Here is a 124,957-nt window from a genome sequence, read left to right on the forward strand (position 1 = left end):
GTAAAAAAGAAGTAAAGAAGAAGTTCAGAAGTAAAGAAATAAAGAAGTATAGAAGTAAAGAAGTACAGAAGTAAAGAAGTAAAAAAGAAGTAAAGAAGAAGTTCAGAAGTAAATAAGTACAGAAGTAAAGAAGTAAAAAAGAAGTAAAGAAGAAGTTCAGAAGTAAAGAAATAAAGAAGTACAGAAGTAAAGAAGTACAGAAGTAAATAAGTACAGAAGTACAGAAGTACAGAAGTAAAGAAGTACAGAAGTAAAGAAGTAAAAAAGAAGTAAAGAAGAAGTTCAGAAGTAAAGAAATAAAGAAGTATAGAAGTAAAGAAGTAAAGAAGAAGTTCAGAAGTAAATAAGTACAGAAGTAACGAAGTAAAAAAGAAGTAAAGAAGAAGTTCAGAAGTAAAGAAATAAAGAAGTACAGAAGTAAAGAAGTACAGAAGTAAATAAGTACAGAAGTACAGAAGTAAATAAGTACAGAAGTTCAGAAGTAAATAAGTACAGAAGTAAAGAAGTAAAAAAGAAGTAAAGAAGAAGTAAAGAAGTAAAGAAATAAAGAAGTACAGAAGTAAAGAAGTACAGAAGTAAATAAGTACAGAAGTAAAGAAGTAAAAAAGAAGTAAAGAAGAAGTAAAGAAGTAAAGAAATAAAGAAGTACAGAAGTAAAGAAGTACAGAAGTAAATAAGTACAGAAGTAAAGAAGTAAAAAAGAAGTAAAGAAGAAGTAAAGAAGTAAAGAAATAAAGAAGTACAGAAGTAAAGAAGTACAGAAGTTCAGAAGTAAATAAGTACAGAAGTAAAGAAGTAAAAAAGAAGTAAAGAAGAAGTAAAGAAGTAAAGAAATAAAGAAGTACAGAAGTAAAGAAGTACAGAAGTAAATAAGTACAGAAGTAAGAAGTAAAAAAGAAGTAAAGAAGAAGTAAAGAAGTAAAGAAATAAAGAAGTATAGAAGTAAAGAAGTACAGAAGTAAATAAGTACAGAAGTAAAGAAGTAAAAAAGAAGTAAAGAAGAAGTAAAGAAGTAAAGAAATAAAGAAGTACAGAAGTAAAGAAGTACAGAAGTAAATAAGTACAGAAGTAAAGAAGTAAAAAAGAAGTAAAGAAGAAGTTCAGAAGTAAAGAAATAAAGAAGTATAGAAGTAAAGAAGTACAGAAGTTCAGAAGTAAAAAAGAAGTAAAGAAGAAGTTCAGAAGTAAATAAGTACAGAAGTAACGAAGTAAAAAAGAAGTAAAGAAGAAGTTCAGAAGTAAAGAAATAAAGAAGTACAGAAGTAAAGAAGTACAGAAGTAAATAAGTACAGAAGTACAGAAGTACAGAAGTAAATAAGTACAGAAGTAAGAAGTAAAAAAGAAGTAAGAAGAAGTTCAGAAGTAAAGAAATAAAGAGTATGAAGTAAAGAAGTAAAGAAGAAGTTCAGAAGTAATAAGTACAGAAGTAAAGAAGTAAAAAGAAGTAAAGAAGAAGTTCAGAAGTAAAGAAATAAAGAAGTACAGAAGTAAAGAAGTACAGAAGTAAATAAGTACAGAAGTACAGAAGTACAGAAGTAAATAAGTACAGAAGTTCAGAAGTAAATAAGTACAGAAGTAAAGAAGTAAAAAAGAAGTAAAGAAGAAGTAAAGAAGTAAAGAAATAAAGAAGTACAGAAGTAAAGAAGTACAAGAAAGTAAATAGTACAGAAGTAAAGAAGTAAAAAGAAGTAAAGAAGAAGTAAAGAAGTAAAGAAATAAAGAAGTACGAAGTAAAGAAGTACAGAAGTAAATAAGTACAGAGTAAAGAAGTAAAAAAGAGTAAAGAAGAAGTAAAGAAGTAAAGAAATAAAGAAGTACCGAAGTAAAGAAGTACAGAAGTTCAGAAGTAAATACGTACAGAAGTAAAGAAGTAAAAAAGAAGTAAAGAAGAAGTAAAGAAGTAAAGAAATAAAGAAGTACAGAAGTAAAGAAGTACAGAAGTAAATAAGTACAGAAGTAAAGAAGTAAAAAAAGAAGTAAAGAAAGAAGTAAGAAGTAAAGAAATAAAGAAGTACAGAAGTAAAGAAGTACAGAAGTAAATAAGTACAGAAGTAAAGAAGTAAAAAAGAAGTAAAGAAGAAGTAAGAAGTAAGAAATAAAGAAGTATAGAAGTAAAGAAGTACAGAAGTAAATAAGTACAGAGTAACAGAAGTAAAAAAAAGTACGCAGACGTAAAGAAGTAAAGAAATAAAGAAGTACAGAAGTAAAGAAGTACAGAAGTAAATAAGTACAGAAGTAAGAAGTAAAAAGAAGTAAAGAAGAAGTTCAGAAGTAAAGAAATAAAGAAGTATAGAAGTAAAGAAGTACAGAAGTAAAGAAGTAAAAAAGAAGTAAAGAAGAAGTTCAGAAGTAAAGAAATAAAGAAGTACAGAAGTAAAGAAGTACAGAAGTAAATAAGTACAGAAGTACAGAAGTACAGAAGTAAATAAGTACAGAAGTAAAGAAGTAAAAAAGAAGTAAAGAAGAAGTTCAGAAGTAAAGAAATAAAGAAGTATAGAAGTAAAGAAGAAGTTCAGAAGTAAATAAGTACAGAAGTAAAGAAGTAAAAAAGAAGTAAAGAAGAAGTTCAGAAGTAAAGAAATAAAGAAGTACAGAAGTAAAGAAGTACAGAAGTAAATAAGTACAGAAGTAAAGAAGTAAAAAAGAAGTAAAGAAGAAGTTCAGAAGTAAAGAAATAAAGAAGTATAGAAGTAAAGAAGAAGTTCAGAAGTAAATAAGTACAGAAGTAAAGAAGTAAAAAAGAAGTAAAGAAGAAGTTCAGAAGTAAAGAAATAAAGAAGTATAGAAGTAAAGAAGTACAGAAGTAAAGAAGTAAAAAAGAAGTAAAGAAGAAGTTCAGAAGTAAAGAAATAAAGAAGTACAGAAGTAAAGAAGTACAGAAGTAAAGAAGTACAAAAGTAAATAAGTACAGAAGTACAGAAGTAAAGAAGAAGTTCAGAAGTAAAGTAATAAAGAAGTATAGAAGTAAAGAAGTACAAAAGTAAATAAGTACAGAAGTACAGAAGTAAAGAAGTAGAGTACAGAAGTAAAGAAGTAAAGAAGAAGTTCATAAATAAAGAAATACAGAAGTATAGAAGTAAAAAATTACAAAAGTAAAGAAGTAAAGAAGAAGTTCAGAAGTAAAGAAGTAAAGAAGTAAAGAAGTAAAGAAGTAAAGAAGAAGTTCAGAAGTAAAGAAATAAAGAAGTAAAGAAGTAAAGAAGTAAAGAAGTAAAGAAGAAGTTCAGAAGTAAAGAAATAAAGAAGTAAAGAAGTAAAGAAGTAAAGAAGTAAAGAAGAAGTTCAGAAGTAAAGAAGTACAGAAGTAAAGAAGTAAAGAAGTAAAGAAGTAAAGAAGTAAAGAAGAAGTTCAGAAGTAAAGAAGTAAAGAAGTAAAGAAGTAAAGAAGTAAAGAAGAAGTTCAGAAGTAAAGAAGTTTAAAGTCGTCCAGCAGTTTTACAGAAACAACTTTTTCAGGTTGAAAAACTTTTACAGAACAAACTTTTTACATGAACGTGTTCAAGTCGACTTAAAATTTTCCAAAGAAATAAAGAAAAATAAAAAGTTAGTAAAAGTATTTTTAGTTTAACACAGAATACTGATCATATTCTAGTTACATGATCAAATTATAACATCAGCCGTATTGTAATGTGAGATAAAGTCTAATTAAATGATCCTAGAATTGAATATATTCTGTACAGTTGAATCTATCCTGTAATATACTGTAAGTACACTATTGTACAATATAGAACATGTACTGTAAATATAAATACTACTAATACTACTAATACTGTTACAGAGGGCAGGGTTCAGTTTAACCTGTATAATTTGATCCATATTGTAATTTATTTCAATGAATTAGCATTGTGCTGGATAATTAGCTAATGGATCATGTTTATTTATGAACCTATCCCACCTGTAAAGGAAGTACATAAAGTATAATAGTACTTCAGACTAACTTATTGAAGATGAAGAGTTTTGATGGTTGTTTTTTCAAATGATGCTGAAACGATGAAACCTCACTGTCAGGAATCAGCTGATGTGTTCTCCTGCTCCACCTGTTCAATCTTTAATCCCTGCTCTCGGTCTGAGCTTTAATCTGATCATCGTCTTACTCTCTTCAGTAATCCTTCCTCTGATCCTCCCTCCTTTGTTCCCTCGTCTTATCCTCCCTCTCACTCTGTTCTCATACAATCTTCTCCTCAGTCCATGGTTACGTTTCCTCTAAAAGACCTCCTGACCTCTGACCTTTGCTGAAACAGCTGCAGATCACTGACCTAAATTCACAAACAGGTTTCCTGCTGACAAACGCTTGAGGCTGTGCTGAAGTAGAAATCATGTTTCACTCATATTTACACAGCAGCGTTTGAACGTTTGTGCACTCTTTAGGTTTTTCTTTACTTCTGTTTAAACAGGAGCAGATTTTCACCACAGTCCTAAAACTGGATGAAGGGAACTCGACTAAACAGATGAGACCAAGACATCCCAGTTATTGTTGAAAATGATCCAATCTTAAATCTTTGTGTGGTAAAAGTATGTGAACCCCTCAGTAACTGGTATGACTCACTTTTGCAACAATAACTTTAAATAAATGTTTTCTGTTATGTGTTAAATGCGCTTTGTCTTTTCCGCTTTAGCTTTAGTTTCTGCAGGATTAACATCGAGACTTTGATTCAGCTAATCCAAGGTTTTAGCTGTTCTTTGGTAGAACCGCTGTTCTGTCATTTACCTGCACCACTCAGAAACACGTCTGCTTGGACTCATGGATGAGTATATGAGAATATGGGTCTGAACAAATGTGCATAGAAACTGCAACTTGATTGGTTAGTGGAGTGATTCTGGTTTTAGGCTTAAACCCAGAGGGACTGGCCTCTGTGTTCACGTCACGGTGACGTCTCTGCTTTACTTCTTTCCAGCAGAAGGTCTTTACACAATGTCCCACAACGCAAGCCTGCTGCAGCATTCTTCTTCTGTGGTGGACGTTTCACCACACAGGATGGTTCTTCTTCTTCTTCTTCTTCTTCTGATCCTCCCTTTGTCCAACCTGGTGATGACGTCATCACTGTCACCTGTGGTCCATCACAGCGACAGAGTCTCCGCCAACAAAGTCTGCCACCATCTGGAGATGCCGGACGGGGGAATGACGGTCCGCTGCAGTGGACAGAGACTGACGCAGGTCTGGCTTTTCATGGTGATACGGAGACCAGGTTTTATCAAAGCTTTGTGATGACTCTGTCTGTTCCAGTTTAATTCTAACCTGCTCATGTGTGTTCATGTCGTCAGGTACCTGTCGGCCTCTCCAATCTCACCATTCATCTGCATCTGGATAAAAACCTGCTGAGATATCTGCCAGCCGACTCTTTCTCTAATCTGTTTCTGCTCACCGAGCTCGACCTGTCCCACAACCAGGTACTGAACCTGCACCTTTTCAGACCAGTTTACACACAGGAGGCGTAGAAACTAATGTCTCCTGTTTCCTCTCAGCTCTCCTTACTGGAGGCCGGGTGTTTCCGGGGTTTGGCATCTTCCCTTCATTTCCTGGACCTGTCTTCCAATCGTCTGTCCACGTTGGACCCGGCAGTGCTCGGAGACCTGGGAGTTCTCGCCAACCTCTCGCACAACCCCTGGCACTGCGACTGCAAGATGCAGGTGAGTTGAATCTCTGCAGGTGACTTAAGAGAGGACTTCTTGGAGTGTGAACCTGTAAATGATAAGAAGATATTTTTGTAATACCTTGGAATCAGAAGAGCAGCTGATTCTGAGCTGAAATGATTCTGTGTTTGTGTTCAGCTGTCGCTGCCTCTGTTGGATCTGGACCCAGACTCTCTGGCTCAGGTCATCTGTCAAAGTTCTGACATTCCAAACCTCGGTATGTTTGCACCCATCAGTTCGCGAGGTGACGTTGTTTAGTACAAAACAAAACCAGTCTCAGAAAGGTCAGAGAGAAGGTCGGTGATGTAAAGTTACATATTCAATTAGGACTTTTAAAATGACATTGTTCCATTACACAGGTTTATTAAATCTTATTCTACATTCTGTTCTTCCCACTGTATTACAAGTGTATTATAATTTATGAAGGTGGAACGAGCTTTAAAAAGAGAACAGAACTCTTCCACAACTTTCTCTGCAACTAAATCTTAAATAAAATTTAAAAAATCTTTCACTTACTCCTCGTGAAACAGAAACAGTTCTTCCTAGAACACTTGACATTAAAATTCTCCTCCTTGACTTATATATTTTCTCTACATCTTGTGTATCTCGTTTATTATAAATGGAAATGTTACATTCAGTTAATAGTTTGTGTTACATCGTGTAGATGTGTTGTCACGTGTTGTTACATCATATTCACTGTGTTCCGTTACGACACAGACTATTTCATGGTGTAAATCTCTGTGTCTTGCGTTCCAGGAACTGTTGGGATACCGGTGGTCTTACTGGTGGAGGACTGGGATCTGTGTCTGTCTGTGAGGAGAACCATCGACGTGGTGATGCTCATCACCATGTTCCTCTGGTTCTTCATGCTCTTCTCCTACCTGTTCTACTACATCCACCAGAACCAGGAGCACGCCCGTCGGCACATGGAGTACCTCAAGTCTCTGCAGAGCCGCCAGGTGTAGAGGACACATGCGTCCTGGAGGAGGTCATTTATATTCATACTGGGGGGACTGGTGTCAGGAACTAGACCACGGAATGGTGGCTATGTCCTGTAATGGACCTGGAATCCTCTGGTTCGCTGTGTCATTTGACACTCTATGTCCACCTCTTCAGTAGTTCTTGAAGTTCTTCATGAGCCTATAGATCTTCCACAGATAAACCTCTTATCTTCTCAAGGATCAGTAAACCGTCTCTAAGGACCCTTGGAAATTGTTCTAGGGTCTGTGGATACTTTTCAAGGACCCTTAGAACCACATGAAGGACAACCTCTTTAAGGACCCAGGAGTTCTTCTAACACTGTCCTCAAGGATTTCCTAAACCAGGAAGGCAAGGACCTCTGGAGCTTCCTCAAGGACTTTTGGAACCATTGCATGGACCTCTGAAACCTCTTCAGGGCCTATAGAGACAATTAGAACTTCTATAAATTCTTTTTTACTGACTCTACCTGACTCCTAGAAATGATTCAGTGACCTGGAACTTATTCAGGGACACATTTTCCTTGACTACTGAAGCCCATTCAGAACCTCTAGAACTTTTTCCAAGACTTCTGAAACCATTTTGACAGCCTCTTACTCTTCCTCTAGAACGTCTGGAACTTCTTCAAGGCCCATCGAACATTCTGGAACTCTACCAGACTAAAAGACTTTTTCAGGAACTTCCAGATGTTGCTCACTAATTTGTACAACTCATCCAAAGAGCATTCCAGAACATTTTCATTAATTCCTGATAGCATTTCCAAGAGCTCTGGAACTTCTTCAAGGGCTCCTGAGCACAGATCATTAAAGCAAAACGGTTAGTTGTGTTGTTTGACTTTGCATACTTAATTAAAGCTGTTGCTGTGGTAACCGCCTCCCAGCAACAGCAGCGATGTTCCTCCTCACGTCGTCCATGTTTCTTTTCTTGTCATTTGAACTCTGAGCTCCTGAATCTGCTCCAACACTCACTGTATTTTTTATCAGGACGTTTGAACTGTGCCAATCATTAAAGCGTTAACTGTCACTATGACTGACTGACAAACCGACTGCAGAGAAAATCAAACCCTGGGAGATCTCACATCATCTTTATGTCCGTGGAACAGGCTTTTATTGCCTCATTAGAGACTTCCTCAGCTCTGTTTCCACTAGACTGAGCTTTTGTTCATGCAGAGAAATTAAGAAGGAAAGAAGCTGTAATGGAGTTATCCATCACCTCTATTCCTTCTTATTTAAATTTTTTAATAGGGGAGTGCTGAGAATTTGCTTCACAATAATAAAACAAAACTGTACACTGAAGATGTTTCAGTTTCAAATGATCAAAAGATGGATATGAGATAAAAGTTCAGAATTTCAGCCTTTTATTTGATGCTTTGTTAAACACTGGAGATGGAACCTTTGTTATCAGTGGAACCAAATTGTAGGTGAATAAATGCATTGAAACATGTAACTGACACTGAGTTTTCTTACCCAGGTGAGTCCTGTAAGACTGATTTGAAGAAATAACTAGGTCTCACTGACTCTAAATGACGACTCGGGTAAAGACTGTATTTGTTTTAATTAGGATAAATCAGCATAAAAACCAGAGTGAATCCTGATTTATTTATTCTTTACCTTTTTAAATTAAAGCATGTTACTGAATAAATAAAATAAAATAAATAAAAATAACTTTCTCTAAATACAGACATTCTTTCTTACCTTTAAGAATAAACATTTGTACATGTGTAAAATAACCTGTGGTGTATTTCTTTTATTTCTGTCTCATATTTGAGGAGGAAACTGTCTCATTATTTGCTGCCTCAGCATGAAGAGACAATCGAGCTATGATCGTTCTGCTATCGATTATCTGAGTGTGATCTTTTCATCTGCGATCAGCTCATGTCGCCTACGGTATCCCACAATCCTCTGCGCTTCATAATAGTTGCCAGTCATTGTGAGAACGAAGTGAAGCGAGCGGCGGTGACTCTGCAGATAACAGCCGCTTTAATTTAACTGTCTTTACGGACAGAGGGGATTATTCTGTCCGTGTGTCCGCTGTTTAGTGTCCAGACATCATGAAGGAGACAGCGGCCAAGCGACGGGACAAAGCGGGAGGCCGGGACTCCAAAGCCGAGAAGCCGAAGGAGCCGGGCCCGCAGCCGCAGGATGTGGAGATGCCGGAGGAGGAGACGGCTAACGCGGTTAAACAGCCCAAGGAGCTGGACAGTCTCACCCTGGACGGTAAGACGAAGGTTAAATAAAAGGGTTATAGCCCCTTGGAGAGTCCGGTACAGGAGCCGGTCCACTGTGGGTCCGGTTTAAAGACGACAACATTAGCACAGCGACTGTTAGCATTTTAGCATAGCGGCTAACTAACGTTGACCGCTGTGATGAAGCGTGAATTTAAAAACAGGAAATATGAAGATGAAGTAAACAGAATTTCATGCTAAAGTCTTTTAACCGTTTTTCTGTTCGGACCACACGAGAGTAGGTTAGATCAAAAACCACTCAAGACCTGTCCGTAGTTTCTGTGAAAGTTAATTAATCGGTGATGTTTGACACCCCCCCCCCCCCCCCCCCGACACACACACACACACACACACACACACACACATGCATATCTATCTATCTATCTATCTATCTATCTATCTATCTATCTATCTATATGCTTCCTGAATGTTTGCTTATGGCCAATGGAAAATCCTCAGTACCAGTAAAAGTTGGGATACGAGTTGTTAAGTGTTTACTTTTTCTGTCTGAGACAGAATATGACGACATATAAGAAACTAACTGAAGCCTAAATGTGTCAATTTATTAATGAACCTCTGAATGAGTTCTGAAACCTTGCTAATACTCTACCTCCCTTCTCCTCAGACATTAAGGAGCACGTGAAACAGATAGAGAAGGCGGTGTCAGGAAAGGAGCCTCGGTTTGTTCTTCGTGCTCTGCGTGCATTACCATCCACTAGCCGCCGCCTCAACACCAATGTGCTGCATAAAGCCATATGCGGCTTCTTCACCAACAACGCCAACACCAGAGACTTCCTGCTGGGCTTCCTGGAGGAGGTAAGAACATAATCAGTGACTTTTTTTTCGTCATCCATACTAAGTCGTCGATTTAGTCTATAGATCATACACAGAAACCATGTTGATCAGTTGGCTTCAAACAGATGAACAGAAGCTCTGCACAATAAAAGCTGAGCTAAATGATGATTTAAAATTTTACTGACACCTGCTGACTGTGTCTCGTAGCCGATGGAGATGGCTGAAGGAGATGTCCAGTTTCGTCCGAGGACAGGTAAAGCAGCGTCAGCTCCTCTGCTGCCAGAGGTGGAGGCTTACCTGCAGCTGCTGCTGGTGGTTCACCTGACCAACAACAAGAGATACACGGAGGTCTGACTACTCGCCTGTCTGTGTGTCTGACTGCTCACCTGTGTGTGAAAGTAGGATTAGATTAGTCTCCCTTTCCCTTTTAACATGTTTCAGTGTTTGATAAACAGTTTGTCCATTAGAGCCGTTTGGTTTTTGTAAAATATCACAAACACAATCTCAGAAAGAACAAAATGATTTAAAATCCAATCAGATATTTGCTACAGACACATTTATGTTCAGTTTAGAGTTTGTAGGCTGTGCACTTGACCCAGTTAAATGTGGAAGAGTTGACCTGATGTTTGATGATATTGTTCATTTTGATGATGGTTCTTATTTTCAGGCTCAAAAAGTGTCAGACGACCTGCTACAGAAAATCGGATCTAAGAACCGCAGAGCTCTGGATCTGGTAGCTGCGAAGTGTTATTATTACCACGCCAGAGTGTACGAGTTCCTCAACCAGTTTGACACCATACGCAGGTACACATACAAGTACACACTGACACACAGGTCTGTATTGTGTTTACAGTTAGAGCTGGATAGAAATGTGGGGATAGAGAACTACAACAACTTATCTGTTGGTGCCAAGTTTAGTGATTCATGTTTTTCTTTTTAAATATGTGAACAAATGTTGGACTGCAGGTTGACATTTTGTGGACTCTTGTGAACATTTAGTTTACAGACATCTCTACTCTATCTAATCTTCCCAACAGCAGATGTGTACAGACACACATGACCTGGTTTTCAAGGCTTCGTCTCTGTTTTTAACTCTTCAGCTTCCTCCACACTCGCCTCCGTACGGCGACTCTTCGTCACGACGCAGACGGTCAGGCCGTTCTTCTCAACCTGTTGCTGAGGAACTACCTGCACTTCAACCTGTACGACCAGGCTGAGAAGCTGGTGTCCAAATCGGTGTTTCCTGAACTGGCCAACAACAACGAGTGGGCCAGGTACCTCTACTACACAGGTGAGCTTCTTACTACAGACAATCTGTTTAAAATGTACTTGATTTTTATTTAATTTTATTGCTTAATAAATGAATTTATATGTGAGCAGATTGTTGTAAATTTGTCTATTGTTTGTTTTCTATTTCTATTTGAGTTTAACTCGATTTTTACTTTCTGACAGTTTTATTGTTTTTGTTCCTCCAAGTTTCACATTGTGCTACAGAAAACAAATTGTGTTAAATTCAGAATTGATTTTTATGTTTAGCAGTTGCAATTCCTGCTATGCACCTGTAAACACCTGTATCTTTACCTGTGTGACATCAGGTCGCATTAAGGCGATTCAGCTGGAGTACTCGGAGGCTCGCAGGACTCTGACCAATGCTCTGAGGAAAGCTCCACAACACACAGCCGTGGGCTTCAAACAGACGGTCTGTAGACACTGGGGAGGATGGTTTAACATCAGCTTGGTGGTTGTACAGATGTTAACAGTAGCAGAAACATTAAATGTGTCTGTTTTCAGGTCCATAAGCTGCTGATTGTGGTGGAATTGTTGTTGGGAGAGATTCCTGACAGACTTCAGTTCAGACAACCATCTCTCAAAAGATCACTGATGCCGTACTTTCTCCTGACACAGGGTCAGTATTTATACACAAAAACATACTTCTGTGGACCTTAACGTAATACAGCCTCTCAGTTCTAACAGCAATCCAAAACTTGATCTCTTTATTATCTCACATAATGTCTGTGACAATAAGCTGATTCATTTATATTTGAAGACGTTTGTGGATTATTTTACTGATTAAAATTATTTTGTATTGTAAGAAGAATTAGATTCCGGTCGGTGATAATAATTGTTTCTTCCGTGTAGCTGTGAGAACCGGTAACCTGGCCAAGTTTAACCAGGTGTTGGAGCAGTTTGGGGAGAAGTTTCAGACAGATGGGACGTACACGCTCATCATCCGCCTGAGACACAATGTCATCAAGACCGGTGAGGGGGGATTGGGGGGTTAACGACCTGTCATGTGAATATTTATTCACATGTAAACAAAACAAATGTTTTTGTGTGTGTTTAGGTGTGCGTATGATCAACCTGTCATACTCTCGCATCTCTCTGGCCGACATTGCTCAGAAGCTGCAGCTCGACAGCCCAGAGGACGCAGAGTTCATCGTTGCCAAGGTAACAATGGTATCTTGACTATTAAAATAAATACTATTAAAAACATGGATGTGAGGTTTGTCGTATAGTGCAGCCTCTCTGGTCTTGACAGGTTCATATTATTATATATTTAAAGCATGCCTGAATTTGTCACTCATGTCTACATGGAGTCATTACAGACTTACAGCATTACATTACGTTTTAAGATGGTTTAGTCTTGAACACCAGCTCCACTGCTCTATTGAATAAAGCAGTTCAACACTCACATTAAGTCTGTCCGTACACGTGTAACGGCAGCAGTTTGATCAGCAGATGTCACCATGTGACTCTGAACTGATTTCAACATTCGGTGATTCAGAAGCTTAATTTCTGCATCAACAGCTGTTGTATGTCTGAAAATATAAAAAGTTGATTTAAGTTAATTTGAATCAATGGGAGATGCACACATGAGGAAATGAGACTTTAACACCATGATGACATTGTGTGATAAATGCACCCAAAAAAAAAAAAATCCTTCTCTGGGTGGAATGTTTGGGAAAACTTCAGCTTCAGTTGATTTATGGTTCAAACCCAAGAGTCCAGTCCTCATTTCCTGCAGCTTGGGTGGAGGAATTAACCAAAGAGCCTCAGCTCAGTGTGGTTCACGGGCTTCATAACAACAGAGCCCTGGAGTACCTCACAAACCAGTTCTGCAGGGTGTGAGAAACTCATGCTTATTGGATCAGAGCTGGTGTCGGCAGGTTGTTTGCTGAGGCCCAGCAGCAGCGTGTTGGATCAACCACTGCAAGAAACTGTCACACATCACTACGTCTGTCTTTATATACTGGGTTTGACCTAAACTGAAGATTGTCTGAGCTGAGGAGCTGCAACCAGACCTGCCGGTGTCCTCTCAGTTCAGTGTGATCAATGATATAATGTGCTGCTGGCCCCCTTCAGTTAAAATCAATATTTGTTGTTGTTGTGAACTAAGAAGTCAGGAGGTAAAAATGGAGCACAGGCTGCACCGAGCTCAAGGTCATTGTGATAAAATCGGTGTAAACCTGCGTTTTGATGCTGTATTGTGTGTTTTGGGGAGGGGGGTTACTAGAGAACTGGAAGGTGAAATGATTATTTCTGTCTGAACACTGAACAGAACACGAACAGATTTGGACTTAATCTGACATCTGGACTTTATTAGCACATAAGGTGAAATGTTGACCGTAAACCAAAGCAAATAAAACTCAGTTTGAACAAAACAACAGCTGACGACCCAAAGTCAAACTTACAGACATAGAATATGATAAATGTAAGAAATTCACCCATTTCCACACACCGATGGCAAAGCTGCCTGAATCACAGGGGGCAACTTGCAGTTCAGTATCTTGCCCACAGGCACTTTGACATGTGACAGGAGAGCTAGGAATCGAACCACAGATCCCATGATTGGTAGACCTCCTGAACCACAGCTGCCCCAACAAGACTGGGTAAAAACTTGTGGAAGGGTCCCACCGGCTGACGGGAACAGAGAGCACACTGACATTAAACGGGTCAGAAGTGCTTAAGACTGGCCTGTAGCCCGGTGGATGGCTCAGCTGTGTCCTGCTGTTTTCATGAGATCTGTTTGTGTGGTTCAGGCAATTCGTGACGGAGTGATCGAGGCGAGCATCAACCACGAGAAAGGTTTCGTCCAATCAAAGGAGACAATGGATATCTATGGGACCAGAGAGCCTCAGCTGGCTTTTCACCAGAGAATCTCCTTCTGCTTGGACATTCACAACATGTCTGTCAAGGTAACACACCTGAAGCTTTTTTAAAATACTTGTTCCAGGTAAGGTATTTGCAGCGTTTTGATCTGACTTGATGTCTCTGAAGAGGTTTGATGTTATGATGAAATGGGTCCTGGGAGATTCTCTAATGACCATTACAAGGTGGAGAGGTAACTGGTTAGTGTTAGAGAAAGGTTGAAGTCAGGTTAAATGTCACACGACACACAAGACTGGCTCGGCTATAAAAAAAAAACAGTAGCTGACCAACAGGTTCTTCTACATCGTAGTGGTTCAGAGTCTCCTGTGGCAACAACATGCCATTCAAATTCATCTGTGACTATTAGATGTCATGAAACAATAATATGCTGCAGTTTTTATTTTGTTTTCTACTGGTTATTTTAATGTCCTTTTATTTCAAGTGGTCACACAGTCACTATTTAATAGATAAATGTTTCATAAAGGGTTTATTCAAACCAAATCTGAGGCTTGTTGTTGTATCTTCCAAAACTACCGTTTAAAACTTCCAGTTTCTCTGCTGATTCTTATTAAGTTCAGATGAACCAGTACGAACGGCAGAAACCGGCTTCAATGTGGATTTGATCCCCCTGTTGTTCTGAGGCCTTGTGAATCATTAACACAAATATAAACATGCATGACGAGTAAAATCTCTTTAAACTGTGTTTCACTTTGTCCTTAGTTCAGAAAACATGTTTCTGACAGTTCTGTTACTGTTTCCAAGAAATGGACGCATCGTCCAGCTCGATGAGTTTAGTTGAAATAAACCGAGCTCCCTTAAGAAAGGTGGACTTCACAGAGTTAAAACGGTGAAGTTGAAGACACACAGTTAATTACGGTTTAATTGTAGTAATTGATTACATCATAACAAGTTAGTTTAGGAGTCATGTTTGTCCTTGAGAAGAATAAAGATTCAGACACCTCATCTGTCTGTGTCTCCTCCTGCAGGCCATGAGGTTTCCTCCTAAAGCTTACAACAAAGACCTGGAGTCAGCAGAGGTAACACACACACACACACACACACACACACACACAACCACAAACAGCAGTAAACTCTGAACACGCACGATGATCGTGGCCGCGCCGTCATTCATCTCAGTGAATTTGTCTGGATCTGTTGTCATAGCAACAAGCCTTAAACCAGCAAAAAGGAGCTTACTTCTTTTCAGATCCAGATGGTTTTATTTCCCCACAGACGTGAAGTAACGGTGTTGATATGATTCAGATTTTACTGAGAACCTGATGTTATGTTCACATGATGATATAAAAAAGATTTTAACAAAGACAAAAACTGAACTGAAAGATTCAGAACGTGGATTTTCATGTGACGCGACATTTGTCATTTGAAGCAAACGTCTAAAATGAAAACGAAAACTAAAAAAGCAGTTTATCAGTTAATTTCGGAGACGTGGGTTTGTGACAGCAGCTTGTGATCATCTCTGACAACCTGACGCATGTCTGTGGTGAAGAACGTGGTCTGGGCTGGAAACTCTGCTTTCTGGAGCAAGATGAAAATCAGAAATGTTTATTGTCTCTGATGAGTTGCAGGATAAAAATGAAGTGAAAAATTAGGAGGAGGAAGAAACGAGCAGCTGCTGGAGTCATTTCAGTTTTTATTTTAACTATAATGTTAAACTGTTAAACCATCAAATCCCATTTACTAAAATGTATTTACCTTCCTGAGAAAATAGAATTTGTCATGTAAAGTTTCTGTGAATGAAATTTTCACATAAAATTTCTGTGTGTGTGTGTGTGTCGCATTCAGGAGCGTCGGGAACGTGAGCAGCAGGATCTGGAGTTCGCCAAAGAAATGGCTGAAGACGATGACGACAGCTTCCCATGATCCTCTCTGCTGACTTCCTGTGTGCGTGTGTCTGCATGGTGATGTTAGTAGATCAGTTATTACCCACAACCCCCCTCTCCTCTTCATCTCTGGTGTGTATTCCTACAAATCTCTGAACTCTAACTCCTCAACTGTTGTTTCTCTCAAAGAGGCGAATAAAATAAAATTTTGTTTACACCCATTTGTTTCTGTGGATTTGTGGATGTGGATGTAATTGTTGAACCAGCTGCCTGGTTGTTGACTCGAGCTGGATCAGTGTGTTTCAGGTGGACGTCCGCATTAGGAAACGCACATCTTCTTTCATGGTTACTTTAATATTTTGTGACGTAAAGATTAAAACTAAACTCCTAAAAGCATCTTTCTCTTTCTGTTCAGGAAGTTTAATGTAACTCGTAAAAACACGAGCGTGAAAAACAGATCCTACAAAACCAGACATGAAGTATCTTTGTGCTGTTTCTGCTTCAGGACTTGACTGTCAGACTGCGTCTGCGTCTCCTAAAAGTTTGAAAAACTGACTTCATGCAGAAACTGTATGAAGAACTTTCAGGTTGTAAATAATAAATCGGTGTTGATTTAGTTTAGTAGATTGTGTTTGTGGTCGTCAGCTCACTCCAGCTCAGTCAGACTGCGTTAAACCAGGTAAATGCACGTTTTGTTGCAGTTTCTCCATCCACAGTAAATAGAGCTTTTCCAGAGTGAGTAAAGCTGAAATCACTGTCTTCTAATGTTGTAGCAGTGAACAAGCAGATAGAGGCAGCAGCTTATTTTAATGATGAGCAGTTTGCTATCTAGTAATTACAGTTGGAATTCATTTACAGTTTAATATCACCAGTACATATCATCAGCAATAGTTCTATAATATTAATCTGAATTTGAAACGGAACTAGTTATCCAATAAATGTAGTAGAAAATGAAAATACTCCAGTAGAAATACCCGTGGCTGACATGCAGCAGAGTCCCAACTTGTACTTTACTATTAGTGTCTATTTATTTTGTGCTTTTACTCCGTTTGTCTGACAGCGTTACTTTACAGATTGTGATGAATAAAACGTGTAATCTGGGTAGAAGCTCGTTTGCTAAGGCGGAGAACGGGTGAAAGTCTATCTGCAACATTGTACAGGTACATATTGTACTCTAATGATTGTTCAGCTGCTAACAGATCTCACCTCTAACAAAGCCAGTGTCAGAATGTAAGATCCTCACATATAAAGCTTCACCATATGTAAAAGACCTCACAGTTGAGTGCTCAGGTTATGATCTTATTAAATGAAGTGGCTGAAGGAGCTGTGGACTTAGTTTAACGAAGAAAAGTGTGGTTTGAAAAGATTCATTGTCGAAGAACACGTTAATCATTAAAACCTGTGAGACACTGCTCAGGAGTAACTAAAGCTAACAGGTTAAAAACTATATTTTGAAATGGTTCTTTCCAGCAGCAGGTCGTGTCGCTGTTCCGCTCCAAAAATCTGCAAATTCAAGGTTCAGTTCTATACAACCCTTCACGTCCTGGTTGTTTCTTCTTGGCTGGTTTGTCTGAAAAGGGTTTTTGGAAAACACCACATTGTACATTAGAGAAACTGAACTAAATGTGGTCTGTGCCCCATCACTGGGAATCTTGGATGTAATACAAACATGATGGAACCAATGTGGAACCGTACTTCACAGGTACAAACTTTGAAATCCAGACTCGTGTCCTGCGGTAAGAAGATCCTCGTGGTCATTTTCCAGCTGAGAAGGTCGTCACCGGTGAGTTGGACGAACAGAGCTGCAGGTTCGACTCCCCAGCGACGACGCCATCATTCCTGTTGGTGCTCTGACGGTTTCCGTGACCCTTCGCTTCAGCACTGTGACCTTTATTTTAAGTGAAAATGATTTATCATAAAATAAAAAAAGTGAAAATCTCCCATTTGAAAGTTTTTAGATTCTTTGTCGTCAAGTTCTTCCTGTTTCCTTAAGATGAACTGGACTGGAGTCCAGTCTGTCAGGACAAAAACCAAGACATGAGGTCCAGAGAGTCTCTGTAGACCTCCACAGTGACACATGGTGACGAAGCACAGATCACGAAATGTCAGTGACCTCAGTAAGTGGCAAATGGAAGACATGAAGGACCTTGGTGTGGAAGGTGAACCAGGAACCTGCAGCCTGTCTGAAGTTTGTCAAACCACATTCAGAAGACAAATAGTCGACGGTCTGAGGACAACATACTTTTAAATTTCACCATTAACACAAACTCTTCCTTCATGATGTCTTGAAAAAATTCAGAGCTGCCGTAATTAGTCAGTTAACACAATAAAAGTCTTGCAGTGTTTCTTTCACAGGCAGACCTTTATTGTGAAAATCATGACTGAAGTCTAAAAACATGATTTTATTTATTTTCTAATGTTCAGCAACCAGCAACTTTGGATCCAAGAGAGTGATGAAGGATGAGAAGCTACTGAACTGACAAAGTGTAAAAAGACTGAGCAGCATCCGATCTAGGTTTGAGGTCAGGAGCCCAGATAGAAGAAGTCCCCCTGACCCAAGATCCAGATCTCCACACAGGCTGCATCTCCACAAAGCCCACAGCAAATAACAATGATCAACCTTAAAGAAACAAAACCAAAAGCAGGAGAGAGTCAGTGTTGTGATGCTGACATCAGCTCCGAGATAAAAGCTTAAATAAAGAAAATAAAAAGTGATCCAGACGCCTCTTCAGCCTGAGTCAGACGAGCGTCGTCTCATAGACACTTTGTGTAAATGTATTCAGAAGAAGACACAGAAGTCATAGTGACACGAACTGACAGGACACAAGTGTGTAGACGGACGTGGACACAGGAGACATGAAGACGGGGTCCAGCAGGGAAACACAAAAACCAAAGTCAGAGTCCAAAAATCAAGCAAAAGTTAAGTTAAATAATAAAGAATGAGATCTTGATTTGGAAACAGCATGTTCACTCTGTCAGTTCGAAACAATCAGGAACTGGTTCTAAAGTCCTCGAGCTGAGGGTTGTAGTAAAATGTGGGGAAGCACCACTTCCTCACTTCAGGGTTTAACAAGTGTAATGTCTCAAATTATGTAACATGAATTTGGAAAGTCATTTATTAAATCACCACGAGTCACTGTATCTGAGGTAAACTGACATTAATGGATTCACTTCACATGACTTTAAAAGGAAAAACTTCAGAAGCTGCTGCTGCTTCATGGATTTGATCTGTGCACAGGAAACAATCCAACTACAGGAGCTTAAGTCCACGTCCACGGGGTTGACCCAAATCTTTGTTCAACTATTTCTTAGTAGAGTTTATTTCTCATTAAAACTGTTGGCGCTCATCCAGTTTCATCATCAGTCAGGAAATGATCTGCAGCAGTTCTTCAGTCACTGACACTGATGATCTTCAGTTAATATTAAATATGAACTCTTCACCAACATCCTGTTTCTAAATCCTCAAACTTTCTGCTTCTAATCTTTAGTCCACGACGATGATGGTGAAACACTGAATCACAACAACACGATTGTGAAATCACCGGAGGATTTTACAACACGCTTCACTGGAACCTTCTTCGTCTGTTTATTCAAAGTTTATTATTAAAGTCAAATGTTAGTTTCAGCCAGTACTGCGCTAAGTACTCACAGGATTGAAGTACTTTAGTGGATAACTGGTGCATTCACAGTAAAAGTACTGAGCTCATCAGTCAGACTGAGCTGCTTTCTCTCGATCACTTTTCTTTTCCTTCACTTCTGGAGTTTAGGACTTAAACTGTGACTTTTACTCCTCAGTTAAAGAACCTGTGACTGTGAAGAGCTTCTGACTCATATGTTAATATAATAATAGAATAGAATTAGTTTCATGTCAATCACCAATGGCTCTGTAAATGTTCTAAAGAACGGTTTTAAGAAAATCTACGTTGGATTCATGACGTGTGGGTAAAATGGGTAAATGTGGAGCTTCTGTTCTCGGATAAGAACTTCACTCACTGACCAGGAACTGACCCGGAGGAACTGAACCACTGAGCCCGTGGGTTGTGGCTCACTGCTTTACCAACTGATCCACGGTAAGTTTAGCAGCTTCATTTTTGTTCTGGTCTGACAGTGTGTAACAGGCGAACACGGGGAGAATGTGCACACTCCGCTGTAATCCAGCGTTGATCCAGCCGAGCAGACCAGTAGCACTGAGGAACCACGCAGCTGCTTCTCCCAGAAATTACATTCTTATGCAACTAAATGGAAACCACAGCACCAGGAACTGCTCCGCTTCTATAAACTACCTTTAGGGGGGGGGGGGGGGGGGGGGGGGGGGGTTGGAAGGAGGAGGATGGTGGACCTAAAGCTACCCTGAGTCCTGGGTGTGGTTAGGACCAGACTAGATGGTGGTTCTGTTTACAGGTTAATGAACATGTCTGATGTCACTGTGACCGTTTTACAGTAAATCCGACCTTCACCGAACTCTGTGAGAACAGAAACTGATGGAAAGCTGCTGTAAATGCAGTTCAGTCATGGATCTGTGTACATCCTACTGTAAACCACAGTGACAGTAGAAATATTTGAAGGACGTCTTAAGTCAGTTCAGGCTCCATCAGATTGTGAATGAACAGCTGTTTGCTTCAGCTCGTTGAAAGTTCTGGGTTTCTCTGAAGAACAGGTGGAAGAACACGAGTCGTGTTACATCTTTAATCTTTTGGGAACTGAGTGAATGAATTTGAGTTTGTTCGTTCCAGGTGGATTTAGGACTTGAGCTGCTCCACAGTGGGTGGATGCCGTCCTGTGGTTCTCCTCTGATATGTTTTCTGCAGGCAGGTCCGTTCCTCTGGTTCCTTCACACCTGTTACCTGCTGATTCTGGAATCATCCAGAACACTGTGTGATGAGGCACAGCTCAGCACAGAGGTATCAAACGATTTCCAAAGCTCGGACTGTTCCCGGGTGAACTCTAGAACCTGGAAATTGTTCTTAAGCACAGAAGTTGAATCTGCAGAGGTTTCGTTTTCAATGAGGAAACAAAACACAAATCACACCGTGTGTTTTCTCCTGACTCACAATGTTCCAGGATTTCTTAAAGAGAACAAAAGAGTGAAGCGTGACGATACAGAGGAAGAAAGAAGTGGTGAATAATTAACCACAAAACACACACATCCTCCTTCAGTCAATAGAAATCAACCTGACACCAACAGGTCCGACAGGACCTGGAACTAAACTAATGTTCACTGAAAATAATTAACAGACACCTGTTAATTAAAATTCTTAACCAAATGTTCCTAATTGAACATTTGGTGTTTTTAACCCTTCAGGTTTTTAAACAGATTTAATTCAAACTTTAATTAACCCTCCTCATGATGCCTTCAGGTTCTGAGTGATGTCTGTTAAAATCTTAAATCTTCACTGTGACAAACTGAGTTTTCAGCCTTTAAATGTCAATGTCATCACAAATTTAGATGTTGGAAACTCCCTATTACAAAAACTCTGACACAAGATGAACGCAGCATTAATCTGACATTTCTCAGCTAATTAAAAAACGATCTAATTATTAATTATTATTATCTATGAATCTATGTCGAAATGTGTTTTTGAAAATGTCTTTGTCACATCTCCTAATAACAGGAAACGTATATTTATATTAAATATATTTTAACTGTCCTACATTTATTTCACAGTTAAATTCACATTTTACATTAAAAAGTTTAGTTAATAAAATATGACGTTATTTTGTTATAAAGAATTCTACAAAGTGATCAAAGGTCAGGGACACTACTGGTTTCACTGGTAACCAGTTGCTCCAGTGTAACAACGAGCACCTTCACTCTCAAAGGACGGAAACCTTCCAGTTGTCTTTGTAAGAAACACAAACACATATAAAAATGTATTTTAACGCTCCCTTTTCTCCATGGACTCTGGTGCAGATGTAAGGATGGAACAGATGTGAGGATGTGACCCTTCCAGTGACGTCACTGAGGTCATGATGTGATGCTGTTTACCTGCATCTCGTCAGGTCAGTTAACCAGCTCTAAAGTACTTTAATGTAGTTCAGTAAAAGTACAGAGTGGAACACGTTCCAAGTTGTACTCGAGTACAGGACTTCAGTAACTTTACTCTTGGAACACCTGCAGGTCAGAGTCTGCGCAGTAATCGCACATGTGCGTACGCGTTCCCACGTGGTTTACCGGCCCAGGTGACCCTGCAAGTCTTCGCCTGTCATCTCGTGATGCAACGAGCTTTCCCAGGCTTCGTCACTCGGGATGACTCCGACGTGAGTGCGCGCGTTTCGGGAAATGGGAATTACCCACGAGAGCCAGGGTCGAGATAAAAAGTCCAAACGGCTGCAAATGGAAGCTCAAAGGGATTTTAGCGAGTTTACCGGTGGACAGACCCCGAGACCGAGACGAAGACATCCGCCCTGAAAGACATGGACACTAAGACGGGTAAGAGCCAACTTTATTTGGACTTTAGGAGCGAGTGCGCATGCGGAGAAGAGAAGCTGCTAAAATCTGCAGAAATGAGAACGGAGTTTGGTGGAGGGGATTTAGAGAGGACTGCATGTTAAAAACGATCTTCTGTATCATAAGTAAACCTGCACAGGTGTTCTGTGTCTGCACAACATGAACTCACCTGACACTGAAGAGCTATGAGGGATTCCAAGTGCCACCGTGGCGCTTAAGTATGGGGGCTTGTTAGTGCCAAAATGCTGAGTAAGAAATAAAAAGCCAGAATCACTGTTGAAGTCTTGGTTAGATCTGAAATGATCAGTCAACAGAAGAAAAAAGATCTAGCACAATTATGTAAGACATGAACATGCTAAATATTAAAATAAATAAAACGTTAATATTACAAAACAAATGATTAGTATATAATAATTCTACCTCAAAGTCAGTACACAAATTAAAAAAAGAGTAAAAAAGTGTTACTGGTAGAGAAATGTAATTTTATTTTACAAATTTAAATACAATTATTGTAATTACACTTTTTTAATGTGGGGAAATACAAATATGGCAAAATGGAGTCATTACAGTATAACTTTAAGATTGAATTGAATTTATTTATTAGTATTTATCATTTTCTAGCTTGATTCTTTATAATCTCAGGATTTAGTGTGAGTGTTTTAAAGTCTGTCAAAAACTACAAAAGTATTAATTATTGATTTATTGTGTTTAATAATCCGTTTGGTTGGTTGTTTTCCCTACAGTCGTCGCTCTGCTGCGCTGCTTCTTGTTGACAACGTTGGTTCAATCTGCACCGACCCCCCCTCTGACGTTCAAAGAGGCGATCGAGCAAACCAAGATGGTGGTGGAGAAGATCTTGACCGGTCTTCCCGCCGTACACGCTGCCACCATCAACATCCAGGTGAACGACACATCTCATTGGCCGGTTCTGCTGCACATCTGCTTTTTCTTCTTCATGTGTTAATAACAGTTTGCCTTCCCTATCAGGGTTGGACCCTTGACTCCCCCACAAACTTGCAAACGATGGAGGACTCACTGCGCATCCCCAACCCCCCTGTCATCAAACCGCTGTCCGAAGGCTTCACACTGGTCAGTCCACAATCTGGGTCAGGTCAGATGGTCTGAGGGGTATTAGGGGGTTCCTTTGATCTGGGAGGTGTCTTTAGTTCTCGGGTTAAGTGTCCGTGAAGTTGTTACCTGAGAGGGTTCTGGTGGTTCTGCAGGTCGATCCGGTAGCTGTGAAGATCCCAGGGCTCAGTCTTTATGGGGGTTCTTGATTCTTTTTCCGGCTCTTGATAAGTTCATTGGATCCATGTTTCTGGTGTGGTAGGGGGTTCTGTAGGTCATCAGTGAGGTTCTTGTTATTGGATTCTTTGACCATGGACCGCTTTTGGTTTCTTGGGTTCCAGGGAAATCTTAGGGTGTAAGTGTGGGTTGTTGAGGAGAACCAAGTGACCAGGTTCTTCAGGTGTTCTGATGTGTTTGTGTGTCGCCCCCTGCAGGAGACGTGTGTGGGTCATATGTTGGCAGGAATCCAGCTGTACCAGGGGCTGGTGGGAGTTCTGTCGGACAAACTGAGCGGGCTCAGTGACCTGAAAGCCGACCTCAGAGACCTGCTGCTACGCATCAACAAGGTAACACTCACACCTGCGCTGTGAGCTGAGCTGTGATTGGCTGCCGAGACGTGCTAATTGGTGACTGTGTTTCAGATGGAGGAGGTGGGTCAGCTCAGTGGCACCAGCGGCTCGGATCAGAACTCCGCCTCAGACCTCGCCAGTCGACTCCCTGGTAACTATGAGGTCCAGGTGGCGGTCCACCTGACGCTGTCACGACTCCAGTCCTTCTGCCACGACATGATGCGCAGCCTGAGAAACATCGCCACCTACAGGACCCAACCTTCAGGTGGACGTTAAGCCCCGCCCAGCAAGGACCACCTGACACTGCATTCAGGAACATGTGGAAAAATCAGGAAGACTTGAGGTGATGCCTTCAGTAAACTGGTGAAACCGATCATCAGGGACTGGAGGATGGAAGGGATCAGTTAAAGCCACATTAGAACAGTTAATAACTGAAAACAAAGCACAGTCTTCTTCGTTTGAGGATTTTACATCTGAGAAACCAGATTTATTTATTTATGTATTTATTTATTTAATGTATTTGTCTCATAGATCAGCTGATGTGACGTCTGCGGGACGTCAAGCTGAAGCGACTGTGCACAACCACAGTCCAGAGATTTAAATCGAGTTTTAAACATGTATTTGTATATCATACATGATATTAACACAGATGATATGTACAGATGTTCAACATTTAGTAGGAATAGACGACAAGTAGAAACGTTTCTGTGGAATGCAAAAAAATCTAATTGAAGTCGTCCTGAATGTTTTTGTCAGTTTAATGAATTCATGTCGATTCTCTTTGAGAAAACTATTATTACAGAACCATTAGTTGTTTACTATTGAATTCTTTTTGTGAGGTCATTTTTAATCAGCAGCACAGTCAGTGGAAAAACAGCAGTGGATTGCACAGATGTGATTTTGTGGGATTAACTAGTTATCACTACTTAAAAATCTAGAATCATTTAAACTAGAAAGGAATCACAGAGTGGAACATCTGTCTGCAGAGACAATCTTTGGTGATTTTGGCATTATTTATGTATGTATGGATTTATTGAGAGGTGTTTCTGTGGGTTAATGACAAACAGCAACAATCACACCTGAGCCCCCCCACCACACAGGTGTCTGGACACATGGCATCTTATTGTGGCTCGAACTGAAGGTTCGGAGCTTTTCGTCTCTGTGAGAACAAAAAACAACAGAGATTTTGTGTCGCAGCATGTCGACACCTCAGTCATTTGGAGAATCTGGGATTTGTCTCTTCTGCAAAACAAACAGGCATGAGAACGCAGCCGGAGGATGAATGTGTTCAAAATCGGTGTAGGAATGAGCGCTGCAGGTCTGAACCTGCTGCTGCTGCTTTCTCATTTCACTTGCTGCAGAATGTTTCAGGTTGTCTGTGAAATCCTGCAGCGTTTGAACAAGAACAACCATACGGAGGTGTTTTAGGCTTTGACAGAGACAATGAACAGAAGACAAACTTCAGACTGGAGCCGCTGAGCTGCAGATCAAACTCCAACTCGGCTCCTTTTCTGCACGTCACTGCTGCTTTTCACAAAAGTTTAGTTTCTTAACTGAAACGGACACAGAGAGGAACTGGCAGTTCTTTTCACATTAAAAGCTTCTCTGTTGGTGATGCACATCGAGGCTTTTACTGTGAAATACCAACAGGAAATGCAGCTGTTTTAGGAAACTTTATACAAACATATTTTACATGGTTTTGTTTCATAGTGTTTACAGAAAGAACATTTTTATATTTTCTTTAAACTTATATTTATACTGTTTTTATTTATTGCTACTATTTATTATTGATTTATTCACTATTTATTGATTGGTTTACAGTTTGATGTCTTGTGAGATTTTTCTCTGATGATGTATTATTTTGCCTTTGTGGTCATTCCTCTGAATATGTATGATAGATTTTTCAGTATCAGTGTGGAGCTTTGATAAATGCAGAGAAGGACGAGCGAGGTTCACAACAAACACCTGAGATGCAGAGAGAGAGAGTTGCTGACTCACTCGAGGAAATGAAAAGTTTCTCAAGTTTCGCAACAGCAGCGACGATGTCAGAGCATTAGACACAGTTCAGTCACCCGTGACAGGATGCTCTTTATTTGTATTTATTTGAAACTGGTTTTACTTTTCTGCTTCCTTTGAAACGCTCTTATTTTTTAAACCTGTTGTCTGTTGTATGATCAGTGTTTGATATTGTCAGTGATTAGTTACAAACATGTTTTATGATAATAAAAATGATTTCCCACAGTGACTTTGTGTCCGTGTTGTGTGACAGGCAGCAAACACACTGATTAACCTACTGTTAAATCGGTGTCGTCACTTAGCTTTTAATGTGGAGGAGCTTCAGGAAATAGCATTTTTGCTGCAGGTCTGTCAGCGTAGCAGTAACTGACTCTTCTGGTTCCTGTTGCTGCGGTTTGTCTTGAAGCTGCAGCTACAATTTGAATTTGAACACATCCAGTCAGACTTTATTGTACCATCTCACTCAGCCTCTCTCTGCTGGACCTTTTTCCACAGGAGTCTCAGCCTCTTCACGTCCTGGAACAGGGTTCCTCCTCTGTTGCTCTTCTGTATAAATGTATTAATAAGCTAGAAAAACTATATGAATGATGTTTGGATTTATTTGTCATGTCACTCCCCTGAAAACTTTTCTTGTTTTCCTGTCTCCTCAGGCCTTCAACTGTGGATGTAGGTATTGAAGAGAGCCCAGTGACGTGTGGACGTGAGGAAACAGAGGCAGGAATCGTGACAAAGAGAAACCAGACAGACGGTTTTCAGAGCTCTTTAAATGTCCTCACGTCTACAACATGAAATATTCAATTCAGACGAGTGTAACATCTCATCAACTCACACGACACCCGGACACAGCGTTACAAACATCAACTGAACGCTCCTTTACCCAAGGCTCCTGTGTGCAGTGGATTGTGGGATACTGAGTTTAAACTCAAATGAATTTGTTCTAGAAACTACGGTGGCCTCAAAGGACATTAAAATGACTGAGCGTCACTTCGGACCCTCATTTCTTGATTTCATTTATGCTAATAGAGGCTGAGATCGTTTATGTTCAGACTTTGAGATTTGTCTTGAAAAAATGCCGAGAAATAATTAGTGCAGTATTACAACCATACGAGTTGTAGTATGGTAGTATTTAGTATGTAGTATTTAGTATGTAGTATATATGAGAGAAGTATTCAGAGGAACTTGCTCCAAGTTTTTGTTTTACTGGTGGAAAAAGAATGAATTGTAACTTTGACTCCAGGATTTTATCTGAATCCAAATTTGTCCTCTTGAGCCACCGTAGGTAAGAAACTTCAAAGATCCTGACAGTGTCGCAACTTTTAGGTTTTATTTAATCACAACTGGATTCTGCTTCAGTGCAGCTGTTTTGGCCTCATCAAACTTTCCAGGACATTTTGTTGACATTTGTCATCTTCCAGGACTTTTCCAGGACTGGAAAGCTGTGTCAGATATTTCCAGGATGTGCAGAGCTTCTGTGGGTGTCGAACATTCACTCCTGCAGATCTCTGCTCCTTTTTCTTTCTGTTCCAAACTCTGTGAACAGTCAGAGTTTGTCGTCCTCGGCGTCCCTCCCTCTCTGCAGTGCTGCTCTTCAGTTCCTGCGCTGCTCTTGGTCTTTCCTCCGCTGTTTTTCTTTCTGTTTCTCCAGTTTGTCCAGAGCTTTTCTCTCCTTCTCTGCAGCACTTTGGATTTCCTTAATGCGACGCTTCAGAATGCTCCGGTCAGATGAACTGAGCACGCCCAGACCCTGCAAGAACACAAAGAAGAATGAGATGTGGCGAAGAAGAGATAAGACACCTCAATTTGCATTTCACAGCAGCGCAGCGACAACAGCGCTGTTACTATGCTGTCTATCAGGTAGAGTGGGGGTGTGATGCATGTCGAGAACACGAGGGTCAGTGCAGATGTTATGTTTGAATGTTGTTAAAAAACTGTGAACTTGTCCTTTAAACTTTATTTTTGTAGTTCCCACTCCAGCCACCAGATGTCCTCCCAAACCCTCCTCATCTGTGATCAGCCCACTCTCCCGGACACCTGCCAGACCTGATCCAGACTTGAGACTGTTTTGAACCTCCTGCTGTGTCTGGATTGGGGTTCATGGATGACTGGTCTACCAGCTGACCCACAGGAAAGCAACATGTTTAGTTTTTTTCTCCAGGTGTAAATACATAATAAAACACTTGATTACAACTGAATTCCTGCATTTATTAAAGTAAAAGAACAAAAGCGTAAAGTATGAGAAGTGGGGCAGCAGCACTCTGAGCTGAGATGAAGTCATTCGTTGTTGAATGACGTGTGTGTCTCTGTGTAATTTATAGTGTCTGTATCTTCATCCTCCTCCTCCTCACCTTCAGCTTGCTGCCGTCCAGCTGCAGCAGCTGTTCTCCGTCTACGTCTCTTGCACTGAATTCTGGGACGTACTGATCCATGTTGAGTCCTCGCAGCCACTGACAGACCTGCTGAGTCGTCCACGAGGACACGAGGCAGGACGGCTCGTCACAGGGCTGGAGGGAGGAAGAGGGGGAGAGGGGATCATCACCCTCACAACTGGTTTGTGTTTCTGAGATTTGACACTGTGTCTGTGTCTTTCTCCACTGTCTCCTGTCCCTCGTGTCCCTCTCCCCTCATCCCACCCCTGAGCTAGTGAACAGTATTTTCAGGTGAGGGTGTGCGTTACCTCGTCGGAGGACTGGGACAGGGTGTGGTACGGATGGGAGGATCTGGAGGAGGAGGAGTCCACCGGAGGAGAGGTGGAGGAGGAGGTGTGAGGAGGAGAAAACTCTTCACTGAGCGCCGACTCCTGCAGGACACAGAGACACAGAGACGGTTTACTCTTTTGATTCTGTTCTTCTGTTTTTGTGAATTTACACTAATCGAACCGAGAAGGTGAAGATACACAAATCAGTAAATGGTAAATGTTCTGCACTTATATAGCGCTTTTCCACCTAGCTGGTACTCAAAGCGCTTTACACTGCTTCTCATTCACCCATTCACACACCGATGGCAGAGCTGCTATGCAGCTGACCTGACTCACCGGGAGCAACTAGGGGTTCAGTATCTTGCCCAAGGACACTTTGGCATGTGACGTGGCAGTTGGGAATCAAACCACCAATCCTGTGATTGGCAGTCAACTGCTCTACCTATTGAGCCACAGCCACCCCAGAACGGCTACGGAGGACGAGAGCTTTATTTTAGTCTCTGTCCGTGTGTTATGAACAGCAGCACCGTCTGAATGAAAACCGTCTGATACTGATGAGCTAAGCTGCTCACGTCACTGTCAGAAACGTCACAGTAGAGTCCCAGTTGGCATTAGTGCCTCCACTGGAAACGTGAACCTGCACCAGTGCTGCTGCAAGCGGTGTATGATCGTATGATGGCCAGAGAGGTCCCCGATGTTTCGGTCTGGGTCAGACTCTGGAAGCACCTGTTAATTTTAAAAGTGTTTGACATAAGTGAATTTCAAATATGCTTTTTACTCCAGGAGGAGTAGGACCATCCGGGTTTGTTCTGTACCTGTGAGTGGGATTTCCGAGGTCTCGGGGAACCCAGTGGGGGGATTTTGGGGGAGCAGGGGGGAGTCCCGGAGGACGAGAATGACCCCCGTCCTTCAGTGAACCATGAGAAAGGGACAAATGATCCAGAAGAACGAGACGGGCTCTCAGACGGCTCTCTGAGGACCGAGGAGGAAACAATTGATTGGTTGGTTGTGTTCAGATGTTAAATGTTAAACTTTTGAATGGGAGTTCTGCATGTGATGAACCCACCTGCTGCCCACAGAGAGCCTGTTGGATTTATCTTTCCTCACCCTGATGTATGAACGTCTGAGAGTCACCCTGAGAGACACAGAGACAACAACTTAAACAGAACCTTCAGATTCCATCGGCTTAAAGTTGAAACCGGCTTGTTGCTTCAGTTTTCAACAGCTGCTGTGAACAGAGGACGTTACACACAGAAGCAGTTTGTGTCTCACCCCAGGTCCAGGAAGCGTCTCTTGGTTTTCTTATCAAAGACAACGGTTGGACTCCCGGGATCAGCCGGACTGGTGTCGCGGCTCGTATCAGACACCAACACTGACACACACAGACACATCAACATGTTTAATCAGTGTCGGTTGTTTGTGACAGATTCAAGAAGCAAACAGAGGAAACACAGATGTGTTCAGGTGTATGGACACATACTCTGTTTACTGGTGTGTCTCCAGATGTTTGCAGGTCAGGTTTTTAGGTGCAGGTGAATTCCAGGTGTGTGCAGATCTTTGTGTAGGTGTGTTGCAGATGTGTGTATTCACTATGTTGTTGACCATCCTGTTCATTCTCATGCATGCAGGTGTATTTGCAGGTGTGTTTCTAAGTATGACTACAGGTGTGTGAAGGTGTGTTCTACCACCTGTGTCCATATTCATTCATGTGTGATTTCAATCTGTGTTTCCAGGTGTGTGAACCTTTGCTATCAGGCCATGTGTTCCTCCTAACTGGTATCTACAAGTGTCATCACAGGTGTCTACAGGTGTAGGAAGGGTGGGTGTGTTTCCAGGTGTGTCTACCTTCACTGTCGGGCCTCCTGTTCCTCCTCATGTAGACAGGTGAGCATTCGGAGGAGGGGCAGGATTTGGAAGGTGAACTGCTGAGTGCAACCAGAGCCTCCTGAGATGTGGCATTGGTTAGCTGGTGGTACCGCCCCCGTGGTGGAGCAGCCAATGATGCACTTCCGTCCTCTGGCGAGCGACGCACCTGAGAAACAACGGCTGGTTGTTTTTCATCATTTTTTCACTAAGGCGTAAACACCTGTCCTGAGATCTCATTGGTCTCACCAGTGAGGTGTCAAAGGAGAAGCCGGGGCTTCGAGCTGACAGCAGCGAATCAGGGGAGGGGGAAGAACCTCTCATGGTCAGGTGAAGAGGTGAGCGGGCGGAGTGTATGGTACTGTCCTGAAGACACACACACACACACACACACACACACAATCTAATGTGAAGATCCAGTGGAACACACCTGCTCCTCCTCCACCTGTGAACCTGTTTATGGACCTTGAATAAACCCCCACCTTCCTGTCCAGGCTGTCGTCGCCCTCTGTCGAGCTCACGCTGTCACGGTAATGGGACCTGGAGGGCCGGTGCCGCCGGGTCTTGACGGACAGCTGGGCTCGGCCCTTCTGGATGCTGTTATCCAGCAGCTCGGTCTCTGGGATCGCCTGGTTCAGGTCTGAAAGAAGAACAGACTCGTCTTCATCCCAGAACATCGCATTGATCCACATTCAGAGATTCCTGATTGTCCTGGGGACCAAGGAAGCTGCAGGGGATTTTGGGGGATGAACTGTGACCCCGTCTCTCAACAGTGACTTTGCTCAGATAAAAAAGGATCTTTGGTGAGAGAAACTTTACAGATACTAAACCAGACGGTAATCTTCAGTGTATGTTGTTTACCGATTGTTAGGAGGATGAAGATAAAGTCTGCAGCAGCTAGGATTAACTTGGACAGATGTAAAAACAGATGTTTGTCAGGTGTCTTGTTCCTTCAGTTAGTGTTAGGGTTAGGGTCGTACTCCACTTCACCATGATGAGCTCCTCTTCCCACCATCAGGTGTTCAACATGACGACCATAACACTGAAAACATGCTGAGTCAGCTGATCCTAGCTTCACCTTAATAACCAGCAGCAGATGTTTGATTGTCTTTTACCTTTAAATCTGTTGTTTAACTGGGATTGATGTAGCTGCAGTTCCTCTAGTGACCACTAGATGCTGCTTAAACACTGAAGTGAATATTTATGTCACTTTAGATTTGTTACTCTACATTAGTACCCCCACTCCTACCCCCAGGATTTATTATTAGTCCAAATGATTGACTGGATTTACACTAAATTCTAAACGATTTATTATGACTATTAATCTACATCTTAATATTCTTCTCACCTTTGTTGTGTTTGTGATGTACTGATGCTCTCGAACCTAAAGTGGAAATATTCTGGGTTCAGTATAAAGACTTCCTCGCTCTCCTCCCCCACACTAAGCCGACAGCGGTTTATTTCCCAGGGGGGACACAGAGGAGAGGAGGGGGGGATTAAAAGGAGTGGGAGGAGATGAAGAAGAAGAAGAAGAAGGCCAGAGAAGTGGAGAGAAGAGGAAACAAACAGAGAATTAGTGAATCAGAACATGGAGAGATGGTGGAGAGAGAGACGAGAGAGAGACATTAACTGACTACTGGGAGATGTAAAGAGAGAGAGGGGGAGAGAACAAATTATGTTAGAGGGGGGAGGATGGAGAGACGTTATTAGAGAAGAAGATAGAACCTGATCAGATTGTTCTAACGTCACAAAAACCAGCAGACTAAAAGAAACAAGGCAATAACAATAAAATATGGATTATTGAACCTGGGATGGGGGGGGGGGGGGGGACTCTGTAGTTCACCCTGCATTATTCTGTGGGGGTGATGAAGCTGTGTATGTGTGAAAGCGAAGGGTGGGGTCAGGTGTAAAGACCACATGAAGGTGGAGGATCAGCAGCAGTCGATCGTTTTGTTTATAGTTTTAAATTCTTCCTTCACGTTTCTCTTGGTTATTTTGTCTCCTAACTGGGATCTGAGACTTTCAAATGAGTAATATTAAGACATGTGGGGGGGTCACCTGACCAGTCTGGCTCTGGACCTGGTAGATGAATCCACAATTGCAATTTCGTTGTACTGTTGTACCAAGTGTGACTGTACAATGACAATAAAGCTTTATCTTATCTTAATTATAAGTGTCTAGAATCCAATTACCTGAGGAAAAGGTGCAGAACACAGAAAAAATAAGTTATTTTGCAGCATGGTCCTGGTTTCTGTGGTCTGACCACACTGAACAGCTGTTTCTGCTGCAGAGCTCCAACTGGATGTGTTTCAGTCACATTCCTGTTTACGCCGAGTGGTAGATGGAAATTCTGATGTGCAATGTACAGCAGGGCTCAAAACAATTAGCTACAAAGTAAGTAAATAGGGAAGTATTGGTATACAGTTTGGATAAATAGAATAGTGGAGAGAGGGTTCTGAGTTCATCTGTGGAGGTCACTATCCTTCAAAATAAAAGCAGTAAGATTAAAAACAACGTAAATCCTCTAAACAGAAATACAATTTATTATGTAGAAAACAATAAGTTGGTCTGTGATATAAAACAGAGAATTCTCTGAATCTGATAAGAAGATTGCACTCAGTCATTGATTAGTTGTGCCTGTAAATATTCAGAAGGGGGAGCTTCATTGTTCATAAAGATGCTTTAGAGTGAACCCGTGTGACGTCTTCATTGATTTTCTCCTTAACCTGAGCTGTGTGTTTGCTATGCAGTTTCCTGTTAGACTCACCGAACACATTGTCTGTATCGTCCAGGCCGGCAGACATAGTTCAGCAGTGACTGCAGAGACACAGAAACGACAGAGTTAAAAGATGGATCACTAAAACATATCAGGACATTCAATGAAGATTTAGTAAAGAAGCTCTTTTTGATTTAAATATTTCCAGGTTTATTGTGGTATTCTGACACATAAGCTTCAAGTACTCACACATGAACCCCATGAAGGTCCATTTGACAAATGCTCATCGTATCATCACATCATAAATCTAATTGTTAAGTCTAAGAATTCGGCAGTATTTGGTTTTATTAGTCTGATTCTCAAGCAGTAGTACATCGGAGAAATATGCAGAAAGCTTAGTTACTTTGCTCCACTCATGAACTGGACTGATCTGGAACAGTTTCAGTCTCAGTTGGGGGCACAGCAGGGTCAAAAAGACTTTACTAAGTCTACCAACCAAACCAGCACGTTAAAGGTTGGTCCCATTTCAGCTCCCTCTCCTCCCCCTCGGCCTCTCAGAGTAGTCGAGCTCTGAAAAGCCTCATTAAGAATTCAGCAGCGAGCACAGACTGATGTTCTCTAAAGACAACAGAGTCCTGAGGTAGGAAGTCAGCAGCAAGAGGTCAGGACTTAGCTGGTTCCGCTGACCCACTTCACTCAGGACCGGAGAAAAAGGATTTTGTTTTGATTTGGGACGACAATGGAATGAAAGATGATGATGATGATGTTCAGATGAAGAGATCTCAGCATCAGGTCCAATCATTGTGGAAGCCTCACATACCTCAGATAGTGATCACTCAAATCACAGTATAGAGCTGTCACTGGAGCCACAGTTTCACACACAAACGAGGACAAGATGGACGGTGACCTACAAAAAGAAGGCCATGAAAATGATCAGACCATCTCTGAGCAGCTCGACAATCTGTGACTACACAGATCAGTTGTACAGCAACATACTGAGTTAGATTAGACCTGTTCTTTGTTTTAATATTTGAAATATTCCAAAGAGTCTTATTTCTTTTGATTTATTTTATAAAACTGTAGGTTCTTTTCTCTAAACTCAAACTTAACCGGTATCAAGAGAAAGGTGACATAGGCAACTAAAGTAGAAACATGCCAAAGTGGGCAGGAAGCCCAGGAGAGAGGCCATCTGCTGCCTCACCCTGCAGCCACAGTGAGAGCAGGAAACAGATGGACGCTGGTTACTGAAGCTGAAATAAAGGAACCAATAAAATAATAAGAGACGGTGAAAAAAACAGGAAAAAACAAAAAAACAAAAAAGAAAACAAGCCAGAGATCAACATGTTTCAGTTTTTCTGTTCAGTATCGTCATCGCCACAAAATACCAACATTAAAGTCTTCGTCCTGTTAATTATATCTGTACTACTAACTGTATCTGTACTATTCACTGTATCTGTAGTACTAACTGTATCTGTACTATTCACTGCATCTGTACTATTCACTATATCTGTACTACGAACTGTATCTGTAGTACTAACAACTGTATCTGTACTATTCACTGTATCTGTAGTACTAACTGTATCTGTACTATTCACTGTATCTGTACTATTCACTGTATCTGTACTATTCACTGTATCTGTACTATTCACTGTATCTGTACTACTAACTGTATCTGTACTATTCACTGTATCTGTACTATTCACTGTATCCGTACTATTTGTTGTATCTGTACTATTCAATGTATCTGTACTACGAACTGTATCTGTAGTACTAACTGTATCTGTACTATTCACTGTATCTGTAGTACTAACTGTATCTGTACTATTCACTGTATCTGCACTATTCACTGTATCTGTAGTACTAACTGTATCTGTACTATTCACTGTATCTGTACTACTAACTGTATCTGTACTATTCGCTGTATCTGTACTATTCACTGTATCTGTACTACTAACTGTATCTGTACTATTCGCTGTATCTGTACTATTCGCTGTATCTGTACTATTCACTGTATCTGTACTATTCACTGTATCCGTACTATTTGCTGTATCTGTACTATTCACTGTATCCGTACTACGAACTGTATCTGTAGTACTAACTGTATCTGTACTATTCACTGTATCTGTACTATTCACTGTATCTGTAGTACTAACTGTATCTGTACTATTCACTATATCTGTACTACTAACTGTATCTGTACTATTCACTGTATCTGTACTTTTCGCTGTATCCGTACTATTCACTGTATCTGATCTTCCAAGATGGCGGCGCGGCAGTAGCTCGCAGCGGCCTCTCCGGAGACCAACAATGGTGCTATTCGTGGTTTTCCTCGTTTTTAGCACGACCACACACACAATTATGAACACCAACAACAGTTGTGTTCAGGTTTACGATCGCCAGACGCTGCTTCGACTCAGGTATAATGCACCGACCAAGCTGCATGATGATCTGCAGGACGACCTCCGCAACCTCAGGTTACGACCTCGGCCACGAACACCAGGCCCCCAGTCTCCGGCCTTGCCTGAGGCCGGGCGAAAGGACATCGGAAGCGGTGCTCGAGGAAGCGGAAACGCGGCAAACGGGCGGGTGTCCGGGCAAGGCTAAGTGCTAACCCTAGCCGGCCGGCTTTACCGTCCATGTTTTTAGCTAATGTCTGCTCTCTGGACAATAAACTGGACTACATCCGACTACAGCGAACTACGCGGCGTGAGTACAGAGACTGCTGCGTCTTTGTCTTCACTGAGACGTGGCTCAGTGAAGACCCGGGCGCCGCCATCAAGCTACACGGCCTAACCGCGTTTCGAGCCAACAGGAACCCAGCTCTGTGCGGTAAGAGTCGCGGCGGTGGTGTGTGTGTTTTTATTAACACGGACTGGTGTAAGGACTCTGTACTGGTTTCCAGCTACTGTTCACCACTTGTGGAGTTTGTGACTGTTCGGTGCAGACCTTTTTATTTACCGAGGGAATTCACCACTGTTTTAATTTTTACATCCCTCCTGGCGTTAATGCCAGAGAGGCGTTGGGTGAACTACATGGAGCTATCAGCGACGTGCAGAACGCCCAACCTGACGGACTGGTCATCATTGCCGGAGATTTTAACCATGTAAATCTGAAGTTAGTGCTCCCTAAACTCCATCAGCATGTGGACTTTGCAACGAGGGGGGAGAACGCGCTGGATCGTGTTTACACTAACATCCCCGGCGCGTACCGAGCGGAGCCCCGCCCCCACCTCGGATACTCAGACCACATCTCTGTTATGCTAATTCCAGCATACAGACCACTTGTTCGACGCTCCCAACCGGTTCTGAAGCAGGTAAAGACCTGGCCAGCAGGAGCCATCTCTGCTCTTCAGGACTGCTTTGAGTGCACCGACTAGGACATGTTCAGGGAGGCTGCAACCACCGGTGATTACGTCAACTTGGAGGAGTACACATCATCAGTGACCAGCTACATCAGCAAGTGTGTTGATGATGTGACCATCTCCAAGACCATCACTACACGCTCCAACCAGAAACCGTGGATGACTGCTAGGGTGGGTCCATCAGAGAGGCGAAGCGCGCGCACGCCAGGAGGATCCACGGCCACTTTGAGGACAGCGGAGACAGCCGGCGCATGTGGCAGGGCATCCAGGCGATCACTAACTACAAGACAACTCCACCCGTCTGTGATAGCGATGCCTCCCTCCCAGATGGTCTGAACGACTTCTACGCCCAATTTGAGGTACACGGTAGCTAGGAAATCCACCCTTCCCTCAAATGATCAGGTACTCTGTCTCTCCACAGCCGACGTGAGGAAGACTCTACGCAGAATCAACCCATGGAAGGCTGCTGGTCCTGACAACGTTCCTGGCAGGGTCCTCAGGGAAAGCGCAGATCAGCTCGTGGATGTCTCTGATTCACTGACATCTTCAACATCTCCCTGAGCAGCGCCGTTGTTCCTACATGCCTCAAGTCAACGACCATCGTGCCGGTGCCGAAGACGTCTACTGTCTCCTGCCTCAACGACTACCGCCCTGTTGCACTCACACCCATCATCATGAAGTGCTTCGAGAGGCTGGTCATGAGGCACATCAAGTCCCAGCTTCCACCCTCACTGGACCCTCTGCAGTTTGCATATCGTCCAAACCGTTCCACGGACGATGCCATCACCACTACTCTCCACCTGGCCCTCAGCCATCTGGACAACAAAGACACATATGTTCGAATGCTGTTCATAGACTTCAGCTCAGCATTCAACACCATCATTCCCCAGCAGCTGATTGGGAAGCTGAGCCGACTGGGTCTGACCACCTCCCTCTGCAACTGGATCCTGGACTTCCTGACTGGGAGACCCCAGTCAGTCCGGATCGGGAACAGCATCTCCAGCACCACCATGCTGAGCACTGGGGCCCCACAGGGCTGTGTGCTCAGTCCACTGCTGTTCACTTTGCTGACTCACGACTGTGTAGCGATGCACAGCTCGAATCAGATCATCAAGTTCGCTGATGACACGACTGTGGTGGGTCTCATCAGCAAGAACGACGAGTCAGTGTACAGAGAGGAGGTACATCAGCTCTCAGCCTGGTGTAAGGCCAACAACCTGTCTCTGAACGTTGGGAAAACTAAAGAGATGGTTGTTGACTTTAGAAGAGCAAAGAGTGACCACTCTCCACTGAACATCGATGGAGCGTCAGTGGAGATCGTCAAGAGCACCAAATTTCTTGGTGTCCATCTGGAGGAGAACCTCACCTGGTCACTCAACACCCGCTCCATCAGCAAAAAGGCCCAGCAGCATCTCTACTTCCTGAGGAAGCTGAGGAAAGCCCATCTGCCGCCCCCCATCTTGACTACATTTTACAGGGGAACCATTGAGAGCATCCTGAGCGGCTGCATCACTGCCTGGTTTGGGAACTGCACCGTTTCGGATCGCAAGGCCCTACAACGGATAGTGAGGACAGCTGAAAAGATCATTGGAGTCTCTCTCCCCTCCATCACGGACATTTACACCACACGCTGCATCCGCAAGGCTACGACGACCCCACCCACCCCTCACACCCAATCTTCACACTTCTGCCATCAGGGAAGAGGTTCCGGAGCATTCGGGCCCTCACAACCAGACTTTTGAACAGTTTCTTCCCCCAAGCCATCAGGCTCCTCAACACACACACAACAAACTGAACCGAGCACACACACACACTCTCTAGATTTGTCATGTTTCCATCTTTCAGTTGTAAATTGTATTCATTTCAGCTAATGGTCGCTGCTGTTTTGTGTTTTGTGTTCTGTCTTCTGACGTCTGTCTGCACTTTTTCTTTGTGTTCTTGCACTGTTTGCACTAGGTTGCACAGGATGCACTTTATGTGTTTTGCTAGGACAACTTAGCAGTCCTCAGCCCCATGTTTGTCTTGTTGCCGTTTTATGTAGCACCATGGTTCTGGAGAAACGTTGTCTCATTTCACTATGTACTGCTTCAGCTATATGTGGTTGGAATGACAATAAAGCTTCTTGACTTGACTATAGTACTAACTGTATGTGTACTATTCACTGTATCTGTACTATTCACTGTATCTATACTACTAACAGAATCTGTACTATTCACTGTATCTGTACTATTCACTGTATCTGTACTATTCACTGTATCTATACTACTAACAGAATCTGTACTTTTCGCTGTATCCGTATTATTCACTGTATCTGTACTATTCACTGTATCTGTACTATTCACTGTATCTATACTACTAACAGAATCTGTACTATTCACTGTATCTGTACTATTCACTGTATCTATACTACTAACAGAATCTGTACTTTTCGCTGTATCCGTATTATTCACTGTATCTGTACTATTCACTGTATCTGTACTATTCACTGTATCTATACTACTAACAGAATCTGTACTTTTCGCTGTATCCGTATTATTCACTGTATCTGTACTATTCACTGTATCTGTACTATTCACTGTATCTATAGTACTAACAGAATCTGTACTATTCACTGTATCTGTACTATTCACTGTATCTATACTACTAACAGAATCTGTACTTTTCGCTGTATCCGTATTATTCACTGTATCTGTACTATTCACTGTATCTGTACTATTCACTGTATCTATACTACTAACAGAATCTGTACTATTCACTGTATCTGTACTATTCACTGTATCTATACTACTAACAGAATCTGTACTTTTCGCTGTATCCGTATTATTCACTGTATCTGTACTATTCACTGTATCTGTACTATTCACTGTATCTGTACTATTCACTGTATCTATACTACTAACAGAATCTGTACTATTCACTGTATCTGTACTATTCACTGTATCTGTACTATTCACTGTATCTATACTACTAACAGAATCTGTACTTTTCGCTGTATCCGTATTATTCACTGTATCTGTACTATTCACTGTATCTATACTACTAACTGAATCTGTACTATTCACTGTATCCGTATTATTCACTAAACAATTCATTCCACATTTCTTTTGTTATATTGAATTTTCTTGTTTTTCCCTTTTTAAGTATCCGTACTATTCACTGTATCTATAGTACTAACTGTATCTGTACTATTAACTTTATCTGTACTATTCACTGTATCCGTACTATTCACTGTATGTGTACTATTCACTGTATCTGTACTTTTTCGCTGTATCCGTACTATTCACTGGATCTGTACTTTTTGCTTTATCCGTACTATTCACTGTATCTATAGTACTAACTGTATGTGTACTATTCACTGTATCTGTACTATTCACTGTATCTATACTACTAACTGAATCTGTACTATTCACTGTATCTGTACCATTCACTTTTTCCGCTTCTTGGAGGACGTGCGTATTTCCGTCTGAGAGCATCAGCTGGATTTCTAAAAACTCTACACAACATTTCTACAACTCAGGTACGTTAAAATGACTAATATTGAGCTTGTTCAGTGTGTGGAGTGCAGGATGTTCAGACCATCTTCCTCCGTCGTTAGCGGTAATTTTACCTGTGACAGGTGTGTGTTAGTTAGCACTCTGACGGAGAAGATAACAGCGTTAGAGGAGCGCATCCAGACTTTAGAGAGGGTTAGAGAGCATAACAGTAGTGTTATTTCCGTAGTGGACAGTCTGGGTGCCGCAGGCGGAGATAGCCAGTCCCCGACTCTGGCATTAGAGCCCTCACAGCGGGGCGAGTGGGTGACGACTCGGCGGCATACTCGCGCAGCCAAAGCTAAGGCTAAGGCTAAAGCTAGCCCACCGGAGCATACCACCCCCGCGCTTCACGTGTCCAACAGGTTTGCCCCCCTCAGTGATTCACCCGCTGAGAAACCTGGAAGAACTCTGGTCATAGGAGATTCATGAGACACGTGGAATTAGCCAGACCTTTAGGGGCTCCAGCGGCTGTGGTCAGGTGTATCCCGGGGGCCAGGGTACCAGACATTGAAGGCAATCTTAGGGCCTTAGGACAGCATAGCTTTTCAAAGAACGTGGTACATGCTGGAGCTAACGATATACACCTTCGTCAGTCTGAGGTTACGAAGAATAACTTTAAAGAGGTGTTTAAATTAGCGAAGGCGATGTCCGAAGTGGTAATCTGCTCTGGCCCCCTCCCAATGAGACGAGGTGACATAACCTACAGCAGGTTATGGTCGCTGAACCGCTGGATGTCCAGGTGGTGCTCCGAAAACAACATGGGCTTCATAGATAATTGGAGTCCCTTTGAGGGCAAACCTGGCCTGTTAGGGCAGGACGGAGTCCATCCCACTCGGGAAGGTGCTGCTCTCATTTCTTGCAGTATAGCTCATAGTCTAAGATCAGGCCTAGCTAGTCGCTGACTACCCAGAGTCCAGGCCAGGGAGCAGACAAACAGGCTAAACCAAGTGTCTGCTAACTGCACAAAGTCGTCATTCAGGGTTCAACATATTGAGACTGTGTCTGTTCCTCGAACTAAACAAAAAGTCAGAAAAACCCAAAAAGTATGTTTTAGTAATTTAATTAACATACAGACCTCAAATTCAGAGCACACTGATTGTGCAGCCAGCACCTCTGATCTGAAGTTAGGACTGTTAAATATTAGATCTCTTACATCTAAAGCTCTTACTGTTAATGAAACTATCACAGATCAGGAGTTTGATATACTCTGTTTAACAGAAACCTGGATTAAACAGGACGAGTATGTAGCTTTAAATGAAGCAACTCCTCCTGGATACAGCTACATTCACCAGCCTCGTCTGACTGGTAGAGGAGGAGGTGTCGCAGTTATTTACAATGATAAACTGACTATCGTACAAAAGCATGTACACAAATTTAAAGCTTTTGAATGTCTTTATAGTAACATAACAAGTATAGATACAAATATAAAGTCTGCTCAGCCGATCCCGCTAATTATCATTTACAGACCCCCGGGGCCCTACTCTGAATTTCTTTGTGAATTTGCAGATTTCCTTTCTAACCTAGTTGTTTCTGTAGACAAAGCGTTAATTGCTGGAGATTTTAATATTCACTTTGAGAATCCAGAAGACCCTCTGAGAACAGCATTTATGTCCATATTGGACTAGCTAGGAGTAGATCAGTGTGTAGTAGGACCCACTCATAAAGCGGGTCACACCTTAGATTTAATAATATCCTTCGGTTTAAGTATAAGAAATTCACTTACGCACCAACTGTCTGAAGTTATCTCAGACCACTATCTTGTTTCAACTACAGTGTAATAATTAATAATGTATACTCAGCGCCGCGCTATCGCATTAAACGTACATTTACATCAACTACCGCACAGAGCTTTATTATTAATCTCCCAGAGTTATCAACTTTGATTGGATCATCGTCTGACCCTACAGAACTAGACCAGGCGACTGAATATCTCGAGTCGTCATTATGTTATACCTTAGATAATGTAGCTCCAGTTAAAAGAAAAGTCATTAGACATAAGAAACTCGCTCCCTGGTATAACGATGACACGCGCGCCCTAAAACAGACTGCTCGAAAGTTAGAACGTAAATGGTGCCAAACTAAATTGTCAGTATTTCAGATAGAATGGAAGGAGAGCATCTTGAACTATAAAAAAGCTCTTAGTGCAGCTAGATCAACGTATCTCTTCACTCTTGTAGAAAACAACAAAAATAACCCTAGATTTTTATTTAATACAGTAGCCAAATTAACTAGAAAGAAGACCACTGCAGATATCTCCACAACAACGTTGTGCAGTAGTGAGGACTTCATGAACTTTTTCAACAACAAAATTGTAAATATAAGGCATAAAATTCAAGCTTTAAAACCAGACAATTTAGTTGACACAGGTGACGAGCTAACCTCAGCAGATCAGTACCTAGATTACTTTACTCCTCTTGAAGAGAATGAACTAATTTCACTCATCTCTTCTGCAAAATCTTCAACCTGTACATTAGACCCTATACCGACACACAGATAGTGCCAGAAATAATAGAACCCCTGCTGACAATCATAAATTCCTCACTCAGCTGTGGGTATGTCCCAAAGTGTTTTAAATTATTAAACCGCTAATCAAGAAACCTGATCTCAACCCCTGTCAGCTGTCCAATTACAGGCCGATATCAAACCTCCCCTTTATCTCAAAGATTCTCGAAAAGATAGTAGCTGGGCAGCTATCCTCGTATCTTCATAGAAATAACATACACAAACTCTATCAGTCAGGATTTAGGCCTCATCACAGCACAGAGACGGCACTTGTTAAAGTAGTAAATGACCTCCTATTGGCCGCTGATCAGGGTAGCGTCACTATGCTTGTGCTACTCGACCTCAGTGCAGCTTTTGACACCATTGACCATAGTATTCTCCTCCACAGACTAGAAAATGTTGTTGGAATTAGGGGAACGGCCCTCTCCTGGCTTAGGCCCTATTTGACCGATCGTTATCAGTATGTAGATCTAAATGGCGATTACTCCACATGCTCTCCAGTGGAGTTTGGTGTTCCACAGGGTTCAGTTTTAGGCCCCCAGCTTTTTTCCCTCTACATGCTTCCTCTGGGCAACATCATCCGTAAACATGGTATTAACTTTCATTGTTATGCTGACGACACACAGTTATATGTTTCATCAAAACCAGATGAGATCAAACAGCTTAATAAAGTTGAGCAATGTGTAAAGAATATACGAGACTGGATGCTAATTAACTTCCTTCTGCTAAATCCTGATAAGACAGAAGTACTAGTTATAGGATCACCTGCAGCTAGAAGCAAGATGTTAGACCACACCGTAACTCTAGATGGCCTTTCTGTTACATCTAGTGCAACAGTAAAAGACCTTGGTGTGATTCTAGATTCCAGTCTTTCATTTGAAGCTCGTGTAGATAATGTCACCAGGACAGCTTTCTTTCACCTCAGAAATATTGCCAAAATAAGGAATATTTTGTCACTAAATGATGCAGAAAAATTAGTCCATGCTTTCATCACCTCTAGGTTGGACTACTGTAATGCCTTACTGTCTGGCTGTTCAACCAGGTGCATAAACAAGCTTCAGTTAGTTCAGAATGCAGCAGCGAGAGTCCTCACTAGAACCAGAAGATATGAGCACATCACGCCTATCTTATCTACACTTCATTGGCTCCCCATGAAATTTTGCATTGATTTTAAAATACTACTTCTGACATTTAAAGCATTAAAAGGTCTTGCGCTGCAGTATCTAAGTGAACTGCTAGTGTCTTATGATCCACCACGCCTACTTTGATCAAAGGATGCTGGCTGCCTGTCAGTACCTCGTATCATAAAAACTACAGCTGGGGGCAGAGCCTTTTCTTACAAAGCGACAAAGTTATGGAATAGCCTTCCAAATGGCGTTCGGGACTCAGACACAGCCTCAGTGTTTAAGTCTAGGCTGAAAACCTATTTATTTAGTCAAGCATTTTGTAAATAGATCTGGGAAGGACTCATGGACGTAGAGCATTATGGTAAACTGGTATGTTTAGATGCTGTCTTCCCAACTCTCACTGATCACTCAGGTTTGTTGATGGTGAAGTGTTCGGTTGCTCTACATCCCAGGGAGCCCTCATGTCCGTGTTTCCTTCTGGCCCACCCTTTTAGTTAGGCTGTCATAATTAGTCCTGCAGGAGTCCCTGCTGCACTATTCTACATATACATTCACCTCAAACTTTATCCGACTGTGAATACAACTAACTGCCATCTCTCTCTTTCTCTCCCTGTCTATTTCCCTCTTCCTGTCTCTCTGTCGAGCTACACGTCATTCCACCCTTTGCCCTCTGGACCTGTCTGACTCGTCCTGATGCCCAACTTCTGGCTGGAGATCTCGTCGCCTGGATCCACCGTTTGCCCTTTGGGATGCGTTTGGAGACTGGAGTTGGTCACAAGCTACTATGAAGTCGGTCTTGGCCTCGGTGGACGTCGGCAGCTGTTTTTTGGAGGTCTCGACTCAACGCTTGATAGTCCAGGAATGGAACAAGTCTGCCTGCAATTAACTAACTGGACTCCACGTTAACTTAAAAAGACATTAACTATTATATTGGACTGCCTGCTGCCTACATAGCATGTAATCACCCATATGAGGATGGGTTCCCTGATGAGTCTGGTTCCTCTCAAGGTTTCTTCCTGTTGCCTTCTCAGGGAGTTTTTCTTGCCACCGTCGCCCTCGGCTTGCTCATCAGGGACAATCTCATTTCATAATTCATACACATTCACTGTTCATGTACTGTTCTTTGGTTGTGTAAAGCTGCTTTGTGACAATGTCAATTGTAAAAAGAACTATACAAATAAAAGTGAACTGAATTGAATTGAACTGTATCTGTACTTTTCACTGTATCTGTACTATTCACTGTATCCATACTATTCACTGTATCTATAGTACTAATTGTATCTGTACTATTTACTGTATCTGTACTATTCACTGTATCTGTACTTTTCACTGTATCTGTACTATTCACTGTATCCGTACTATTCACTGTATCTGTACTTTTCACTGTATCCGTACTATTCACTGTATCTATAGTACTCACTGTATCTGTACTTTTCACTGTATCCGTACTTTTCACTGTATCCGTACTTTTTACTGTATCTATAGTACTCACTGTATCTGTACTTTTCACTGTATCTGTACTTTTCACTGTATCCGTACTATTCACTGTATCTATAGTACTCACTGTATCTGTACTTTTCACTGTATCCGTGCTTTTCACTGTATCCGTTCTATTCACTGTATCTATACTACTAACTGTATCTGTACTATTCACTGTATCCGTACTATTCACTGTATCTATAGTACTAACTGTAACTGTACTATTCCCTGTATCTGTACTATTCACTGTATCCGTACTATTCACTGTATCTATAGTACTAACTGTAACTATACTATTCACTGTATCCGTATTATTCACTGTACCTGTACTATTAACTGTATCTATACTACCAACTGTATCTGTACTATTCACTGTATCTATAGTACTAACTGTAACTGTACTATTCACTGTATCCGTATTATTCACTGTACCTGTACTATTAACTGTATCTATACTACCAACTGTATCTGTACTATTCACTGTATCTATAGTACTAACTGTAACTGTACTATTCACTGTATCCGTATTATTAACTGTATCTATACTACCAACTGTATCTGTACTATTCACTGTACCTATAGTACTAACTGTAACTGTACTATTCACTGTATCCGTATTATTCACTGTACCTGTACTATTAACTTTATCTATACTACCAACTGTATCTGTACTATTCACAGTATCTGTACTATTCACTCTATCCGTATTATTCACTGCACCTGTACTACTTACTGTATCTATACTAACTGTATCTATACTATTAACTGTATCTGCCCCTGTTCCAACACACACTGACTTGTTGTCATGTTTCCACTTTATAATCAGGGTTTATTTAGTTCAATGTTCTCATATCGATCATTTAAACTTGTAGAACTTCTATAAACTCATTTAACATGAGTTAAATCATGTGACTCTCTGCTTCATGTTGTGCAGCTGTTTTACCTGTTGTCTCGTCCGTATCACGTTATATCACATCGACAGTTTCAGGTCATGTTGCTTTCTCCTCAGATCAGATTTAAATTTCTGTTTTATCATCTCTGTCTGGTTGTATGTGAGATTTTCATGTCATACGATGTTCTGAAGTTTGTGTGTATCTTGTATTATGTTGTGTGTTTCTCACAGTAATATTGTAGCCCGTCCATGAGTTGTCAAGTTGTCTCGTTCTGCGATCTCATGTGTTCATATTGTTGTGTTGATTTTTTTCATCATGTTTGACTTGTCACTGATTTTGTTTCATGTTGTGTATTTGTTTGTGGTGAGTCGTTTCTGTGTGACCATATCGTGTGTTATAAGTATATCACGTTCATATCATGTTTTAATTTCTTTACCTGTTGGTTTTTTTTTAATTTCATGTTGTTTTTATTTTCTCTTGTCAGATTGTGAGTCATTGTCACTTCAGTTTCATGTCCTTTCATTTAGTCGCTGGTCACATCATTTAGTGTTGCATTGTGTCATTCTTGTCATTATGTTTCATCAAGTGATATTTTATATCTTGTTGTCCTCTCACGTCATGTTGTGTCTGATCGTCCTGATTTATATTAGGTTATTTCCTTTTAATCCCTTGTCATCTTGCATCCTGTCTTTTCTTGTGTCACTTCATTTACTCTGTTCATTTTGTTAATTCCATTTCACTGTTTTAGTGTTGTCTCATTTCTGCTATTGTTTCCATTCAGTGTAATATCATGATGTGTCATGTCATATCTTAGGATCCATGCAGTTACTTCATGTCATGTCACGTTTGATATTTTGCCTCTTGCTTTGTCCTAGACTCCACTCACAGCTGCTTTGAACAACATTCTCAACTAAATGACCATTAGATTGATCTGTTATCTGCTTCTCAGACTGGGTGGAGATCAGTGTGTCTGTCTCACTCACACACACACTAATGAGAAAAACACTGACAACAAAGCACAGCTCCGTCTCAGGAGACTGGAGCTCGAGCAGGAAAATGCACCGTCAGAATGGGGGAGGCAGAGGAGGGAGAAAGATGTTAGACAGAAGGAAAGACATGAAAAGATGGTGGACGAAAAAAGAGATTAAAGCAGTGATGATAGAGGTGCAGAGGGGAAGAGGAGACAGAGAGAAAGATGGGGGCAGATATGATGACAAACAGCAACAGAGAGAAGAAGGGAGGAGAGAGATAGGACTGAAAAATCAGGCAGGTAAACAAACAGACAGATAAACTCACCTTTATCTCTCTCTCTCTCTGACGGTTGTCATTGCACGTCACCCTCGCTCTCTCTCTGTCTCCACCAGCAGCCAGTTAGTGAGGACCGCGACTCCCAGGGTTCCACAGGGCTTCACTCCACGCCAGGCAACAGTCTGGGCTGCAGCAGGAGGATTGTGGGTGTTGTAGTTTGTGTTCAGGATGTTCTGCTCCTCTGTGGATCGGCTGCTGACGAGTGGAGGCAGAGAGAGCGAATGCTGGCTCACTGCTACTCAGCAGAATACTGCAGCCTCCATCTGAAAGAGCAGCAGCAAGGACAGCTGAGACAGACTGAGGAGGAGGAGGAAGAGGAGGAGGGAGAATGACAGAAGAGGGGAGGGTGTGACTGTGCAGGGAGGAGAGAGAGGAATGGATAAAAAGACACATGCAGAGGAAGGAGCGTATTCAGGAATAAAACAACTAACTTTTGTCAATATGTAAACATCAGTATATCAATTTTACTAATGTAGAATTTGTTCAGAACAAAACAACATAACAGTCCATGGAAACCAACATCATCATGTAGGCTGAATTCAAAATCCCAGGGAAATTCAAAGTGAAAAATGAAAATCAGAAGTGTATTTGGTCCCTGGATCACTGTTTACACTCACCACAATATACATTATTTGGTGTCCCGGAGAATCTCCTCCAAGACCTGAATCAGAGCATCAATGAGCTCCTCCACCTGTACTTTGAGATGGTGGATGCACCAAGGTCTGCGCATCCCTCTTGGAATAAGCCTGCCCAGATCATCACTGAGCCACCACTAAACAAGTCATGCTTAATGTTCACCACAGCGTCGTCAGACTCTCTTACGCCTGTCACGTGTTCAGTGTGACTCTGCTCTATTCTGAAGAGAACGTGGCGCCTATGGTGGACCTGCCTCTTCTGGTTTCTCTGGTGAATGACAATCAAGCTGCACTGTGCTGGGCTGTGAGTAAAGGTTGTACTAGAGGGCCTCAAATCTTCATGCCACCTTCATGGAGTGGGTTCTGACAGTTTGGTCAGAAACATGTACACCAGTGGCCTGCTGGAGGTTCTTTTCCTGTAGTTTTCTCCTTGCACAAAGGACTAGCTACTGGTCCTGCAGGTGGATTGTTGTCCTACAGCCCCGTCCAGCTCTCCTGGTGTAACAACCTGTCTCCTGATCTACACAGTAAACCTTCATGTGATTGTACATATGGATGTGTCCTCTTGGTCTAACTCGACTATCTGCGTAACCTGATTGGTCTGCAGGTGCTGCCTCAATGGCCACCATACGTGAAAGCATTGTCTTTCTTTCTCTTTATTAATAAAGTGTTTTGAATCTTGAATCTTGGCTTACTGGTCGTAAACACTACTGCTTTAGGAGTTTGCTGTATAACAGTAGTGGGTAATGAGTGTTTTCTGCTGCTCTAACACCAGATGGCAGAAGAGGACAGTCTGTCTGATTCAACCACACACACATTCACACATACAGCACAGCACAAGTAGCACTGGAAAAAAAGGGTCAAATACTGTAACATGTAATTTATCTGTGTAAAGAAATGAACCATCAGTGCTGAAGGTATATCCAGATTTTAGAGCTGCACATGCTCCCATCCAAAGACCTCTTATATTCCAGAAGAATATTACTAAAGCTCACACTCCATCTATATCAACAGCATGGCTTCGCAGTAGAACAGTCCTGCTGCTGAACTGGTCTGCCTGCAGTCCAGACCTTCACCAACTGAAAATATTCGTCTCCCTCCAACAACTGGTCTCCAGATGTTTACAGACTGTTGTTGAAGGAAGAAGGGACGTTACACTGTGGTAAACATGACAAGGCAAACTGTTCAGCTCAGTGATACCACGATAGTGGAATGAGCTGCCTATCTCTGCACGCTCAGCCATCATAATTAATTAATTTAATTTACTTGTAATTTATTTTATTTTTTCTTGTGTAGTTAATATTGATGCTGTCCACTCTCTGCTGCTTTTCTATACTGTTGTCCTATTTAATGTCACCTTGCTGCTGTAAAGAAAATAATTTCCCCATCGTGGGATAAATAAAGTCTATCTTATCTTACCTTATTTGTCTGTTGATCTCAGTAATTACATGTCACAGTGTTTGTGTTCACATCAGGTCTGTGTGTGTAGGAAACCCTGGGGGTTACCGCTGTCAACGTTACCCTGTTAGTTTCTCTTTCACAGGTCGGGATTTTTGTTTTGGTAACACGTGACTCTGAATCAGCCAATAGGAAGCAGAGGTTTCCTCCCCCTCTCTGCATTAAAAGCTGAAGCTGATTTCAGATGTGAATCTTTTCTCATCAAACGGAGCTGTGATGATCCTCAGCAGGTAAAATGATAAACCTCATTTTTATCATTACATCAGTGTATTTCACACAGTTCACTAGGTAAAGATAGGTAGAAGTCCAACTTAAAGTTTGTTTCTGGAGCTTTCTCCCACATCCTGTGGTCTTGCTCAGTTAATGGGGGGGGGGGGGGGGGGGGGTTCAGGTGTCGTCATGTTGGTCATGTGGTAACAGGTACGAGGTGAGAAGAAAACGGCATCATCATCAGATTGAAAGTCAGATATTCAGAAGATAAACGGTTAAAATCTGTTCAACAAGTTGTTGGATTCCTGGTCACATGTTCAGCTGCATCTCTGTGTTTACTTCCTGTTTTGATGAGAGAGAGGACGGAAATATCTGTTGTGTACGGAGCAGAACAGGTCGGGTTTAGGGTCTGAGGGTGTGGACTGGGTCTCTGTGTTTGTATTGTGGACATTTACTGGTTTCATACACAGAGCTGAGCAGCGGTGTAGCACTAAAACCTGGCCCTGGACATCCACACATGAATCTGGTTCTTAGCGGTTAGGACCTCAGGATGGTTCAGGGTCTGTTCTCCAAGCGCTGGGACCCGTCACCGGACTCCCATATTTATCAAAGAGTGTATGATAAACTGTAGCTGGAGGAAATGTTGAAAACACGAGTCCACCTGCTGTGTCTTTCTCCTGATGAGTGTAATGTCTCTGCTTCTCCAGGTTGAGCAGCTGAACGTCTGTTTGCAGCCATGGGGAATCTGAACAACTGTCTGCTCAGGAAATCTGCTTGTAAAGAGATGGGAAAAGACCTGGATGCTATTGAGTGAGTCACTAAAATTCCACCAAGCCTCGTGATCCTTCTGTCGTTTTACCATTTAAAGAACAGTTCACAGTTAAACATACTAACAACCACCAGACTGATGAGTTCAGTCCTCGGGTTTAAGGACTGTACCCGTTCCATCGTGGTCGTGAGTTTCATGTTCTACAATAAAAACTTTACTAAAATGTTCTTTTCCACATTTTTTCCTGCAGCCAGATGTTTCTGTCGTCCAGAGTTAAACGCTGTGTGATGATGATGAAGACCTCGACCTTCCTCAGGTTTGCAGTGGACAACTGTCGGGATGAAGCTGCTCGACAGTGGTTCGGACGCAACTCTGAGTCGTTCTCCCAACTCACAGACGTCTACCTGTTCCTGAAGAAACGCATCGACGAGGAGGAAGCGAAGAATCACAGCAGCAACGTCCACATCGTCTTAGTGTCTCATGGAGAAACCAGAGACTCCATGATCCCAGCCAGCTGCCTGCTGCCTCTGTCCAACATCACAGACGTGCTCCTGGAGTCTCCCAGGACTCACTGGACCTCAGTGAGGAAAGCTGGAGACCAGATGATTCCCAACATCGTGCTCAGGCCTCTTAAACCATCAGAGAACATTGAAACCCACAGTCAGCCAGGAAGAAACTGCATCATCATCCCGTTCATCCTCCCAGGACAGAGCAGAGACCGTGTCCCGCTCTCCGTGGTCACCTTGGGCCTGGCTCTGGTTCTCCTCTCCTCCAGGTTTAAAGCCACCGTCCGTCTCTGTGCCTGTCTGACTGAAGCCTCTGCTGGACAGAGGTTGCATGGGGAGGGCGATGTGTTCTCCAGACGCTGGACAAATGTCCTGAAACATTTCATGGTCAAACATCGTCCACGCGTCTGCCTGTGATGGTGAATCCGTCATGATTTGATTATTCTCAGGACTATGGACAAACTAAGTTATTTTTTGTACATAATAAATTCAGTGTATATATAAAGTTTTTTAACAAAACCCACATTTGGAGCCTTTATATGAAATTAATTTATGAAATACGTGTTGTGTTAATGGTTTGATTTAATAATATTCATCTGTAGTTTCTATTTGCACAGTTGGTTTTAGTTGATCATGTTTCATCAATTGAACACGACTAAATATTTAAATCACTGGAATCAGCAGAGACTTGGTTTTAACTCCCAACTCAGTGGAAACATCATTAGTTTTCCAACAAGATCAAGAGATATGAGGTGAGACTAACTAAAGAAAACAGATCTTGGCGAACGATGATGGGATCAGAGAGGTCATGACAGGTCAGAAAATGATCAGCTGTTTGCAGTTAGCAGAGGTCTGAGGCAAAACGCAGCTGGTTATATACTATACATCATGAAGCTACAGCTTCTGCTAAACAGTGAAAACAGTGAACTCAGGTGACTTCCAGGAACTCTCAGGTGATGCCTTATTAGAAAACCAAACCTGCTCTACAGGATGATTGTTGAGCTGATGCTGAACACAAGACGACCAACACCGACCTGTCCTGTTCCTGTTGCTCGATTTTACTTTCTCTTACACAGAAACTGACACATGAGCCTGTTTCCATTTAGACACGTGAGATGCGACATCATCTCAGCAGCTTGTTTCCTGCTGTGGGAACCTTCAAACTTTAAACTCTGAGCTAGGAGATCATAGTTTTTACCTCCTCATTTCTTAACCAGCCAATAAAAGAACCGGAGCAGGCAACAGGACCGAACAAACCGTTATCACCTCATGGTGAAAACAAGTAGAACAGTTGAGACCAGGACTGAGGGAGACCACCTCCTCTGCTGAGAGAAGGTGGTCCTCCTTTACTCCTCTTCCCTGTGCAGACTGTGTCCACGGGCTGGTGGACTAGTTTCTGTGTCAGGTTACAGTTGCTGCTCTCTCTGTGCTTCTTTTTCTCTGTTGTGGAAGTGTTGCTCTGATTTGAAGAGTGATCCGAACCCTGCAACAACGTGCGGAAAATAGTGTAAACCAGAAAAGATTGTTGGTGCCACTTACTTATTAATTATAATTATTAATTGACATAAACAGTATTTTCTATTATTACACTTTACTTCCACTTTAGTCTCTTTCCAGACCGGGAGCCAAACTCACAACCTCTCTGTCCAGGCCGCAGTGAAGTCGGCACCAAAATTAGAGTTAGAACACTTACACTTTTGTGACCCGAAGGATCATTCATTCTGTCTCCTTTCACTGTTTCAATAATGAACAAATATCACTGTGGATAGTTTTTCCTAAAGAAGAAGCATAAACATGACATGACAGACCACTGTCTGTGCAGCAGATCGATTCTTACAGAAACCAACACCACCTCCCGGAAAATCACTCATTCTAATCAGACTGCTCTTTAATGATCAAGCAGAACAAGAATTATCTCCACTTTTGAATTTACTACAAGAAATAAAAGGTTTCAGACTTTGGTTTGATGAATGGTTTCAAGAATTTAATGAAAAAAGGCAGTGAAAACGTTTCACCATTAACGTCATAAGGTCAGTGTTTGTCTACAAGAATAATAATTTTCTGTTAAACATCAGAGAGAAAGGTGACTTTATCCCATTGATAAAACATGATAATTTACTTGTTCTTCTTGGTCTTCACACTGGACAATTAGGCACAAACCAGCTGTTCTTTTAATTAAACTGCAGCTTTGCCATCTCTGTCATCACCACAGATAAAAGTTGTAATGAAGTTGAACTAATGTGACTCCGTGAAAAAAAAGTTTTAGCCGAAACTAATAAAACAGCTTATTTGGAACAATTGTACACGGACACTGGTCCACAGTTGTAAACTGGGTTGATTTCTCACCAGGTCAGCACTCACCTGACGCACAGGTGTGTGTTACCTGTTATTTGGAGCTCGTCTCCAGCTGCACCCTCAAACATCCACCATTGACACTGAGGCAGCAGGTCTGGGATTCTGCGGGACGTCAAACCTCCAAATCCACTATCTCACTCACGTCCGACATCAAATTGCAGGAATTCACTTTATTTTTTCAGAAGAAAGAAAGAAAAAAGAAAATGAACCAGTTTTTATCAGTTTGACAATGAAACGTTCAAACTGGTTGAAAATGGTTTCCAGTTCATGACAATGTGGTTAAAAGAGTTTACCACAATCCAGTTGGACCAGAAGAACAACCCAGAGGATCAGAGCAATCTAATCCAGAGTGAACAAACTGGATTAGATTAGATTGGAGTGGGAGTTATATATATTATAAATATATTATAAATAAAATAACTCCCTATATATAATATATATATATAACAAACACTTGATTTGATTTTAAACCCAACATTTTATTTTTTTATGAAAAAAAAATAAGATATTACTATTTTTCGTGCAGTTTGAATCTGATGTTAAAAAGTCGTTTTTACAAATTAGTAACGTGAGCTCCAGAACCTGCAGAAAATGCTGATGTCAAGCTGTGTGAAGTCCATTTGTCATCACAGTCTTGTTGTCATTATTTCATTTCTTTTAATGATTTAATGATTATACCTCCAACACACCTGCTATTAGAGCTGGCAGTGGCTCTTGTCTCTGTGCAGGTCTTATCTTACTCTGATATTCAGTCTTTTAGCTTTTCTCCTTCTTCCTAATCTGGTGATGTCCTGTCACAGAACTCCTCGGGTCGATTCACTCGCTCCTGTTTCCTGTGTTCGTGTCTGTATGAATTGAATATTTTTGAAGTCTGAAGTCAAATCTCTGATTGGAGCAACACGACTCATGTCATAGCAGCTGCCACGACAGCAGCAGGTGTAGCAGCAACTGTCACGAATCTGAGGTCAGACTCCATGGCCCGAGACAACATGCTAGACAGAATATAGTTAGACTGACTTTATTGACAATCAAATAATGCAGTGAAAAATCCCACAGCCCAGAGAGTCGGTCGTCAGCTGGGCGTGATTCGGGGTGGGTTTGATTTGATTGAGAAGTGTTTCCATGGCGGCTCCTAAGAAGGCTGACCGGGATGGAGCCACAAGCAACCAACTTCACAAGGGGGTTAGCGATGCCTGTTAAAGGTGCAGTAGGAGTCGTATCAGGGCTCGGTTTGGCCACCAGTCTGGGTTCAGAAGTTGTAAATATCCTCATATCAAGTAGCACCATGAAAGAGGCAAAAGAGTTGGAAGAGAAGATTGAGAACCTTGACCAGGGAATCCAGAAACTGATGGAGTCACTGAAAGAGGAAGGAAAGAAGAGAGAACAACAGGCTGGTGGCTCCACTGATCTTCCTGCAGAAGATTATGTTATGGAGCGGATCCTGGCGGCAATGGCCAAACGCAGTGGACTGGAATTACAAGGAGGCGTCAGTTTGCTGAACTTGATGTCTGGTTTGTCCAAGTGTATGGTGTCTGGCGGGGACATCGCTTTAGGTATTCTGAAGACGTCAGCAGTGGGTTTGGGCCTGCTTTCAAAATTTGTTATACAAGCAGCCGCTAAAACATCAGGGAAAGCTGTGATGTCCAAACTGCTCCCTCAGCTCATGACGTCTGTGGGACCAAAGGCAGCAGCAAAGGCCCTTGGGCGTGTAAGTGTTCAAAGCTGAGTAGTTATGAGTAACTCGAAGATTGTTCAGAGTCACCTGATCCATCTATAACTATACGTTTATAAAAAAGGAAAGTTTGAAGTCTAGTCTTAAATGTAGAGAGGGTGTCTGCCTCCAGAACTGAACTGGGAGCTGGTTCCACAGGAGAGGAGCTTGATAGCTAAAGGCTCTGCCTCCCATTCTACAGCTGCTTATTGTTAATGAGTGTTTGTTCTTGTCATTTTCAGTTTGGAGGAGGAGTAGTTGGACTTGTGGTTTCGGTTCCTGAGCTAATTATTAACTGTATAAACCTGGACAAGTGTGAGACAGAAGCCAGTCAGAGTCTGAGAGAGAGCGGTGAAGCCATCCGGTCTGCCTCTGAGGAGCTGAAGAAGGAACTAGATGAAACCAAGTGAGTCTGAAAACCTACAATGTTCACAACATCACACCAGAAATAAAAAGATAGTATATTTATGATGTTTTCTGTCCATATTCTGACACAAAGTGTAGTGACACCGGATCACTTTGTCCACAGATGAGTAATTTGAACCACATTAGAGAGCGTGTACAAACAAACCAGTGAACTGACTTCTTTTAAACTCCCTCTTACAGAGAAGCTTTTCGGAGGTTAGCCAGAGTCAAAGCGTCTGTTGAAAACACCAAGAGGAGCTCGGCTCAAAGGAAAATATTAGTAAAGTTTGCAGTGGAAAACTGTCAGGACCAAAGTGTTCGGGACTGGATTGGAGAACATTCCGAGTCTGACACCTTCTTCAACCTCGTAGATATGTTTCATTTTCTGAAAGAAAAGATTGATGATGAAGAAAAGAAGAACCACAGCAACAAGGTCGACGTGGCCTTTTTGGCTCATGGATCAATCAGAGACCCCTTGGTCCCAGTCAGCTGCCTGCTGCCTCTGCCCACTATCACGGACGTGGTCCTGTACTCCCCCTGGAACTGTGTGATGCATGCTGATGCAGCGTACGGTGTTGCTACGGGAAAAATGACGCCTCATGACCGGAAGGTTTTATAAATATAAGCAAAATGTCTCTAAAACGTCCAGTGACTCTGAGCTCATCAAGCTCCCCACTCACTGGAACTCACTGAAGAAAGCTGGAGGACAAATGATCCCAAACATCATGGTGAGTCCTCTTCAGTCGGAGGATGATGCGTGGAAGAGATATAAGTATCTCTCAGAACATCGTGGTCCACCTGGAAGAAACCGCATCCTCATCCAGTACAAGCTCAAAGGAAAGAGGCGCTCCGACCCTTCAGACACCGTCCCGTTCTCTGTGGTCACCTTGGCCCTGTCTCTGGTTCTTCTCTTCTCCAGGTTCACAGCCACCCTCCACCTGGCTGCCTGTCTGGGTGATAGAACTAAGGCGAACACGTTAGACAAGGAGTATCTGCAGGAGCAGTATGCCTGCACTGCTGGTAACGTCGGGATGACATGTTCAAAGTTGGATAAATTCAAGATCTACTTTGGTTGTGTAAAGCTGCTTTGTGACAATGTCAATTGTAAAAAGCGCTCTACAAATAAAATTGAATTGAATTGAATTGAATAGAAGAACATGGTTGTGGACATGTCAGTGTGGATTTGAACTAATCTGACTGAGAAACAAACAGCATGTACCTTATGGGGGAAAGGTGGGACAGTTGAGTTCAGTCACGTTTGTCGTTACATATATTGATGTGCATGACTGAAAATTCCCACAGAGAGAATCAGAAAGAAATCCACAGAAATCAGTTCCAGTAACATACTGGTAAACTGGGACAGCCATTTAAGTTAATTTGTACTTACCCTGCTAACATTTACTAGATGTTGGAACAGGGACTTAGTGAATGTTTCATCTCCTTTGTGTTTGGTTCATGCTCAATCTGAAAAACTGCTATTATACAAAAAAAGGATAGGATTAAAAAAAGACTTTTAATTTGAAAGGACCAAACTAAGAAGACGATCACAGAGCAGCAGTTTTCTCTGTGGCTCTGTGAAGAATATCTGATGTCTTCTTTCTTGTTTCCTCCTATCTGTTCAGAGACACCCAGCGAGACCACTTGGTTGGTGTTCTTCAGTTTCTGGTTTAACACGACTAGGAGATCAACAGTTTTATTTCAGCAGTTTCTCCTCGTGAAAACTACATCGTGGTTGATGTAGAAGCATCAAATTTAGTTATGTAGCAGAACTTCTGAGCCTGTAGCCTGTATAAAACCGCCAGACTGGGGGGTCAGGGCTGAAGCCTCACCTGGACCTGGACCTTTCTTCCTGAACACACCTGAGACTGGTAGTTTTCTGTTTTAAAGGGGACATTTTATTTTTATGCTAAAAACTTTCATTCGTGTTGTTTTTAATTTGTAGCTAAAATGAGTATTTTGTAGACTTCATGTTGGGGGTGGGGTTGGGGCGGGGGTAGCTGTGAAAAGTGAAGTGGTTGTTCACAAAGTAAAATAAGCTGATTGGAAAGATGATGGTTCTTAAATAGTCCTTTTTATATCAGTGTCTCAGCTCAGAGACCATTTATTTTGATATGGTTAAGTAAATAAACTGTGTTAAAGTAGTATTAGACCAAGTTATTTATTCACTGATTCACAAGTGTTTCTGTGTTGGGGGGTAGAAGCAGCGGAGCGGCCATCTTGAATCAAGCTTCTCTGGGGGGTCTGAGTCGTCACATGTTGCTGCTTCATCTACATTCGCTGTCATTTTGTGACTAGTTGTAATGGTCAGAACACCCCCCTCCTCCTTCGCTGTTCTGTAAAAGAAGTTTATTTTTGATCCTTTAATACGTCGTGAATGAAGTTTTGTTTTAGTCGGAGAACCACACGGAACCCAGCTGACTCTCGTGAGCACTTTAAGACACACTTTAACAGCAAGTTACTACAAACAAACTACAGTAAAATCGTTGTCAGGTGAAGAAATGAAGATTTAAGATTCAATTCAATTCAATTCAATTCAATTTTATTTGTAGAGCGCTTTTTACAATTGACATTGTCACAAAGCAGCTTTACACAACCAAAGAACAGTACATGAACAGTGTATGTGTATGAGTCATAATAATGTGATTGTCCCTGATGAGCAAGCCGAGGGCGACAGTGGCAAGGAAAAACTCCCTGAGAAGGCAACAGGAAGAAACCTTGAGAGGAACCAGACTCAACAGGGAACCCATCCTCATATGGGTGATATGGTACATGCTGTGTAGGCAGCAGTCCAGTATAACAGTTAAAGTCTTTTAAGTTAATATGGAGTCCAGTTAGTTATTGCAGGCAGACTTGTTCCATTCCTTGACTATCGAGCGTTGAGTCGAGACCTCCAAGAAACAGCTTCCGACGTCCGCCGAGGCCGGGACCGACATCATAGTAGCTTGTGACCAATCCAGTCTCCAAACGCATCCCAAGGGCAAACGGTGGATCCAGGCGACGAGATCTCCAGCCAGAAGTTGGGCATCAGGACGAGTCAGACAGGTCCAGAGGGCAAAGGGTGGAATGACGTGTAGCTCGACAGAGAGACAGGAAGAGGGAAAAGAGAGAGGGAGAGGGAAAGAGAGAGAAGAGGAGAGATTGCAGTTAGTTGTATTCACAGTCAGATAAAGTTTGAGGTGAATGTATATTTAGTGTAGTGCAGCAGGGACTCCGGCAGGACTAATTATGACAGCCTAACTAAAAGGGTGGGTTCAGAAGAAAACACAGACATGAGGGCGCATTGGGATGTAGAGCAACCAAACACTTCACCATCAACAAACCCGAGTGATCAGTGAGAGTTGGGAAGACAGCATCTAAACATACCAGTTCACCATAATGCTCTACGTCCATGAGTCCTTCCCAGATCTATTTACTCAAATGCTTGACTAAATAGGTAGGTTTTCAGCCTAGACTTAAACACTGAGACTGTGTCTGAGTCCCGAACGCTATTTGGAAGGCTATTCCATAACTTTGGGGCTTTGTAAGAAAAAGCTCTGCCCCCAGCTGTAGTTTTTAGGATACGAGGTACTGACAGGCAGCCAGCATCCTTTGAGCGAAGTAGGCGTGGTGGATCATAAGACACTAGCAGTTCACTTAGATAATGCGGCGCAAGACCATTTAATGCTTTAAATGTCAAAAGTAGTATTTTAAAATCAATGCGACATTTCACGGGGAGCCAATGAAGTGTAGATAAGATAGGCGAGATGTGATCGTATCTTCTGGTTCGAGTGAGGACTCTCGCTGCTGCATTCTGAACTAACTGAAGCTTGTTTATGCACCTGGTTGAACAGCCAGACAGTAAGGCATTACAGTAGTCCAACCTAGAGGTGATGAAAGCATGGACTAATTTTTCTGCATCATTTAGTGACAAAATATTCCTTATCTTGGCAATATTTCTGAGGTGAAAGAAAGCTGTCCTGGTGACATTATCTACATGAGCTTCAAATGAAAGACTGGAATCTAGAATCACACCAAGGTCTTTGACTGTTGCACTAGATGTAACGGAAAGGCCATCTAGAGTTACGGTGTGGTCTAACATCTTGCTTCTAGCTGCAAATGATCCTATAACTAGTACTTCTGTCTTATCAGGATTTAGCAGAAGGTAGTTAATTAGCATCCAGTCAGCTCTAATGTAGTAAATAAAAAGCTCATTTAGTCTCATCTAAAATCTAAATGTGAATCTCATCCAGAGGTCTGCGGTGTCTCCACGCCCCCTTCCTTGTCATCTTTCAGGGAGGGTGTTAGAGACGTCTCCTCCTTCTTCCTGACAAGCTAAAAAACACAGTGAGAGTAAGAAGGAAATTTTCTGCGAGGACTGAAGGTGAGATTCTCGCTTCAGTAACTGTTAAATCAGAGAAATGAACAAAACTGGAACTGAACATTTAGTTTAATAGAGTTTAAAAAAGGTTTAAAGCTGTTAACGTTCTGTTGTTTCCTCCTTTGTGCTCAGAGGAGCCTCCGACCAACGGTAGAAAGGTTTGTTCTGGTTCATTAAGAATCTGCTCAATAATTCATCCAGCTGTTTGCGGTAGTTTCCTGTGTGTATGTACGTGTGAGCTGAAGAGCCTTAAAGTCCCACAAAGGAAAATCACTTGGTTCTAACAATGTAAAACTTAAACAGACGTTCCACAGTTGTTCTCTGGGAACAAAACGTGAACTGGAGTGAACCAGGAACTCCCAAACACCCCCCTGAGGTTTCTGCATGAATAATAACCACAACTGCAGCTTTCTTCAGCTGCATGTTGTGTGATTTTAGAGTGTTGGGGAGTTTTATGAACATGGACCACAGAGTCAAACCTAATAGTACACAGTGGTGGATTTATGGGACAAATAAATAATGACTAGTTATTAAGAGAAAAAGTGGACACGAGGCCCCAGCTGACAGGGTGGGTGATGGTTAAAGTCTAATACGATATAAAACTATATGTAATTTTAATAGATTTCTGCAAAGAGGGACGACGGGGTCTCTTCCAGTCGTGGTATTGTGACACGGGGCGTCATCAAACCTGCACAGAGAATAAACAGGAACACACATACAGGTAAGCCATGTTCAGCTATATAAACACAATCTGCAGTACCTGAGGATTCCTGTGCAGAACATGCAACATAGCAACAGTCCCCGAGTGGATCCACAGAAGAACAACAGCACCGTCCACTGATTTAAATGTGCTATAACACCAGAAATCGAAGCTGCTGGCTCACAATAGTAAAAATGGAGAGGTGTCTCCTTCTTAATTTCAAAAGTCTGTTTCTTTCGCAGTTTCAACGTGTTTTTACCCAAAGTAGGGACACAGCAGCCAAAACTGATTCCGAGATTCTTTTATTTTCAGAACTGTAGCTCTGCCGACGTCTCAGTGGGATCAAACCATGGGTGCTGCTGATGATCTCAAAAAGAGCATCTTCTCCTGGGTTGAAGCCGTGAGCACATCTGTAAACAATTTGGACAAACTCGCTTCTGAACTGGAGGAACGTGAGATAAAGGACGATGTAGGGGTACGAGGTTTGGGTGGGGTTGTGGGTGGGGTTGTGGGTGTCAGGCTTACTGACATAAAAGGAGCCAAGAAGAAGGTGCAGCAGCTTGAAGACCTGGAGAATCGTGAAAAGAAAATCCAGACGCTCATAGAGTCACTGGCAGAGGAAGGAAAGGAGAGAGAACAACCAGATTATGTTGTGGATCAAATCCTCCGAGTGATGGCCAAAGAGCACAACCTGGAGCTAAATGATCAAATAAATGTTCACGAGCTGCTGTGTAAGTTTTCAGGAAAGGAGTTCTTCATGTTGAAGACATTTGTCGACCAGCAGCAGAAACTTAAACCAGGTTGGTTTTATTTCTCTGGTTTCTTTTTCCTTCAGCTGCTCGTCATGGCAGATCCTCCGTCTCTACCTGTTCTCTGTATCTTCCTCCGTCACTCCAACCTCCTCTTTGACCTTCCTCTACTCCTCCTGTCTGGGCAGCTCCATCCACAGCTTTCTTCTCCTGATATCATCCTCATTACTCTGAAACTCATCCTCTCTCATTGACATGTTCTCTGATGTTTCAGTGCATGAACTCATTAGTGTCTCAGGACGAAACGAGGCCTCTGAAGAGGAACCTGTGGGTTCTGAAGTAAGATAAATATGATCAGCACAATCACAATTTTTAACAATTTATTTCTTAGATTGTCTTGTGTCAAAACTCGATACACAAGCCAAATGAGACTCGACGTCCACCTGATAACTCTGGAAAATGGTAATTTTACAACAAAATGATCCACATGTGATGTACTTTACTTTGTTAGACAAGCTGCTGCTGTCTTTACCAGTTTCATCATGATTCTGTGAAAGATTGGTACAGAATCGGCTCACGTGTCAACAGAAAGGCACCAGAAAAGCAAACTTTTCTAAAAAGTAACAAAAGTGACACAATAATGAAGGTGAAATTTACTGTGCAATGACAAGCAGCAAGCTGTACTGTGAAGGACTGTAAGAGATGTGGTGGATGGTTTATGGATCCTGCTCGCTCGTCTGTTCACATCACCTCAGCTGTATCCTGCTGCAGCAGTGTTGGATTAAATCAAATCAGTCTGTGTCTTTCTCTGTTGTCTTAGTTTCAGTAATAACTCTAATGTGTTTTTTGATGTTTGCTTTCAGGTTGGAGGACGAGCAGCTGGACTTTTATTTACAGTTTCCGGCCTGACTGACAAGCTGAGAAACGTGGATAACGACGACAGTCACACCGAAACTGCTGACAGTCTGAGAGAAGGAGCTAAGGCCATGATGACGACCGGTAGGAAGCTGCATGAAGAAGTGGAGGAAATCAAGTGAGTCTGAAACAGCAACAGTTCAGGAATAAATAACAGCTGATTGCTCAAGTTGAGCTGGATAGCTGTGTCTGACTAACAGGAAAGATGAAGCATCCACTTGAAGAGATCAGCTCTGACTGAAGGATCAGAACTGAGAAGTGTGATGTCACAGATGTGAGGTCATAACATGTGATAGTACTGTGATAGAAAGCAGCATCTGACACCTGCCCAGGTAGACCTGATCCACTGACTTCATTAATAATGAATTGTTCTCTGACAGAGGGGCGTTTGAGAAGTTGGCTGTTGTGAAGCGCTGCATTAAAAAGAACAAGAGGTTCGACATCGACATGGAGAAATTGCTCAGTCTTGTGAAGCACGTCTGTGATGATGAAACTCTTCAGTGGCTGAGTAACAACTCCAAGTCCGAGTCGAAGACCTTCCTCAAACTCGTGGACTTGTTTCATTTGCTAAAAGAAACGATTTATGAAGAAACAAAGAAGAACCACAGTAACCACATTGACATCACATTTGTGGCTCACGGATCGATCCAACAACCCGTGATCCCGGCCGGCCGCCTGCTGCCTCTGCCCACCATCGCCGACGTGGTTCTGCACTGCCCCTGGAACTGTCTCCTGTCTTCTGATGCCGCGTACGGCGTCGCCACAGGTCTCATGAAGCCCGAGGACACAAGGTTTTGTTGTATCAATGAAAAATGCTGCCTACCAACAAAAAACCATTGTCCCAAAGAGCTGCAGCAATGGAATTCAATGAGGAAGGCCAAAGAAAAAGAGGAAAGTGTTCCAAACATTATGGTCAGCCCTGTTAAAAGGCAAACGGATGGAGCGTGGAAACAGTTCCAGATCCTGAAAACCGAGCACGGTGGACCTGAGACAAACCGTTTCGTCATCCTTTACACTGTGCAAGGAAAAGTGAAACCTTCAGACAGAGTCCCGTTCTGTGCCGTCACCTTGGCCCTGTCGCTGGTTCTGTTCTTCTCCAGGTTTACAGCCAACGTCCATCTCGCTGCCTGTCTGGGAGACAGATCTCAGGAGGAGTTGGACAAGACGGATCTGGATCGGCAGTACGCCTGGGCTAACGACAACACGGGAATGACATGTAGAGAAAACCTCTTTCCTGAAAAGGACACCAGGCTGTACAGAGTCATGGAGGCTGTGTTCGGTTGCCCCTTCACTAAGTGACGTTCTCATGCTTCAGGACGTGTAGTTTTACTGTGTTGATGTCTCGTGTCCTCACCACAGTTTCTGTTCACAGTATCCGTGTATTTTATGTTTGGATCTATACTGATTTTAAAATCATCATATTGTATTAAATTTGTATTTGATAACACAACAAAAACTAAGGACAACAAAGCATCATTCATCTGGTTTCTAAGGGACATGAAGACTGATACTGACACTTTAATAACCCCCTTGCAGCAGCATGTAATAGTTCAGGGTTCAGGGTCATGTCCAGTACAGCTGAGAGTGGAACCACTGGACATACTACATACTTCAATGAACGTTAAACTCCGTGAACGTTAAACCTGGACTCGTGATATCCCAGAAACGTCTTTCTGTCATTTTTCAAAGGAGATTTCAGGGTCCACCTTGTGTATGTCTGCTTCTCTTCAGTGCTATATCTCAGAAAGAAGCAGTATTAGAAGATTTACACCCTCGCTTTGTGAATTAGACAGAGGATAGTTTATCAAACCTGGCAAAAGAGAACAGACACAGGAACTTATTCTAATTCCAATATGATGACGGTAAGTGTTTATACACAGGAGAATTTCGGTGTGGGAGTCATAGGATGAACTGATGCTTTTTACAGAGCAAGTCAAACATTTCACTAAACACTGTCAAAAAGTGAAACTACTGCTAGAGAGAAAACTACAGAACTACAGGTAACACAGCTGACTCTCTACATTAACCATAAATAAATGTGCATGAATTCAAAATGAGATAAAAAAAAATACAGACACAGTAAACGGAACAGAAACTAATGTCCACCTAAAATGTATAAAATAAGTCAACGGAGCCTTTTCAGGGGTGTGGTTATATACTGTCAGTTTAGGGGCAGACTCACTTTTCTTGACCTGAAAATCAATTTGGAATATTAAAAACACTGAGCCAGTAATTCTCTACATACTAAGTGTTGATAGCGTAGCTTAATGCTAGTTCCCACCTGAACAACATGGGAAGATGCAGGTGAAAATCATGCTGGAGACGACAGAAGAGAGCGAGATCTCCTCCAGCTCTTCTGGAGGAACACTGAGGGCTTCCCAGGCTAGCTGAGACATAGTCCCTCCAACATGTCCTGGGTCCTCCCCAGGGCCTCCCCATGCAAAACAGATGCCCAAGCAACTTCAACTGGCTCCTCTCAATGTGGAGGAGCATCAACTCTACTCTGAGCTCCTCACCCCATCTCTAAGTGTGCGCCCAGCCACCCTGTGGAGGAAACTCATCGAGAGTTTCGCCTTTTAGCTCAGCTCCTTCTTCACCACGACAGATGAGCACATCGATCTCATTACTGTAGGCTGACTGATCTTTAATTCATGTGTTCAGTTAGAGGTCATAGGTCGTAGGTTTCACACCATCCATCCCCCTCACTGCTCCCCAGAGACATCTCTCTTTTCCCAATTTCGCTCGTATTACTGGTTGGTTTCTGGCTTACGTGCCTGTTACTGCAGGCCCTCGCTTTGTCTTTTGGCCTGAAGGAGCCGAGCTTCATTCAGTTTAAAAAACTGTAGAAGCACCAGATTCTGCAGCTTTTCTCTCGTGTGCAGATGTTCCACGTCTCCTCTTCTGTCCACTATTTTTATTGTGAGTTTGAGTTTTGAATAGAAACTCAGTGTCTTCGTTTGATGGACTAGAGATTTTGTAGAACAGATACAAGTTTTATTCAGCATCACAGTTAAACCCACTGTCTGGTGTTTCCTGACGGGGAGTGACGACGTCTAAGTCATCAGCTATAGAGTGAATAATAATTTACATCCAGTGAAAAGAAAAGCGGAGCAAATGGAAATATGGTTTAAAGAGTTAATCACTGACTACATCAAATGTCTACAAAATAGTATTATTATTTAATCCTTGTTAAAAGCAGGTGGAGGAGTGCTTCACAGAAACAGACATCACCTAAACAAGGAGCAGTTCCAAACGCACACAAAACAGAGAGTGAACATTTTCATTTAAATGGAAAGAGGTGAAACATGCTGTCACATGTATTTCTGGTTTGTGTTGCTACCCTAACCCTTGTCACTTTGGTTCTGTATCTGACCAGTTTTCTTGTCGTGTTCGTTTGATGTCCCCATTTGGTTGTTTTCTGTGTTTGTTGAGATCGGGTAGTAATAAATCCTTTTTCTTGCAATACTCGTGTCCCCTGAAATATGAAACAAGATGTAAAAGAACAGAACGATAAAGAACCTGCTGTGTATATGATGCATTTCTACATAAAACTGTTCTGTGGAGTTACTATAATTGGTCCTAACCTACTGTCATTATTACTTCAAATCAAGGTATTTTCTACATCACACTATGTTGAATCTTTTATTTGAATTTGCACTGAGGAATTTGGATGAATCCTTTTTGAATAAAGCAACAAACCAAAGTGGTTTACAAAGAAAATTATTGATTATTTATTGGCCGTGAACATGCTGCACATAGTTTGCAGCAAATACATTTGTCCTTGATTTAATTAACATGTTGAATGCAGAATACTGATAAATACTGAAACGTTTATTAAATATTTTATTAAACGATTTAACGAAGCACTGACCTCTTCCCTTTCTCTCAGTGTGTTTCTATGAGACAGTCTGTTGCCACAGTAACTGTATCATGATGGACCAGCTGAAGGACTCGTTTTCTCTATTCACCACCAATACTGACCTGATCCAACCTGTTTCTGTTCCGTTTATTTTATTAAAAATTGAGACACTGTGGGATGAGCACAAAGAGTTTGTAAAGGTCGCCCTGTTTCCCGGTTCCTCCTGGCTACATGTCAAGGTGATTTTGGAACATGTGCCAAAAACCCTGAAGCAGCGCTGACATCTACTGTCTGGCAACTGTTCAACAGTTTCTCCTGGGGGATCAATAAAGTTTGTCATTCTTATTTTTATTTTTGTATCAAGCTCCAGCTCTCCTATGACCCTTAAGTGGACCAGTAGTTAGGAAAATGGATAGATGAATGAATGAATGAATGAATGAATGTGGGGGATCATTTATATATATTTATATCTGTTTTTATTGATGAGTGTGTAAAGAAGTTAATGATGCACCACCTGTAGAGTGCCGCCAGGGGGCGCTGCTGATCTGCAGGTAGTGCTGAACCGTGTCTTCTTCTGTCAAACAGGATGTAACTCAGGCAGAGGGAGAGGTGGAGGTGGGGGGTGGAAAGGGCAACAAGCTGGGACTGGCAGGTCAGGGAGGGGTGGGGCCACAAAGAGAGAGAGAGAGAGAGGAACCTGTTCCTGTGACTTGGACTCGCCCCTTCAGGGACAGAAGAGAAAAAACACAAAGAGCAGGATGGTTGGATCTGACTTTCACTGCAGGTAAAACTTCTCTGTCTATCTATCTATCTATCTGTCTGTCTGTCTATCTGTCTGTCTGTGGGAATTATGGTATCAGTCTGGTCCATTCTTCAGCCTTGTTCTTTTAGGTTTTCTTGTGTGTTTGCTTCGTGTTTCTCTGGTTTGGACTTTGGACTAAAACCTGTTTCACTGTAAAACACTGAAGAGTTGTTGTAAAACCTACATTACGGGAACCTGGTCTCGTTCCCACATTAGAGAGACTCGGATTTCAAACTTTTGGGTTCAGATCAGTTGTTTTGTGTGTCAGTGTGTTCATCTCAGACACACAGGAGCTCTGAAATGGTCTGGAAAGAGTTTTACCTTCCAATATTTACATTTACATTTTAGTCATTTAGCAGACGCTTTTATCCAAAGCGACTTACAAGTCAGTACAAGTTACAATGGTAGGCAGTGAGGAGCGTCTTGCCAAAGGACCCCTACTGGAGATAGGCCACAGCTGGGATTTGAAACCCAGTCTCCCACATGGGAGGCAGTGATGTTACCACTACACTAACCAGCCGTAATTGACAGTGCTCATCCACATACAGTTTATTTGTATAATCTATGAATTAATTTGCATCATCATCATCAGTTCTACGCATCTGAAGTTTTTAATATATGTGAATATATATATATATATATATATATATATATATATATATATATATGTGTGTGTGTGTGTAACAGGTAGACGTACCTGACATAGTATCACGTATGTTACTGTTAGAAAAGCACTCTACTATATACTGTGTACTGCTGTAGAATAGTATTCTGATACTCAGTATTACAGTATCTGTTGTCTGTACAGTGGCCATATCTGGATTCAGGAGTCTCACTACTGTCATTGGTTAGTTATGTTTCGAAATTATGTTATTTATAGAGGTTTTTAGGAAGCTGTGGAAGTAGAGGTACCTGTGGACATTCTTGAAGTTCTCATGCAGGTTATGGGTCCTTCAGGCTAAATGACTACATGTTAAAACTGCACTTATTTGGATGGTTAGGGTTAGAGTTCAGATGACAAATGTTTGATCATAAAATGTTGGGTTACGGTGGCGGTCCTTGTGGAGGTTGTAGTGCACATTTGGGTCAGTTCCTTGACTGTTTTTGACTCTTTCAGGGTTTTGCTGGAGTGATGGTTTCAGAGAACTTTCAACAACAAATAGAACAAGTATTTAAACCTTCTGTAGGTTGTAAGTCCTTCAAAAGGTGGTAGAGGTTCTTGATTAGGGTGTAGAATTCATTGAGGAGATTATGTAGACCCTTGAGGAGGTTCTAGCGGTTGTGGAAGTTCTTCTACAGTTTGAGGGTAGATGTCAAAGCTCATTGTTAACAGTGTAGAGTTTCTTTGGTGTCTTAGAATAGGGCCTTGAACAGGATCCTGAAGTCTTTGGACTTCGATATTGTTAGAAGTAGTAGTAGTGGGTAGTCTGTCAAGATATGGAGGTATAAGAGGAGGCTGGAAGATCATTGACAAAGTCATAGTGGTCCTTGACATGGTTTCAGAGTGCTTTAAGAAGGCTTTGAGGTCCTTAAACAAATTGAAGAGGTTTAATAAAGAGACCTTTGATAAGGTCCTTCAGGCCATCAGAGGTACTTGAACAGGTTGACTGTTGAGTATCACAGACTATGAGTATGAAGCATTCGTTGCATTAGTTACCTGGAGTTTATTGAATGGGGGTAAAACTGTTGACCACAAACAGCCAATCAGGGAGCAGGATTTCTGTACTGTAGTTAACACGCAAAAGCAGATATGTATCATGATCCCAGTCACACACAACCATTCCGATGAACATGTACAGAGTCAGATAATCACACAGCATGCTCAGACGCATACATTCCTGAGTCCGTCTGGTTTTCCCAGCCCTCTGGAGGCAGAATCAGCTGACAGTTTTATGATTTAAACGAGTTATTTCTGTCTGTTGTTTGTGTGGAGTCCTGACTCTGACCACACCCCGTGCTCACACACAGGGTAAAGGTTGAGTTCACTTCAGCTCTGCTCTAGCAAACCATGATTAGCTGTTGGCTTTGTGATGTCACGTGAGCCGTTTTTGTCTCCACATGTTTTGAACGTCAGATCCTCTCAACCAACATCTGACGGTGTTCTGGTGAAATTCTCCTTTCCATTCTTCCTGGCTTCTGATTGGTCAGTGGGGCGTGTCCTGCCACAAACCCTCAGCCTCGGTTTATTGATTGACAGTTCAGTTTATTTTTTCATACACTTCGGTCCTGTGGTTGAACAGATCAGGGTGTGTGCACGCTTCTGGAACTTCACGTCTTTCTGTGTTTGTGAGGACACGTTGTCTGGTCCTCACACTTCAAGGAGCTGTGTCAGGGTTCATGCGTGGTTTAAGGCGTGAGGTTAAATCAGGTTTGGGTCAACTGAGGGAAAGAACTATTCCAGATGGGACTGCACCGTGTTACTACTCTAACCCTCAGGGTTATGGTTAAGATCAATGAATGTCCTCACAGCTACAGTGAGACGAGCCTGTGTGTGTAACATACCAGCCTGATGTTGTGGGTGTGGCAGAGGCGGAGGGACGGGGGAGGTGGGGGAGCACGCTGCATTCCAACATTTCAGATTCTCACACACCTGAAGCTCACCGGGCTCAGGTTCCCACTCAGACCAGGTTCATCTGTGAGTAGATCGACTGAGTGAACACACCTGCAGCTGTCAGGTAAATGCATAAACAAATATTTACGAACGTCCATAATCTCTCACAGGTTAATGTAGCCTACAGCAGCAGTTTGTACTGGGGGGTAATGTTCTCAGTGAAACTACTCTGAATAAATAAAGTACTAAAGGACTGGCGTTAGTACACTGAGCTCGCTGTCTCTGTCTCACATTCATTTTATCGATCTTTAGTCTCAAATGTTGCTTAAACAGTTGATAATTGATGGAGAAGGGAAAAGCAACTCCAATGACAAAGATCCAGCCCAAGACTGATGGACTACCTTTTGGACTGGTGGATACACTTTGAATGATTTTAAAAGGTATCAACAGTTATTGTCCAAACATGGTGCGTGTAGATAGAAGTTAAACACAGGTCACCGAATATTCCAGAGGAATGAGTCTGAACCTGTGTTTTATCAGCTAGATTTCACTGTCTGGGTCACACTGAATAAAACATGAACGGACTCTTTTCTGCATTAATGTCACATGTTGATATTTCCAGCTCATGATTCTATTTCTATATTTCTATATTTACTCGTTGTCATGGTGAATTGTATTTACTGTCAGTCACACACTGGACTCAGAGTCAGAGTTTCCATGTCAGGTTTAGGCTGCTCAGACTCAAGGTTAAGTCTAGAGTTTCTTGGAAAAGGCTTCTGGCACCACGAGCCACGGTGTTTGCAACAATAGGCCAAAGTTACAAGTTTCTAATGAGCCAGAAGAGTTGGGCACGTGGGGTACACCATGTGTAATAGGGTTCTAATGGGGTTTGAGATCAGTGTGAGAAGCAGTGAAGACTGTGGACACACTCTGGACAGATCGACAGCAGACACACTATTGTTCATGTACAAAGACAGGAAACACACACACTGCCATGTGATGTCACAGTGGGGGTGGGGTCTACGCTGCCTTTGGGGCGGGGTTTAGAGCCGACAGGAAGACGTGACACTTCCCTGTATAAACTGAACAGACCTGAGACCAGCTCCTGCTATTGTTCTCTGTTTGTATGTGAGTGTGGTAACTGCCTTGCTCATAGGCTTCTGGACAAAAACTGTTTCTCAGTCTCAGCTTTGCTAATAATGGATTCATGTGGAATTCTTAATATCAGTTTCCTGCTCATTATTTTCCCATTGAATAAGTCTTCAGATGTTTTGCCATCAACATTAACAGTTTAAGTCCTGAACATGTTCAGTGTCCTGACATACAACAGGGAAAATACTTCTCACAGTCTGGTCTGATTGTTCACTGAAAACCTGATGTCAAGTAGACTTCCGTGGAGAACTAATTTCTATATATCAGGTTTCTCATCAGCACTTTGTGCAGGACAAAGACTACAGACAGGGAGGGCACCAGCTTGGCAGGACAATGAGAGAGAACATGAGAGATGTGTCTTAATATTTCAACACTGAAGCTCCATCAAGCCCGTATCTGTACAGTTCATCCTGTAGAGGATCACAGGATGAACTAGCTGTTTATGGAAACGTGTTTCTCAATTACTCTCTGCGTAGGGTGAAGTGTGAACAGTCCCCTGAGACCTCAGTTAGTGTAATCAATGTATGTTAGCCTAAAGGTGTTAATGGAAGGTTAAAGTGTTTCCATGAGCACAGCAGTAAACAGACATGGGGTCTGTAGGAGAATGTGGACGGCCGACATCACTGCACTGAAGAAATGAGTGACCTCTGAATCACTCCCAGATGATCGATGGATGACCGTGTCCATGTGTAGTAGTCAACATTAGTGTAAATGTTTGACTCTGTGAGAGGCAACAACAACTTCAAACTGAAAGTGACTTGACCTCTGGAATAAGTAATCTTTATGGAAACAGTAATGAGCAAGAAATTATCCAAGCAGTGAGTCCAAGAAGAACGACTCACAAAGTTGTCAAAGCACCATCACTTATAAATTGCACCACAACTCTGGAGTTAGTGAGTGTGAAAGTGCAGGAAGTGCACAGGAAGACGTGCCGCGAATAAACAGTCACAGACATAAGAGGAAGCAATAGAAACATCATGGAGGAGGAGATGGAATAAAGGATGAGAGCTGCAACACGTTTACTACTGGTAGTGGTAGGTGTGAGCACTGCAGGCGACAGGAAACAACATTAAATCTGTGATATCCTGTTTATTAATAGACGTTTAAAAAGAACTGAAGTTGGCTAAAGTGCTGTATGAATTAAAATAACAGAGAGCAGGCAGGTAAATTGCAAAGTCTCACTGAAACAGAAGGATGGTCCAAAGCTTTGCAGCTTCATCTCTCGCACTACTGCAACACCTACCCTCCATCAGACAACAGTTCTGACGCCTGGAGCTGGAGCACAAACTGAGGAGTTCAGGGATGTTTTCAGTCATCATCTGTGAGAATCTGAATCTGACTGAATCTGATATTTGGCAGGAATGCAGCTGCAGGTGTAGAGCTGTCTCTCCTCTTCGTCACCTGTTCACATACACACAGTGTTGATGCTGTACATCCATCCTACATCCTGAATAGTTGAGCATCAGACTTAGCAGGAGAATTTACAACAACATTACAGTTCCTAATCAAATATTACAGTAACGAGACTGATCCACTCTCTAGTCCAAAAGGTGGCGACACCTACAAGATAACAGCTAATAAACAACAGAAGAAGAAGAAGATGTGGCGTGCAGGTTTAAAACCTGCAGCCAGATTTTGGTCACACCTTCTACAACCCACCCTGTTAATTTGACACTGAGATCAGTGTGAGCACAGTTTTAACCAGAGGCTGTGTTCTCAGCAGAGTGGTGAGTTCATCATGACTGAAAACTGACATTATACCACCCGGCTCCTCCACCCGGGTCGCTGACAGTAGAATTAAAACAAGTTGAAGAGTCTGTGTTGGCTTCCTGAGCTCAGGGTTCAGGCCTGATTGTTTCTGCTTTGACTTGTTCTGACATGAAGAACCTCAGAAACACATTACTCTGGTTCCTCTGTGCATCTGTCTCAGCAGCTGCTTACGTGGAGTCTGTTTTTATTCTACAAATAGTCTGAATGACTGTTAGAGTCTAAATCATTTGAGCTTTTACACATGTATCCACTGTTTTAATGTGTGTCCCTTTAAAGAATGTTGCTAACATCAGTATAATCTGTTAAATAAAGGTCAATATCAAATAAAAATAAGAACATTATAAAACTGTCCTCTGCTTCTGCAGCTTTTCCTTATTTACAACTTTATTTATTTCCATCTTGATTTGACATTTTGTACATTAGAGCTTTAATCCACTGTGTGTCACAGAAGGAGGTTCTGGTCTATCTGATCTGGGTTTACTCTCTTTAAGTGTGCTGATGACCAGGTGTGACCTGTGACCACTTCACCTTTAGCATCTACCTGTAGGGGTGGAGCCTAAGGAGCCCAGGGTTGGCACCATGGCCACGACCTCCTCACTGCTCGGCAGAGGTGAGTTCTTTCACCACTGTTCCACTGTTGGACATGGCAGTAGTGATGCATCAGTAGTCGTCAAGCAGAAATTCAAGTAGTGGTAAGCATGTGAGCAGTAGCAGTGTAGCAGCTGGTAGCAGCTAATGTAGCAGAGCTATGACAGAAGAGGCTCATTCTGAGACGCTGCAACAACAGAAGAACATGTGGCCAGACGTTCTGTTTGTTTTAGTGCAACAGCATCAAGGTTTCATTTATCCCATGTAAAATAAAAGCTCTTAGTGCTTCTACACTATAAACTGAAGTCTGATCATATTAATACTGATACTGATACAGAACACAGAATACTGAGCCTGAATATGACATTTACACAAGAAATACTACTTCTAAATGTGCTGATCACTGTGGGCACCAAACCGGTTAATGTCATGTAGCTGCTGACTGAAGTAACTTTGTCTTACAGCAGATTTAATGCTACACATAGAACAGTGTTGATGTACATGTACTGATTATTCTGTAGTATTTTCCACTGCAACTTCACTTCCTGTATTGGCAGTGCATGCCAGGAAACCTACAGACTTGAACCAACTAAATTACTAACAAGTCTGTTTCTTCACAGCTCCAAAATGAAAATGAAACCAAGGTTGTACCTGCACATGTGGGAGGTGAAGCGCTCCAGCATGTTGTAGTTTCTACGAACAGATTACATTCAGAAAACTATTATTCCAGTTACATAGTCAAAGGAACGAGTAGTAAAGTTAAAGTTAAAGTGACAGTTAAAGCTCCAAGTATGTAGTAGTAATACTAGTGGTAGTAGTAACAAAAGGAGGGGTGAAAACTTCAGTTTTTAAACATTACTGTAGTAGTGTTAGCAGTTCTGTATTATCTCTTCTTTCAGGTCTGGGCCTGGTCCTGGTGGAGTTTCAGTATGAGTACAAAGACCGGGACGGGACACTGGTCTCCATCAAACCCAACGAGCGTTATGTCCTGCTGGCTAAGACCAATGACCACTGGTGGCAGGTCCGGAGCGACCACAACTCGAAGCCCTTCTACATTCCAGCTAAATACGTGAAGGAGCTGCCAACGGACTTACCTTTACCTCTGGATTTTGCTGATCCACCCAGTGCTGAACCTGTACCAGTTCCAGTGGCTACACCAGTCCCAGTCCCAGTCCCTGTGCCCGTTCCCAAGACTCTGGAGGAGACCAGTGGGAGTAGAACTAAACCAGGGGACGAGGTGACAATACGGCTTAGACCAGATGGGTACCGCAAAACTGAGAACCGCATGTCGACATTCGGTGTCCCGTTGGACTTTCACGACCTGTCACATCTGGTTGTGCCTGCTCCACGGCATCCTGGCAACTCTCATGCTGATTCTACAGAGACTGGTAACATAATAACCAGCAGAACTACAAACATGGTTGATAGTGTGAGCAAAAAGCAGTCCCACCTCACGGGAGTCTTAGACAGCAACAAGGACCCTGGGAAGCTTCGTGTCCCGAATTTCAGTCCATCTGACCCCCTCTCTGTACCCCGGCCCCACACCCAGCCCATCCCAGTGGTGTTACCAGTGATCCCTGCGGTTCCTGTGGGCCCAGTATTACCAGTGGTCCCTGCAGCCCCTGGAGTATCAGTGGTCCCTGCAGCCCCTGGAGTATCAGTGGTCCCTGCGGCCCCTGGAGTATCAGTGGTCCCTGCAGCCACTTTGGCCCCAGATGTCAATTTGACCCCAGTGATCCACCCCCACAAAAATCCTCACAGTAGGTCCTCACCATCCACAAGTTGCCACGATAACCACAGTTCCACAGTTGACTCCGAGAAGGAGGAGGAGTTGCTTGAGGAAGAGGTCAGCATGGAGGAGAGCGGGGAGGAGGAGGAGAGTTTCCCAAAGGACGAAGATTCAAACCACATCTATGAGTCTATTCAGGACTTGAACCTGGATGTGGAGGCTCTGACTGGAGCGAGGCCAGGAGCACTTTCTGAACCTGCACCTGCACCTGCACCTGCACAGGTACAGACCATTCTAAATCAGCATGTTAAAGGTCTTCAGTTGCAATTCAAAGACCATGTTCAGACTAGAACACATCCAAACCACAGATCATGCGCTAGCGTCACCACCACACTGGACAAGACAAGTAGGGAGGGAAGTGTTTCATCATCTGTAAGATTTACATTTCTCAACTGTTTCAGAGATGCAGCTTCAAGTGATTCTGATCTAAGTGATCAAACTAAATGTGTTTCACAGATACTTGGAGTGTCCATAGTTAGGCTGTATTTGCTGCCTGATGCAGGAGAGAAGGAGTCTACCAAAGTGAACTGAAATACTTTTGTAGTGGAAAGGAGTTAGGTTTTTTATGATTCATTAGGAATCTAATAGTTAAATATAAAAACTCTTAGACCGTACGATTCCTGCTCTGCCCTAACAATGTAAAGAAACACACGACCTCCATAAACAGGAAGGGGGGCTTGTAACTGTCCTACTAATGATCCATGAATGAACGAATGAATGAGAGAGAACTTTATCATCTGGTCAAGGTCTGAAGGTTGGAAACCTGAAGTGTGGAACTTCTCTCAGTTTCCTGTTTCCTGATGGTTTAATGTCGGCTGAGTGTCAATAATATGGAGATTCATCATTTTAAATGATTAAAGCAGAGTTTCTGGGCTGTGATTCAGTCCAGGTCTTTTTTTTTTCAAAATAAAAGCACTCTGAGCGTGTCATTTCCTGTAGGGTCGACAGAGGAAGCTTAGAGAAGAAAAAGAAAAAGCTGTTTCCTCTTTTTATTTTCATCAGAGCAGAAAGAACCTCTGACCTCCAGGAAAGCAGTAAACTGATCCTGACTTCAATGATTATTTTTAATTTCATATTCCCCCCTCCCACATTTTGATGATAACATTTATTTTCCCGCCTCAGCAGCAGACCTTTGCAGTGGGGTGGGGGGTTGGTGGGGATGTTCAGGATCTGTGTGATGATGTCACAGCAGGATGTGATGAGGTCAGCAGGATGTAGTGATGTCACAACAGGCAGGATGTGTTGAGGGTCAGGCAGGAAACTGAAACAGAGGGCAACGCGGCAGCGACACCTGCAGGAAAAGACAAGAAATGCAGGAACCCCCCCCCCACAGCAGCAGAGTGTGTGTGAACTGGTCTGACTGGTTAGTAACTGAGCCTGGATCCTGTCTCACATGTCAGCTCTGCACTGTAAAAAACAAGTGGTGAGACAAACTGAGCTCTCTACTGAACATTTTAAAGTAGGTTTGATAACAGACAAAATTCATTTCTGAATAAATTTGAAATATTGTTTGTACAGTATTGAACTCTGTCCTGGGTTAAACTATTTCAGGTTGGAAGTTGATCTAATCACGACCAGTTACATAATCAATGCATAAACCATAAGAAGGATGATGTAAATGAAGAAGGTCATAAGATAATTGAATAGCTATGTTTTTATGATCATTTGCACACGAGGCAGCTCGGTGGAGTTCATGTTGGTATAACTGGTTTTTAAGTCCCAATCAGAATGTGTCAGTTTGTGCTTTAACTATTTGTGGTTGAGGGTGGAACAAGAAGTGAAGCAGGAATTTTCTTTATTGGCGTCTGTCCTAATTTGTCTGTTCACAGGTAGGAGGTCAAATGTGTCTCAGTGTTTAAACGTGACTCTTTTCAGGAGACTGGACTGGACTGGACACCGTGTATGATTATAGCTTCATATTTTCAGGCAGCTGACTTGTGGTGATTAGACTCAGTCTTATGGTCACGTGAGCAGTTTGGTTTTTAATACTGTGTAAAGTTTGGTGATTCTGTGAAAAGGTTTTAGGCAGAAGTGGTGAGTGCTGAGACTGAAAAGGATCTGACACTGGAACTGGACCTTGACTGTGAAGCTTTTGAAAGTTATAGAAGACTTTGATGAATCTAGGAGTGATGATGAATCAGTGAGGAGTTTCTGGATACTGTGGTTCTTGAGGTGTAGCTACAGATCCCACAGAAGGTTCTAATGGAAAACGGGTTAGATGGGTCCACGACCCTGTGACTGTCTTGACAAGTTGTAGTGGATCTACAAAGATGTAAAATCTAGAGGTACAGGTTCAAAGAAACCTTAAGGAAGTTCACTAACCAGCAGCTGGTTAGTGTAGTGGTAAGAACACAACCCTACTGCCAGCTGTGGTCTACATCCAGTAGGGGTCCTTAGGCAAGACCTCCTCACGCTTACCCTGCCTACACTTGTAAGTTGCCAAATGACTATAAGTAAATGTAAATTAGATCCAGGAAGGTCCTTGATGAGGTTGTAGAGTGTAACAGAGCTGCAGTGTCAGACTAGGATCAGGTTCAAAGACTCCCCTCCCAGGCGAATCCGGACTGCCTGCGAGCGGCGGGGCTACAACACGACGCACTTTCAGAGATAGTCAGACTTTCGACCTTTTTGTCTGACGGAGTTCGATTCTAGACCGACTTTATTAGCAGAGACCAGTAGAGAGATGCATTATGGGTAAGTGCACACATCCTCCACTAAAAGTCAGCAGCTTCGTTTTAATCCATGAACTTTTATTAAACCTTCTCATTTGAAACACAAACAAACAAGTCTTGGCTGTATTCTGTAATCTGTAATCTGTAATCTGAACTAGAGTTCCAGGTACAGAAGGCAGCTTTCAGTGTGTTGATGAAATATCTGCAGTTTGGTTTTTAAAGGCTCTTCAGCTCAGGTTGATGTGGAACCAACTATGGTTCGTGTTATTTGAAAAAAACCTTTTCTAACACTGGTCTGACTTTAGCGCCAGCAGCTGATCAGTGAACCACCACAGTGAGAATCTGAGAACCCGTCCTCTGTTGGGTTTAAGTTCAACGAATTTACTCTCTGATGATTAAACTGATGATTCTGAAAACTGATGATTCCCATGCTGACCTCTGTCCAGAACCGTGTTCAAACTACCAGGTGGTGTCAATGTCTGATCAGTGGATGAATAAATAAATAGAAAAGGAGGTGACAGTGAATTTCATGATGGTCACCAGGTTTCAAATCCATCAGTGATTTATTGTTCTTCAGTATTACTTCAGTTACCACTACTGGGTTCAATATCACCTTCTCCTCGCATCTTTTGTTAAATCTCCTCTCCTCATGTCTGAATTAAGCTGTCTGACCCAGCAACAGAATCAGTTGACTTGACAGTATCCTAAAGAGCTTCTTCGACTGTTTCCTGCTCAGGATATTTTCTCTGAGCTCACCTTATAGCACGAGGTGTTGAAGCTGGACTCTGAAAGGAGAGAGAGAGAAGTTTATGTACTTTAACAGTTTTGTGAGGCACTGTTTTAAATATCCTCATGTGTGACTGAGGTTTTAGTTCTTTCACCTTCTCTTTTGTTCCTGATCAAATTAAACAAACAACAAACTGAATTTCAGACTCATCTTGTGGTGTTAAATTGACGTACTGTCCCTTTAAATTCTCCCTTCTCTCTACCTGTCTCTGTAGAACCACAGCTCACCTGGGCCCAACACGGCGATCTACGCTAACGTTTCCAGTCTGAAGAAAAGCTCGGTTCCTCAGATCTCCATCTCCAGCCCCATCTCCCCACCTCCTCCACCTTCAGAACCAGCACCAACACCGCCACTGCACACACCCTCCTCCACAGTCTCCTCCTCGGGCATGATGAGCCCCACTTCACCCCTTAGCCCACAGGATGGGTGGCAGGTAAGATGACCTCTGATCCCTGACATTTTATGTTGGGTCACTCGGCAGACGCTTTTTTCCAAAGCGACTTACAAGTGAAACAAGGCGAAGACAGCGTAGGTGTAAGGAGGTCCTGCCTAAGGACCCCAACTGTAGGTAGGACACAGCTGGGATGTTACCACTACACTATCCACTATCCGCGGACTTTGCATCAAAGTAAGTTTAAGCACTGAAGTGGTATTTGAGAAAAAAGCAGTGAAAGACAGTGATGTAGGAAAAGGAACTGAAGGAATTACAGTTAAAACAAAACATGAGAAGAAACTTTGAGTTACATCTGTGAAAGAAGCTGAAGTAGACAGTAGAAGTAAAATAAAGAGAAGTGGGATGAAGTGGAGGCAGGGAATCTGAAAGAAACTGAAGCTTGCAGATGATATTTAAGATTGAGAGAATATAAATGAGACTAAAATATTGAAGGGGCAGCAACACTAAAAGGAAAACTGAAGTGGGAGAAAATGAAAAATGACTAGTCAAAGGATTTAATTAACAGAAAGAAGGATTATAAATGAAGTGGGACATGAAATGTTAAAACTGAAAGCCCTCAAATTGAAGGTTGGAACTTAAAATACTACGTAAATAAATGTAGGATTAACTAAATAAAGTAGTTGTGGCCAGTGGAGACAGCCCAGCTGTATCACTGGACAGACAAAATGGTGAAAGAAAATGAAGTGGTGTTCAAGGATTAAAGTGAAATGTGAACTGTAAAGGCTGAAACACTGAAAGAAACTGAAGAGGCAGATGAACCTTACTCAAGTAAAGTGAAGTGGCAGATAAAATATAAAGAGATTGGAGAAGTTAAGAGAGAAACAATGAGAAAAATAAAGGACTGAAAGAAGTTGATGTGGCCTCTAAAACAGTGAAAGGAATATTTACAATTTATTGCCCACTTTAACTATTTTCCCAAATGAAGACACGGCAGTAGCTCATCATGGTTCATGAACCCCCCCCCCCCCCCCCATAAAACCACCAAGCTCTTCTACAAAGCAACAGTTTAACACATAAAGTAGAAATATACTAAATGAATCCCATCGATCTTTTTGTTTTGGGTTTTTAAAGCACTAATGAAACTCTATTGTTAAACCTTTATTCAGTCACTTTAAATTCACTTGTTCTCCTCGTGTTACGGCAGCTCACAGAGGAAATTAAAGTTTAATCTGATGTAATCTGACTCATTTTTCCTCCAGTGAGTGAATGAACAGTTAAAGCTCGTGTTACTGAGCAGCAGGGCTGCTTCACTAACCTGCTCATACAGACACTGAAAACTGAATTTTAATAAATTTATGTTGAAATGTGTTTGACAAATGAGCAAACATCAGGTTACCGTAAAGCTTCATGCAGAAGTTTTATTCTCAGGCATTTTAAAGTTACCGTAAAGCTTCGTGCAGAAGTTTTATTCTCAGTCATTTTAAAGTTACCGTAAAGCCGAACGACTCCGACTGAATCTGAGGAAAAACCTTCTTACAAAATAAGAAAAGACTTTTCAGATGTCAGGTTTCACCACAAACATTTATGGGGTTTTGAAGTCAGTGGCTGATTCCTTGATATGAACGGGATAAATACGAGCGCTGGATTCTACTCGACCAGAATCTAAAATGTGAGTCTGTGCTTGTTCAGGTGCACACTGACCAGGACAGCGGGAAGGTGTTCTATTACCATCCTGGGACCAAACAGAGCACCTGGTCTGACCCCCACAGCCCCCCATCCCTGCCCGCTGGAGATGTGGACCAGTTCAGGAGGATAGAGGAGAGACAGCTGTCCTCCACCTCCTCACAGGTACCAGTGCTGGTGTTTATAACTGTGGAACCTGCACATTTCTACGTCCTAGAATCATGAACTGCTTCCAATGTGCAGCAGTAATTAAATCAGAACTTGTTCCACGTATAAAACTTGTATAAAACGTTTCATGCGTGAAACGCCGTCCTATGTGAACTAACATCCTCCTCAGGGTTCCTCTGTCTGGGAGCAGAAGGTGTACAGAAGCAGTACATACTGAACCTGGGGACAGTTTCTAATTCCAGTCCCTGAGCTTAGTGTAGCATAGATTCTACTGAGCTTCTACTATAACTCTGTTGGTAAATCAGGGAGGAATTGTAATCAAAATAACAAGTTTCAAACTTCTTTAATGTCTGTTGATTTTCCTGAAGCCGCCGCTGCCGGAGGAGGATTATCCTGTAGAAGAACCAGATGGCAACGATGTGGTTTTCACGGTACAACACACTCACACGGATCCAGTACAGAGCTGATATTGATTTGTCGTCGTGTGGAGGTGAAAGCTGTCTTTTCTCTATATTCCAGCATCCTCAGCAGCAGAATGTCGGTCTGATTCCCAGAGCTCAGCTGGACCTGAAAGATGGAAACAGGAGGCTGCAGGAGGTAGAGAACAGCTGAGACGCAGGTGTAGGTCCTTGTAGACCTGGACCAGAACTAAACTAAGACTGTGGTGTCTCAGACCAAGATAAAGATGATTATTCATGCTTTTATTTTGTCACCCTCTCTCCTGCTGTCTTCACCAACCCTGAGCTCTTCACACTGGCTTCAGTAAAAGGTTGTGATTAGTGAGTCAGACTCTAAACTCCACTGCTCGAGGTTCGTTTGAATATTAAGTAATATTCATATTTATCCAAACGTTCTCCAGTGGAGCTCTGGGAGATGAAGAAGTCATCAGTAAAATGAAAATGGCATTATGTTTGCAGGAGTAATGACAGTTGACTGATTCAGCTATTATAAAAAAGTTTATAACTGCAAATGAAGGAGTGGACAATGGATATCATGTACGGTCGGCATCATCTCATGTACACGACCTGTAGCATTAAATAATCTTCTCCTCTGACCATATAGATAAAAAAAACCCTGAAAGAAACTGAAGAGGCAGATGAACCTTACTAAAGTACTAAAACAAGATCTGCTGGACAGAAACAATCTTTTTAGTTTAGTTTCTCAGGTGAAATAACTTCTTGTAAACTCAGCAGCAGCTTCATCCGCAGTCACAGTCTGGGTACTAGTTGTGTTAATATTTATCTTCTACATTTAATTATAGTATAGTATTTTTAGTATCCAGCGGATGATGCTCGTCCCCATGTGTCGATTTTTTTTGCTTTACAATCTCTGTGACCTTAATGACCAGTGACGGAGGAGCAGGCTGGAGCTACCGGTCGTCAGTTGATGTCCAGAGCTCTGCTGGACAAAAAAAGACCTGCCTGCTTTCTCTCGATTAAATTTGTATCATGTGACTTGCAAATAAACGTCTTTTTTCATTTCTTGCTCCAGGTCCCACATTTGCCCCAAAGATTGCTGGGAAATGGAGTTTCTCAGGAGGAAACCCCACTGCAGGTCATGAACTGGAGGCACAACGTGGCTGAAGATGTGAGTCAGACCCTGACGAACGCCTGGACGAGAACTTTACAGAAACAGAAACAGTTTAGCTGCAATTTTGTTTTATGTTTTTGTGAAGGACCTTTGGCATTCGGAGGAGGTGTGAAGAAGAGAGGCCACATGCCGTGGTGTCACCTCCTCTGATTCACTTGGCTTTGTGTTCCACTTCACTGAAAGATAATATACAGTAGAGAACATCACACTGCTGGACTTCTGACTTTAGAACTCTCTTTTTGTGTTACAGACATTTGCTCCTGGCCACAGGAGAAACGTCTCTGACCTCACAGAGGTGACCAACAGAAGACACTCCCCCGACGGCCCGCAGGTGCACACTTTCTCACGCTCTCACCTGTAACACTGACAGACACACCTGCTTCATTGTCATCTTCATCTTTCATTCTTTCATCACTTCATTCACCTCATGACTTCATCCTGTTCTCCCTCATCAAGCTCCTTGATAGGCACAAACTGAAGAGGAACCTGTCCAATCGAAGCACAGGCTCCCACCAGCTACACGTAGGTCTTGGGCCCTGATGAAGTCGTTCGTTGTGTTGTCTCTGTTTCTGTGGCGATGGTGTCAGCTGCCCTGGAAACGTGTTTCTGAAGATTTGTTCTACTGATGGGAAATCAAACTAACAACTTTCTGCATTTCTTAGAACCATTGGGTTCTCAGGGGAACTTTTTGGGCAGCTCACACAGACAGCACCTCCTGCTGTTTCCAGCACAGCTTCTTGAGCAGATGTCACTAACAATATCTGTAGATGGTCACTGAACGTCCAGTCTGGAGGGGCTCTGACAGTAGGCAAAGGTTCTGTTTTTGCCCAGAAGGTTTCCTGGTGTGTTTGCACTAACTCACTGATCCTACTGTTCCCAGGATGGTGAGGAACTAACTGCTGCTTTCTTTAATGTGTCTGTTACTAACACATCAGAAAATTATATTTTGATGAACATTGTGCACTTGTGCTGTGAACTATTTCTCCAACGTTTTAATGGTCTAATGCCATGAAGTAAGTTGGGACGCCCCCAACAGACCGGAAGTGCTTTTTACAGGTGCTTGAAGATGTTGCGTATTGTGGTCCTTGAGCTGGTCCTGAGGCCTTTATGGGGATTTCCAGATCTTACAGGATGATACAAAGGATCCTGATGTGGAGGATTTGTATTCAGTATTGAATTTATTAAATGCTAAGGGGCCTCAGGGATAAAGAGAAGTCCAAGGGGGAGCATCTTCTGGTTCACTGAGAATCTCCTTTTTGTTCTCAAAGAGGTAAAGGAAATAGGTTCCTTGATGAGGTTCTATTGTTTTAAAAGGAGCTTCTTATGGTTTTTGAGGGGGTTCAAGTCTCCAGGACCCCTAAAGGAGTTTTGAGTGACACCTAAAGACATTCCAGGTATTTTAGAGGACATTAAACAAGTTGTTCTTGAGACAATGTCCTAAGAGGGTCTGCTCGTGTAAAACAACAGTTAACGTGTTAATGATATCGGGGTTTTGGAAGATAAGAGGGCTCCATGGTTGAAGTGATTTGGTACATTTCATTAACATCTAATGTTTTCAAGTACATTATGTGTTTGAGCTGCAGGCTGAAGCTGCTGGACTGTCACAGAGCTGCACACACACACACACACACACACACACACACACACACACACACACACACACACACACACATACACACAATCCTATGTTTACACACCAGTCACATTTCAACTCTAAGCTGCAGGTTTTAAGAAAGCTGGAGTCTTACCTGTGTCTCTGTTTACCTGTGTCTCTGTTTACCTGTGTGTCTGTTTACCTGTGTGTCTACAGGGCCATCTGCTGGAGAAAGCAGGAATCATCAATAAGACCAAAGTAGCTGATCACGGTAAAAAGATCAGGTCAGAGCGGAAAACTCTAATTTAGCCTCAGTTTTCTGAAACATCTTCACATTGATAACACATTGATTTCCTGATTTGGTTTAAAGCAGAAGTAGACACAGTCTTCTTCAGTTGTCCTCATCTCTTTATATATTTAATTGCACACTTTGTTCAGCACCACGTAGTATCTCTAATTAATGTCTGTGTTGCTGTTGTTGTTGGACAGGAAGAACTGGGGTCAGTCCTGGACCGTTCTCCACGGTGGGATCCTCACCTTCCACAAAGATCCCAAATCTAATCCAACTGGAAATGCTGTAAGAACAGGCTCATAGTCACTACTGAAAGAGCACAGGTCATAATGTGCAATAACACCCCCTCTTTAAGGCACCTTTGTCTATTTACGCTGCATTTTTAAAAGCCGGTGTGTGTTTATTACAGCTAACCTGCTCCCCGGCTTTAGCCGTGTGATGTTTAATGTGACGTACGTTGGATATACTTGGACTTCAAAACATTCGTCGTAAATGAAAAGTTATGGGTTTTTGCTGGTTTTGCTCGTACTTGTCTTGAGTACAACTTGATCATAAACTGTTATGGTCACTGATTCAGTTTCCTGCAGCAACGTGTGGGTGATAAGAAGCTGGAGGAGAAACGATTCTACTTCTTAATGTATTGAACACAACACTCTGCTCCAGTTCAAATCACCCCATTAAAACGGTTTCTCCTCCAGTGAAACAAACACAGAATCTGGTCTCAAAATAAAACGTCACCAAAGTTTCCCACCTCTTGTCCTCTAACCCCTGATGCCGCCTCAGCTCTTGAACTTGCCTCTCATGGTGGCTTAAAGGAGGGTCTGCACAGACCCGGTTCGGTACCTTGACACAGCACAACGAGGCGGTGTAATAATAATAATAACAATAATAATAATAGTTTGTGTTACCTGATTGGTCAATGGAAAAACAAATAAATGTAATGCACTAAAAGTCATCCGTCGCTTTGATGAATTATAGTTAGTGACAGTGAGGATGACGATGATCGTGATGTCTCCATCATCCTCAGATGAAGTCATCACAGATTGTTCCAGAGTACACTGTGGAACTGAAAGGAGCAGCAGTCAGCTGGGCCTCCAAAGACAAGTCCTCCAAGAAGAACGTTCTTGAGGTGGGTCATGCCATGATTTCAGTTTGTTCTAGAGGTTCCACATGTAATGATGAACAATGTGCTCTGTATGTTTGGATTTCTGTCCTCACTCTGTGTCCCAGTTTGACCCTACCCCAGAACTGGTTACAGGGCTTCTCTGTAGTCAAACTGCCTCTCTCTGACAGTCTTACCGTGGTTACTGTAAAACTCATCCATGGTGTTTTGTGTGCAGCTGAAGACTCGTCAGGGCTGCGAGTACCTGATGCAGTACGACACAGAGAGCGTAATCAGTGACTGGCACAGAGTGATCCTGGATGCCATCAAGCAGCTGGTAACAGCCACAAACACGCACTAACTCCAACTAACTAGTCCTCTGTCAGAGAAGCTCTAGTGGGATTAAATAAGATGCTGTAGCCCACAGAAAAGCCAGAAAAAGTAGAATACAGTTAAATACAACGACTGGACTGAAGGCTGCACTGTGGCTAAGATCATTCGTTTCTATTGGTCGAACTCTTTCAGGAACACGATCATCTGACGGAGGATGAGGAAGAAGACGCTTTAGAAAAGGAGGGCAAAGACAAGAAGAGGACATGTAAGTCTAAAACTTAAATCACTGTAACAGTCGACCTTTGTTATCTGGAAGCTGGGTCAGGGCAACTGGACTGCGGCTGGTTGATGTAGTGGTAACATCACCGCCTCCCATGTGGGAGACTGGTGTTCAAATCCCAGCTGTGGTCTACCTCCAGTAGAGGTCCTTAGGCAAGACCTCCTCACGCTGCCCTGCCTACCATTGTAACTTGTAATGACTTGTAAGTCGCTTTGGATAAAAGCGTCTGCTAAATGACTAAAATGTAAATGGACTCCCTACTTGTTAGGTTGAAATGTTTCACTTCAGTTAGAGACACAGATTTAACCAGTTTTGCATTGAGGGAATGTGAAAATCAACACCCCCTCACTCAACAGAGGTGGAGGCTTTAGACACAACCTGTCTTCTATTTATCATGCTGCCATTTGATCCATCCCCAGAAAGATCAGGACCAGTTCACACCTGCACCAGGTTGAATACTTAACAACCCATTTAAGGGATAAGAGGGGTTGTTAGAGGTGTGGCTAGTACATCCTTCACATCCTTTGTTCCACCTAACGAGTCTATTCAGGAGAGGTGGAGTGAAACCAAACCTGGAGGATAAAATAGTGTCTCTAACCAACTACCTTCAGACTGAATAAGCGACTTGATGAGTAGTGAAATGTTTCCACCTTACAAGAAGGAGGTCTAGTTACCAGGACCCAACTTCCAGAGAACTTCACCTGGATGACTGAGAATCTTCACCGACATTTTGTCCTTTGTTGCCTTCCTCCCTGACCAGCAGATACTCTATAGGTCTGTGACAGTGAACACTGCACTGTGGCACTGAGCCACACTCACTGCATTCTAATTTCCTGTTTTAGCAACCACAAATTCATCAAGCACAGCCGAATCTGAGCAGAGACAAGTACGGACCAAACTGAGACGGTTCCTCCAGCGAAGACCGACTCTGCAGAACGTAAAAGACAAAGGATACATCAGAGGTAAGATCGAATCAGATGATGTTCAAAATGAAACATTTTGAAATCACTGAAGGTTGGATCATCTGTTGTCATTAACACTTCTGCAGAATGAGTTTATTCATGATCATGATTCACAGTGAGTTGTTCAAATGTACGTAAAGAAAACAGATTAAGACTGAAGCTCTGTGCAAATATGGACAAGCATTACATGAACAGTTGTTTGCTATTGCACACCTTTTATTGCATGTCAAATGGAAACACTGGGTGAAAATAAAAGAGAGACTTTGCGTGTCTTCATGGAAATTGTCTTTGGAAACATCTTGTCTAGATAACATTTTCGGCTGTCACCTGGACACACTCTGTCACAGAGAAAACTCCACCATTCCCAAATTTGTGGAGAAGTGCATCAAGTCAGTGGAGAGAAGAGGTGAGCACACGAATATGAATAACATACACAAACACACATCTCATACGAATACACACTGTAAAGATGTGATGTGTGTTTAAATGTGCCTGTGTGTGTGTTCAGGTCTGGATGTTGATGGGATCTACAGAGTGAGCGGAAATCTGGCCGTGATCCAGAAGCTACGATACAAAGTTGATCGTGGTAATGAACTGTCAGTCTTGATTCAGGCTTCTGTTTGACCTTAAATTACCACAACACTCTTTATGCTCACAAATAATGCTGCTTTCTAAACACTGGCTCAGAGTCCTCTGCATTATAATGTCCTCTTTACTCCACCACACACCAGCCAACACTGCTGGTCCAGTAGTTTCTCAGTAGTCCTAACAGTTCTGAGCACCTACATTCATGCATAGACTGTTTCAGGTCGGACGGCTGGTTTCTACAGACAGAAACTTGCTCTTCTTCATGTCTGATGTTTTGCCATCCTTGCAGAGGAGCAGTTGGACCTGGAAGACGGACAGTGGGAAGAGATTCATGTGATCACTGGAGCTCTGAAGCTTTTCCTGCGTGAACTTCCAGAACCATTGTTCCCTTTCAGCTGCTTCGACAAGTTCATTGCTGCCATTCGTCAGTACATCAAACTCTTTTCATTCTTCATCCATAAATCTATTTTTTATATGTTTAAATCATGAGAACTCTCTCCCTCAAAGTCTGTTTCAGTATTTACCAGTCATATCAAGGAATCTTCACACGTTGTAATAGCTAGCGACCTTTAGTTTTATACTTCTGAACTACATTTAAGCTCATTCTGAAATCACACACGACTGTATGTCCACACCTGTCAGACAACAGATGATGTCTTTTATTCCCATGCAGAAGTCCCAGACTACAGCCTGAGGGTTTCCTACATGAAGGATCTGGTTCGCTCTCTGCCTCTGCCAAACCACGACACCATGGAGCTGCTGTTTAAACACTTGCGCAAGTCAGTTCCTCTCACAACCTGAACCAGACCACAGAAATCCAGCAGCCTACACTTGTATTCATTGACCTAACTTACATACTCACGATATATTTTGGATGTTTCATCGTTTCACTGACTGAATTCTCATCTCTGTATGTTTGGTGGCATTCATAATGAAGAGTTGTTTTTTGCTCTTAAAACCATGTCAACACCAGTGTCTCTCTCTCTCCAGGGTAATTGAGCACAAGGACTCAAACAGAATGTCAGTTCAGAGCGTGGCCATCGTGTTTGGACCCACGTTGCTTCGCCCTGAGACTGAGTCAGCTGACATGACTATCCACATGGTTTTCCAGAGCCAGATAGTGGAGCTCATTCTCAAAGAGTTTCAGACTATCTTTTCCCAAAAGTAGACGGAGAAGTCCTGGAAATCCTGGAGCTCCTCTGGAATCTTCAAGAACCATCTCATGAAGTCCTGGAGGCAATTCAAACACCACAAGAGCTGCCAAAAACCTTGCAAGACCCTCTAGAACTTTGGATCTAAATACAACCTCCTCCCCAACACAGGTTCGCAGGGGTTGAACTTTCAACCTGCTGACTACATGATGACACTTCCTAACAACTGTGTTCCACATTGTTCCACTCAAGTAGAACCAGAGTGGAACAATGTAGAACCCTGGACGGGCTTTTGAAAACATCTGTACTCCTTACATGACAAACATGCAAATCTAACTAGATAAATAAAACCTGCTCTGTGCTGGAAGAATCTGCAAGTCTCCCAACACCTTTTAAAAATCTCTTATTTTTTCATCCTCTGTGGTCCTGGAAGTTTCGGGTGATGAACCTGAAGCTTGTTACAGTAAATATGTTACAGGGATGTCCCACCACCGGATCACTAGGCCTTAACGACTGCAGCATGCTGCCATTTAAACACTGTCCTGTTTATTTGGAACTTTAAAAAACTGTAGATTTCTTTTCTTTGGAAGATCTAAATCTGCCTGCTGTTGCTGTTTTCTCCAAGGAGAAACTCAAGGTTTACCCCCAAGGTGAATTTGCACAAGTTCCATAGGAAGACCTGAACCTGCAGCACCCACAATACAAAAAGACTGTGAAGTATTAATGTACATGTTTCCAAGCTGATACATGTACATGTTTCCAAGCTGATAGGTTTAATCCAGGCTTTTCCATGGGAACAGTTGCTTGTGCCTGGATTTAACAAGTAAATACAGGTGGGCCTATGTTAGAGAGTCTTCCAGTTTTCAGCTCAACCCAAGCCCATTAACTGTTGACATGTTTTTAGTATCATATTTTTGTATTTGTAATTACTGCAATGATTACTACAAATCAGTGTAAGTCACATTACTGCAAACCATCCATGACTACCAGTCTGTGTTGCGTTCACTTCCATGGGAAAACAGATTTGTACAGAGAAGTATTGTTCAGTCATTATATGTTTATACCAAGTATGTTTTACTGAAATGAAAAAACCTAATGTTGTCATGTGGTGCAGTATGAAGCTAATAGGAAAAATGTTTTAGGCTGTCATCACAGAGGAGACTCCCTGTGTCACAGGGTGGAGATAATGGCCTTATGGATTTGGAGAAATCACAGTTCTACAGACAAAAAATCTGATCTGTATTTGTGCTGAACAGGTCTGAACTCAACCTGAAACAAAGTGATATCCGTCTTTTTAGACAGAGAACAAAGTAACTAAATAGAGTGTTTTAATATAGTGTTTATGTAAATCTAAATTTCCCTGAGAGACCCCATGTTAGGAAGACAGATACTGAAACAGGACTTGCAGAACTGTTGAATTTCCTTTGGGGATAATTTTACTGCTGTAAGGATGTGATGATGAATTTGAGAAATTACAAACTGTACAATGTATGTTTTTATAATATTAAGTTTATATGTAGTCCAGATACAGATCAAAGCTAACATGGAAGAATAACTCTGTACATAAGAGGGTATTAAAATGATAGTGTTGAGCTGTGTTTTGTCCAACATCGAATGGAAACTAAGAGAATCTATGTCTGCTGATTATCTTCTTCATTTCTGCACTTCATTTCTGCACCTGCAGCGATATAACAAACAGAAAAACCAAGCACTTTTAGAAATCCAGTGGTTTTCTTGATAAATTCCCAAAATATTTCAACTGTAACCATGAATATTACAGCTGATGCTCCATTGTTTCGAAATGTAGGAATATACTGCACAATGCCCAGTGTGATGACAGGTGGAGTCCTGTTATCAGGGACATCCACTTTACCTCGTCTGAGAACTTTATATAAGCTTGATTCTCCTCTGGTTTATATCTGGTTTATAGTAATGTATGACAGACTTATTTTAGTTTTAAATTATTTTGTGTTGTCCTTTCCTTTGTCCCAGTTTAAGCTGGACTATGATTGTGACGCTTGAAAACAAATCTCAAAAGGTGGAGGTGTGCTCAAACGTTCTTAACAAACAGGCTTCAGATCTTTAAACCTTGGACAGTTTTTTTATTGTCTTGGGAATAAACCATATAACCAGAACTCCAGCAGCTTGCAGACTGTACACAGACCAAATTGTGCTGGGACAACAGAGTAGAAGATAGTAAAGTCAAATTTCTAGTGTGAAAGAACACCTATACTTTTTAATGAAGCAAATATTTTTTCACAGGAATCCAAGTTAAACGTCCCAGTCATTCGATTTTGATCCAACTTTTTAAAAGTGATCATGTGATAATGAAGAATTTTCTGCTGTGCTTCAGTTTCAGAATCTAAAAGCCTCATTAAGAACAATTCACAGAAACAGTAAAAGAACAAATATAATGTCTGCAGCTGGACACACAGACGTGCAGCCAGGTAGTTAGAATAACACCCTCATTACTTCAGATTTCCTGAAAACAGAAAAAGGCACAACGTTTGTCAGATATTCTGTAATAAATAATGCTGGAAATGAATTTGTGAATGGAATGCTTACCTGGGTTGAACTGCAATGGACCTGAGGAAGCAACAAATACATGAATTAGGGATCATGACAAGTGTAGACTCAGCAGCAAAGTGTATTAGATTTTTAAAAGAGAAATATGATCAAATCCTATATCAGCTGTTACTGTCACGCACTAATGATAAACGTCAGTGTTCAGTGCATCTTGTTGTTGTGATTCCTGATCTCTTCTCTGACGCATAAGGGGTTCCCAGACCTGTACTTTACTAACTAGCCCTGCTCTAGCGATGTTACGCTTGAAGCAGAAGTATTGCTTCATCAGGTCACAGTCATAGAGGTTTATTGTAAATCTGCTGTAAAGTCTAATTTTATTTAGTCAACAAAATAACACGACCAGCAGCACGGAGACCCCTTTTTATTCTGACTGAGGTTCAGAAAGCTGCAGGTTACCTGGATCAGCAGTGGGCAGGGATATTTGGAAAACAAGCAGGACAGTAGGCCTGGTCCTGGTCTTCCAATGGAAACACCTGTGCTAGGTGTTCATCCCGGTTCTGTTCTCAAGTTCACACCGATCTACTTGTTACCTTCTGCCAACTCCTGTGTGCCTGCCGTCTGCTAAGTTTTGGTTCCCCACTCTTAACCCTTCTTCCTAAACCTGCCTGCCTTGAGTCCTACATGGCCCCACTTGAAACCCTTTAAATTGAATCTGTGTTTCTGTTGTGATCTAAACCCTCTGTGGTTGTACTCTTACCTCTGTCACTCTGTGACAAACTGTCCCTCACGTCATGCCTCCCGACCTTCTCTAACACCTGCTGGGCCACCTCCAGAGGCTGACTGCTGTATGTCTGAAGAATCAGATCCACTGTCCTTCGTCTGTCAGCGTTCTCCAGGTCGCAGGGAGAAATCGTCAGGTTACCTATATCTTTACTATAGGCACTCTGTACTTTGGATCCATATTCTTCCAGGTAAACTCCTCAGCCTTCAGCTTCTTCAACTCCTTCAGAAGAATCTCTTTAACTGTATCCATCACTGCTTCCTGGTAAACATCAACAACAGATTTTAAATCAAGGAAAGAAATGAGTTGATCAAGACACGTGACGTGATGTCTGTATGTGAATCTTTAGGATTATCAGTTCATTTGAAGAGTTTTTTTCTTTTAGTCTTGAATGGGAACTTCTTGTGTTTGGTGAAAACCAGACTCTGTGCTACAGAGATTTCATCTGTAAGACATGGGGGTGGCAGTATTATGATCTGGGCCTGCTTTGTTGCCTCTGAACTAGACGATTTGTTGTCATTGATAAAGCTGTGAATTCTGAGTTGTTCAAACTAATTCTACAGAAAAAATGTCAAAGTATCAAATGTTTGAACTGAAACTCAACAGGAAGTAGATCCTGCTCCAAATTCCCTGCGAAACAATGAGCAGGGCTGACAAACACTTGAAATGACAGTGGAGAACGATGTTGTCTCGTAGCTTATGGTTTTGATAGAGTAGAGGTTCAGGTGTGAACCAGCATTTGGTCTGGAAAAGGACAGAAGAATGACTATTTAAAACTCCTGTGTAAGGATAAACGTAAATATAGTAAGATAATAATTCACACAGGAGCTAAAATTAATGTTGAATCGGTGTGTAACTTTGCTAAGACGATGTCGGACTCCGTAGTTTTCTCTGGACCCCTTCCCAATCTGACCAGTAACGACATGTTTAGCCGCATGACGTCATTCAACCGCTGGCTGTCTAAGTGGTGTCCCGCTAACAACGTGGGCTACATAGACAATTGGAAAACGTTTTGGAGAAAACCTGGGCTGATTAGAAGAGACGGCATCCATCCCACTTTAGATGGTGCGTCTCAACTCTCTAGGAATATGGCAGAGTTTATTAGACGACCTAAACCCTGACATGTCAGAGTGGAGACCAGGACGCAGAGACACAGTCTTACACACCTCTCTGCAGCTTCCTTACAGCCGTCACCCCCCAAAAACTACCATAACCTTATAGAGACAGTGTCTGCTCCCCGAGTACCTAAATTATTTATATCTAAAACTAACACAAGAGGAGTTATTCATAAAAACCTAATAAAAATAAAGACGACTCCTCTCTTAGAACAAAATAACAAGACAACAATCAAATGTGGACTTTTAAATATCAGATCTCTCTCGTCTAAATCCCTGTTAGTAAATGATTTGATAATTGACCATCAAATAGACTTATTCTGTCTTACTGAAACCTGGCTGCAGCAGGATGAATATGTCTCTCTGAATGAGTCGACCCCCTCAAGTCATGTTAATTATCATGTTCCTAGAAACACAGGTCGGGGTGGAGGAGTAGCAGCAATCTCCCACTCAAGTTTATCAATCAACCCCAGACCTAAACATAGTTTGAATTCATTTGAGAGCCTCACTCTTAGCCTCTCTGATCCTAACTGGAAAAATCCAAAACCAGTCCTGTTTGTTATTGTGTACCGTCCTCCTGTCCCTTACTCTGAGTTTTTAACTGAATTCTCAAAGTTTCTATCTGATTTAGTTCTTAGTGCAGATAAAGTCATTATAGTGGGTGACTTCAATATCCATGTAGATGTTGATGATAACTGCCTCAACACTGCATTTAATTCACTATTAGACTCCATTGGTTTTACCCAAAATGTAAATAAACCCACTCACTGTTTTAACCACACCCTTGATCTTATTCTGACATACGGTGTGGAAGTTGATCAGTTAATAGTTTTTCCCCAAAACCCTCTTTTATCTGACCATTTCTTAATTAAATTTGAATTTACAGTACCAGACTTTACTAAACCTACAGATAAGATTCTCTACAGTAGATGTTTATGTGAAAATGCTGTTGACAAATTTAAGGAACTGATTCCATCTTTTATTTCAGAGCCATGTACCAACACAGAGGAAGGCAGTTATTTCAACGTTACTCCAGCACAAGTGGACTATCTTGTTAATAGTACTGGTGCTTCACTTGGAACAATACTTGATACTGTTGCTCCTCTGAAAAAGAAACTAGCGAGTCAGAGGAAGTTAGCTCCATGGTACAATTCACAAATACGTAGCTTAAAGCAGAAATCACGTAAGTTGGAAAGGAGGTGGCATTCCACCAATTTAGATGAATATTGCCTAGCCTGGAAAGATAGTTTAATAATATATAAAAAAGCCCTGCGTAAAGCTAGAACTTCATATTACTCCTCATTGATAGAGGCAAATAAGAACAACCCTGGGTTTCTTTTCAGCACTGTAGCCAGTCTGACAAAGAGTCATAGCTCTGTTGAGCCTAGTATTCCCTCAACTCTCAGCAGCAATGACTTCATGAATTTCTTTACAAATAAAATCATAACTATCCATCCATTCATTTTCTTCCGCTTATCCGGGGCCGGGTCGCGGGGGGAGCAGCTTAAGCAGAGATGCCCAGACTTCCCTCTCCCTAGACACCTCCTCCAGCTCTTCCGGGGGGACACCGAGGCGTTCCCAGGCCAGCCGAGAGACATAGTCCCTCCAACGTGTCCTGGGTCTTCCCCGGGGCCTCCTCCGGGTGGGACAGGACCGAAAAACCTCCCCTACGAGGCGTCCCGGGGGCATCCGAAACAGATGCCCAAGCCACCTCAACTGGCCCCTCTCGATGCAGAGGAGCAGCGGCTCTACTCCGAGCTCCTCCCGGGTGACTGAGCTCCTCACCCTATCTCTAAGGGTGCGCCCAGCCACTCTGCGGAGGAAACTCATTTCGGCCGCTTGTATCCGCGACCTTGTCCTTTCGGTCATGACCCAAAGCTCATGACCATAGGTGAGGGTAGGAACGTAGACTGACCGGTAAATCGAGAGCTTTGCCTTTCGGCTCAGCTCCTTTTTCACCACGACGGACCGGTACACCGACCGCATTACTGCTGCCGATGCACCAATCCGTCTGTCAATCTCACGCTCCCTATTTCCCTCACTCGTGAACAAGACCCCAAGATACTTAAACTCCTACACTTGAGGGAGGATGTCCCCCCCAACCTGGAGGGTGCAAGCCACCTTTTTCCGGTAGAACTTCATATTACTCCTCATTGATAGAGGCAAATAAGAACAACCCTAGGTTTCTTTTCAGCACTGTAGCCAGGCTGACAAAGAGTCATAGCTCTGTTGAGCCTAGTATTCCCTCAACTCTAAGCAGCAATGACTTCATGAATTTCTTTACAAATAAAATCATAACTATTAGAGAAAAAATTGATCAGATCCTCCCTGCATATAGCATGGACTGTACAACAACTCTCGATCCACGCTCGTACTTAGACTGCTTCCTCTCCGTAGATCATTCTGAATTAATTTCAGTAATTAATTCCTCTAAACCATCAACATGTCTCTTAGATCCCATCCCGACTAGACTCCTCAAGGATGTCTTACCTTTGATCAGCACGTCCATATTAGATCAGATCAATCTGTCTTTACAAATAGGCTACGTACCACAGGCTTTTAAGGTTGCTGTAGTCAAGCCCCTACTCAAAAAGCCTACTCTGGACTCAGGGGTCTTAGCGAATTATAGACCAATATCCAATCTGCCCTTTATCTCCAAAATCCTTGAAAAGATAGTTTCTAAGCAATTGTACGACCACCTGCGTAGCAATAACTTGTATGAAGATTTCCAGTCAGGATTTAGAGTACATCATAGTACAGAAACAGCACTGGTAAAGGTCACTAATGATCTTCTATTAGCATCAGACAATGGACTACTCTCTATACTCGTCATGTTAGATCTTAGTGCTGCATTCGACACTATAGATCACAACATTTTATTACACAGACTGGAACATGTCATTGGAATCAAAGGAACAGCACTAGAGTGGTTTAAATCGTATCTATCGGATAGATTTCAGTTTGTACACGTTAATGATGAGTCTTCCATGCACAGCCAAGTCAGCTATGGAGTTCCACAGGGATCTGTGCTTGGACCGATTCTTTTCACGTTATATATGTCCCCTTTAGGCAATATTATTAGGAAACACTCTATAAATTTCCATTGTTATGCAGATGATACCCAGCTATATTTATCTATGAAACCAGGAGAAACTAATCAATTAGTCAAACTTCAGGAATGCTTAAAAGACATAAAGACCTGGATGACCTCCAATTTCCTTCTCCTAAATCCAGACAAAACAGAGGTTATACTGTTTGGGCCTAAAAATCTCAGAGACACTATGTCTAAACACATTCTCACCATTGATGACTTAGTTCTGGCCTCAAGTAATACTGTAAGAAACCTCGGAGTTATCTTTGATCAGGATATCTCCTTCACTTCATACATAAAAGAAATCTCTAGAACTGCCTTTTTTCACCTAAGAAACATTAAAGTTAAAATTAGGAGCATCCTGTCCCAAAGTGATGCTGAAAAACTAGTCCATGCATTTGTTACTTCCAGACTGGACTATTGTAATTCCTTATTAATAGTTTGTCCCAATAACTCATTAAAGAGCCTCCAGTTAATCCAAAATGCTGCAGCCAGAGTTCTGACTGGAATTAGCAAGAGAGATCATATTTCTCCAACGTTAGCTTCTCTCCATTGGCTCCCTGTTAAATCCAAAAATAACCCTAACCCTTCTCCTAACTTATAAATCCCTTAATAATCAGGCTCCATCTTATCTTAAAGACCTCATAGTTCCTTATGTTCCAAGCAGAACTCTCCGTTCTCAGACTGCAAGTTTACTTGTGGTTCCTAGAGTTTCCAAATGTAGAATGGGAGGCAGAGCCTTTAGCTACCAAGCCCCTCTCCTGTGGAACCAGCTCCCAGTTCAGGTTCGGGAGGCAGACACCGTCTCTACATTTAAGACTAGACTTAAAACCTTCCTTTTTTATAAAGCTTATAGTTAGAGATGGATCAGGTGACTCTGAACCATCTCTTAGTTATGCTGATATAGCTTAGTCTGCTGGGGGACCTCTACTGATACACTGAGCTCCTCTCCTCTCTCCTTTCTCCTGTATCAATTCAAATGCCACCATTTCATGTCATTAACTTTGTGTCTTCTCTCTCCTGTAGTTGTGTTTCCTCCTCTCTGTCTCCCTCTCTCTGTACTTTTCTGCAGGTATCCTCGGCCTGGAGCTGTACATCTCCAGAATCCAGTTCATCTGCCCAATGTTCTTGATACTTGTTGTTGTCTTTATTGCCTGCTGTTCTTTTCTCTCTTCTCTTTCCACTCACCCCAACCGGTCGAGGCAGATGGCCGCCCACTATGAGCCTGGTTCTGCTGGAGGTTTCTTCCTCTAAAGGGAGTTTTTCCTCTCCACTGTTGCCTAAAGCTTGCTCAAATGGGATTGTTGGGTTTTCTCTATATTTTCTTTTATAAATATTTTCTGTAAGGTCTTAAACCTTACACTGTAAAGTGCCTTGAGATAACTTCTGTTGTAAATTGGCACTATACAAATAAAATTGAATTGAATTGAATTGAATTGACTGTAAAACTCCCCAAATCCACTCTGGCTTTCAGGTTGATTTGTTCTTTTAGCAGCTGCTATGCTGCATGTTGTGCTTTGGTTTTGTTTTTTTGTATAATCTTAACTGTGAGAAAATGAAAGTTTAAAGCTGAAAGGACTCTCAGAGAAAGAACAAATCTTTTTGAGTTTTAACCTGAGGTCCAGTTTGGCATCTTCACCCATTTATAATAAAAAGATAAAAGTCACTGCCCATGAATGTATCCTCAGTATTCTACTAACAACATGGCAGAAATACCAACACCTCACCACAGCTTAGTGACACTTTCTTTCTCTTATTATAGACACTAAATAAAATTCTAGTGTCACTGTTAAAAGAGAGAAAAGTTGATCTCACTCACAGAGTCCCAGCTCGTGTTCACCGTGTCGCCTCTGAATCAGAATCAGTTTTATTAACTCCTGTTGTACCTGTTTCTCCACCAGGGTCCCGCCCCGTTTTCTCTGGAAAGACCTTCTGCTTTTACCTGAAGTCACATGACCTGACATTCCAGACTTTAACTGATGGGTATTTATTAACTCTACAGTGATGGTGCTGCGTTGAGTCCAGGTCTTTTTCAGTCTCAACAAAAAGATGCTGCACATGTCATACACTTACTGAAGTATAGTTGCAGTATTTGTGACTACTACTGACTGTGGTAAACACACAAAGTTCAGAACAGCTGTTTTGTTCGTCCTGGGTCACAGGATCCAGGATCCTCTGATGGTCTTCCTGAAGTTTCTTTTTCCCCATTAAAGGGTTCTTGGACAGTTTTTCCTTGTGTGAGTCAAAGGTCTGACAGAGGATGCAGCCGTTGTACAGACTCTGAGGATGGTTTTGTTTCTTGTGGTCTGGTTTCTGTAGTTCTGCTCATCAGGTCTTGTGTGAGTGGTGGACTGTGGAACATGCTCGGACCTTGTTTTTGGTTTCTCTTGACAGTTCTAACAACGTTTCTGTGACCCACCTGTTCTGTGTGTGCTGTTCAGTACATCAGTGGTTCCTTTCTTTTTCAGGTCATTTCAAATTGTGACTCTCGTTGTTTTTCTCGCAGCTCTCTGATCTAGATGTGGAAAAAAATGTCAGGCCACTCTGATCAGAATGTATGTTTGTAGGCATCAGAATGTTTTGAACAGCACATTTCCACTAAACTCTTCATAATTTCCTCTTGCAAAAGTTATTATAATGTAAAATGATTTGCCTTGTCTGACAGGGGACGTCCTGTACTTCTACAAAGTATTACGGAAGTGTAACTTTCATATTAAGTTAACAAATCTCCATGTTTCAGCCAAAAAAATGTCTACAAGTGGGCTAAATTGTTCAAAGAAGGACGGAGCAGTGTTGAGGATGAAGGCAGGCCTGGTAGGCCTACAGAAGTGAGGTCTCCTGAGGTGATCGAATCAGTCAATGACCTCATTCAGTCTCACAGAAGGGTGACAGTGGATGATATTGCAAGGAGTTTGAAGAGAAAAGTAAGCTTCCCAGTAAGTAAGCTTCTCTCTGTATTAGAAGTCCTTATACCGAAAAATTCACCTTATTTATTAATTGACCCTCGTATTAAGTAAAATTACACAAGTTGACAATTTTAGAAAATGTTATTTTAATGATAAAAAAGAACAAACATCAGCTGTTCCCTTAAACAGAAGCACATTCATTTTAAAAGTTTAGGCATCAGAGATCTGGATAAACAGTAGCTAATTTATAACTCTTAGTATTTCAGTTAGGAGAGAAATAAAACGCATCAGTGTCCGTGTCCCAAATAGAGAAATGGCTGCACTTTAATCATGTGCTGAAAGAAGAGAAACATAATTTAATTCTACTTGTTTATAAGGACAATAAGACAGAGAGATCATTCTAATTCAAGTTCCAATATATTATTATTTAACCCTTTAATGTATTCATTTTGAGTACCTCAGTCAAGATTTTTATTTCCTCTCTAGGCAACAAACAAACAAACAAACAAACAAAAACAATGAAATTGAATTTTTTTATGAACTTATTTTTGATGGACTTACAAAAAACAAAAACTAATTGCATGTGTTTGTCTTTTTAACAAAACAAAACAAAGCTATGAAATAAAAGACGTTTCTAATGCTAACCTGACGCTTTCTCACATTTTAACATATTCTGATTCTGTACTTATATTGTCCATGAACTGTCCACTGTAGGCACCACTATGCATGAAAGGATTAATATTTCTGACATGATGAAATCCAGACAATCTGTTGACAAACTCCACAAAGGTTGGTGCTCATTTAGAACAGGCTGAACTGCTTCATGAGTAAAATACTTTAGCTTTAACGTTTCTGGCAGTGAGAGATATGAGATCTAGAGATATGATGATATTACCAGCTCTGAAGGGTGATCGGAGTTATTAGCATGTTGTAACATCTATACTGTCAAATCTTATTGTCAACATGTACATTAAAATCACTATGTGACATAAAACAATGATATTTAGAGTAAATTGCCAAAAGAAATTTAGAAAATTAATTTCAGTAGAAGTAAAAGCTCTATAAAGTGTTGGCTGATACTTTGAACTTACAGCTTTCCGGCATCTTTCCTCCCCACTTTGTCAAAATGACACACATTATTTGGAGGACAGGCTTCCTTTAGTGTTGCTGCTGCGTTAACACCAAGACAGGTTTGATTCGGAAATAGACTTTGCTCGTTAATGACAGCTGTATCTGTGCTAAAGTGTGTCTCACAGGAATAACAGCAATATGATTCATTTAAAATATTAGAATCCTGTGTGGATGAACTGCTACAATTGGATGAGACAGCACTTTCAAACTCAACTACTGAAACTTTAGATTGTAACTCAGTCTGTTCATTACTGAAAAGGTTTTCAGAATTAAAATCTGTCCCTGCAGACAAACTGACTACATCAGAGTCCCTATCAACACAGCTGTTTTCAATGATCCAAGACTCGCACGGAGAATATGAGACGTGGTAAAGAATGTTTGAAGTCAACTTCTGGGAACCCTGACGGTTTGGATGTCGCCCGTCTTTTTTATAATACTCAACTTGATTCCAGAAGAGATCAAAATTATCTATATAAATGAGTGTACGTGTGGAGCATTGTGACTTCAGCCATTCATGCAAGCTGAAGAGTCTTGTCTCATAGCGTAATTGGGGGATTGGACCAGAGATAAACAATCTTTTATCAGGGTATCTTTTTAGTAAGTCAAAAAGCTGGAGAAAATCCTTTTTTAGCAGTTCAGACGACCCATGTTTGATGTCGTTTGAGCCAATTTGTATCACAACCCTTGATTGTGTGGGATTTATTTTCATTAGGTCAGGAAGTTTTGCCATCAAATCACTTACAGTAACTTGAGGAAAGCATAAACAATTTTTACTTTTTGGCAAAACGTCCCTAATGATGGTATCGCCTATTATCAACAAGGTCGGAGTCAATTGTCGAGAAACTGTAGAAAATGCCACCTGGGAGGTCAAGGTGCCCCACCGGTGCTGATGAGACCTAGGGAAGTTACCGTGACTGATGTGCTGAGGGTGAAGCCTAGTACTTTGCATGGACTTTGTTTGGAAGTGTTGGGTGTATAGGTGTCGTGTGGCCCGGCTGCCAGGAGTAGTGGAGCAGGGTACAACAGGTGGAGACCAATAATTTATAGGCTGCCACTAATTCCTCTTTACTGAGCTCCATGAGTTCTGTTTATGTGGAGAAAACGAGGCCTTGGAAAGAGTAGGCCATTCATCACACGACAGAGTCAGAGGGCCATAAGATGGATCTGGGTCTCTCCTGTTGGGCTTGGTCCTCAAGAAGAAGTCCTGACTCTCTGAGGAAACAGTACAGGTAGACTGTCAAACTATAAAAAGGTTGTGGGATAAAAGATTGTCAAGTCCTAAGGACTTTCTATAAATGTATGTTTGTATTGTGTATATACTACGTCTTCATGCTGAGACAGCTGTATAGTAAATTTGCATATTTAGCTGCACAACATCAGCTAGGACCAGTGGTGCTAATGTAAACAGTTACTTCAGTGTAGTTCTACTTGTGGTCCTGATATAAAATCTGTAGTCTTACCTCTGTTGCTCTGTAAAATATTGTCTCTCACATCGTTCCTCCCGATTTGCTTTAACACCTGACAGATCACCTCCACTGCCCTGTTGGGGTATGTGTGAACGATCAGATCCACTGTCATCCTCCTGTCAGCATTCTCCAGGTCACTGGGTTAAATCCACTCATTTCCTATGTTTGTTCCATAGTTCTCAAGGTAGAACTTAAAGTCCTTAAATTCCTCAGTTTTCAGCTTGTTCATCTCTTTCAAGATATGCCATTTAACCATGACTGCTTCCTGAAGAAAAATCCTATAAGTTTCTACATCAGCATTAAACATCGGATAGATGCCCAAATATAAGTACCTTTAATATATTTTGATCTAATGCCACATCTGAATATCTGTTAAGATGTAGCAGAAACATGTTATAACTGGATTAATGTTTGATTAATTCACACCAATGTAACAGAATGTCATTTAATCATATAATACTAATAATTAACTAGTTACTATATATATGAACTAACCTGCAGAGGTATTTAACGTCTTTTTGTAAAGTGACACATAAACTAAACAAAATCATGTTGTATAAAGGTGTTTCTGTCTGTTATCTGATATTGACAGAAAATGTAATTATGCTATTATCTAACATGCTTTCTGCTACTACCTAATATTAAGTAATGCTATACAAATTCAAACTCACAATTTTTACATGATTTTCATCAGTGGTAGCTCAGAAATTTTGTTTTTAACAGCAAATTAGACTTTAAGCAAAAATAACTGATATTTACATTAACATAATACTTCCAGCATCACATTGGATAGTATTTAGTAAGTTTATTACCTAGAAAGGTCTGTGATGATTCAAGAAGTATCACTACACTTTAGATCTTCATTGTAAAATGACTCTACAGCGTTAGAACCGTGACCACGGACTGCTTGACAGGCCCAGTGGGGGGCTGCTACTTACTTTGTTGGTTATTAGATTCTGGGCATTTACAGGCGCTTGTGCATTTGAAAGACACCTTTGAATTGTCTTCTCATGGTTTATTCTTTCCTCCTTGTTAGTGAGTGTTTTCTCTTGTGTTATTCCCTCCTACTTTTGTAGTGAGCACTTTTGTTTTTCTGTTACTAGTTAGTCCTCCTTCCTGCTGTTTGCTTGTATTGATTTTTGTACATTTGCATTTATCATATAATATTCTGCTCATGAATCTCAGTGTGTATTAGGTTCTTACAACTGTGTTTTTGACACATCCTGATTACCAACAACTTTAAATCCGAGTTGGTTTATAGTAAACATGTCTCCTGCGTTCACTAATATTGACACAACAGATTTGTGATTTTCCAACACATAATTTAAAATCCAGTGCAGATTGTTTGATCAGTGTTTGAACAGATTGCTCATTGTATCTACTATGAATCCACTCTGTCATCAAGTTTATAGTCTTTGTGTACTCACTCCTGTACCCGCTCTGTTTGCTCTCTGGAAATACCCTCTTTATATACCTGAAATCACATGACCACACCACACCTATGTTTTGTCATGATTCAAGTATTTAGTTTGGTGGTTGGTTTGGTGACTAGTGGTACAAGTTTCCTCGTGTCTTCTGCTTTCTGCCATATATGCACAGACACACACATACATACACACACCAACAGTGTACCTGCCCTTCCTCCACTGTTACTGTTACTGTTCATGTTCCCGCCATTGCCATTGGACACCTTTTTCTAACCTGCTATGGACAGGTGATCTGGTCACACTATTGATCATTAACTTGCTAAACCGCCTGCCGCCTTACACACAGTATGAATCCTCGATTCCTGATTTCTGTTATCATCTGTTTCCATAAAACGCTTTTAACAATTGTCATTGTCAGAAAGCAGCTTTACACATGAGAAGAAACTATGGAAGTTTACATGAACAGTGAATGTGTATGACTCATAATAAACAGATTGTCCCTGATGAGCAAGCCGAGGGCGACAGTGGCAAGAAAAACTCCCTGAGAAGGCAACAGGAAGAAACCTTGAGAGGAACCAGACTCAACAGGGAACCCATCCTCATATGGGTGATTACATGCTGTGTAGGCAGCAGGTAGTCCAGTATAACAGTTAATGTCTTTAAGGTAATGTGGAGCAGTTAGTTATTGGAGGCTCTGGTAGACTTGAGGGAAATTCCAGTCCAGGACCTCAGAGAAACAGCTGCTGACGTCTGTCGAGGCCAGGACCATCTTCATGGTAGCGCGTGACCAACTCCTGTCACCGCACGCATCCCATTGGGACCATACAGGGGATCCAGGCAACGAGATCTCCAACCAGAAGTTGGGCATCAGGATGAGTCAGACAGGTCCAGAGGGCAGAGGGTGGAACGACGTGTAGCTCGACAGAGAGACAGGAAGAGGGAAAAGAGAGAGAAGAGGAGAGATAGCAGTTAGTTATGATCACAGTCAGATAAAGTTTGAGGTAAATGTATATTTAGAATAGAGCAGTAGGGACTCCGGCAGGACTAACTATGACAGCCTAACTAAAAGGGTGAGCCAGAAGCAAACACAGACATGAGGGCTCCCTGGGATGTAGAGCAACCAAACACTTCACCATCAACAAACCTGAGTGATCAGTGAGAGTTGGGAAGACAGCATCTAAACATACCAGTTCACCATAATGCTCTACGTCCATGAGTCCTTCCCTAAAACAAATCTACTTACAAAATGCTAAATAAATTGTTTTTTTGCCTAGACTTGAGTCCCGAACGCTATTTGGAAGATAAAGTGTAGATAAGATAGGCGTGATGTGCTCATATCTTCTGGTTCGAGTGAGGACTCTCACTGCTGCATTCTGAACTAACTGAAGCTTGTTTATGCACCTGGTTGAACAGCCAGACAGTAAGGCATTACAGTAGTCCAACCTAGAGGTATAATGAAAGCATGTACTAATTTTTCTGCATCATTTAGTGACAAAATATTCCTTATCTTGGCAATATTTCTGAAGTGAAAGAAAGCTGTCCTGGTGATATTATCTACATGAGCTTCAAATGAAAGACTGGAATCTAGAATCATACCAAGGTCTTTTACTGTTGCACTAGATGTAACAGAAAGGCCATCTAGAATTAATACCATGCTTATGGATTATGTTGCCCAGAGGAAGCATGTAGAGGAAAAAAGCAGTGGGCCTGATCCCTGTGGAACACCAAACTCCACTGGAGAGCATGTGGAGTAATCGCCATTTAGAGCTACATACTGATAACGATCAGTCAAATAGGACCTAAGCCAGGAGAGGGCCCTTAATTCCAACAACATTTTCTAGTCTGTGAAGGAGAATACTATGGTCAATGGTGTAAAAAGCTGCACTGAGATCGAGTAGGAATAGGGTAAGGCTAAGTCATTGATGAAAAAATGAATTCCAGAGTTTATCTAGACATTTAGCAGGAAAACGTAAGACCATCTGTCCCCAACTGAAGCTCCACAGAGGATGGGTGATGCAACAGGACAATGACCCAAAGCATACAAGTAATTCAACAAAAGAATGGCTTCAACAGAACAAAATACACCTTCTGGAGTGGCCCAGTCAGAGTCCTGACCTCAACCTGATTGAAATGCTGTGGCATGACCTTAAGAGAGCCATTCACACCAGACATGCCAAGAATATTGCTACACTGAAACAGTTTTGTGAAGAGGAGTGGTCCAAAATTACTCCAGATCATTGTGCAGGTCTGATCTGCAACTACAGGAAAGGTTTGGTTGAGGTTATTGGTGCCAAAGAAGGGTCAACCAGTTATTAAGTTCAAAGGTTCACAACCTTTTTCCATCCTGCACTGTGAACTGTATTATTTTAAGCAGACTGTGTTTTTCTATTGTTGTGACTTAAATGAAGATCAGAGCACATTTTATGACCAATTCATGCAAAACTCCACGTAATCCCAAAGGGTGCCCATACTTTTTCTTGCTACTGCATATTGTAAGATGGTGACTAGACAAAGATTCAACTCAAACTGAGCCATGGTCTTGAATAAAGCTTTGGCTTGGAATGAGAGTGTAGGCATTTCCACTTTCACTAAAGTCACTTGGAATGGGTAGGGACATGTAAAGAAATGAAAAGTGATGTGAATTTAACTACTACATCTTCACTTTAGTGAATCAGCAACAAACAAGAGGCGTAATGATCAAATGACAGGTCAGACAGTCTATCTGCTCTCTAACAATTCAATAATAATACTTTCACAGAACATTTACATTAATTCTCCGGGTCACAACAGTGTCCTGTGTGATGCAAAATCCCTTAGTTTGCATTTTAAATAATTCAAATCTGGATTCAAATCACAGACTAACAAGACTTCCCATGTTGTTCATTTCCAAGAAAAGAGAGAGTGAACAATACGATCACTAAACTTCCTTCTTCATACGCCAATGTAGTAAAATATCCAGCTGCATATAAATTGAGGGTCAGTTCTGTCCAACAGCAGGTGAAGAGAGGAAAAGGTAAGAACCACTGACACATGACTTACACAGATATTTAATACTCATTCATTTCAAATCTTTCCGTTTATTAATTGTATTTGATATAATGCTTATTCTGAAAATAGTTGTGTTTTAAGTGCAGCACATTTACTTTTTAGTATACTATACTACTTTACTTTATGAACAGTATAACACCTGGTAAGTGGACCAGCGGACTGTGGACTGAACAGGTAAACCTCCCATCGGTGGACAAGTCGCGTCACCTCCTGAGAACAGATTACAAAGAATCAATCAAAGGGCTCAAACATGTGTCCTAGGTGTCACGAACAAAGTAGTGGGTCGTTAGCATCGTTTCTCACTTTTCCTTCAACATGGTGATTCAGGACTTTGTTGCTATATGTTACTTATTTACATAAAATAAACTCTTCACTTACTTTGCAGGTGAACTGTTCAACACTTCATCATGAACGGGACTGTGGTTATAATGATGGTCCTATCAGGTCAGTATGAGTCTGGAACTCAAACCTCTCTATTATGTATTTAGTTATTAATCACACAGGAGCACGTAGTGTTGAACTAACATCAGTAAAAATATATCTCAGTAAGTGCATCAAAATAATTCTCATCATTTCCACAGCTCTGTGTTTTCTATCTTCCTCTTTTCCTCGACTCTACGTCCTAGTTCCAATGTCAGAGACCTGGAATAATGCTCAGAGCTACTGCAGGTCCAAGTACAACGACCTGGCCGCTGTGCAGAATCAAGAAGAGCTGGCTCAGCTCAATCAGCTTATTGGGACATTCTATTACGTCTGGACTGGACTACACACAGACACTGAAGCATGGAGGTGGTCTCTGGAAAACCAGGACTACTATGGTGTCGGAGAGGCTGGGTTCAGGATGTGGGCTGCTGGTGAACCCAGCTTTGGTTTGAGACAATACAAAGCTTGTGTGGCAATGTTGGCAACTGGTAAATGGTCTGATGTATTGTGCAGCTCCACATCAAGCTTCATTTGCTACAATGGTAAGACATGTCGCATAAACATGAGGATGTTTGTCAGGTTTTACATGTCTAGCTTCTTGTGCTGAACATGGCGTTTAAGATTTACTACAACCCGGTCACGGCTCTGATGTCTAACTGTTTTAAAAGTGCTGTTCAGGATCCATTTTCAAAATGTAGTTTAGAGTTAGTTAGGGACATTTCTGTGTTCCATTTATCTGTATCTACTGTGTTTTTATCTGCAGCTCAGGAGATTAGTAATGACACCGTGTTTATGAGCTACAATCACATTTCACACTGTATATGTAAAGACAACAACTACAAGATAAAGTGAAATCAGCATGATTAGAACAACATCTATGGTCACTTAGAGGCAGCGTTTTACATTCCTACAAACAGGACCTGGCTTTAGCATGCCAACCACTGGACCAATGACACAACCCTTGTCTGACACTTGGGCAGAGTCAGGTCACAGTGGCAACAGGCTCGGCAAGGTCACTACCCAGAGCCGATGGCCATAAGTAAAGGTTGGAAAGTTGACCGGTCGATTAAAAGCTTCGCCTTTGAGAACCGTGGCCTCAGACTTGGAGGTCCTGACTTTCATCCCAGCTGCTTAGTTGCCTTCTAAAGATCCCTGAAGCACATGTAGAAGGAAGAAGCAAACTCCCATTACCCCTCCAGAAACCTCGGTTCTTGACTACTTCAGACCTGGGTGAAGATTCCCCTGGGTCTTAGGAGGACATGTTGGTTGGGTTAAGGAGATCTTCAAAAAGCTACGCACCTTCCATCCATTCGAATCTTCAGTTCTCCTCCCTTGCCGAACACGACTGCTTGCCATGGCCCTGCTCTGCCTTTCTGAGCAGTCAGCAGACAGTTTGCCAGAAAATTACAATCACCATTAACAGCAGCTTAATGTTACAGCAGGACATCGGCTCAGTATTATAAAACTATACAAGTTGTACTTAGTAACTTAAATATTGACAATATTCACCACAAATGAGGACTTTGTTTATCTGGAGGTTTATTTTAAAAAGTCTTAAAATACAATTTGTGATCCATGTGTATATTATATATACAGTATTTAGAGTCAAGACCAGACTGTGCATTGTTTAGATTCACTGATGGAAACACAAAAATCTTTTCAGGTACAGCAGGAACACAGGACACCTCATCAAGCTTCATCCTTGTGAATCAGGCTATGACCTGGACAGACGCTCAGAGCTACTGCAGGGTCCACTACACCGACCTGGCCAGTGTGAGGAACCAGGCTGAGAACGATCAGATATGGTTGATGCTCCAGAACCAATACACGTGGATCGGCCTCTACAGAAACTCGTGGAAGTGGTCAGATGGGAGCTCACTTTCAGTCAGTAACTGGGCTCCTGGAAGTGCACCAACAGCTACAACTACAGACACCTGTGTGGTTTCGTACTATGGTCAATGGACGAACATCGGCTGCACCACCACAGCCTACTTTGCATGTTTTGTGGGTGAGTTTATTCTGATCTATTTAGACCAAAAACTGCAGCATTTCAATTAACTCAGTAAAAAGTTTCTAAATTAAAAGTATGACGATGCACTGTGTTTCACAAAAAAACAGTTCCTGTCAGGAAGCAGGTGGTGCGGGTGCTGCTGATGAAATCAGACTCCTCTGTGGACATGGAGCAGCTGAAAGAAGACATCTTACAGAAGGTAACGATGTTAGAGCTCAATGCTGGAAGATCTTTGAGGTGACAACATACTGTAAGTCAATACTTACAGTAAGACAACATACTGTAAGTATTGACTTACAGTATGTTGCTGCTGTTACTTTGATTGATGCATCAGTTGTGTTGCCAAACACTAGAAATGGTTCTTAACATCACTTCACTCGTAGTGTGACGTCGGAGTTGCTAAGTCTGAGATCACTCTGTGCTTCACTGCAATTTATGTGTGTGTTAATGTATTCAAGATCCAGTGTAGTGCACTATCTATCAACAATCATCGATCAAGTCTCGAGACAAGCTTGAAACGTAACTTTCAAGACTCAGAGTTGGTTGTTTAACATCTCAGGGTGAACACGGCATTAAATAAACGCTGAAACTCACCTGTCAATCCTGCTATTTGGTCGGATATGTTATTAATTAATTATTGATTCTGGATCATCTCTTCTCAATCTCATCCTGTTTTCTTTCCCAGTTCAATCAGAAACTAAACGACCTAAGCCTGAATGAAGATATGAACCTGAGCTGGGTGAAACTTCCTGATGGAAAAGTGTTTTGGCAAAAATAAAATAATAGAAAAAGACTGAACTAGAGTCTAGTGCATACTTTGCCATACATGAACAGGTTCCTCTTATTAGGGGGCTAAAATTCTACACAATGGTGGAGAGAGCGCCACCATGTGGACAATCTTTTAAATTTCAATGATGCTGTGGTTAGGATGTTTTAAAAATGATGCTGAGAGCTTTCAAATCCTATTTTATCACTGCCCTTGATGTTTTAAGGGGTCTTAAAATGTTAAAATTTTAAGACTGTATGTGAATGCTTTGCTGCCACAGAGAGAATTTAATGAAAGTTTAAAGTAGCAAAATTGAACAAAATTGATATGATCGATCAAATAAGTTCTACTTAAAGAGGACGTACTAAGCATTTTTTGGTTTGATGTATGAACACAACCTGAATTTTACTGATCTGAACGGGTTCTCTGCCTGAGTGATTGTGTGGTGTGATGGGACAGAATCTTGATGTTGGTTCAAAATGTGCCCCATTTCAAGTCTTTAATATCAAACACATTTTAGTGGTATTTAATTTAATATTAATCTTCCTCTGCACAAGAAAATGGCACTTATACCCAACAAACAGTTCCCCCTTGAGCACTTTACTTTAAAGTTCTTCACCTTGGTTTAGATATTTTGCTTTGAATCTCACTTCTGAGTTGCTTTAGTATCTCATGAATGACTAAATAGTGTTTTTATGGTTATAGTTGTACGAGGAAGAAACTATTTTTGAAAAAGTACAACAGTAATAAAGTGATCCTGACAAACGTCGCAAGAACTGACTGAACTGGCTGTGTTCTTTACTCAACACTTCAAACATACTTTCACAACTCATAACCAGGTCTAGCTGGGCCTAGGCCCAACCAATAAAATGATAAAATGTTTTTTTCATGTTATAAAACCTCCATCATTAAATATGTAATATCTAGATTCAATGCTTAATTTCATGCTGTTGTAAAATGGTTTTATTTTGGTACTGATTCGGAGAATGACGTCAATTTATTTCAACCAGTACATTTTATTTGTTCTTCAGATCCTGTGTGGCATGTGCTGTGATTGGCTGAGTCACCACAGTGCACCAATTTGGAAGTGTATTTTTGATTGTGCTGCTGTTTTGCTAGCTATACTTTTGCAACTTAAATAGAATAGGTAAAACAAATGTCTATAGAAACTAGAAGTAGCCCAACACCTTAAGAACATGATCCAACAGGGCTGTCGAGGTGTCCTGCACCAGACCTGTCCGCATCACACAGCAGCAACTCCAACACAGCTGCTGGATGTTTTATCTGGTGTTTGCCTTTCATAAGATGTGATTTACTTTATACACTCTGAAAGATGGACCGACAAGTTGGGGAGGCACAGGCAAACAAAGTAGCGACAACGATGACAACAACAACAAATTAGAACCCTTGGAAATGGGATACATCAATCTGGCAAAGTGATGTAGACTGAAGGGAGCTTATAAAGCAGCAGGAAAAACCAGGTGAAGCAGATTGGACGAATTGTGGCAGTGGAAACCATGTGAAGTCAATGAGGGGTGATAAGAGAAAGCAGGAAGCAACAAACACAATAGGGAACAGGAAGAAGGCAAAAACAAAGCACAAAACAGGAGGTGGAGCCAGGATCATGGGAGCTGGAGGGAGAGGGAGGCAAAGAAAAGAATGGGGATTCAGGAGAGACCAGTTCCTCTCTTGTTGACTGTGTTCACGTCACGTATGACATTTAATACAAATACAGACACAGATTTTAGAGCTGAAGTGTAACACTCTACGGGTCATTTTCAGGTGCACTAGCTCTGGAACCAAGAACCTGGAAAGAGACATGACTTTTTAAACCCAAACAGGTAGTGAGCGTGAACTGCAAATGTCTAGCTAAGGCTCCTGTCCATGTAGTCCTTAACTCCCACCCCTGGCAGAATTTCTGGGAAATGGAATCAGAAAAGACCATGTCCCAAGCCCACATTGTGGAAACTGGAGCCTTGTGTGGTGGCAACTTAAGGCCCTGATGGTGGACATCACTGATAATGGAGGTATGTTGGGCATGTTTGGCCTGGGGGTCTTCTGAAACAACAGATAGGTACTGGCAGGCCAGAGGCCAGCAGCTCAGGGGGTCACAGAATCAAAAACTTGGTTGTGGGAGGAGTTTAAAGACTATGGAGAATGAAGATTTTTTAAAATCAGGGCTTTTTAAAAAAGCTTTCAAATGGCAATTTTTAGTGGGTGTTGGGCTCTGCCAGGACTTTTCCTTGTCACTGGTCCTGTTGGTGGTTTTCATTGATAGGATCTTAAGGCTCAGCCGGGGGAGGAAGCGTGTACAGAATTGCATCTCTGCTCTTTGCAGATGATGTAGTCCTGTTAGCTTCATTAGGCTGTTACCTTCAGCTTTCACTGGGATGGTTTGTAACAGAGTGTGAAGCGGATGGGATGAGAGTCAGCACCTCTAAGTTTGAGTCTGTAAGCATGTAAGGATGTAATAGTCACACCTCTGCCCCACCCCTCAAGAGGTTTGAGAGCCTTGCATGTGCAGGTTGGACACACTTAATGACCCATTTTAGGTGTTAAGAGGGGTTGGCAGAGGTGTGTCTATTACATCCTTCACATCCTCTCCATTCTTTGTTTCACCTAATGAGCCTATTCAGTCCAAGGGGTGGAGTGAATCACCAGCCTCAATGACTACCGTCCAGTTGCCCTCACCCCAGTGGTAATGAAGTGCTTTTAAAAACTGGTACGGGGTCACATCACTTCACTGCTTCCACCATCCTTCGACCCACACCATACAGCATACAGGGCGAACAGATCCACAGGGGATGCCATAGTCACAGCCCTCCACACGGCACTGTCCCTCCTGGAGTAGCAGGGAAACTATGTGCAGATGCTCTTTGTGGATTATAGCTCTGCATTTAATACCATTCTTCCCCACAAACTAGTGAACAAACTGATTGACCTGGAGCTTCCATACTCCACCTGCTCTTGGATCAAGAGCTTCCTTTCTGATCGCAGTCAGGTCTAAGGTCCTTAATCTCAGCACTGGCAAGCTCACTAGCTCCCCGGGCGCTGTATGTGGCTGCCCACTGCTCCCCTCGGGGTGATGGGTTAAATGCAGAGGACAAATTTCATTGTAACATGTAAATGTGACATATGACAAATAATGGCTTTCTTCTTCACAGGGCTGTGTGCTGAGCCCCTGCTCTACACCCTTTACACCTACGACTGCACTGAGCAGTTGATGATGTGAAGCAGGGAGAACAATCTGCTCCTTAACACATCAAAGACCAAGGAGGTCATTATAGACTTCAGGAGGAGGAAAACTGAGGTCCCTCCACTGTACATCAGTAGGGACTGTGTGAAGAGGGTGTCAGACTTCTGCTTCCTGGAGGTCCACATACTGGAGGATCTAACCTGGGGAGTACATACCTCAACCTTAATCTCGTTGTACAATGTTGCAATGACAATAAAAGCTTATCTCTCTTTGCTTTTTCCAGTGGAATCAGAGAGTGAAGGACCACAACCAGGAGGAAGACGTAAAGCTGAGCTGGGTGGAACAATGAGGAAGAGCAGAGCTGCACCAAACAACGACACTGCCAGTGATCCACACTCTCTGGTTCAGAACACAACACACTGGGTTGGATTGTTCTGATGTTTGAGAACATCTTTATATCGCTGACACTGACTTTACACCAAGTGACCACTTCACTGACCTCTGAACACAGCAAGTGACAAAAATAATAGATATTTGTAATTTCTGTACTTCATCCTTTTATTTGGTGTTGGTTCAAAGAAATTAATAAAATAATAGAAATGAGAATAGAAAAAATAATTTGTTAAACACTGTGTTGGTTGTGATCATTACATTTCACATTTATTTTATTCTTTTATCAACTATTAAGCTTTAAATTAATTTATAATGACTGAACCTCTTCCCACGTATGGTTATGTTTCAGCTCACATGTTTCCACAGTTGCTGAGTTGGTTCTTTCATTTCTCCAACCCCCCAGAAAAATATTTCATTCCACAGTTTCAGCCTTTTTGTCCAATTTTGACTGAAATAAGTTGATAAATGAAACTCGACCTGGGAATCAACAGAAATGTTAAACAAAAAAATGAACACGTGTATATCTCTGAGTCTGTGTGGTTTTACCTGAGATGGTGATTTCTGAAATTAGATTTTAAATCAGTACTGGGTCCAATTCGAGGATCAGAGGCTTGGAGGGAGAGGATGGATGTAAAATGGAGGTTGGATTACTACTGTTCATTATTTATGAATCTGATTTTATCACATGATAAGACACCCCTTTCCTACCGAACTGTACTCACCTGAGCAGGTAGACATCTGCGCAGGCGCGGCCCTGTAGCTCGTCGTCATGGAGACTGTTTGTTGTTGTGAAACTCACGTGGAAACACGCGGACACCAGAGAGGTAACTACGGAAGGCGACCTTTACCTTTACCTGTGAGCTGAGAGGTAACTACGGAAGGCGACCTTTACCTTTACCTGTGAGCTGAGCTGGCGTTAGCCTGGGAGCTAACAGTGAAAACACTGGTTTTAACTGTGGGGGCTAACGTTAGCATTAGCCACCGAGCATCGTTTAACATGTTGAAACGTTTGATGAACCGGTGAATGTTAGATGACTTTAGATAATGTTAGAAACTTATCACATCGTTTTACCACCTGTTACCTTTTAGAAATGCATCTGTCTGAAAACGTTCATCGCGTTTTATTCTCGTTTGTCATGTGAAGCATCAGTGTGCTAGTTGGACAACTTTACAGTTTCTGTGAAGAGGGGGGGCTGCACAAAAGCAGAATTAAGGAATCCAGGATAAGTGAAGTATCCCAGCTTGACATATTCTGATAAACTCCTCCTGGATTATTTGTCTGAATAAGGTGCAGCTAAATCAAAAGACCGTAAGTATCGATCACAGAGTCACTGATTCAACGTGGAAAGGTCGAGCAGCAAACTTTGAACCCACAGAGCAGCAGCACAGGATGGAGATGTAGGAAGAGGTGAAACATGTAACATGTAAAAATAGAAATACGGCTGACATCATTAGAGAAAGGAGGACAAGCCTGGAACACAACAGTGGATCAGCTGAATGAGTAAGTAATGCAGAAATAATGATTAAATTAAAATGCACAGAGTTACTGAACATATGCACTAAACAGCTTTAATTTGATCATCCGCAAATGTTACTCAGGAAAATCCACAGTTTACATTTAATTACTTTTTGTTTTTTTTCTTGGTTAATTTATTTAACCAAATCTATTAAGTCAAAATTTGGTCAGTTTATGTCAGTTTACCTTTAATCTCATTAATTTTCAATTTCCATAGTCTCCCTCATTTTCCCCTGAGGCTCATTTGATGCGGATGTGAGTTCAATCCACTGCACCAGTCACTTTAGAATAGCCTGGAACACAAACTAAACTGTGCTTGATGACAGTTCTGTCATTTGTAAGACTTCTGTGGCCAGGGAAGGTTATAAACACACAGATGTGATTTTATTCCCATTGAGCTTTTCAGCGTCCCCGACCGAATAAAGGTCATGCAGGGTTACAGACACCATCTGTGGGACAGAGAGAGCGGGGCTCCGTGCTGTCTGCTGTTTTATACGTGAAATATCGAGAATCAGTACCTGTGGATAAGGTGTTGGTCTTCAAATGCTGAAGGATCAGACCTGTCCCGGAAAACACTCTGATGGCTGAATGCTCGTCTGAGTTTCCACTGTCAGGAGAATCTTGTGAATAGAACCTGTCCAATTCATCTTCTGGACTGCATGTTGCCCACTTTATGGACTTAACTGAAACTGCCTGTTTCTAATAAACTCAACAATACATATATTCTTCAGACCACAACCAAGTGAACCGCAATCATCATAAAACTAGTGAAATTAATCTGACAGTAATTACGAATATTAAAAAAAAAATTGTTTAAAAAACGCAACACAACACAATTAATCTGTTGTTTTACAGCAGAATATATGAAATGAGGCAGCATGTAGCAGAGAACACTAATGTCTAATAGTTCAGACAGCTAAACATGAAGATAGGTCCCTGTAGGATTAGTCAATCCTGGATGTTAACCTGCTCTGGACAAGGATAACTTCACAGAACAAATCTCCACAGAAACTTGATTCAGATTAATTTAACCTGCTCTTGTGTAACTGAGTCTGAGCTACAAGAAACCAGGATCAGTGGATAACAACAAAGGATAAATCTCCCAGGTAACTAGACTGGGATTCATTGATCCACAGTTTGTTCATCAAGTTAAGGATGAGTTCAACCAGGATACCTGGAAAATCCCGGCTTAATCCCTGGTCTTGGTTTTGTGCAGCACCCCTCAGGTTTTAGTCTTGTCTCGTCCTGTCAGTCAGTCAGTCATTTAATCAGTCAGTCAGTCATTGAATCAGTCAGTCAGTCAGTCAGTCAGTCAGTCAGTCATTTAATCAGTCAGTCAGTCATTGAATCAGTCAGTCAGTCAGTCAGTCAGTCAGTCATTTAATCAGCCAGCCAGTCAGTCATTTAATCAGCCAGTCAGTCAGTCATTTATTCAGTCAGTCAGTCAATCATTTGATCAGTCAGTCAGTCAACAAGTCAGTTATTTAATCAGCCAGTCAGTCAGTCATTTAATCAGCCAGTCAGTCAGTCATTTATTCAGTCAGCCAGTCAGTCAGTCATTTAATCAGCCAGTCAGTCAGTCATTTATTCAGTCAGTCAGTCAGTCAGTCAGCCAGTCAGTCATTTAATCAGTCAGTCATTTATTTAGATGATTAAATGACTGACTGACTGATTCAATGACTGACTGACAACCAGTTGCTGTTGCTGTCAGACGATGTTGTTAATACATCCACACGTTTATTTTAATGAACACCATGTACCTGTGTGACATCATCAGATGATGGCGATGTCACAGCGTGATGTCATCGACTTCCCTGTGTTGGAGCGAGAGCTGCAGGCAGCGCTGGAGTCAGAGCGGAGGTACGTCCGCGAGAACGATGCTAAACTGAGAGCTGTCAGCCAGAGGGTCGGTTCCTACAACGAGTTCAGGTAAGACCAGGTCCAGGAAACTCCCCCAGGGGCCTGTAGGCTGGTCACGGTCTTTTGGCTGTAAAGTCAAAGAGCAGCAGGTTTTATGGTCAGTCTTTGGATTCCTTAGTAATAACTATAAAACTGGACAGTTAGAGTCCAGAGCTCTGTGCTGTTTTAAATATGAACCTCTGTTTCAGAAGGTTCCTGTTGTCTTTCAAAGTCTTGACGAACCCTCCAAGTGTCCACAGGCTGTGTGTAATGTGTGTTCCTCTCTCTTGTCAGAGACCTGGTCCTGGCGTGTCACCTAAAGCCTCTGGAGAAGAAGGACAAGGAGGGATCTCCACGGAAACAACCCTGGAACCCGGTCGCCCCAAGCAACATGTGATGGCTGGTCACCATGGAAACAGGAAATGACTGTTGTTTTAAGTCAGTGAAGATGTTTTTTTTGTTTTTTAGCAAACCATCTTCAGAACAAATAAAAAACTATGTAGAAACGTCAAACCTCCAGATTTTACTCTAAGACCACACTGATGTCTATAACTCGTTTCTAATGATTAATTTGTGCTGAAATCAGCTGCACTGAGTCTCTGCAACCAGCAGCTGGAGCTAAAACACAGTTATTGTTCAGCTTTGCATTTATGTAGTACATGTGTATCTGATAAATCGAACAAAAGCACAAACATAAATTAACCACAGGAACTGAAATAAAATGAAAGATGTCTATCAAAATAAAGCAGTTTTTCAGAATCAAAGTGAATAGATACAGGTTTTACCTGACAGGGTTAGCTAATGTAGAATATAAAATGCAAATATCTAAAAATTAGAACATGCAACCATCAGACAGAGAAAAACTGTAAAGTGGAGGAAGTGGACAGGGACACACTTTATATGTTCATAATAGCTTTCATTGTTTAATGGTATTGGGTGTTATTTGGAGTCTGGGGTCCACTGTTATTTTCAGCAGTTTTTAAATGCAGTCTGGTGTAAACTTAATTCTGTTTAGTTTGTTATTTCAAATACCAAACTGACTCTGAGTCAGTTTTTAACTTCAGATTCTAAGTGAAACAGGAAGTGGTTTAAGCTGAGCAGGTTCGCATACAGCAGTAAAAACAGAGACAGGAGGTCACACTCTGAACTTATTTATTGGGGCTTAAACCCTCCCACTACTGCTGGAGGCTGGTTTGGGCTTTGAGATGTGATATTTTATGTTGGTCAATAGATTCCAGGGTCATTGAAAAGATTCCAGGTCTCTGCAGAGTTCTTCAAGGATATTCAGGATGCTTGTGCTTGAAATTATTTGTAGTCAGTAATTCAGGCTTCTTTCATTCCTTAATAAATTTTAAGGGAAGTTTCCAGAACTCATTTAAAGTGGTCTTACGCTTTTTGTGCTTAACAATTCAGGGGCATGAAAAGCACATCAGAGTTCTTTGCATTGGTTCTTAGTAAAAGACATTTCAGGACTCTTTCCTTGAAGAGTTTTCCAGGATGGCTGCACATGTTCAGTGGAGTAAATGGGTCTTTTAAACGGTTCAGGCTGTCACTCAGAGTTTTGGTTTTGTTATTCACGAGGAGAGTCTGTCAGAGCAGAGAGGATCTTTGGCTGCAGAGGAGACTCCATCAGAGCTACAAAACTTGAAACTTTCATTTTCCTGCAGCTTTTCCTCTTCCTCTGCAGCGTCTGGTGAGTTTTCACACTTTGAGCCGATTCTTGTTCTCAGAATTGAAAAAATGTAATCAATTTGTCTAATTTATGTTTAATCCAGCGGGTTCAAACAGAAAGGTCCTGTTTTTTTCAACACGTTGGAAATACTACATCAAACCAGAGGCAGAGCAAGTACTCAGAGACTTTACTCAAGTACTAATATTTATGTGTAAAAATAGGTTTAAAAGTAAAAGTAGTCACTGACTGAGATACTATGAGATAATTATTGACTTCATGATAATTAAAGACTTCATGTTTGTCAAGGAGCTGATTCTGTGTCAAACTGTAAATGATTTTTGTTTCATTAACTGTAAAACTAAAACGGTGAAATGTTACTGTAAAGCATGTTACTGAAGGAACTGAGAATTATTATCTCTTCTTCCTCACAGTTCAGTGAACTCTGCAGTTTTTAAATATGAAGAATCAGAACTATAAAAACGAGGTGTTGAAGATTCTGGAAGAAACTCCGAACGCCAGAAAAGCTCTGCTGGAAAACTACGACAACCTGCTGAAGGTGTCTGAGTACTGCCACAACAACTACATACAGGTTAGTACTACCGATACTACTCTTACTACGACAACCCGCTGAAGGTGTCTGAGTACTGCCACAACAACTACATACAGGTTAGTACTACCGATACTACTCTTACTACGACAACCCGCTGAAGGTGTCTGAGTACTGCCACAACAACTACATACAGGTTAGTACTACCGATACTACTCTAACTACGACAACCTGCTGAAGGTGTCTGAGTACTGCCACAACAACTACATACAGGTTAGTACTACCGATACTACTCTTACTACGACAACCCGCTGAAGGTGTCTGAGTACTGCCACAACTACATACAGGTTAGTACTACCGATACTACTCTTACTACGACAACCTGCTGAAGGTGTCTGAGTACTGCCACAACTACATACAGGTTAGTACTACCGGTACTACTCTTACTACGACAACCCGCTGAAGGTGTCTGAGTGACTGCCACAACAACTACATACAGGTTAGTACTACCGATACTACTCTTACTACGACAACCCGCTGAAGGTGTCTGAGTACTGCCACAACTACATACAGGTACTGTAACAACTAAGCTAACAGTTCCCTCTGTCCCTGGACCTTGTGATAAGCTAAGCTAACAGTTCACTCTGTCCCTGGACCTTGTGATAAGCTAAGCTAACAGTTCCCTGTGTACCTGGACTTCATGCTAAGCTAAGCTAACAGTTCACCACTAAGTCTCCATGTGTTTCAGGCAGGTGACAGCAGCATGAAGGCATTGGAGGAAACTAAAAACTTCACCACCCAATCACTGGCCAGTGTTGCCTACCAGATCAGCACTCTGGCCAATAGTGTGCTGAGTTTGCTGGACGCTCAGACCAATCAGCTTCGTCAAATGGAATCTTCCATCAACCTGATTGGTCAGGTGAGCTTCGTCCACACCCTCACTCTCAGAACTCTTGCTAAACCAGAATCTACTTTTGGATTCCACCTGGTCTCAGTGAGCTGAGGCTGTAAGGTCTGAACTTGGGAAGATTATGAAAAGATGGGAGGGGGTGATGCACATTAGTCCCAACTCTGCTGTAGCTGTGTCATCGCTGAGCTGTTGAGTTCCTGTAAAAATGAACAAAGAATTAAATAATGGAACTGACGTTGTGTCGGGACTGTGCTGAATCTTTACTGTACTACTCTGTCTCCTTGTTCTCTAAAGTAATTCTGCTGTGTCTGTGGGTCTTTGTCTGTTCGCACTTTGTGCTGCGAATACAGATCTAGGTCGTTTTTTGTGATAATGACCTCTTCACTGGGGGTGAAGGTGGAGGTTGGGGGTGGATGAATGGAGCCTCTGTTTTCTATGGACCACTGTGATGGAAACTGCTGCCCATCACCTCCACCTTCTTCTTCCTGCATCATTTGGTTGTTTGTTCTCTTGTTGTGTCTCGGTGTCCTAACATCCACATCGACTTGTTTGTTTTTCCTGCTGCTGTTTCACTGCGTCTCCTTGTATCTGCTCAGACAGTGGAGATGCACAAAGAGAAAGTTTCTCGGAGGGAGATCGGTGTCTTCACAGCCGTGAGACGGGTCCCACGCAGCCACAAAATCCTGCCCCCCCAACCTGCAAGTGTGCAGCCACGCCCACCTTATAGCCGCCAACCAATAAACTATCAGCAGCTGGACGGGGTGGGCCATGGCATGAAGGTAACACACACCTGAACTCCAATGTTGGTTTGTTTTCGTGTTTGTTGTCTTATAACCTACTAATGCAGAACTTCCATTGTAAAACTGCCAGTTTTTCAGTAGAAGATGATTTGAACTGTTCATGACGTAGAAAGATATAAAGGAGCCGTTTGTTAATGCAGGTGAAACTCTTGTTATTTGATATTTTAAGTGCATTCAAATGTGTTTTCTCTGTTCAATTGTGAGAGTATAAAACAAATTTCCCTGGAGTGTTAAACTTCTTGTTATTAAGAAGACTCAGTAGCATTCACACCGGAAGAAGCCAGAAAAAAACAAAAAACCAAAGCAGAAGTGAGGTTTTATTCTGAGCGTCTGCTGAGGTGATGCTAACAGGAAGAGTAGGTGGCTGCAGTGAGCCACAGAAGCAGAAGTGACACTGCAGTAAAGGTTCCTCATTCAGACGTTTTCATACTGACAGCGGATTTCTGACTGTATTATCGGGTTTTACTTCTTCATTACTTCCTCCTGAGAGTCTCAGACCAGCAGACTGTAAATTACTGTCCCACTGATGGTTTATTGTGCAGTCGTCTTCCAGGATGAACAGACGGGAAGTAGAACGGAAATGACAACATTATAGATCGCAGACACACAGTTTACTGTATGAAGAGTATGATCAGAGACGCCGTCGAGCAACAGACATAAACTATGCAACTGTTAAATACTAACTGTACTACTGCAATTACTGCTACTACTGAACTACTGCGTATTATCTGTTATTGCAAGCTGCTGCAGCTTCAATTCAGCTCTAGACAGAATCGCTGGAAACTAAAACTGTATATTTCTATATATCAATGTAAATCTTTGCAGCTCATAGTACTGCAACCTGAGACTATTGTAAACCAGATCTAGTCTCAGAAGTTCGGGTTTCTGAAAAAGATTCATTATATGTTAAAGAGCAAGTTTTAGCAGCTAAATAAGTTAAGTATCGTAGTAAACTAGTACTGCAGTATGCCCTCTGACTGATTAGTAGTGTTATTAGTATTTAATGAGCAGATTAATATTTCTGACCTGTTGATGTTTCAGCAATATTTTACTGTTGAGGCAGCTTAACAAGTTTATTTACCCTTAGTGTTTATCAACCTAAGGGCCAGGCCCCTCTAGTGGGTCACCGCATAAGGCATGATGAAGTTTTCTGTGTTGAAAAAAATAATAATTTGATGTAAACTTTTGTGAATCAAATGCTAAAGTTTCTTGTTGGTGGAAGTGAAACAACTCAGAGACTGTGAACATGACGAGGAAACAACTTCTCACTAATGTCTGGTAAAAGGTCACAACACAAACATGCAGAGAACAACTGGGTAAAGTAACTACAGCCGTGTAGTACATACAGTGCAGGAAACACTACACTGTTTCCCTCAGAAAATGCAGGACAGTGAGTATAAAATACCTAAGTACGGGTTCTTTAGTTTGCTGCAGTCCAGCCTTTGGTGAACAAGTAGGTTTAAGCACAAACACTGGGTCTTTGTTGAGCGTGGGAAACTGTTCAGACACTCATTAAAGCTGCTGAGGCCCGAGAGGCTCTATTGATGCTCAGTCTGCCCCCTCTCCTCCCCTCTCCCAACCCCCCCACAGGTCTCTGGGAAACAGTCGGACAGAACAGGAACGATCCGTAAACATGGAGCCTCTGTCAGGTTTAGTTGGATTCTGCAGTTTCTACTGATGATTCTTCATCTTTCTCATGTCCAACAAGACATCTCACTGAAGTTTCATGTGTTTCAGGTCCAGCAAACCTCCAGAGCCGGTCCAATGCCCTGTGCCCCCCCCTGTCAGCGGGTAATACCCTTGAGTGTGTCTTGAGTATCTTTGTGAGGACGTTCTGGTTCTTTTTATCAGTGATATATTTATGGGTCAGAACACAAAGTGACTTAGAATGATACTAAACAAAATTTTTTCCCATATTCATTCTAATGTAAGCTGATATAAATATGCTGATATATAACCTACAGTAGGGGTCTTTAGGCAAGACCTCCTTATGCTTACCCTGTCTTTGCCTTGTACCGTGTTCTTCATTTTAGAAAAAAAGTGTCTGCTAAATGTAAATGTGTTTACAGTTCAAAATTGGGATTCAGCACTTTTAATAGTTAGGTTTTTTTCTTTAGCAGCTTTTGAGAAATATCTGAGAAATCTCAGATATTGTTTCATATTTCCAACACATCCTGTTTTTTGTATGATCCCGTCATGTCTGGGATGAAATACTCCGTTCACCTTTCACTGGAACTGTGCTTTCCTTCAGCAACTGGAGCTGGTTCTAAAGTTGTCGAAATAAATGGAGAAATTCTCAAACTACCACTCGACCAACCCCCATTCAAAAAATCAACAAGTCTCTGGTGTGGATCATTAAAATGATCCACTCCAAAGAGGTTTGGTTCAGGGTTCCATAAACCTGTAGCATGTGTTCCATACATATCTTATTGTAGGATTACTTTTAAAGTGGGACGTTAGATGTGTCCAACGTGGTTCAGGTGTGAACTAGTCCTGATCTTTCTGGGGATGAATTAAAAGGGCAGCATGATAAATAAGAGACAGGTTGTGTCTAAGGCACTTCTAGGCACGTCTTCTCTGTCCAATATGTGAACCTCACTGTCCTTCGTCCTTAAGATGAAGGTCCACAGCTGATTCAGGTCCTGAGGTGTTACTCCTCCTGTGTAGCGGCTGCTTCTGTTTCTCTAATCTACAGCTCAAAGCATTCTTCACTGCACTGGACCACAAACACTATATTGCTCCTCTTGTGTCTTGGAGTCCAGTCTTTGGGGTGGATGAGTCTATGCCTGTGTGGATTTGAAGTAGACAGGTGTTCTGTGTTTTGTAAAAATCCTCTTCAGCTTCGAAACCCCAGCCATGTAAGGCATGTCTAGGTTTTTGTGTTGGACCTGGGACTCCGGCTGTTCCGTTGTTCTTTTTCTGGAACAGGTTGCTGCCTTGTTGAAGGCCCACTTGGGTTCACAGGTCTTGAGAGCTGTCTTCAGATGCCTGCCTTCCTTCTTTTGGGATTCTGTGGAGGTGGGGATGTATTGCACTCTGTGGTTCAGGGTCCTGTTGTCTTTGGTGTCCTCCCTGGTTAAACTGATGTTGGTGTCCACTAAGTTAATGTGATCTGTAAAAGCCTGTACCTCCTGGATCTTGATCTTCACGATTCTCCACGTATCTGAACCAGTGGGTCGGTGTCATCCCGGGAAGGAGTTGAGAGCTTTCTGCTCCACTTCTTTCATGTATAGATTTGCTACAATGGGTGACACTGGGGAACCCATGGCACAGCCATATCTATGTTTGTAAAAGTCACCTCTGTACGTGGAGTAGGTGGTGTTCAGGCACATGTTCGGGAGCAAGCAGATCTGGTCTGAAGTTGCTTCTGGTGCTGAGGGAGCTGTCTTCTTCCAGTCTTCTCTTCATGGATGTTAAGACATCCATAGTGGGATGCTGGTGAAGAGGGAAGTGACATCAAAGGATACCATGGTTTTATCAGTATCCAGTTTCAGGTCCCTGATCCTCACAGCAAACTCTGAATTGTGGACTATTTGCTCAACTAGTGGGCAACTAACTGCTACACCAAACTCCATAGTGAATCATTTTTGATTTTGTTTTTCTCTTTCAGTTCAAGTTTTGGGAAAAACGTTGCCCCGCCCACCATCCCTTCCACCTGGCAGGCTCCACCCGAGTGTGACATCATCACCACACTGCTTGACGACACCTCAGCTCCTCCTCCTCTTGATACCAATGAAGCACTGGCTCAGAATGATGATGTCATCATTGATGTTGTCATGAGCACCTCTGTCCTACCCCCTCCTCCTCCACCACCTGTTTCATCAGGAGAGATGGTGACACTGCCCCCTCCTCCTCCCCCTCCTCCTCCTCCTGCTCCATTTTCACAGGTTGTTGCCAGTCACAGTGCTCCACCCCCAGCCACGCCCATGCCCCCGCCCACCAGCCTTGAGACAGGTGAGGAATTGTTAAAGATTTGGTGTATTAGTCTTGATTAGTTAAACCTGGATCAGATCAGCCTGGATTAGTTAAACCAGATTCCTCCTGCCTACCTGTGGAGGTGTCCTCGGACAAGTCACTTGATTCAAGTGGATCAATAAAGTGTCATCAGGGACTTGAAAGATAAAAGCGTCTAAATGACTAAATGTAAATGTATGTCTGGGATATGATGACATCCTGATGACCTCACATCTCTCTCTCCAGTGGTTGAGGAGAACAGCTTGCCCCCTCCCTCTCCTCCCCCTCCTCCCTCTGACGATGACAGCTTCCCCCCACTCACCAATGACAGCTTAGATCTGCCAGCACCACCACCCCCTCCTCCAACCAGCCAGGAAGTAGACGGTACCAAAGACACTCCACCAAATCCTGTTAAAAAAATTAATGTGATCATTAACGATACACAAAATAAGACCTGACAACATCACATAGTATGTTGTCAAAGTTTTAGCTCTGTAATTTTATATTTAGTGTTTTATTGACCAGTCCCCACAAACATTATGGTAACTTATGCCTTATATATTTTGCACTGAATGAAAACCTTTATAGTTCTAATTGTTGATGTATAGTTGCATGAATGATTCAGTACGTAAGATGCTTCCAGCAACATTTGGTGTCCAAGCCACACCACACCAAACTCTCTCAAACACTTGGTGTACGCTGCCAAACTCCACTGAAAAATGTGGCAATTTAAAGCTGTGCTTGTGCTTCTTTTGTGGTGTTTTGTCTGCAGTGACCCTCCCATCCCGGAGGAGTCGCCGCCGCTGCTCGCCCCCCACAACTCGCTCCCTCTCTCTGAGGGTCCGCTCTGGCCCTGCCTCCCGCACTCGCCACACTCGCTCTCTCTTCCTGCCTGCTGTCCAATCATGTAAGCTGATGTAGAAAGAGCTCAGAAGAAAGAAGAAAGAAATCCTGTAGATAAATAACTTTATTGATACAGACACACACAGACTGTCTCTGCAGACAGGTGATCACTCTTTCCTTGTGATTCTGACTCAGCTTCTTTTTGTCTGTCAGTGATCATCCCCCCTCCTCCCTCCTACCCTCCCCCATGTGCTCCTCCCCTTGCTCCCTCTTCTTCCTTTTTCACTCTACTGCCCTGCTACTCTTCCTCACCTCGACTCTTCTTACCTGCTCGCCTCGAACACCTGGGTAAGAAAAGGAGTACTGTAGCAGTTAGTATTGTATTATTGGTAACAGGAGAAATGGTCCTAGAAAAAGTACTGTTAACTAAATTATTGTAGTAGTAGTTGTGTATTACATATAT

At 42.0% G+C, this 124,957-nt stretch overlaps 9 protein-coding genes and 1 long non-coding RNA gene across 24 annotated transcripts in view; 8 read left to right on the top strand and 2 right to left on the bottom strand.

Annotated features, from left to right (window-relative positions):
* Positions 1-4,901: 4,901 nt before the first annotated feature.
* Positions 4,902-6,596, top strand: LOC113161636 (leucine-rich repeat-containing protein 3-like). Its single transcript, XM_026359379.1, has 5 exons — positions 4,902-5,155; positions 5,263-5,388; positions 5,464-5,628; positions 5,770-5,848; positions 6,388-6,596. The coding sequence occupies exons 1-5, from the start codon at positions 4,913-4,915 to the stop codon at positions 6,594-6,596; spliced, it is 822 nt and encodes a 273-aa protein (XP_026215164.1). The 5' UTR covers positions 4,902-4,912.
* Positions 6,597-8,503: 1,907 nt separating this feature from the next.
* Positions 8,504-15,835, top strand: psmd3 (proteasome 26S subunit, non-ATPase 3). The gene is made up of 12 exons (XM_026358511.1): positions 8,504-8,825; positions 9,459-9,649; positions 9,836-9,976; positions 10,296-10,432; positions 10,729-10,919; positions 11,224-11,327; positions 11,420-11,534; positions 11,768-11,887; positions 11,973-12,076; positions 13,669-13,824; positions 14,764-14,814; positions 15,581-15,835. The coding sequence occupies exons 1-12, from the start codon at positions 8,660-8,662 to the stop codon at positions 15,656-15,658; spliced, it is 1,554 nt and encodes a 517-aa protein (XP_026214296.1). The 5' UTR covers positions 8,504-8,659; the 3' UTR covers positions 15,659-15,835.
* A 3,640-nt stretch (positions 15,836-19,475) lies between these two features.
* LOC113158750 (granulocyte colony-stimulating factor-like) lies at positions 19,476-25,936 on the top strand. 2 transcript variants are annotated; one of them, XM_026355050.1, is made up of 7 exons: positions 19,476-19,688; positions 21,530-21,618; positions 21,737-22,048; positions 22,810-22,967; positions 23,054-23,155; positions 23,569-23,700; positions 23,776-25,936. In XM_026355050.1, the coding sequence occupies exons 3-7, from the start codon at positions 22,033-22,035 to the stop codon at positions 23,977-23,979; spliced, it is 612 nt and encodes a 203-aa protein (XP_026210835.1). In that variant the 5' UTR covers positions 19,476-19,688; positions 21,530-21,618; positions 21,737-22,032; the 3' UTR covers positions 23,980-25,936. The 2 variants fall into 2 exon arrangements, with proteins under 2 accessions (XP_026210835.1, XP_026210745.1); XM_026354960.1 differs by lacking the exon at positions 19,476-19,688 and having other exon boundaries at positions 21,463-21,618.
* Positions 25,937-27,277: 1,341 nt separating this feature from the next.
* samd14 (sterile alpha motif domain containing 14) lies at positions 27,278-47,547 on the bottom strand. 3 transcript variants are annotated; one of them, XM_026362055.1, is made up of 11 exons: positions 47,185-47,547; positions 33,045-33,094; positions 30,760-30,917; positions 30,527-30,643; positions 30,260-30,446; positions 29,687-29,786; positions 29,481-29,549; positions 29,230-29,386; positions 28,394-28,516; positions 28,065-28,220; positions 27,278-27,463 (listed from the first exon to the last, which is right to left on the bottom strand). In XM_026362055.1, exons 2-11 carry the CDS (start codon positions 33,079-33,081, stop codon positions 27,308-27,310), a joined length of 1,260 nt encoding a protein of 419 aa, XP_026217840.1. In that variant the 5' UTR covers positions 33,082-33,094; positions 47,185-47,547; the 3' UTR covers positions 27,278-27,307. The 3 variants fall into 3 exon arrangements, with proteins under 3 accessions (XP_026217840.1, XP_026217849.1, XP_026217831.1); XM_026362064.1 differs by lacking the exon at positions 47,185-47,547 and adding an exon at positions 33,814-33,882; XM_026362046.1 differs by lacking the exons at positions 33,045-33,094; positions 47,185-47,547 and having other exon boundaries at positions 30,760-31,824.
* Positions 47,548-49,445: 1,898 nt separating this feature from the next.
* Positions 49,446-51,297, top strand: LOC113160033. Of its 3 annotated transcripts, none has more exons than XM_026357071.1 (3): positions 49,446-49,519; positions 50,207-50,309; positions 50,519-51,297. In XM_026357071.1, the coding sequence occupies exons 2-3, from the start codon at positions 50,236-50,238 to the stop codon at positions 51,189-51,191; spliced, it is 747 nt and encodes a 248-aa protein (XP_026212856.1). In that variant the 5' UTR covers positions 49,446-49,519; positions 50,207-50,235; the 3' UTR covers positions 51,192-51,297. The 3 variants fall into 3 exon arrangements, with proteins under 3 accessions (XP_026212856.1, XP_026212847.1, XP_026212865.1); XM_026357062.1 differs by lacking the exon at positions 49,446-49,519 and adding an exon at positions 49,819-50,114; XM_026357080.1 differs by lacking the exon at positions 49,446-49,519 and adding an exon at positions 49,842-49,894.
* An 8,235-nt stretch (positions 51,298-59,532) lies between these two features.
* Positions 59,533-65,429, top strand: LOC113161039. The gene is made up of 6 exons (XM_026358535.1): positions 59,533-59,605; positions 60,224-60,323; positions 60,615-61,102; positions 61,326-61,390; positions 61,915-62,084; positions 62,347-65,429. The coding sequence occupies exons 3-6, from the start codon at positions 60,652-60,654 to the stop codon at positions 63,263-63,265; spliced, it is 1,605 nt and encodes a 534-aa protein (XP_026214320.1). The 5' UTR covers positions 59,533-59,605; positions 60,224-60,323; positions 60,615-60,651; the 3' UTR covers positions 63,266-65,429.
* Positions 65,430-66,521: 1,092 nt separating this feature from the next.
* arhgap27l (Rho GTPase activating protein 27, like) lies at positions 66,522-89,665 on the top strand. 2 transcript variants are annotated; one of them, XM_026350231.1, is made up of 21 exons: positions 66,522-66,609; positions 72,592-72,710; positions 73,588-74,699; positions 78,151-78,369; positions 80,020-80,178; positions 80,550-80,612; positions 80,701-80,778; positions 81,673-81,768; positions 82,022-82,102; positions 82,228-82,293; positions 83,582-83,649; positions 83,855-83,942; positions 84,685-84,786; positions 84,998-85,096; positions 85,285-85,357; positions 86,215-86,334; positions 86,642-86,740; positions 86,843-86,920; positions 87,212-87,346; positions 87,596-87,701; positions 87,913-89,665. In XM_026350231.1, the coding sequence occupies exons 2-21, from the start codon at positions 72,680-72,682 to the stop codon at positions 88,088-88,090; spliced, it is 3,051 nt and encodes a 1,016-aa protein (XP_026206016.1). In that variant the 5' UTR covers positions 66,522-66,609; positions 72,592-72,679; the 3' UTR covers positions 88,091-89,665. The 2 variants fall into 2 exon arrangements, with proteins under 2 accessions (XP_026206016.1, XP_026206024.1); XM_026350239.1 differs by lacking the exon at positions 82,228-82,293.
* A 131-nt stretch (positions 89,666-89,796) lies between these two features.
* LOC113155482 lies at positions 89,797-97,435 on the bottom strand. The gene is made up of 4 exons (XR_003298132.1): positions 97,406-97,435; positions 91,357-91,641; positions 90,639-90,659; positions 89,797-90,555 (listed from the first exon to the last, which is right to left on the bottom strand). It is a non-coding gene; the product is annotated as an uncharacterized LOC113155482 (long non-coding RNA).
* A 15,696-nt stretch (positions 97,436-113,131) lies between these two features.
* On the top strand, positions 113,132-116,191 carry ccdc103 (coiled-coil domain containing 103). Of its 3 annotated transcripts, none has more exons than XM_026346586.1 (3): positions 113,132-113,221; positions 115,647-115,798; positions 116,063-116,191. In XM_026346586.1, the coding sequence occupies exons 2-3, from the start codon at positions 115,647-115,649 to the stop codon at positions 116,163-116,165; spliced, it is 255 nt and encodes an 84-aa protein (XP_026202371.1). In that variant the 5' UTR covers positions 113,132-113,221; the 3' UTR covers positions 116,166-116,191. The 3 variants fall into 3 exon arrangements, with proteins under 3 accessions (XP_026202371.1, XP_026202387.1, XP_026202379.1); XM_026346602.1 differs by having other exon boundaries at positions 113,157-113,177; XM_026346594.1 differs by lacking the exon at positions 113,132-113,221 and adding an exon at positions 113,270-113,854.
* Positions 116,192-117,384: 1,193 nt separating this feature from the next.
* The window catches only part of abi3a (ABI family, member 3a), a 9,066-nt gene continuing 1,493 nt past the window's right edge, over positions 117,385-124,957 (top strand). The window contains exons 1-10 of one of the 7 annotated variants that reach the window (XM_026346504.1): positions 117,398-117,461; positions 117,544-117,614; positions 117,872-118,029; positions 118,736-118,906; positions 119,494-119,676; positions 121,288-121,346; positions 121,435-121,488; positions 123,308-123,651; positions 123,898-124,035; positions 124,424-124,558. In XM_026346504.1, the coding sequence (XP_026202289.1) occupies positions 117,898-118,029; positions 118,736-118,906; positions 119,494-119,676; positions 121,288-121,346; positions 121,435-121,488; positions 123,308-123,651; positions 123,898-124,035; positions 124,424-124,558 (1,216 nt within the window). In that variant the 5' untranslated portion in view covers positions 117,398-117,461; positions 117,544-117,614; positions 117,872-117,897. The other 6 variants (XM_026346513.1, XM_026346522.1, XM_026346529.1 and 3 more) reach the window with 6 other exon arrangements.

The sequence above is a fragment of the Anabas testudineus genome, chromosome 8, assembly GCF_900324465.2.
Source record: "Anabas testudineus chromosome 8, fAnaTes1.2, whole genome shotgun sequence".
Classification (NCBI taxonomy): domain Eukaryota; kingdom Metazoa; phylum Chordata; class Actinopteri; order Anabantiformes; family Anabantidae; genus Anabas; species Anabas testudineus.

Coding starts and splice junctions, on each gene's coding strand:
- samd14 (XM_026362046.1), bottom strand. CDS start 30,969: ATGTGGATCAATGCGATGTTCTGGGATGAAGACGAGTCTGTTCTTCTT. Junction 29,787..30,259: donor CAGGAGGCCCGACAGTGAAG/GTAGACACACCT, acceptor TGTGTGTGTCAG/TGTTGGTGTCTGATACGAGC. Junction 27,464..28,064: donor TGGACGGCAGCAAGCTGAAG/GTGAGGAGGAGG, acceptor GTGTTCTTGCAG/GGTCTGGGCGTGCTCAGTTC.
- LOC113161636 (XM_026359379.1), top strand. CDS start 4,913: ATGTCCCACAACGCAAGCCTGCTGCAGCATTCTTCTTCTGTGGTGGAC. Junction 5,156..5,262: donor GTGGACAGAGACTGACGCAG/GTCTGGCTTTTC, acceptor TCATGTCGTCAG/GTACCTGTCGGCCTCTCCAA. Junction 5,849..6,387: donor TTCTGACATTCCAAACCTCG/GTATGTTTGCAC, acceptor CTTGCGTTCCAG/GAACTGTTGGGATACCGGTG.
- LOC113160033 (XM_026357071.1), top strand. CDS start 50,236: ATGGGGAATCTGAACAACTGTCTGCTCAGGAAATCTGCTTGTAAAGAG. Junction 50,310..50,518: donor AAAGACCTGGATGCTATTGA/GTGAGTCACTAA, acceptor TTTTTCCTGCAG/CCAGATGTTTCTGTCGTCCA.
- psmd3 (XM_026358511.1), top strand. CDS start 8,660: ATGAAGGAGACAGCGGCCAAGCGACGGGACAAAGCGGGAGGCCGGGAC. Junction 11,328..11,419: donor CCGTGGGCTTCAAACAGACG/GTCTGTAGACAC, acceptor GTCTGTTTTCAG/GTCCATAAGCTGCTGATTGT. Junction 12,077..13,668: donor CAGAGTTCATCGTTGCCAAG/GTAACAATGGTA, acceptor TGTGTGGTTCAG/GCAATTCGTGACGGAGTGAT.
- arhgap27l (XM_026350231.1), top strand. CDS start 72,680: ATGGCCACGACCTCCTCACTGCTCGGCAGAG. Junction 78,370..80,019: donor GCCCACAGGATGGGTGGCAG/GTAAGATGACCT, acceptor GTGCTTGTTCAG/GTGCACACTGACCAGGACAG. Junction 85,358..86,214: donor CAAAGACAAGAAGAGGACAT/GTAAGTCTAAAA, acceptor TTCCTGTTTTAG/CAACCACAAATTCATCAAGC.
- LOC113161039 (XM_026358535.1), top strand. CDS start 60,652: ATGGGTGCTGCTGATGATCTCAAAAAGAGCATCTTCTCCTGGGTTGAA. Junction 61,103..61,325: donor GCAGCAGAAACTTAAACCAG/GTTGGTTTTATT, acceptor CTGATGTTTCAG/TGCATGAACTCATTAGTGTC. Junction 61,391..61,914: donor AGGAACCTGTGGGTTCTGAA/GTAAGATAAATA, acceptor GTTTGCTTTCAG/GTTGGAGGACGAGCAGCTGG.
- LOC113158750 (XM_026355050.1), top strand. Junction 22,968..23,053: donor CTGCCACCATCAACATCCAG/GTGAACGACACA, acceptor CTTCCCTATCAG/GGTTGGACCCTTGACTCCCC. Junction 23,701..23,775: donor TGCTGCTACGCATCAACAAG/GTAACACTCACA, acceptor ACTGTGTTTCAG/ATGGAGGAGGTGGGTCAGCT.
- ccdc103 (XM_026346586.1), top strand. CDS start 115,647: ATGATGGCGATGTCACAGCGTGATGTCATCGACTTCCCTGTGTTGGAG. Junction 115,799..116,062: donor GGTTCCTACAACGAGTTCAG/GTAAGACCAGGT, acceptor CTCTCTTGTCAG/AGACCTGGTCCTGGCGTGTC.